The sequence below is a fragment of the Medicago truncatula genome, chromosome 2 (assembly GCF_003473485.1).
Source record: "Medicago truncatula cultivar Jemalong A17 chromosome 2, MtrunA17r5.0-ANR, whole genome shotgun sequence".
Taxonomy (NCBI): Eukaryota; Viridiplantae; Streptophyta; class Magnoliopsida; order Fabales; family Fabaceae; genus Medicago; species Medicago truncatula.
In genome coordinates, this window is record NC_053043.1 from 7,849,072 (window position 1) to 7,975,590 (window position 126,519).

Sequence of the window (126,519 nt, forward strand, 5' to 3'; positions counted from 1 at the left end):
ATGTTCACGTTATTTTGAGTATACGAACACAAAATTTAACATGATGAGGAATAAGAGGGAAGGAGAAGAAGAAAAATGAACAAAAAATTAGGTGCAGATGGTTCACTGTTACTAACGGGGATGATCAATTGATGGAAGCATAAATAAAGAACCAAATTAAAACTTTTAATATGAAATAAAGAATTAAGTTAAGGGACTAGATGATGAATTAAGTCATAAATATATAACATGTGCCATTGTATAACGTCATGTGCCCTTATTCTATTACAATTTGGAGGTCAATGAAACACGCTTCATATTATGACCGATTGCTAGAGCTGGTAAAAGAAAACTTTAGAGATAATACGACTGCTAGTATGTCCTCATCAAGATAATTCCGATTGAATCGTTGTAACAGTAAAGGATCTGTCAACAAATACTACCCGCCTAGAGGAGATTTTTGGCATGCATGGGGTCAAAAAAATGTTATCCACCCCAAGTACGTTGAAAACCTCCTTTAGATTGATGATATTTGTCCACCTTTCCTTAACTGTTACCGTGAAAAATCAGAATCTTTTTTAAAAACGAGAATACTGATGATCAACCTATCGATAAAGTTTTCTTCTACTACCTCTGATAACAAGTTATAATACAAAATTTGTCATTCCTCAGAATGGTAGTAAACATTGAGCCATAAGACACTATATTGAAATTTGATTCACAGTTGGTGGTATCAAAAATTATTGGGGAGTGAAAGACGTCATGATTAAATTTATACACATAGAAAAGGAACATGTCCCCCATGAGCAAAACACAAGGGAATTCTATGGTACACTCAAATTCACAGCGAGAGAATCTATATTAGCTTTGAGGACATACAATGCAATATTTGGAATGAAAAGTGATTAGAGATTTCCCAATTTGGGGTATGTTACGAGACACAATTGATTGTGTTGCACAAAAGAGACATAAACACATGATCAATATAATGTACTATTAGAGAATGGATTTCCTTCATATGGGTATTGTTTCTTTTGTAGAGATTTCCCAATTTGGGGTATTGTTTCTCCTGTATTTCTTGTCAGAATCCTAATTTCCAAAGTAGCAACAGAAATTGATACACATCTATGATGCTCAAACCTCAAGATCCTAAATACTTGAGAATCTAATAGTCAGAAGTAGAATGCATGACAAATAACAGCTAAAAGCAAATGAAATAAGTAACATACTGCAAATGGAAAAAGACATCATTACCCAGTTTATGGAACTTTTTCAGCGAAATCTTTTTTCACTTCAAGAAAGATCAGTCGAATAGTTTGAAGAATAATACCAAGTAGACTAAATCAAGTTCCATTTGCTGGATACTAAAAGCAAAGGTGCTTTGAATTAAACAAACTCACTTCAATTAAACTTGAAACTCAAATTCGATATATATCTTATTACCTTATAGTTTTTCCAAACGCAGAAAGTTACAGCTGAGTGGATAGTAACCTCCAAACTCATGAAGTCAATCACCATTCTTCTTATGACTTCATCAGTCTAGTAGATCCCACCTGCGTAGAAGATCCTCTCCGACAAAGTATGAAGAAGCTAACTGTTCTGTCATGAAGACAACACAGAGATTGCTCTTCATCTAATGTGGGAGCTCTCTCTGAGTTCTCCTTTTGACATAACAATAAACTCCCCTCATAACGCAACCAACACTTACATTGTATAAATTGGGGACTTGGAAAATTTTGGGAATGGAACTCCTTGGTGGGGGAATGAAATGCAGCTTTATGGGTGTGGGAAGTAAGATTGGTCTATTTATATGATTGAAAGTAAGGGTGGGGTGGGAGAGGAAAAATTGAATTTTATAAAGAAATTCAACATTAGTTTGTAGTACTGTAGTAGTACATACACGTGCTCATTGAGTAGCTAACCTGTGATAAATTTGCAGATTGCCAATTTTTACAATAAGCAAACTGAGCCATTAAAAGTAGTTTGGTGCCAAACCTAACTTGAAAAAATATATCAACTGTAATTGCAGCTTGTACCTCTAGCATGTGGACTGCACTTTGTCCTTTCCCATTCCTCCAATTTTAATTTTTTGTATTTTTAAGTTTGAAATTATGTGTTGTTTTATTTTCTGGAAATTGTTATATTGAAGAAATTAGCAAGAGGATATGAAGATACATATTGAATTTTGATATTTGATTTTCATAAGCTATATTAAAGATGTTATAAAAAAAAAGTTGCAAATCGTCAACAAAAAAGAAGCTGAACACAACTTATGAAAATGTTATAAGTTGTTTTTATAAATTCTCTTAAACAGTATCACAAATATTTATATCGATAGATAAACTTAAATAAGTCAATGTAAACAAACTCAATGTATTGAAAGAGATTTGAAAGCAATAAACCGTTGTAAAATATTTAGAAACAGAGAGAGAATAAACTTCTCCCATTAATCTTTATAATTTTTCTATCGCATTTTTATCTTATCATGTTTTCATTTTACTTTATACCACATAGTCAACCTAGATATGGGGAATAATTTGATCTTTTACCGGTCATTTTTATCATTGGTCAAATTCCACCTGATAAACCACGTGAAATTTTGGGATCTTGTAAAAAATGTTTGAGTTAAAATCATCAATGTCCATGTATCCAAGAGTATGTAAATATTCCAACTGAAACTTTGAAATTGTTGAATCTGCTTGACGAAACAAACAAATCAGTTACAATGGTAGAATCGGATTAAATCATAATGGTAGTGAACTTTTGGGTCATTGTTCAACAAAGTCATCGATGCAATTCCAATAAAGCATGAGAATCCAAGCAACTAGACTCCATTGTTGTGACGCATACCTATAAAAACCCACCCCGCTCACCAACTTGTTTGTTTTTTTCGATAAATTGGTAACAGACGTGCGTTTGTCTTAAAGTCCGTATTCCTAGCTTCTATTTTATCACGGTGGAAAAGTTCTCAAACGCAAATAAAAGTGGTTGGACGTCAAACCAAACACTGGCTACATCTTGCAAGGGTATATGCAAAAAAGAATCAACAAAACAGTGGATTTGTCTAAGACATTTCCAATTGATCTACTTGTTATCATTAAATACTAAATCATTCATAGACTTCCAAATATACCAACATGTTATCATAAACATAACCCCTTAGAAGAGGTTGCATTGCATGAATAGCGAACCACTTTGCAAATTCAATTACCGAATATAAGGTTTCAGCAGAAAAACGAAGAGTATCCCAAATAAAAGTGAAATAAGGACATTTATGCATAGGTTTTAAAAAATAAACATTTATTTATGCACCCCTACTTTTAGGTCAGCCTGCATTTTAGAAAATGAAAGGATTTCCTATGAATTAAATTTGGACCTTACACTTGATGGTTGGGCTTGAATTACAACTCGTTTCTACTATTCAAACCCCAGTTTTCAGAAGAACAAAATTAGTAATGTTTTGTAATGTTACGCTTGATTATTCTCAAATACTAATATCTAGATCTTTATTTCCACCAAAAGAATATGGGATGCATGAGTACGTGTAGGGAATAAATTTTTAATATTTTTTAGATATCTTTATATTTGAGTTCTATAAACAAACAAAAATTGGAAGAACATTTGATATGCTATGACTCGAGTTATTCATTCTTACATTTAATGTGTGTAAGTTTTATCGTCAGATTTGTTTAAAGAATAATTGGAGCACTAAAATAATAAAAACCATTTTAATTTTCGACAATATACAGTATGTTTTTGTTGTGTAAGTAGTGTGAGTTAGAAGTAATACCATATCAGCGAGAAAAGTAGAAGTTGAGTTATAAGTGAGAGGACTCGTAAACTCGTTGACTTGTTTTGGGTAAAAGTATATTGTCTCTCTCACTTCATGCATAATATGGTGGTCTCTCAAGCTCCTCTCATGACCTAATAGTGGTATCAGAGTCGAGGTTGACTAAGGATGTTCAGGCGGAGGGTTATGTTGATTGTGGCAACAACGATACAAGTACCAGCGTATGAGGATGAAAGAGATTCCGCTTGAGGGGGTGAGTATGATAAATTGATATACTCACACTTGAAGTGAAGAATGTTGTGTAAGTATGAGTTAGAAGTGTCACATCAGTTAGATAAATGGAGGTTGAACATTTTATAACTGAGATAACTTATAAATACATTGCCTTAAAATTTTGAATAAAAATATTGTGTTTTTCTCACATGTGTGATTGTTCTTATCTAACATAGATGAGACTCTTGAACTCCCATCATGACCCAACAGTTTTGAACCCCTACAAATTAGTAGAAATGTAAAGCTACATTAACTAATCAAGTGTAAGTGTAACAAAAATTTCACACTCTACTTTACGATGGTTATAAACCACCACAAAATAGTTTAAAATCCTACAAAATAGATCTATGATTTTTTAAATTCATATGATCTCACTCCAACCCATGATAAGCTCCGCTTCCGCTAAGAAAATACATATATGAATTACTCTGACAAAGATGATACTGAGTAACTCTTTCTCTTTGAGATAATGAAGATTAAAATTTGGGTTAATGGTGCTTTATCCCCCTGAAATATAGGTCATTTTTTGTTTTCCTCTTTGTAAAATATTTTTTTTGATTTACCCCCTGTAAAATATTTTTTTTTTGGAATACCCCCCTAATAGGTCATAAAAAAACGACTTTATTTTTATTTTTTTTTGCAGAATTTTTTTCGTTTTTTTATGACCTATTATGGGGTATTCCAAAAAAAAATTATTTTACAGGGGAGTAAATCAAAAAAAATATTTTAAAGGAGGAAAAATAAAAAATGACCTTTATTACAGGGGGTAAAACACCATTAACCCTTAAAATTTTAAATATATGTATGAAAGAGACGTACAGTGATAAGGATAAAAAGAGAAGATTGAAACTTTAATAAAAATTAATATAAAATATGAATATTAAAAGTCATAGTATAGTAAACTAGAGATTCCCATTCCAAGTTGTTGAATATTCTTTCATTCTGCTCAATAATATATCCTAAGGTGTGGGACTATGTGTGTCATTTACACAATATCAGTATCGATAAATATAGTTGTAAACAAGGTTGTTGCACATGTAAGCAAAAGAATACCATGGATGCCTAACTCTCTATGAACATGAATCGTTTTTGTCTACCCTTTAAAAATTGAACTAAAATATCTTATTATTAGTATCAAACTTTAAGTTGTCTAATGTGTTCCTTCAAAAAAAAAAGTTGTCTAATGTGTGAACAATCATGGAAATCAAATTCTTTTTTTTTTCTTTCGTAGGATGGAAATCAAAATTGTAAGGATTGAGTGATTTGGTATTTTAATTTTTTTCACTAAAGTATTTTAAATTTCTGAGACAAAAATTTAGTCATTTAAATTGAAGAACGTTAATATATTTAGTCTGAAATATCTACTTGTAAAACATCTACATACTGCTTCTATCTCTTGCATGTAAATAAATAAAATATTAAAGTTTTAAAATTATGGTGCTTGATTTGAAAAATAACTAACTTATTTGATTTTTTTTATTCATGAGAATAAATTGCTGTATATTTTACAAATTGAACGAACTAATTAAATCATCCAAATTTTGTTGCCAAAAAAGTTATCCAACAATTATAATTTCAATGACTAATAACTCTTTTCAAAAGAAAAATATATTCTCAACATTGTGATTTACGTTATTATTATTTTGACGTTTGCCCATAGAAAAACAAAAGTCCATCCACGGTTTTGGATTTTGAAAAGGAAAAGACTAGAGCGACACCTTCAATTTATTTGGTTATGTTTTGTTTGGGAGTTTAAGGGAAATAGAAGGGATGATTTTGGGGATGACAAATATATAGAAGAAAAAAAAAATTTATAATTTTTATAGAATGATAAATTAATATTTATGATTAAAATATTTGTGATTTTAAAAATACTATAACAACATAGATTGAATTTGAAAAATTCATATAAACTCTGCAAAAATCTCCCCCAATATAATGACTGAGTTCCCCAAATTAGGGAGTTTTGTATTATGAATAAAATATTAATTCTCAAAGTTTCTCCTAATAATGTCTTCTATTTCTTTCACTTACTTATTTTTTTTTTCCAAAACCTTACCCTCCCCTCTAAACTCTCAAACATAGTCTTAGGATTTATTTTGTGGATGACTAATGTAACAACATAGTTTTTAACATATATTTTTCGACACTCTTTTCGATTTGTTAAAATTCACATAAAACTCATTAAATCATATGGATCCAACATAAATTTAATGAGACGCGTTGTTAACATTACTTCGATTAGAACCCATTTGGGTTGAGCTGGTGGTGTTGGTTTGAGACCTTAGAGTGTGTTCCTCATAAATGTCTTAGGTTTGATTTTCTCATATGTCAATTTAAGTGAGTTAGTTTACCTTCTTAGAATAAAACATTACTCTGATCATTGAATTCCTTCTCACAAACAATCAAAAGTTGGTTGGGCTCCAGTGGCAAGGAACTCCTTTCTAGGACGTACCCGGGGAATACCGGGTTCGATTTCCAGGGGGAACAATACTTGGCCAGTACGCATGCCTCTACGCACGAGCCGGATTAGTCGCCCATCTTTGGTGGATCGAAAACCGGTGCAAAAACAAAAAAAAAAAAAAAAAAACAATCAAGATTAATAAATTCTCTCAAAAAAAATCAAGATTACAACTATTGCTACAGTTTGTGAATGAACACATTGCCTTTGATTCTTCCAAATACTTGCTCTCTTCTAGAAAGCTAAATTTAGAGAGAAAAGACTATTTACATGCTTGATTATACCATAAAAAAATAAAAACCACTACTACCTAAAATGGTCATTATTCAAGACCATTATGCCTTGGGCATTTCTTCCCTTGATTAATAGAATCTAAATATTGTCCTAAATGAGTCATCCAGGAAACATTCTTTGAGATTCAAGCATTCGTTTAAAGAAAGTTGAGGATTATCATTGATAGTTTTCTTTTTTCTGAGTCTATTAGAGAAATTTTTCATCGTACAAATTTGTACAACTCGAATTGGTCTCAAGGGGTGCATAATGGGTTTGGCTAGCGACAAATAAATAAATTATATATAACAAAATAAATTATATATAAAAAATTCAATAATTAAATATATTTCATACCATTCTGCGTTTAATTTTTCACGACATCAATAATAACACAATGTAATTCTTTTCGGATGATTTCTCCACTATAATGTTTTTAAGCCAAAAAGAAGATCTCTTCAAAAAAAAAATTCAAAAAGAAGATTAAATTAAATAAAAAAAAAGAGATACATACCCTGGAGAACATTAGACCTGACCCAAGTAAAACTCAAACGGAGATATATCATTATAAATCAAATCTTAGTGATCAGTCCTAATATATCATAACAAAAAATTTAGGGTTTAAAATTCAACGAATGGATCGACCTCCAATAGGGTATCAAAATCCAAGAGCATAAAGCTCTTTTAAGCATGAAGTATCAGCGTGTACGCAGACAAGACGACTTGAAACCTGCGAATCTCAACAGGTCTAGAAACATTAGAGAGTCGAAGAAGTCCGACTATCAAACACAACCTGTTTCAAACAGACATGTAAAAACTTAGATTGAGGAATGAGTCCTCCGTTAGAAACCATACCTTTTCGAGTTTTTGAGAAGCAAGTACGCAGCCACTGCAAAATGAGTACAAGCATAATAACCCAATCTCGCATCGAACAACAAACACAAAACATAAAGAACAACACACGAAGAAAAAAACAACGCCTCGGTGGCGGAGCTTCGGTCAACAAACACTCAACAGCGCAAGAACACCAAAAAACGTTGAGCTGATTCTAAAATACCCAAATAGCTCCGGATCTAAGCAAAAACCCAAATCAAACCAACGAGCAAGAGCCACATGAAAGTGAAAAGGCAACCCCCCCCCCCCCCCCCCCCCCCTCCCACACACACACTTGTATCATATTCGCTTGAAATCCTTTTGATCGAAACTGGATCTAAATTGAACAACCATGAACAACCCACCACGTCCTTTGCAAAGTCGGCGGCTCAAAAACGGAGACTACAGAGGGTCAAACACAGACGAACAACGACCACCAGTAGGAGAGCAAACAGAATCTGACGGATGTGCGGAGGAAGAGAACCTTTTCACACCACCCAAAACTGAGACCAACATCGCAAAAGGAAAGTTTGGATATGGAGGGTTAGAAAAAATTGAGGTTAGGGCGGTGGTTCAGTGAAGAGAGATGACAAAGGACAATTCGAAGAGAGATAAAGTCCAGTGATATTCTTCCCACAAGAAATGGATTTTCCCACTATAAATAGATTGAAATAGCTTCAATAAAAGGTACACAATTTATGTTCCATTACCTCTCACTACTACTCATTCTCAAACTATTGTCATAGGCATTAGAGGCCTTGCAGGTACCGTTTCACCTCCTCGTGACGAATTGCTTTCAAGCCAGTTCAATCAACTCGGACAACCTTGTTCCCGATCATTTCTAAATTCATGTTTTCTATAAATAAAATCATGTTTTTTCATGATTTATATATGCTTATATTTCTCTGTTATTTTGTATTATGAACCCATGATATTTAAAATGCGTAACTTATGGTATCATATGATCTCAAACCTTCACATCTAAAGTATAAATACTTCATCTTTTACTGAAATTACATTTCATATACTTTGTCTTGCTTTTACTCAGGTCAAAGTCATACGCTTATAAGGCTTGCCTCCAACCTCTCATTCAATTTCTCCCTTGACTCTCCAAATAGGCTATATCATCTGTAAAAAAAAAAAAAAAAAAAAAAAAAATCATACATCTCGATGCCAGCTCTTGGTTGTATTTTCTAGGTACATTCAAAACTAAAGTAATATTGTTATAAGAAAATCGTTGGTGGCCCCATCATGCATCCTCACACTAGATGAAATCCCCTCATACATGTTGTGGATAGCTTGAAAATAAGCAATCCTATAACTCCTTTCTTCTCTAGGGCTTTCCACAATATTTTTAAGTTGTATGTTTTTTTTATTCATCTGATATTGCTCCATCATGCTTCATAGTAAGTAGATCATTTTCATGGTTGACCTTCCAAACATAAAACCAAATTGATTATGAGTAACTCGAGTCTCTTTTGTTAATCTTTGTTCAATCACTCTTTTCCATAATTTAATGGTATGACTCATAAGTTTAATTGCCTTAAAATTTCCACAATGTTGTATACCACCTTGTTCTTATAGATCAAAATTAAAGTGTTTTTTTTTCCACTCATTCGACATTTGTTTTGATATCATAATTTCGTTAAAAGATGTAGGTTGTCAAGCCCAACCAACTTAGCATCACTCATCCTTTTCAACGCTTACTTTACCTCTTAGTTTCAATTTAACGATAGTATTTCTAATTTCGATCATCCTTTCTCATGTCTAGTATTTTTTAACCCGATAACATCTCATATCCATCATTAAATAATTTATAAAAATACTTCTTTCATTTATCTTTTATGTCTTTTTCATAAACCAAGACTTTAGTACCCACTTCATCTTTTAATTGTTTTTCATCTTTATAAATAAAATGAAGACAAAGAGTTATAAAAAATAAACAAAATAAAATGATGACCATAGAGAAAGACTCCACCAAGAAAAAACTTCACCAAAAGAAAAAAAAAAACAAAAATAAAGATGGATTCCAATATTTGAAGAAAGAAAGAATACATAGCCTCTGTCCTGCAAAACCAACGGTGATGATATCATGCCTTATAGTCTGATAATGGATAAAAATCCAAAAAAGGTATCTGATCCTGATTCTTCTCGTGCTATAAGCCATCCTCTTTTCTTTGGTCCCATGCCACTATTTTAATTAACCTGTCAATTAATCACAAACAGTGACGGAATTATAGATGGACCAATATTTTAATATAAAATATGAAATGGCCAAAGTACCCTCTTGTTTTCACTCTATATAACCAAACACATCCTCCATGCTCATTTCCCATCCCATTCCATCCTGTGTTAAACACCAGGGACAAATTTTTTTATTTTTTATTTTTATCTTTTTGAGAGAGAAAAAATATGTTGGGGATATTCAGTAGCTCAGTGGTGTCTCCTCCGGAGGAGCTGGTGGCTGCCGGTAGCCGAACACCGTCGCCGAAGACGACGGCGAATTTGCTTTTGAAAAGGTTTGTGGAGAGGAAGGCTTCAGCTGTGTCACTGCAGGTTGGGGAGGATGTGCAGTTGGCTTATACACACCATGAAGAGTCACCATGGCAACCAAGGTAAATTTTAAACACTACATGATCACATGAACAACTTCTTTGATATATCTAATCTAAATTTTTAATCAAATATATTAAATTTTTATTGATCAAATATGATAGAGTAGAAGCAAAAAAGAAATTTCCTCATGATAGAAAAAGTTTATGATTAGCTAGCTTTGAACTTTGTTGGTGTCTTAGTGTCTCGGATTCATGATCGTTGATCCATTGGATCACTGACTAGTGGCTACTAACCACTCTTATGTTTATTTATCTCTAAGACAATCAATTTTTAAATTTTTTTTTTCCAGATAATTTAGTGGTTATGAGGTGTCTAAGTTAAAACATTATGATCTATATATATTATGCGTTATCTTTTTTTATTTATTTATTATAATCATAGGAGTTAATCTTACACATCATCCTAATAATTAGCGTATGACCGTCCGGATACATTCCATAAAGCAAACATAGGAAACAAAACAAAAAATAATTAAAATATGGAACTAGCTCAATTGGTCCTTGCTCAGTTGAGCTGAACTCACAGTGATCATAAAAAATAATAATTTGTATTTATCCGAGTGATCATAGTTTAATCAACAAATATATTACATATAACATGAAGTCTGATATGGACTTTAAACATCTCATTTATTATTCATCTTATGATATGAATATCTAACCATCACACTATTTGATAAAAAAAATAGTGTTGTATTTGTTAAAAATATTTTAAACCAAGTTTTATTCAAGTTTTCGTCATAAAAGCTTTATTAAATTATTTTGTTCTTGTCTGTTGAAGGCCCCAGAAGAAAAGGCTGAGTGGAGTGAAAAAAACGTCATGATTTATATTTATTTGAAAAAAAGGATTGTGATGGGTTGCAATAGTAACCATTTGGGTGGTGGGGTAGGTAGGTGATCCAATGGCGATGATTTGATAATCAGTCGGTGAAAGAGGAGATTGGGAGCATCTTGAGCCGATAAGATGGGGGTAGCAATTGATGTCATTGTCATGTTTTGGTTCATTAAGGAAAAATAAAGTCTTTGTTTTGTTGAGAGGAGAGAAAATAAAATTAAAATAAATATAAACAAAGCTCAAAATGATTTCAAAAGATACTTGATTGAGCACAAAAATTTCGGACACACAAAAACATAATATTTAGTGTGAGAAAAATTTATATAAATAGAGTGTTGTTATAAATATAAATTAGTTATATGAGTCATAAAAAAAGATAGTTATTTGAGTTTCATCACCATAAACTCTAGTTTTTGGATGTATGGAATCTTGGATAGTTGTCGTCTATGTTTGAGTTTATGGGAAAGATCAAGGTTCAATCAACACATAGCACATTTTTAAAGAGGAACGAAGAGCTTTAAGCAGGACCTAAATATCCGAGTGAATATTAGCTCCATTGTTGTTCCAAAGGATTAAAGTTTATGAAAATACTATGCGGAGACACTTGAGTGTCAAATATTTTAATTAAAATCATCGTGTGAATTTAGCTCAATTGATAAAGACAATGCATAATATATGTAAAATCTGAGGTTTGAACCCGCACACTTCAAAATAAATACCTTAATTAGGGTGATTTTCTCTAACAACAACAAAAATCTAATATATTGAAGAGTATTTAATATAAAAAAAAAAATAGTTTTTTTGAGCAAACTTGTTACACAATTATTTTTAGTAATTATTATTACTGATGTGGGGTTTCACTTATCCTGTATGTTATGATTAGATATCTAATTTTACCTGTTTACGAAAGTCTTTAATTTTATTTCACTTATAAATTTTGTTTTAAATAGATTTACTTTTTGTCAAAACTATTCAATTTAATTAACCAAACAAGGTTGGTAAAGATAGGTGTTAGGTAAAGAAATTTTGAGTAAAGAGTTGGTAAAGAAATTTTGAGTAAAAAGTTAAACTATGTTTTAACCTTATCTTAAGTTGATCTCATATATCTAACGAGCAAAAAACTTGTCTCAAACTTACTTGTTTCAGTTATAAAGAAGGTAAAAATAGGTAAAACCGACTTAAATTTTGATAATGGTGAAGATTCTATTCCCACCCAATTTTCTTATATTTCAATCATATTAATGATTTAAATTCGTTTATATTAGTATTATTGACAGAATTATTCATTTTGATTTTGAAGTTCATTAATTAGAAGAGTGAAAACTACAGTAATTGATAAAAATATCCTGTATGGTGTCTTTGTCATACCATAGTCTCTTTTTACGTCACGACAATTTGTGAATCTTAGATTGAATTATTGATATATGGCCCCCATGATCAACCAATACAAGCCTATCTTTTCTTGTTTAGTTTAAAAATTAGAGTTAAAAAGTTATGGTGTGCATTCACCTCGACCCCTTTAGTCCTTTATTATAGAGAAATGTTTAAACACTTCAAATCTACAAATGAGTTTAAGTGGAAATTTCTTTTATAATAATTTATGTGGACATTATAATACTAACCACCCTTAAGATGTATTGATAGGAAAAGACGAAATATTAAATTTCATAATTTAAACGTTGAAATTAAAAATGAAAGAGATAAAACATCAATATTCAATCTATATTTTTCCGTTTTTTTTAAATAATTGTGAAAGGAGAAATTATTATTAATAACAATTAGATTAATAGTCATTTTTCAACTGTTTCAATATTTAAATTCCGTCGTTGAGATTATCAAGTCAAATTCTTACCATGATGCTAACGACTTATTATTATTGAAGGTATATAGTTTTTTCATTCTATCATATGATTCCTTAAACAATAAATCATCACTTTTATTTTTAATTATTTTGATAAGTATATTTAAAATTTATTGCATTTCATCCAATTTTAGGACAAAATTTCCTTATCAAATGTTTGGACAAAATTATCCTAGCTCAACTTTCTTTGACCAATAGTAGATGTGAAATTTGGTGGTCACTTCAAATGGGGTGTTCGATTGCAATTATTAGCCACTTTGGGTGTGCACTGTCCACTTCAAAATGTTGACTTTCTCACTTTCACTTACCCACAAACCTCTGTTTTCTTTGGAATATTTTTTCTTATGGCCCAAGAAGGATGGAATAAGGATAAGGTTAATGTGGAGTAGGTTGTTGGGACCAGACAATGAAATAGAAAACAACATAAACAATAAGACAAAGATTGTGTCACAGTGCATTTAGGATGTGAGAGGTGAAGAGAGGCATAAATAGAGAAGACAGAGTTGAAAAATATTGAAGATGATGTGATCTAAAATAAAGATAATAGAAAGGGAGACAATTTTACTCTTGAAATCTTCAGATTTTTAGAGTAGGTTTAGATTCACGGCGAACTGCAAAACTATACTTTGAAGCTTCTATAGAACCACCACATCACTATGATTTGATCAAACTTACAAAGATTTCAAACATATACTAAATACATGTTTAGACTGTTCGAATCGCGACGATCCACCGTTATTTTGGTAAAAATTACACTTTGCAATAAGAACCTTCTTCACTAACCCAAGTAGGGTTGGTCAAACTATGTTCAATATTAACACACTTAAATTTGATGGTTACCTAATCTACCTAAGTATGAAAGTTAGATGTCTAGTTCACAATCACATCGTTAGTTGCTATTTCACTATCAACTTTTAATTAGCACACTAATTTGGTTAAATAATTAACAATAGGAATATAAACAAACTAAGTCAAGTAATTAAAAACTCATTTTCTATCTACTCAGTTACCTATTTCATATTCATGGGTGTGCAATTATTATAAATGAAACAGTAGTTGTTCTTGGTCATTAATCATAGTATAGTAACCATGTTTAGTATAAGACATGTAACATGTTTTTTCGAAGACAAAATTTTAGTGGTAAATTTTTTAAAGGGAGAGAGAGACTTTGTTAACAACAAAAAATTAAACTCTGGATCTCATTCTTAATACTCATTCAACGTCCCAACTCATACCACGACTACGTCTTTAGGGACAACATGTGACATGTTAGCTAGATTTGAATGATATGCTAAGTTTGTTATTGATTTTATTATCATGTATATACCTTGTTGTCTAAATGTTTGAGTGTAAAATGTTAGGTCATTTGCTGTGAAGGATGAGATATTCTGCTTGTTTGAAGGATCTCTAGACAATTTAGGGAGCTTGAGACAGCAATATGGACTTTCAAAATCTGCAAATGAAGTAGTTCTTATGATTGAGGCTTACAAAGCTTTACGCGATCGTGCACCTTACCCTGCTAATCATGTTGTTGGCCATCTTAGTGGTAGTTTTGCTTTCATAGTTTTCGACAAGTCCACTTCCACACTCTTTGTCGCTTCCGTAAGTTATTTATAACTCCGTCTCTTATTATAAGTCGCTTTTAATTAATTTATTTTTTACTAAGAGCGTTTTGGTTGTATTATTTTTATAGGACCAATCTGGAAAGGTTCCTCTATATTGGGGAATAACTGCTGATGGCTATGTAGCCTTTGCTGATGATGCTGATTTGCTTAAAGGTGCTTGTGGAAAGTCACTTGCTTCTTTCCCTCAAGGTGAGTTTAGTAATTTTTAATTTAATTTTCACTGAAGAGTGTAAAATTAACTTTATATCCTAGCAAATTTAATTTTAGTAAAAATATACATTTTTGGTTACTTTGAATATAAATAGACTTTGCTTTCAAAGTTTGGTTTAACTGAAAGTGACAGAACTCATAAAATATTTGCGTAAAGTTAAAAATTACTAACACTCAAGTTTTATGTTGATTATGCCTTTTTAGAGTCTTTTAAAAATTAATTACTTCACTTCAAACTCAATTTCAACCAAATTAAATCCATTTAAAGTCAAGTTAGGCTTATCAATGGTTAGGCAACTATATGTAGACAGTGACCACATGCATTAGATTCTGATTCCATGCCAAGACTTATGACTAGTTTACAACCGAGGAAATTTGAACTTCGTCCTTTGAAATTACAAGGCTAAGCTCTTACCACGGAACTAACATTTTATAAATAGTAAACATGACATATTTATAAGTAGGGGGTGAAACAAAAAAGAGTATTCACAATGACATTGTCTCTGTGCTGTACCCTTTTCTTCCCTCAACTCCTAATTTATTTTCTCATTATTGACATTGTTGCTATGTAAATTGTACAGGATGTTTCTACTCCACAGCAGTTGGAGGATTAAGATGTTATGAGAATCCAAAGAATAAGATTACTGCAGTACCTGCTAATGAGGAGGAAATTTGGGGTGCAACCTTCAAGGTAGTTAACTTAAAAAAAAAAAAATTATTTTTGAATTTACTTCCGAAAGTTATTTTATAGTATTGAGCTATTTATCTTGTATGTTGCATTAAAATCTTATGTTCTATTTTGTGGTGATGAATTAACAGGTGGAAGGGCCAGCAGTTCTTGCAGCCACAGAGTAGATATCTTTCCAAATGGAGTATCATATGATGGATGCATTTATGGAGTAATGGGTTTGTGTGGATGTGACTATAAGACATGTATGAAGGGATCATAATGTAAATAGCTTTACTCATAATTGTGGAGAATGGGACTAGTCATTGTAGAGTTTAATAATTCTGTTGCAAGTTTTGTGTATTACTACTACATAGGATTTTCTGTGTTTCAAAAAATGTCCAGTTGCATTTCGAATGTAATAATAAAAATATATGCGTCTGGCTTTGAGATTCTGCAGTACTCTCTCATTCTATATAAAAGTTAAGTTGTGTAGGTACAACCTTCCATCTTCCAACTAATAATTTAGTAATGATCCATTTATTCTTCAAGCAACAGTTCAGCGGTAAAAATTCCTGAAGCAAAAAGGGATAAGTTTTTTAAATTATTAGTGTACGTACAGCATTTATCTAAGAGTAAAGAAGTTGTAAAAATGGAAGTATGTTCATCATTTGTTAGTGATTATCCTATGTAGTAATAAATTTGGGATCAGTGATGTTGTGCTTGAGAGCTGACATGGAGTCTTATATGTGGCATTATGTGGGATCATGTGGCTCTTGGTTCGGTACAACACATTTGATATGTGGATGCTGACGCAGAGTCATGCACTAAACCTCGTGTAAGTCTGAGATGTTCGAGATATACATTGGTTGAAAATGGCACAGGGTCCATAAAGGGGTCCCACCATTTAAACATGAGGAAACTTGAGCGGAAAAAATTGAGAGAATCCATTCTCGAGCAATACATAGAGCTAGTTTTGAGTGCTTGTACCATACACACTTGAAGTCTATGTACCCTATGTTTAGAAATTATCTAAGTTAACATGCAATGACCACACACATTGCGTATGTTATGGTTTATAGAAGGATGAAGCATGAATGCAATCCTGTTAATAAAAAAATAAAAAAGCATTTATTCTTTTGAGAGCATTTGTCACAATTTTATGGTCTTCCTAAATTGGCCATCATTCAAAAATTAAAGACATTCACATGTAATGACCATACAAACGTTACCTCAAACAAACAAAGACTTGAGTTGATGGATGTCACAAACAGCGTGACTGCCTTTATTAAATATAACAAACTATTTTTTAGGCAAATCATAGCAGTAACTCGACATGTTTTACACAAGTGTTTGGAGGTCACAAACTGCATGAACCGGCAGGACAAATATCTTCCAAACTGCAAGAAAGAATAGACGAGCTTATTCCTAACGCAGCTTGCTCATAATCAAACAAAATGTTTTTCAAATTTTCAATAATAAGCTACCTTTTCCCCAAGCATTCAATGATGTCACCGGTGACAGTTGATCTTTTCTTATTTGAGAAAGCAAGGGAAGCTGCCTTCCTCATCATAGCAGAACCAGCAATGGATCCCAATACTGCTGGATTTTTAGAACTGGAACAAAAATATAACTATTAAGGATATAACTGATATTCAAAGATGATATAACATAACTAAGAAAACTAGAAAACGTTAACCTGAGATATGAATCTGGACCAGCAGCTTCAATATGTTGGCGTGCCCACGACAAAAAGACAGCAACACTGTATCATTTAAAATAAACATATGACACTAATACTTAACTGACATTTATTTTTTATTTTCTACTAATCACTATTCTTTTGTCTTAACTCTCAGAGACTCTCAAGAGAAACGAGCTTTGGTAATCAAGAGTTTGACCGGGAGATACATAAAGTTTGGTAAACTATTGTTTCATTTAAGGATCGAGCTCAAGTACTAAATGAACGGTTTGACCTTAAATGAAACACATTAGTTACTTGCACTCAACCACTAGATTTAATGAATACTAATTGCTTTGCTTTAACAGTATTATAGGTCCTCTTTCGAATAGCCAAGGATGGAATAAGTGAAAACTGCAGGATGAAATACTCCACATTTCGCAGACAAAAAATGTCCACAAGGTCAGTAGACTCAGTGAGTTAGCGGAACTGTAGAAGCTTAACAACTTTAATTACTTTAAAGCAACTATTGGTCAAACTCATGAAAAGACCACAAAGACAGTGATTGTATGATTTGCTTCTCGCTTTCAATGAATCAAAAGATACAAACACAACAAACAAGAAATGAATGAGTAATTTCTCTCTTTTCTATTTTCTTTTCAGGGATGAAGCCTTTAAAATTTCTTCTGATTTTTCTAGACATCTTCAGACTGTTTCTTGAATGCACTTATAGATAAAGTGACAAACTAACAAGGGAAGGGTAAGATAAATCAATGATAAAAATAAAGAGAACTCTGTGTGACATAAAGAAGAGCAAGATTAATGAGAACTCCATATGACATAAAGAAGAGGAATTTAAGCATACTGCATCATAAAGTTTCCTGGAAGGAATTTCACAAATACAATGCAAAAAAAAATATGACTTGCCTTCCAGAAAGGATATCGCCTTGGCCACCACAGCGTCTAGGAGAACCATAGATGCTAACTGATTTGACTGCACAAATAACAGAACCAAATCAAATGGTTTCCAAACATCTATGGATCACTTTAATATACATTCCCTATAAGCCCCTTGCCAAGTATTTAAAAGTCTCTAATCTATATCATAAAATATATGTCATGCTTCATCGACCATTGTTGTCTGTTTCAATTTCCATAATGTAAAGCCCCTATTCCATAGACTAATCTCAGAAAAGACAATTATAGGCCCATTTGTTTAAACATCAACCAAAAAGTAATTTTAAGGTTGTCTAAAATATAAACAAGATTTTGTGTAAAAGAGGCCATTGTTCATTTATTTATTTATTTTGAAGAAGCTAAATTAGCCACTTAAATTGGCACTGGAGAGAATCGAATCTGAGATCTCGAGGAGGAGCACACTCCCAAGTCCCAAGCCAATACCACCAGGACAACCCAAGTGGGTTTTATTTTTTTAATTTTTATTTTTATTTTAGCAGAATTGTTCATTTGGTTATAATTTAAAATTTTCCCCGCATAACATTCTCTCATTTTATGCAATTGTTTTTTTTTTCTTCAAAAGCTATTCAAAGTAGCTTCATAGCACAACCACAAATACGACATTTTTAGATTTATTTTTCTTTTCAAAATCTTATCCAGACCATATAAGTTTTCAAGAGTTTTTTTTCTTCAATAAAAATGGTCAATGAAATGCAATCATTTGTAAGTTTCAGATAGATTGATTATCTTGTATATTACAACATGTCATACGGCCACTGACAACTTTAATATGGCATGTGGCATGAACATTACATTCTTGATTGGAATTGAAAATGTGCCGATCAAGTGAAAGATGGAAGAACAAGGAAATGACATTCATTATCCCACCCACCCAAACTAAGAAACTCGACAAGAAGGAAAACCGGGATCTTATATTTATCGAAGATCTACCTGTGTCACCATCGCTTATAAGATCGGATTTTCCTTTTCTTAGGATAGTAACACCACCAATTCTGCAAAAAGCAATCCACAACTGTCATTAATATTCTGTACTTAGCATCAGGGAGCAATGAGAAATCACTCAAACGTATCTGTAATCCAATCAAACAACTTATCATACTGTAGTTCTTTCTGTTGTGAAAGCTGTTAATTTTCTTTTAGCAAGAAATCGAAGGATCATAATCTGCCACTTATCACTAAAGTACTCCCTACGTTTCAAAATACATGTCGCATTTTTGCAATGTGCACTATTCACATGACTTACTTTGACCCTACTTTTTAACTAATATATAAATACAAATGTTAGCATGTAAGATGTTGTTTGATTTGTCTCGGCAAATATTTTCAAAATATTAAATTTTTATAATTTTTTACTTTAGATAATTAAAGATATTAACGGTCAAAGTTGTGCATAGGCATGTGTGAAGTGGTTGACAACGACATGTATTTTGAAAGGGAGGGAGTATTTTTTTAAGACTTTCATGGTCCAAACGTGAACATAAAATTGAACATTTATAATATGACTCATTTTCCAGCTTAGTCCTTGAAAATTGTCAATTGACTGGAGTGAGCACTACACTATAATGCTGATTAGATGAAACTACCATTAGCCAATTATATTTCATAATATTGAATGCAGCGGAAGAGGAACTGGTTTAAATCACAATCCATATAGATAGCATGCTTTTTATGATTTACGCAAGTTAGGATGCTGAGAAAGCATGTGGTTACAGTGAAGAACCGACTATCCTAAACAGAAACAGATCTCAGAAATAGCAAACAACAAATAGAACAGCCAAAATGAGGAACTTACTGTTTGGAAAGAGTAAGCACTTGCTCAACAGGATCTTCGTTATTTACTTCAGAACTCAGTACTTTCTGTACAAGTCGCTTATATTCATTGACATTTGGGGTTAGAACAGCTAATGCATAGCCACTAACAAGTTCAAGATGATTTGTAACAAGAAAAAGTCCATCCTGAAATATGCCGAAACAGTAAGCAATAAACTCATGTTAATTAGACTACAACAAGATGTCCAAACCTCAACATACATACCCCATCTATCACAATTGGGATGTTTGACTTTCTTGCATGTCTTATGATTTCACTCACACAGTCCTGATAACATTGTGAAAAATGTAAGATAAGTAAGCAATTTCCAAGTGTATAAAACTGGGATCTAATGATTCAAGCGAAGCTTATGAAGAGATAGCATACTAGAAGAAATGGGTCTCTTCCAAGGCCTGGACCAATGACTAGACAGTCAAACCTTTCTAACCATTTGCCAACTTCAGCAAGAACCTTGCTTGATATGTTTTTCTTGTCCTCCTCCCTGAAATTAGTCTCTCGCTAAAAACGACATTCACTAGGTATATCTTTTAAATGTGCACTCAGAAAGATGAAGAGTGCATGGAAGTCGTACCTGACACTATACGATTCTTCCAAAACAGGGTGCACAATCAACTCAGAACTGTAGCTTTTGATGACAGGAGCAGCATCTTTTGTACAGAATACATGGGACAAATCTGCACCCTGCATGGATGGAAAAATAGTTAGTAATAATGATTTCATTCAAGAGGAATAGGTACTGTAACTTTGAAAAAGTAAAAAGAAAGAGTACAAGTACTAACAATTTTTAAGGCTGAAATAGCAGCAAAGTATGGAGCACCTGTATATTCACGACACCCTCCGATAACAGCTATGTTCCCTGATTTGAAACATAATTGTAAGAAGAAAAAAAAAAGTTAGATATTTCTAATTCTCTATCAAGACACTGAGACAGACACAAAATACATATAAGTTATACAAAGTTAATCCTTAAGAGTTAAGACATAATTGACAACATATTACTTTCTTAATTTTCTATGATAAATAACTCGCCACAGCCTTGGTAGGGCTCCAATTGTCAAATGAAATGAATTACGGAAAAAAAATCCAATACAGAAACTTGCTACGGTTGGCATATTTGCAATAATCAACGAACTTTTTAGATAGAAAATTCCAATACAGAAACTTGCTATGGTTGCACATCGCAATCGTTGATATTACGGAAAATCACAGTCAATTGCGCCCTTAATCATGGTTGCATTGAGGTTTCACCAACATAAAAAAAAAAAAAAAAAAAAACTGCAGCCCAGATTGAGGTTGCATTGTGATTATAATTAACACCATAGCTACTATGAAAAGGCTAGCACACATGGAATGACAGAAAGAAGGCACATCATCATCACCACTTATTGAAAAAAATTGAAGATATGGATTTGCAAGAATTGTGTACCTGCCTGTCCTTTATGTCTGCTTCGATCTAGGACAGGAGTAATTTCTCTAATAACCCTCTCAGCATCAACCTCAACAGACTGCATTTTTCCAGAACTACAATTGGTATGATAATCAATGCTACCTCCAAGAGATCTTATCAAAAACCGCTGTCTTCTGAAAACAGGCGAAGAAGCCAGTCGCATACAATTCTTTGCACAATACAACAAGGGTAACTGAGAATTCATGACCACATGTTTCATTAACATGACCAAACAGCAACCCCCTATTCACAAACCCAAACATGAATACCTTAAAAACAAAAACCCCCGATTCTAATGTCAATTATTTTTTTAGAGGACATAACACACCAACACAACCATGAATTCACACAAACAAAAAAATAAACCTATTCATAAACCCAAACATGAATATTGAATACCTTAAAAAACACAAATCCCCCATTTCTTTATAACCAAATTTTCATAAAAAAATACATATAAAAACACAAACTTTTCAGAAAACAAAGCACACCAACACAACATTTGAATAAAGGGCACAAATAAATTAACAAAAAAATTGATTATAGTACCTGACAAAACAAAATTACTTTAGCCCAGAAAGGTACTAAGCTCAGAAAAAATTTATTATGGTGAGAAAGCTTCACTCTTTTCATGTTTTTTTTTTTATGACACGTGACATGCACGTGTTACCAATTTTGATTATTTTGAAAACGACGTCGTTTTAAGTTTTCACAGTTTCTAGTATTATATATACACTAGTATCAAAATTCAACTCAATTCACATTCAAATTCATTCAAAGAAACGAAAGTTGAAGTCTTTTGTGATTGTTGATTGTTGAATTGAAGAGGGTATGGCTCAGATTCCGAAATCAGATATGAAGATGAATGCAATTAGGTCAGGGATAGTGGTTTTGGGAGCATTAGCGTTTGGTTATTTGAGTTTTCGAATTGGTTTCAAGCCTTATTTGGAGAAAGCTCAAGTTCAACAGCAGCAGCAGCAAAATGAGGTTCAGGAATGTCGTGATTCTGATTCTGACCCATCTTCTGATTTCAAGGAATCTATCTCTTTCCCTGAACGTGGTTAATAAAAAAAAACACTTTTTTTTCTTTCTTTCTCTGTTTTGAGAATTTAACCAGTTAGTTTCACTCTTTTGATTTAGCTGTTTTATTTCATTTGAGCTTCTTATAGTTTAGCATTGAAGTGATCGTGTTTGTATTTTGTTAAAAAAAAAAAATGTATTTTCAATCATGTATTTTCAAATTTCAATGATGTTAAGTTCTGTGCACACCAATTATTTGGTGATATGCTTGCTTATATGTTGATACCAGTTTCAATGGTTTGATTTTAGCTTTGATCTGTCATAATGGATGGGTAAACATTGATATTTTTTTTTTGTTAGTTTCTGTCTTATGCTGGTTAAGCATTGATTGGTGTACTTGCTTCTATCGGATTAAGCGTGTCCTGATGTCGGATACGTGTTGTGTCCAACACGACACCAACGTATATGATTATATTGAATTATGTCATCTTTTCAAACTATTATCGGTGTTGGTATGTCTTTATCATGTTTGGTGTCTGAGTACATGCTTCGTAGCTTCTATCAAGTGGTTAAGCATTATGATTTATGACTTTGATATGTTGGCTTATACTACCTTCATGGCATTTTTAGCTGATGTATTTCTATCACATTTCTCTTTGTTTTGATATGTTTAGCTGGAAGTGTTAGGAACACTTTCTGGCTAGTTGGTTAATTACTAGTAACAGTTAGCTTATATAAAGGCTTGATATTACTCTTTGTAATCACTTCACTCATTTTAATAATATTTTTTAATTTAGTTTCATTCATTTCTCACTACCATGAGCTCTATCAAGATTCTTAATATGAGATGAGATTTTAGATAATCTTTATCTACTTTCTACATGAAAATACTACTTTTGAATATTATTGAGGGTTTTGTGGAGACAAAATTTGATTTTAATTAAAAGTAGGTTGAATGAAAAATGATTTATGTTTGAATACAATTTTAAACTATATAACCTAAATATGTCAAAATCAACTGTGTCTGAAATCGCCACCAGTAGAAATGGATCCTCATGTCACATTTTCATGTAACATGATGGTATGAAAACTTTTTTTATCTTTCTCGTATGAAACATTAAATAGTTTGTGAAAGCCTACGAAAGAGAAACATAAACAAACATGACAAGAAAGTGGCAGGTGACCTGTTGGATGATGCAATATAGCAACATCAGCTCATTTCTTAGTTGATTTTTATGCAACTGAACTCACTTGACATTATAAATCAGCTCTGCTTCATTCTTCCACACCATTATTTCTCTGTTTCCAAATACTCCAAATCAAGACTGAAAATAAAGAGGCTTGCTCTTGATTTAGCCCCTGTAGAATAGAAAAGAACGAATCTGCCCCACCCTATGACAAACCTGAGAAGCATTGTTGCAGAAACCGAACAGATGAAGGTTGTCTTCTAAATCATTGGCACAAAGAACATGATGGCTTAGACAATTAACACCCGTTTACAGTTCCATAATAAGATGTCGTGGCTTGATCCTACGCATCACTTGTAACCTTCACGAACGGCAAACCTTGCACTCCAGCCACTCCCAATGCTTCTCCGACAAGTATTTATTTTTGAAAAGACTAGGGATTAAATTACCCGGATTCGTCAAAAACTACCATGCTTGCGTTTACTACGCATTGCATGATTAAAAGCCTAAATTCTTTTAAAACGCATTTCGGCAACATTTTTGTGCATAGCCAATTGATCCCATGAAAACCAATGAATAACTTTAAATTGCGCCTTGTGATAACCTCACACTGTTTTCTCAATTTCGTCGCTAAGAGACTGCATAGTATCATAATATAAAAGGGAATAATTTGCAATGCGGAATTAATCATTACCTCTCTACCTACCTAAGAGATGAGACACACTACTAACTTTCTTCGAAACTTTATCCTTGATGAATTTGAAGTTGATTTTATACTCCTCCCAACCATTGAGGGTAACCCAAGATATTTACTAGTACCTAACACTTGTTGCATATCCCAAATTATTTGCAACTAAATTCTTAACATTGGTGGACACATTTCTATTATAGTAGATTTCAGACTTTTGCAAATTAATCATTTGACCCAAAGCGTCTTCGTAAATGGATATAATATGTTTCATCGCAAGAGCTACACTATCAGATGCTTGGAAATAGTAAGAGTCAATCATCAACAAAATGAAGATGTGAAATAATCGAAGCATTCTTGTATATTTTGGCTCCATGAATATCACCTATACTTTATGCTTTTCTAATAAGTGTTGATGATTCCGGTCAATTTGATCGTAGACTATGCTAATATCAAGCTTTAAAGCCACATCTCTTGTTTTACACGGTCATGGATTTCATACAAAGAAAAATTTATATGGTTTCCATAACACCATCAAGAATAGATCTTCCTAAAACAAAAGTCGATTAGTTGTTAGAGATACATTTATCAAATACTTATTTCAACCTAATAGCAAGAACTTTAGGAACAATGGTAGACAAGTTGTTACAAAGAGCAATAGTTTTCCAGTCCTTGATAGTTATTTCGATCTCGCCTTTAGGTATCCAGGCAAAATTTGTTGTATAATTGTATTCAAGATGGAAAGAAAAGTACTAGACTCTAACCAAAGGCAACCTATTACAAATATTTCATGACCACACATAGAGTGTTGATAAAAACCCGGATTTGGACACATCAACCTGTATAGAATTCATCAAAACGAATACGAGCAGTCAAAACTTCATTGTCATAATTTGTTATAGAAGGTGGCATTGCATTTACGACCAAATCATGCGAGCTATGCTTCGCTTCTTTTGGAATAAAATCTGCAAAGTAGTATTGAGCAATGTTAATAGCATCAGCAGATCTACACATCACTCCATTCTCATCATCTAGAAAATGAATTTGGTTGACTTTCCTCATTAGAAGTTGCAGCCACATGAAAGAATATTGTATTCGAATCACCTTTGTCTTCAGAACATATCATCTTTTACTAGTAGAGTAGCAATATGTTTCTTCAATGCATTAAAATAATTCACATTTGATGCATCTACCTGAGAACGAGTGTGCGCAATTTGTTTTTGAAGCTTCTTAAAATTCTCTTTACTTCATTGCTGCATGTTTCATGCACAATTATGAAGCTTGGATATAATTTGTCTTCACAAGAAGATTTCCAGCAATTACAGATAAAGTGATCAAAATTAGGCTCGACTAATTAACCAAACATTTTCTTTTGACTGGAGCTGATATCTAGCTTCTTTTTTTTTTTTGACATTTTTTCTATTGCAATTTGAATTCGTCTTTCTTATCTTTTTTTTTTTTTTTTTTTTTTTTTACAAAAATTAATCTTAATTCAATAATTTTCTTCTTCAATTTATATTCGTTTATAATTTTAGTTTAGTTGTATGTAATACTTAGTTCAATTGATAAATATTGATTTTGTTAGATTAAAAACTTTTACCTGAGTTTGAACCGGTATTTTGCCCTTATTCGACTGAGGCTGATATCCAACTAGTTGGAAAATTTGTCATTTTGTTAATTGCAATTGGAATCCAAGTTATCTTATCTTATCTTAATACAATCATTTTCTTCTTCAACTTATCTTTTTTTTTGTTTTTTTTTCTTATACTCTATTTTAGAATTTTTTTTAATTATTAGTAAGACTTAGTTCAATTGTCGAATGTAACTATTGTTAGGTTGAAACATTCACCTGATTTTAATTATATCAGGCTTTAAATAATCAACTAAACGTTCTCGTGAGTCTAGTTTAATTTGTAGAGATATATACTAAGATCAGGATTTAAATCTTGAATACTTCATTTATTCACTTTAAAAAGGTGAGTTTCTAATCACTAGATCCTGTGAAGCCCGGATACGAGATACGATACGAATACGATACTGCACCGATACGGGAAAATTTCAAAAATCAAGATACGATACGACTGAGATACGTTAATAAAAAAAATCATATAATTAAATGTACTATATAATTATAACCATTTTTTTATTATGCAAGTATATTAACAAACACAAGAAACCAGGCTCGTAGCACATTAATATAAATATAATATTGACGATTAAGAGAGTGGTCATTAGGTAATTACATACGCAATATATACCAAAAAGAGCACCAGCAATGTTATACATCAATGCTACACTATATTCAAAAGGAATTTGTTAGTGTTATACTATATCGATCCAAAAAAGAATCACTATATCCAAAAAAAGAACACATCAGTACTAAGAGTTAACACTAACAAGTAACTAACGTTTATAATGTTTTTATTCTTATTTTTTACACAAAAAAAAAACAGAAATCAAAATAATATAAAAAACACAAGTATCCGTGCGTATCGGGATGTATCGGAAAGTATCGGATAGTTATTTTTTAAAAAAATAAAATTTAATATTTGGATACTTTCCGGATACGTATCGGGAAGTATCGAACAGGTATCGGTACAAGATACGCAGGGGATACGATACGTCATCCATTTTGAAGTATCGGGGCTTCACAGACTAGATCACTTGAAAAAATAATAATCAACAAAGCTAAAAAAAAAACTCAATTTCATTGGAATTAATTTGTTTTAAAAACTTTTGAAAATAATTTTTTTTTTGAAAAAAAACTTTTGAAAATAATTAAAGCATTTCTTTAGGGGAGAAACTTATCAGGAAAATAAATAACTAATGTTTGAGTTTCTGATTAGAAAAAGTTTAATATTTTTTAAACAAACATAAATGTAAATTTCTTCTTAAAAGAATATAAGATAATGTAACAAAAAATATATAAGATAAACTCTCTTTTTTTTAGGGGAAGATAAACTCTTAATAGTGAAGATGAAAAATTTTCGAAAAATTAAAAGTTGAATAAATTTTATATGACTAAAACAAAAAGTTAACATATTTACGGAGAAAAATATATTTAATCCTATATTTTTTTTTTTACAATGTATAGATTAATAGGACAAAAATATCCAACCACATATACGTGGTGGCGGTGTGGAGTTTGCCGTTAAAATGAAGCCACTGACCCACCTTCCATATATATATTTCAGCGCGTGCCATACCACGTTCCAATCACAAACCAAGTTCCCCCACTCTCTTCATAACAACGTGGGCCACGTCTCTTCCCACCCTTCCATTCTTTTCCTTCCAATTTCAAAAAAAAACACCCTTATGTTTTCCATATCATCATCATATATTAATTTAAATGATATGATATCACAAGCATATAAAGTAACGTGACATTAATCATTATATAACATGAAGTCCTATTGAATGCTCCCTTGCTTGTTCAACACCCATATATCTCTCTTTTCCCTTTTGGCTTATCATTCACGATATTTACTAAATTCATCTATCAACCAAAATATTATAATAGTGCTTCAATTTCATTGGGGCACATGAAAAAGTGCCATATATTGCTTACATGCCACCCTTCTTCACAAAACTTTGTCATTCATATTCCTATTCCACTCGTCGCAACCGTCACCGTTAAATTAATTGATACTTACAAATTATTGTATAGCTCTATAAATTGAATGTCTTCTACTAAGAATAAAAATTCTTCAAACCAACACGTGGTGGAACAAGACATGGTATTGTTTGAAACATTAAGGAAGGTGAAGCGTTTAAGGTTGTTTGAACCGTCTTTGGTTGTTGTTGGATTTTTCCTAGTACTTGTTTTTACTACATGCTGTTTCTTCTACTTGGATTTTAGAGAAGTTGATGGTAAATTTGGTATTATTTCTGGTCAATTCAAGAGGTTTACTTGGTCAAAGGAACAAGAACATAGTAGAGTTGAGTTTCTTGATGAAAAAGGTGATGCGTGTGATTTATTTGAAGGAAATTGGGTTTGGGATGAAAGGTATCCATTGTATCAATCAAAAGATTGCAAGTTTCTTGATTTAGGATTTAGGTGTTCTGAGAATGGAAGACCTGATTTGTTCTACACAAAGTGGAGATGGCAACCAAATGATTGTAACTTGCCCAGGTACAATGCTAACCTGATTCTATGTTTTCACCTTATGTACGTTTGTATTAAAAAATTGATTAAGAAAAACTATTGAGATATGACAAAACTAAAACCATTAGTCATTGTTTTTATCACAAGTTTTGTATGTATCTGGGATTCATTGGTGTCAAAATTGAGGCATGTAAGTCACTATTGTCATGAGATGAAAATGGAATGATTCTTAGTTTAAGCGTGTTAATAACAATTGTGGTTGGGACTAGTGGGTTATACTCAAATAATGTGAGGAATCAATATTCGAATTTTGGCTGAAGATGTATTTATATTTAGTGTCTGACACGCTTCGAATATAATTATTTAAAGATTTGATGCAAATGTTAAGTTGAACTTGAGAGCGACCTTAAAATGGTCATAGTGTATAACAAACTTTGAAATGGATTTACACTTTGTCTTGGCATATTGAGAGTGACCTTTGGATTGGGTGGCAATTGCCAATTGCCATATTATTGATACGGACGAGGGATTGAAAATTCATGATAAGTTTGTGCAATTCTATTTGTCCATGTAAAACAATTTGACCATTTATTAGCCATTTTACATCATTTTCAAGTCTATTAAATTAATTTATCTCTACCTTATATTGGACTTGTAAACGATACGATCCTTTATTGGACAATATAATTTATCAGTAAATGAGGTTATCTTTTTTCGTAAAAAAACTTGAATTGTTACCTAGTTTTGACCATTTCGTATCTCAAAAGTTTTACAACACTCTCCCACATACAAACAATTTAAGAGAGAGAAAAGCAAGTTTAATGTGATATATTGATAGTAATACGGTGAGAAAAAAGAGAAAAGGAGAAAACATGTTGAATGAGTGTTATAAAACAATTGGAATACAAACATCTTACGGTACTTCGTCCTGTGAACATTTCACGGGAGAGGAACCTAACCCATTATGGGAGGAGATCCTCTCCTGTGCATTTTTTGTCCAGTGAAATCCAAACCACACATTATTTATTACCACGTGCAGTTTTAATACAATAAAAATAAATATATGGTTTAAATATACACGGTACTTCGTCCTCTGAACATTTCACGGGAGAGGAACCTAACCCCTAAACTTTGGGTAGTAGCTTGTTTATCAACTTTGTATAGCTGATCAAATTACTTTTGTCGTATAATTTATTCACTAATCTCAATTTCATAACCATCATGTACAAAGTTTAATTTCTATATATAATGTAAGTGTAAAAATATATAGACAGTCATGTAAAGAATATGTTTTAATTTCATTTAATGAGTTTAGATGATGTAAATTTCTAACTTTAGGCTTTTTCACCAATGAAAAACAGATTCAATGCAACAATGATGTTGGAAAAACTAAGAAACAAACGCATAGTGTTTGCTGGGGACTCAATTGGAAGAAACCAATGGGAATCACTACTATGCATGCTCTCTTCTGAAGTTCCTAACAAGGAATCAATCTATGAAGTAAATGGTAGTCCAATTACAAAGCACAAAGGGTTCTTGGTGTTCAAATTCAAGGATTTTAACTGTACCATAGAATACTATAGAGCTCCATTTCTTGTGTTACAAAGCAGACCTCCTAAAGGAAGTGCTAAAAAGATTAGGACAACCATAAAACTGGATCAAATGGATTGGAACTCTTGGAAATGGAGAGATGCTGATGTTTTGGTTCTTAACACAGGACATTGGTGGAATAATGAGAAAACCATCAAATGGTATTCCAATCCTTCTTTAATTTTTAGGTTTGTTCATGCATTTGATTCCTGCAAATATAATGAACTTTAGTTTTAGTTCCTCAAAACTTTTTTTATCATGTGGCTGATGAAGATCCATCTAATGGATGACAAGACAAATTTAAATGATGTGGTTGTCAACACACTACGAGTTATTATTATTAGAAAAACAAAAACGTGCTAGGTCACATTGCCACTTGGCTTAATGTTCGCCCCATTGGTTTTTTTAAGTGTAAAAAAAATTGATTCATGTTGATGAAGTAAACACAAAAAATTATCCCGACTAAAATTAAAGTTTGCTTATTTGCAAGGACTAAATGAATAATCAAACCTTATTTTTATTACTCTAATTTATAATATGCGACCTATATGACATTTATCCATTTTTGTGTATGTAGAAAAGTTTGAAATTTTTTCATGATTGTCCAGGGGTTGTTATTTCCAAGAAGGTAAGGAAGTTAAGTTGGAAATGAAGGTAGAAGATGCATATAAGAGGTCTATTCACACAACATTGAATTGGATACAAGATACAATAAATCCTAACAAGACTCAAGTTTTCTTTCGTACTTATGCTCCTGTGCATTTCAGGTTTGTAATTTGTTTGACTAATGACTTCAATTTTCCTTAACTCTATTAGTATCACTTGTATTATTCTCCTAGATGTGAAATGTTCGACTATTCGGATGTCGTGCCATAAGAGATTCCAAGCATTTTCACGGTCATCAGTTTGAAAGTGTTGGATCAAAATCGAACGTCTCTAGTCACAAGCTAGCAAATCGACTTCAAAAGCAAACTCAAGATCAAAGTCGTTTGATCCAACAACTACAAACTTCTGAGTGCGTAAATGCATAAAATTTCTTATTGTAAGGATTAAAAAAAATGAACAAGTTGTAAGGATTAAAAATTGGACCAAACATGAGCTAAAGTTTGATACTTGATGATGACCCTCGGTTCATTATGGACTAGGGGGTCTAGAGGATGAATTAACATTTTTGAATAATTTTGAAAAACATTGGAGAAATGGAATTTTTTTATTAAAGTGACATTAATAATTATTTTATAATAAAGTCTAAAGGGATTTAAACTTCGTCGCTCGAAATTATAAAATCAAACTTTTACTATTGAGCTAACGTCTCATGGACAATTTTACTTATGTGACATGTATCATACAGAGGTGGAGATTGGAAAAAAGATGGAAACTGTCATTTGGAAACACTACCAGAGCTTGGGTCCTCAATGGTACCTAAAGATAACTGGTCACAGTTCAAAATTGCCAATTCTGCAATATTAAAACACACAAACACTTCTCAAGTTTTGAAGTTGAAGGTGTTAAATGTAACAAGGATGACAGGTCAGAGAAAAGATGGACATTCATCTAAATATTATTTGGGCCCTAATGAAAATCCACATCGTCAAGATTGTAGCCATTGGTGTCTTCCCGGTGTACCTGATACATGGAATGAGCTACTTTATGCATTGTTTCTCAAATATGAAACTTCTCATAATTGGAACATGCAACATACTACACACTGAGAATGTGATAGAAACCCAAAGTTTTTCCCATTGTGATTTAGATATGAAAAACAAGAACATAGTGTAGTTATCAAATTTTGTTATTAGTTGAATTGTGAATACACTCATGAATCATTATACAGATTAAAATTAGTGTTTTACTTTTTAGTAGTTTTAAAATATATATATATATATATATATATTTGTTAATCTACAGTTTCCAAAACACTCTATACTCTCATTTCATTTTATTTTCCTATGACCTGCATTTTGTTTTCAATTTTATCTATCCTTTTAAATGTTTATGTCTCTCTCTGTGTCTGTAAGGACATGTCCATATTGGTGGCTCCAAGGGTAGATCCAATGTGGCTTCAGGGGCTCAAACCCCTCTCCCTTTATTTTTAAGTGGCGTAAAGATGAGCACGTAATTCTCTTCTATCAGTATTTTTCTGTTGTATTTTTTTTTTTTTATATCAAAATGAAATGACAAAACAAAATTAAAACTGCAATATCAAGGGAGCAACTTCGAGAGCATCATCCAAAAGAGAATGATGCAGTCGAGGAAGGCAAAAAATTCAAGACTTTAGAGCATCTGAAGAAGAAGTAACATGCTTAGCAAATCATTCTGCACACTCATTACCTTGATGGAGAAGGGTATGATGAAAATTAACAATCCAATCTCAATTAGATTAAGAGTTACCCTTGAAAATATAATATATTAACTTTTGAGAATTTGAATGCACGACTTTTTATATGTTTATTTTTTTTAATAAGTTCGTTAACATGTGTTCTTGAGTGTACAAGTTAACGTTTATCAAAAAGTAATTAACACGTCTCCTCAGATAATTTTTAGAACCATGCTATATCCAGCGACAATTTGCTTGCCAAAACTTTGAAGAGAGACGTGGACAGGGACGGATGCACATACAAAGCCATGTTGGCTTGTGCCTACACTAACTTTGTAGAATTAATTTTTTTAGGTGGTAGTAATATAGTAATAGTTGAAATGTTGATCAAATGGCTCACACAAACCGCACAACACTTTTCTCTTGGCTCACACATATACACACACCTTGACACAACAACACAACCTTGTCAAGAATCAGATGTGAAATCGTTTGGGAAATGAATGGTTAAACAATTGTTTAGTTACTTATATAGAGAGATATATTTGTTGGTATTTAAAATGAGAAAATCATTCAATATTTCTAGAATATGGTGAATCGTAGAAGACAGTTATGATGTATATTTATACTTTCAAAAATGAAATATATATATATATATATATATATATATATATATATATATGTATGTATATATTTTTATTTAATGTTTCAAATTTATATATATGTGGTGCACCCACTTTTCAAAAATTTTGGATCCGTCATTGGATGTGGATGACAGATTGACCAATTAAAATACTTGATTTTGCACAATACATAGAAGAGAGATAAATGTCAACAGAAAAGAGAAAACATACACTCTTCGCGACACTCTCAGGATAAAACTTGTCGCGATACCATTTTTGTAATTTTAACATTGAGTTTCTTAACACATCTCACAATTTCAACTGATGCAAAAATTGCATCTCTTAGTTGTATGTGGCTCTGCCACTAGTTCCCGTATTTATTGTTAATTCTTTTTTTTTTTTATAAGAACCTCGTACGAGAGAAAACAACTATATTTGAGATTATTATTAGATTTATATTTAATTTATGTTATAACCTTTTCAAAACAACAACCCTGGCCATATATTTCTTCATGTGTCTTTGGACACTAGTTAAAAAAATTTAAACGTGAGAAATTTTTATTAAAAACAAGGCTAAAATATTGTTTTAGTCCCTGTAAATATGCCTCGTTTTGGTTTTAGTCCCTGGTAAAAAAAAATTGTTTTTGGTCCTGCAAAAATTTTTGTTTTTGAAAATAGTCCCTCCAGGGACTATTTTCAAAAACAAAAAATTTTGCAGGGACCTTTTTTAAAAACAAAATATTTTGCAGGGATCAAAAACTACAAAATTGGTTCAGTTATAATGTGACACGTATGCAAATCATCACAAAAGTGGGGTCAGAGACTATTTTCAAAAACAAAAAATTTTGCGGGGACCAAAAACAATTTTTTTTGACAGGGACTAAAACCAAAATGAGGCATATTTGCAGGGACTAAAATCATATTTTAGCCTAAAAACAAAAAGTTGTAGACTTTCAACAAGTTTTTTTTAGAGAAACTTTCAAAAAAGTTAATTATACAACTTTTTTACATTTATCAATACAATATTTTTATATTGGTTTTGTAAATAGTGCCCTTAATTCTCACGTACAGTAACAAATTAACATTTCTCATTCTTTTATAATAAATGTTAACTAGTGTCTTGTAACATTACTTAAGAAAGTCAATATAGTAAGAATATCTTACGATTTGGGTAGTTAAATCCTTAAAAGTGAAAAAATACATGTTTTAAAGTAAAATTTTCTTTTTTGTTTGATGGAACATATCGTCTTAGTATATGGAGGTTGGGTCTGTTGTAATTGTTGTGGATTTGAACTCAAATCTCACACCAATAAACTTATATGTGTAGAGCAAAGGAAAGTAGTAACCAATTTTCAAAGTAACTTCAAACAACAATAACAAGTCTAGATCTAATCTAGGAATCAAGTGAAAAAACACAAAATCGCAAGCAAAAGATAAAGAAAGAAGAGAAACAAACACACCAAGAAATATTTACCCAGTTCAGTCCAATTTGATATACTATGTGGAGAGATTAATCTCTCCAATCCACTATAAATGAGTTCTTACAAAGAGATACAAAAGAGTTACAAGAAATTAGCTTCAACAAGCTTCTAAAGAACAAACCCTAATTTCAACCTTTTTCTCAATCTCACCAATGAACAAGACACGCAATGATTTTCACCCACCTAAGGTGTTTACAAATGTTTCTCAACCCAATAGAACCTCTCAAGATTATCCTAATCAAAGACCCTCAACCCTAAAGTTACCTCCTTGATTTCTCAAGTTTTCTCTCTTGAAGGTCTTCTCAAAAAAGGAAGTGTGAAAGCGTAAATAGTACACTGTGTCAGACAAAATCGTTTCATGATTAAAAAATCTGCGCCACGATTATTGCGTACGACCCAAGGTACAACTGCCTTATCTAAAAATCGTGTCACGCCTACCTAAAATCGTGTCACGATTTTAGTCAGGAGAAACCAACCATTTTGCCAAAGAAATCGCAACACGCCAGCAAAATTGCTTTATGATTTTGAGCTTTTACAGATTCACACAAATTTGAAGTTAGTATTTGCACCAATATAGGGTTGTCTCTTCTTAAAAATATGAAGGTATTTCCATTCCGAAAAGAAGAAGAAAAAAACACGAGTAGCACGCCTCTTCCCACCATTCCTCTGCTCTCCTTCCAATTTCAATAACGTAATCTTCAGTTTTGTATGATTTAAATCACTCTTATTATAAAAGATTATGTATATCATATATAGACTATTAATCTAATATGAATGATATATCACATGTATATAAAGTATATATATATGACATTAATCATTATGAGTATAAAAAATATAACATGAAGCAAGTTGTTTGTTCAACTAGCATATAAATCTTTCTTTTTCCATTTTGGCTTAACATTCGTTAAATTGATCTATCAAGCAAAGATTAATTATAAAATGCTTCAATTTTATTGCGAAGCATGAAATGAAAAAGAGTCATATCTTGCCAAAAGTTCTTCAAAGCAACACGTTGCGGAAGACATGGTAATGTTTGAAACATTAAGGTTTGGCAACATGTTGTTTCTTCTACTTGGAGTTTAGAGAAGTTGTTGGCTTTTTCCTAGTTCTTGCCTTTACAACATGTTGTTTCTTCTACTTGGAGTTTAGAGAAGTTGATGGAAGGTTTGGCATTCCGGGTCAATTCGAGAGGTTGACTTTGTCAACGGAACATGGACATAGTAGAGTTGAGTTTCTTGGAGAAAAGGGTGGTGATTGTGATTTGTTTGAAGGAAATTGGGTTTGGGATGAAAGTTATCCATTGTATGCATCAAAAGATTGCAACTTTCCTGAGAATGGAAGACCTGATTTGTTCTACACAAAGTGGAGATGGCAACCAAATGATTGTAACTTGCCCAGGTACTAAGAAACTGTTTGTCAAGACTCAAGACTAATTTTTAAGTTTATAGTTTATAAGTTTGCATGATCAAAATAGACATGTTTGACCACAATTTCTTGTTACAAGTTTTATAACACTTTTTTACTAGCTTATGTTATTTTGTATGTGATCCCTTAAGTTAGTCTATTAAGTTCTTTTTTTTTTTTAATAAATTGGTTTTTTAAGTTAGAAAACATCTACACCGTGATCTTATTTTCATCAAACTCAGTTGAAAAATGTTTATGTGAGCACTTAATGTTAAGTTAGTATGTCTAAATTCATTGTTGTTAAAATAGAGTTCATATATGTATTATTCAGTCTTGATTTAAAATAAAATTGATCGACTACTTAATTTATAATAATCCAAAATAGTGATCAATTACTTCTTGTTGATGAAATACTGTAAAATCAAACTTGAATTCAAAAACAAGAAGATGAGAACAATTGGATACAATTGGATGTTATCACAAACAGAAAATGAGAACTATAACGACACAACTTGGGCTTGGATTTGGAGATTAAAAGTTCCGGAAAAATTCAAGTTTTTTGTCTGGCTTGCTTGTCACAACGCTGTCCCTACTTTGTCTTTACTCAACCGCAGGAACATGACCAATTCAGTCATCTGCAATAGGTGCGGTGACCACGAAGAGTCCTTTCTCCATTGCGTTCGGGACTGCAGATTTTCCACTATTATTTGGCATAAAATTGGCTTCACTAGTCCGTCATTCTTCTCGTCCTCTTCTGCTCTTGATTGGTTAAAAGAGGGAGTTGGCTGCCACCGTTCCACTATCTTCCTTGCGGGGTTATGGTGGACTTGGAGGCACCGCAATCTTATGTGTCTTAATAATGAAACTTGGTCAGTTTATCGCCTGAGTTCCACCATTAACAGCACAATAGAAATCATCTGTCGCTGCCTGCATAATGACGCTAGCACTTCTCCTCCAACAAGGCTGGTCCGTTGGAACAACGACAACCATGTCTGCACCATTCTCAATGTTGATGGTAGCTGTATTGGAGACCCAATTCGCACAGGTTTTGGAGGTGTTATCTGAAGCTATTCAGGAAGCTATGTCACTGGATTTTCGGGATTCATAAATAATCCCAACGACATCCTTTTTGCAGAACTGACGGCGATATATCAGAGGTTACAATTGGCAGTTAAATTAGATTTTGAGGAATTGGTTTGTTATTCTGACTCTCTGCTTGCGGTTAATCTCATCAAGGGAGACACTTCCTTCTATCATGTCTATGCTGTGCTCATTCAAAATATTAAGGACTTGCTGAATTCAAGAAATTACTCTATTCATCACTCGCTCAGAGAGGGTAATCATTGTGCGGACTTTATGGCGAAGCTAGGAGCTACAACAGATGTTGATTTAACTGTCTACTCATCTCCTCCTGAAGACATGCTGTCGCTGCTTTTGATAGATGAGATGGGAACTTTGTTCCTTAGGAACTAGCTGTTTCTGTTTCTGTTTTTTTTTTTTTTAGCCATGTAACCAAAAAAAACAAGAAGAAAATGTGAGTAAGTAATCATATTTGATGTCATAAGCTTTTGAACCTATCACCTCAATGTTAAAATGGATAAAAAAATATAATTATTATATGGCTTAAATGGTCAATTGGAAAGAAAAATAAAATTAAAAGACCAATTTATAAAAAATAAAATAAAAAAACTTAAAAGAACTAACCTGTTATAAATGTATAATTTAAAAGACCACTTTTGAATAATTACTACAAGTAGTATTTGGGATTATAACTTACCTTTTTCTCTCTAAATTTTACCCTTATTATGTTAAGAAAAAAATATATTAACAAAAAACATGTCATGTCATTTCATATTTACCAACTAGTTCAATTGATAATATATTAAACACTACAAATTCAATATGTTATATATCAACTATAAAAAAAAAAAAAAAAAAATCTAAACCAACTCAACAGTTTGCAAATAAGTTGGGTCTCCTTTTTCGTAAATTTTGTATATATTCTAACAGTTTGTAAATAAATTGGGTCTCAACGTCAAATAGGAAACATATTTTCATAGAAATTATTTTAATTCATAATATTTGACTTAATCTAGTCTCTCTATTTATTTGGTCCAATTCCACTAAGCATATTCCCTCTCATATTGGGATGTTTACTTATTTCTTTGTGCCCTTGTTTTATTTAGGCTAAATACTCCATGTGTCCCTTAAGCTAGATGTTACTAATAAACTAGTCCTTTAATATTTATTTTATATTTTAACAACTTAATCCTTTAATTTATTAATTTTTGGTAAAAAAAAATTGTCCGTTAAATCATAAAATATTTACATTGTTATCTGTTTTTTTATCCAATTTCATTAAAAAGTGTTTAATTATCATTTAACACTGAGGTAGTAAGTGTAAAAAATGATTAAGATACCAAACATGATTACTTTTACACACACTTTCTCCTTCTTCTTTCTAAATTAAGATATAATTTTACTGATAAATATTTCATAAACATTATAAATCAAGTAATCAATTGATTTCGTTTTAAACTAAGAATGAATAATACAAATTAAAATCCTAGTTTTGGGAACAATAAATTTGGACTCACCAACTTAGTATTAAACGTAGGGATGGCAATGGATACCCATTGGGCAGGGTACCATAGTGCTCATCCCCATACCCGCGTTTTAAAAAAATTCTCATACCCGAGCTCATACCCTCGTGGGCAATAAGTTTGGTGCCCATCCCCATACTCTTTGGGTATCTAAGTGCCCGTACCCGCACTTTCACAACAAAAAGATAATAAATAACAAAAAATATCACAACATAATTAAAATATGATATGAAATATTCTAAATCAACATATAAAATATTACGCATCATATTATTTAGCCAAATAAAAAACATCTAAAATATAAAAAATAAGTGCATATTACAATAAATATCAAAGACTTTGGATTAATTAACTAAATTTAATATAAATAAAATTATTGGTATAGTATATATAATGTGCGGGCATGGGGCGGGGTGGGTACTAGAGAGCCCATACCCGCACCCATACCCATTCAAATTTGCAGGTAATTACCTGTGCCCAGACCCATATCCAACAATGTGGGTATTTCCCCGCCCATCATGGGTATTTTTTGCGGGTGCCCATTGGACTTGGGTCCAATTGTCATCCCTAATTAAACGTCTACGTACACACTTTTTAATTAAATTTGATGAAAAGATGGTATTGATAAAAATATTTTAGGCTTAAATGACTAACTTGTTGCAACAAAAAGTAAAGTTGAATGACTAACTTGCTAAAAAAATTAACCAGTGCCCCGGGGCATTGGTTAAGGAATTATATATAAAAGGAAATATTGTCTTCGAAATTGTATATTCTACTTTTTGAAAGTTAAAAAAATATTATGTTCAATGCAAAAATTAATTTTTCTTTCTACTTTTAGTTCCTTAACTAGTACCCGGAGACACCGGTTAAAGGACCGCATAATATATTCGACCCTTGTTTGTGTCAACTTAATATATTTCAACTTAAAAGTAGATGGAATAAATTTAAGACTTTGATTGGACTTTTTCATTGATGAAAAAACAGATTCAATGCAACAATGATGTTGGAGAAACTAAGAAACAAGCGCCTAGTGTTTGTTGGAGACTCAATTGGAAGAAACCAATGGGAGTCACTACTGTGCATGCTCTCTTCTGAAGTTCCTAACAAGGAATCAATTTATGAAGTAAATGGTAGCCCAATTACAAAGCATGAAGGGTTCTTGGTGTTCAAATTCAAGGATTTTAACTGTACAATAGAGTACTATAGAGCTCCATTTCTTGTGTTGCAAAGCAGACCTCCTAAAGGAAGTGCTAAAAAGATTAGGACAACCATAAAACTGGATCAAATGGATTGGAACTCTTGGAAATGGAAAGATGCTGATGTTTTGGTTCTTAACACAGGACATTTGTGGAATAATGAGAAAATCATCAAAGGGTAATTCAATCCGTCTTTATTTTTAGGTTTGTTTTTGCATTTGATTCTTGTAAATATAATCAACTTTGGTTTTAGTTACTCTAAACTTTTTTATCATGTGGTTAATGAAGAACCATCTAATGGATGACACATCTTTGAGTTATTACTATTAGAAAAACAAAAACGTGCAGAATGCATTCATTGGAATGCTAGGTCGTGTTGTCATTTGGCTTTGTGTTCGCCACATCAGTTTGTCAAAAATCAACAAAGATCGATTTATGTTGATGAAGTATAAAATAAAAAATTATCCTGATTAAAATCAAAGTTTGCTATATTTAGAAGGACTGAATGAATAATCAAGCCTTATTTTTATTACTCTAATTTATAATAAGCGACCTATATAACATTTATCCTTTTTTTTTTTATGTAAAATTGACAGAAATTTTTCATGATTGTCCGGGGGTTGTTATTTCCAAGAAGGTAAGGAAGTTAAGTTGGAAATGAAGGTAGAAGATGCATATAAGAGGTCTATTCACACAACATTGAATTGGATACAAGATACGATAAATCCTAGCAAGACTCAAGTTTTCTTTTGTACTTATCCCCTATGCATTTCAGGTTTGTAATTTGTTTGACAATGCCATGAACACTCTCTTACTTTCGTTCATTCACTTTCTTCATTTAGTGTTCATTTATGAGAGAGATAGACACATATGATAACTTTGTGAGATCCACTTAATTACTAATCTACATGTGTCTATCTCTCTTATTTTGTCCATCAAAGATGCTCTAAAAAGACCATACTACTAAGTTATAAATATAATGTCCGATTTACACCTATCTCCAAGTAGAATGAAACTCCATCTCACAAGGTTACAAAATCAAAGTATTACCACTAAACAGTCTAAACTGACACATGAAAAATTGTTCAAGAACAAACTTTAGAATAAATGTGTACAATTGTTCAAAACCAAAATTTATGTGACATGTATTACAGAGGTGGAGATTGGAACAAAGGTGGAAAATGTCATTTGGAAACAATGCCAGAACAGGGGTCCGCATTTACAGTTCAAAATTGCCAATTCTGCAATATTAGCACACAAAAACACTTCCAAGGTATTGAATGTAACAAAGATGACAAGTCAGAGAAAAGATGGACATCTATGTAAATATTATTTGGGTCCTAATGCAACTTCAAATCGCCAAGATTGAAGCCACTGGTGTCTTCCTGGTGTACCTGATACATGGAATGAGCTACTTTATGCATTGTTTCTCAAATATGAAACTTCTTATTATAATATAATGCATGGTGCTGCTGATGGAAACCCAAAGCTTTTCCCGCTGTGAATGTAATTAAACCTAATATTTTTATATGCCTTACAAAATTGTTAATGTGCGGCTTCAAAAACAATCTATTCGAAAATTAAAATGTTAAAGAAAATAACGCTGGTTACTATTTATGTGTTTATTCAGGTGTCATTGCAGGTTCTTCTGATATTATGCTTGTTGAGTTGTTTACAATTACAAGTTACCACGGTGTATGATATTATTCAAGAATATGGGTATCAATGAGTTTGTTTGCTATTCTGATTTACTTCTTTGCATCAATCTATCAACTGTCCCGTTGTGAAGTACCAATGTCACGTCAAAAAAAAGTTATCAACATGAAGTGCTTAGTCAAGCCATAAAAGAGATGTTTCTGCTTCTCACATTCTTAGAGAAGAGAATAGAATCGGTGTGTAGACTTTTTGGTTAAACTTGAAGTTTCTTTAAACAACGATCTATTAATTCGTATTTCTCCTTTAGAAGCATTGCTTAATCATTTTAGAAATGATTTTTTAGGAGCTTTTTTCTTTAGGGAGTATTTTTTTCTTTTCTTTTTGGTCTCCGTTTTTGTTTTGTTTGTTGAATAGCTTTCTAACCCAAAAAAAATATAATACTAAAATTCACGTGAGCAAAATTATTAACACTTAAAATTATTAGTCAACTCAAATTTGTATGAATGTATTTAAACAAAAATTATTATATCTTCAATTTATTTTAAGCCAAAATCAATTGTACATAATTAATTAATTCATAATCAAGTTACAAAATCAAACATACACTAAGGATCACTTTAGTAAGGCTTATTTTTGAGCTTATAACTTCTACCAGGGCAGTGTTAGCCTTGGTAGCTAGCCAAAATATGCATTTAGAGCATATGCATGTGAAGAGAACATTTCACAACAATTTATGGCTCTGTTTGGTAAAAACAGCGAATAGCTTATAAGCTAGCTGATGATCGATAACTTATAGCGGATAGCTGATAGTTAATGACTTATAGTTGAAAAGTTAATTAAAATGTTTGGTAAAATTAGCGCTTCAACTAGCTGATAAATATAAAAGGACATTCCTGATTCATAATAAAATTTATATTAACTAATAATATTTTAGATATTTGATAAATTCTTGTTTTTTACAAAAATTGGCAATTTAAGTATTTATATATCATTAAATTAGTTTCTTTTTTTTGCTAAAATTTTATTTTGAATTATTTTTCATTTCAGCTTTTATACTTTATAAAAAATTAAAGTGTAAAATTTTATTTTAAATCAAAATAAAAAATAATATACCCATAAGATAAAAAAAGAAAAAAAAGGTGCTAAAGGAAAAAAAACAAAAATGCATATATATTGAAGGGACAAGTTGTATACAACGATAACATTTTTTTTAGAAAAAGAAATTGCTATAAAAAAATCGTATATTAATTTGAAATGCCCACTCGGTGTTGTACCTTAAGGTAATAGCCTCATTTTGTTTTAAATTATATAAGTAATATTATTATTATTAAGGGTAAAAGTGGATTTTAATTAAAATAATAAGGGTAAAACTAGAATTAAAAGTGAGATGCTATAAGCTATAAGCTCAAACGCTACTTGAAGTAGCTTATAAAAAATAGCTTATAAGCTCGTGAAATAAGCTACAAGCTCGTTGTAAAAAGCCATTATCAAGCAGAATTTTTTTTGTCAGACGAGTTTATAAGCTATCCGCTATAAGCTCTAAGCTCTTTTTTAGGTGTTACCAAACAGACTAATTTACATGGACCTAACAAAGAGTTTCAAGAATATTGGGTAGGAAAGACTAGCTTGTAAATCGAAGAGATCTTTAAAATGGTTTAAAACATTCTCCGATACAAGCGTTTTGATTTATACATACATACTTGAGATTGATTGCAGAAGGTGTGAGTATGATTAATTGATTATTGATTGTGTTTATATTAGGAGCTTATGATTGTTGTGTTTATGTTAGGTGTGAGTATGACGTCAATTGACAAAATTCCTTTTGAAAACTAAAAAGTTAACACAAGAAAATAAAAGGAAAAAAGGGTGAAGACCAATTTGGTCCTTCACATTTTTTTCACCGACCAATTTAGTTGCTTACAACAATAAAATCTGAAGTAATCCCTTACATTTACAAATTAGTCTCTCTATTAATGGTTGTTTGTTTTCACGTTGAAATCAAAGTAAAATTACGTTTAGGCCACTCCTACATTTCGTAGCTTCTCTAGTTTTACGGTGTACATGCTTTGGGACGCATAAGTTATTCTTAAAATGAGTTGGAGACTAATTTATCTAAAATATAAAAATGTCAAAGACTTTTTTTTTATTTTTTTAATAATAGAGCATTTCCTTTGATAAAAGGTACAACAAGCATTTGTTTCAAAATTACAATCAATGAAATTTCATTCCTCAAAAAAAAAAAAACTTTCAGTCACCAATTTATGAAGTATAAGTCCAATTTTGTCAATGCAGCCATAATAGCATGAGAGCACTTACACAAAAAACAATAACAGTTTTGTTACAGTGACATAGAAATCGAAGAATTCTTCAGATTCAAACTTTTTCTTTATCGTTATAATCGATTTTGATTTCGAAGCTTCAACAATGGCCGACGCATTCTTCTCCTTCTTCATCCTCCTACCTCTTCTTCTCCTCCCCCTCCTCTACTTCCTCGTCCGCCCCCGCCCCATCAAGATCCCAATCACCAACCGCCACGTCTTCATTACCGGCGGCTCAAGCGGCATCGGTCTTGCCCTCGCCCACCGCGCCGCCGCCGATGGTGCACGTGTCTCCATCATGGCACGATCCCTTCAAAAACTCGAAGAAGCTAAAAACTCTGTCAAAAACTCCACCGGTGTAGAAGTAGCGATATTCGCAGCGGATGTGAGAGATTATGATGCTGTGAAGAAAGCGGTTGATGAAGCTGGACCCATTGATGTGTTGTTGTTGAATCATGGTGTGTTTTATGCGTTGGAATTGGAGAAAATGGAATTGAGTGATGTGAAGTTTACGATTGATGTTAACTTGATGGGTTGTTTGAATATGATTAAAGCTGCTTTGCCGCAAATGAAGAATAGGAAAGATACTTTACCTGCTTCTATTGCTTTTGTTTCATCACAAGCTGGTCAGGTATGGAGTTGGAAATTTTACAGATAAATTATGTTTATTATGGCCATGTTTGGATAAACAGCTTAATTTGAAGTTTATACCATAAGTGTTTCTGTATAAGCTATTTTTATAACAAAAGATAAAGTAAAGTTAAATTTTTTTCTTTTTTGTGGAACATGAGAATAAAGTAAGCGTAGCAGAGATTAGGATGTTGCGTTGGATGTGTGGTAAGACTAGACTGGATATGATTAGAAATGACACTATTAGAGAGAGAGTGTTGGAGTAGCACCTATAGTTGTAAATATGGTGAAAAATAAGCTTAGTTGGTTTGAGCATGTAGAGAGAAGACATGTAGATTCTATAGTCAGGAGAGTAGATGAGATGGAGGATAGTCATACAAAAGAGGTAGAGGAGAAGCTATTAGGAAAGATTTATATATTTATGAGTTGGAACAATTTGACAAAACTTATGTCTGTAGGTAAGCTCAAATAAGTTGATCGAAACTGGCCTTATGTTTTGTTTTACTACTTACTAGTTTATGTTGTTATTGGTGTTTTGTGTTGTGATTTTTAGTGTGGGATTGATTGATTATGAAGTTAACTTGTGTATTACCGGTTATGCCGTGACATTGTTTTATGGGCTTTTTGAAATTGTGTAAATTTAATTATGCCACTCTAGATTGAGCTAAATTTATTCTTAAGATATTCATCTCCATTTTCTATACCTTCCCTATACATCTGTTGGCTGCTAAATAATGAGTTAATTGGATAATTTTGAGAGCACTTATAGTTGAATTGTGTCTGAAGAAGCTAAAGAAACTATCTCTATTTGATTAGACTTAAGAGTTTGGATTCTCACTCATCTACTGTGTTTGGAAGAAGTTGACAGATTGGTTGTTAGGCTACAGAAGTTGATTTGACGCCCCTTTTGTTGTTACTTGTTACACAATGTGTGTGTAATATTACTAACTAGATCCCCCACCCGTGCTGTCGCACGGGTCATTTATAGTGTGTAATAAAATAAAGTAGAATATAACATATAATATTTGTAGATATTGGATAAAGTCAGGTACAAAAAAAGTTCCAAGACTATGATATATGGTGTCTAATAAAATTAAGCATAATACACGTAATATCTTTGACAAAGCAATATAAACTAAATATTGTTAAAAGCACGCTAAATGAACCTCAATGTGAAATATTAAGCATACAAAGTTAACACTTCAGCCAGTTAGAATACATTCTCAACACAATAAAAAAGAAAGTTTTTTTCTTTGACAAAAGAATAAAAAAGAAAGTTAGTACATATACTATGTAAATCTGTCATGTAACAACAAATACCTCCAAATGCTCTTAATCAGTTTCCAAATGACCTGCAATTCAAGTAAAATATAAATAGCATTAGATATTATAGTACATATAGCATAATATGTAACTAATATTTAGCATCTTTCAATATGGAATATGCCTATTAAACTTTAACATACCAGTAACCTCAAATTCCCTTAATTTTACCAACAGTATGAGCAGCATGATCCTTAGACCAATGATATTGAAATACCCCTAACAGGTAACAGCTTCTGGTACAAATTCAAAACACCTGGACACACAATTGCCAACTAAATTAACCAATCACAGTTAGATAGACACGAATAAAATGATGGTATATAATGTAGTAGTTTAACATTTACCTGTCTTCATGCAAAAATAGTGTATCAGCCAAACAGGATAATTGACTTCACATCAACTGTCTTAAAATAGTGTAGCTAGCATGATTCTTACATCAGTGATTTTAAAAGATGCATAAATGGCTAACAGCTTCTGGTACAAATTGGAATCGCCTGGACACACAATTGCTAACTAAATTAACCATTCACAGTTGCATTCAAACTAATTAAAGCAACACATATAACTCATCAGTTCAGCTGAATAAAAAAACAAAGATGAAGAAACTAAGAGGAAATAACATGGAGATGAATATTTGCAGATATGAAACACACAGAAGAAAAAGAAGGCAAAGTTTAGAGAGGATTCAAAGGAAGACAAATAAAACTAATAGTAGAATTAATAGTATAATCTTAATTGATCCTCAAGTTGTTGTCAACAATCAACGATCATGGAATAGACATAAGTTTAAATGTGTCAAAGTTTCCAACAGTGGTCAAAACTTACCAATATTGATCTTCATATTTTTGACAGCAATCAAAGAACATGATATTATTGAAATTATATAATTGGAGGGGTTGGATCTCAAAAGAAAGAGGTTACACATGAATTAAAAAAAAACTCCTTTTTGACAGAGTATAAACAAATTTAATTCCACATAGTAGATAAAATTTTGACACGTATCAAAAGAAGAGTAATAATCTTTAAGTTTCTTTGATTGTACACACTTCAAGTAGTTCATTTGATTCACAATATTTTTTCTAGTTCCAATTCATACCTGAAAATCCTTATTTCATCTCGACCTTCAAGATCTCTGCAAATGCCCATTCCAAAATTGTTGAAATGGTCCTCCAACTGTCATATCCCAACATATAAACTTAAGTCTTCTTAATTCAAATACAATCTAAAAACATATCAACTACCAACACTATATAGCAATTTGAAAATGAGATACATAACAACATCTGCCAAGACACATTCTCAGCATAAAAGATAATGCTAAATAACTTTTTGAGTTACTTGTTGCATTAAGATTCAAATGTGTAATACATTTTTGGTTAAGGCCTAAAGTTGATATAAAGAATCCTTTCAGAAAATAATATAACTGAGTTAGGTCTGTTCGAATATCATTATAAACTTCAAACTAAAAAATCCACCAAAAATTTGTTTATTTTCAACATTGGAACATAAATCAAACAGAAGAAGAAAAACACATTATAGTACAAAGACATTGTCATACCACTATGAGCTCTGTCCCACCATTGCGAGCAAGTTGTTAACAATCCGAAAAGGGATTCAAAATCTAGAATACCTTGTTGCTTTAGAAGGGCTGAAACAATGAAAAGAAAAGATCAACAATCGCAGAAAAAACATGAGAATAAAAAGAAGTAACGTTAAAAGGAGGAGGGAGAGAAAGATGAGCAAAAATAAGACAGTGAGAAGAATATGAGAATACATGGTGGAATCAGAGTCATCTAGCTATCCCTCAGTTCTTGATGGCTAGTGGTTTTAATTTTTTTTAACATAGAACACAAACCTCTAAGAAAATTCAAAAAGCAAGTGAATTGTTTTGGTCTCATAGCCTCTTTCTATAGATTGTCAAGCTCACTTCGAAACATTGAACTCAAATTATTTGCCATGATTAGAACAAAAACCAAAACAACCACCATAACAAAAAAAAAAGTGAAATACAGAGTTAAACATCATGAACAAACACACCCAAAAAATACATCTTCCCATGCTAGAAATTATATAAAACAGAAACTCACAGCCCCGTTTAGTTCTTCAACTATTTTTAACCAAAGCTAAAGACTTTTCAAAACAAAAATTAACAATGCCCAATCGAGCAAATTGATTGGTTCAAAACTGCAGTACTTGAAAACCCAATTGCTCTATTTTGATTCTACACCAAATAGTTGCCAAATTAAAGCTCATATTTAGAATCCAATTAGCGACGCCAATCCCAAATACGTTACCAATAATGAATTAAATGAAGAAACAACAGTATGACATAGTATTAGTCACATCCAATAGTATGAAAACAATAGCAAAGAAGTAAGTTTCAACCACGCTAAACTTTTGTTATTCTTTTCCAATGAAGGTGGAGCAGAACAACCAACAAAGCTGTAACATAAAACAATAAATTGCTGTAATTATTAATGTAATGGTAAAATAAAGTATTTGTAAGCTTCTCTCAATTTGTTAACATTGTTATTCATATTAGAAATAAGTATGATGAATTGATAGACTTAACCAGTAGAGTTGGTTTGTTAGAGTGGATGGATGAAGAATGCCCCTGTACTGCATTATCAATATGTTTGTTCTGTCTTTCATCATGTTAGCAAAAACTGAATCTCATTTACCATAAAAAAATCTCAATGATTTCATATTGCCATTGTGGTGACAATTGCAATAAATGGCAAAGGATTTCACTATTCCAACACACAGTTTGTGAATGGGTAGATTTCATATAGATGCTATCATTTTGAAATAAATCTCATATAGGAATAAGATCCACATGGTTTGGCGAGAGATCCACATGAATTGTATTCGATAATAGAGAATGTGTTGCAACGACGGTGTTGCTAACATTGTTTTTCAAATACTTCCTTGGGTGAAGCGTTGCTTCAAACACTGTTGTGTGCCTGCTAAACCAAACCCCCAACCATTATAGGTTATTACTTTTCAATATGTACTTTAAATAGGGCCCTGGTTAATTAATTATGTCTTAAACCCTTGGGGATGTTTTGGAACAAGAGATTGAGCCCCAATGGGTCGTCTTTGTATGGAGGATAAGGGAAGCTTTTTAGGCAAACCTTCTTCTTGTTTCAGAGTTTTGTGAAGGGAATCATAATTCAAGTGAATGAAAATTACCATTTTCCCAACTGTTCTCTTCCCTTCTCTCTCTTTTGATTTCTTCCCTTCACTTCCTTTGCATTCCAACATCTATTCATATCATCTTAAATCTTAATGGCTATCCCATATGCAGTGTTACTTGAAGTGTTGTAAGAGCAGCCTGCTGTTTTTTTTTTCCCTATTATTACTTCTAGCATATCAGTACAACACTTGGCACAAATAAAACATTATTTGCATTAATATTTCTCTTACTGTGGTGAAGTATTCATAGTATCACTCTTCAAAGTTTATAACTCAATGGTTGATCAAGAGATGATCCAATGGTGTGGTTTTTTAGCACAAATAAAACATTATTTGTATTAATATTTCTCTTACTGTGGTGAAGTATTCATAGTATCACTCTTCAAAGTTTATAACTAAATATGGTTGATCAAGAGATGATCTAATGATTTGGTTTTTTATTTCCTTTTTAATTTGGAGTTTATGTCTATATCTAGGTGGGAATTTATGGCTATGTAGCTTATTCGGCTAGTAAATTTGGCCTCCGTGGGTTAGCAGAGGCATTGCAACAAGAGGTTATTGGAGATAATATTCATGTCTCTCTGATATTTCCTCCAGACACGGATACTCCTGGACTTGTAGAAGGTAATATATTGGATACATGAGCTTATTTCATCACACATATTACTTTTCGTAATTGATCTAGGTTCATTTTACATTGACTATGAAGTAAATAACCTTGGCTAAACAACTCATTAGCTTAGTTCAACCTCAATATGGATGTGGAAACAACCTGCAAATGAAGTGCTTGAATATACAACTCCTCTGAAATTATTTAATATGTGAAACAAATTCTGCATCAAATGCCAGATGATTTTGTTAATGATTCAATATATATTGTCTTAAGTCTAGCTTTCATATCACGAGAGTTTCTTTGGGTATAAATATTGTCATCTAGGATATTGTTAGGTCAGTCTTAAATTTTCTGATTTTGTTATGCCAATTGCCAAGTACCATTTTGTGCCATCTCTTGGAAAATTTATGTATCCAGTAATGTAATCCAAGTGTAAGTACAAACTGAAAGGTTATTTTTGCAGAAAATAAGAGAAAACCAGAGCTCACCAAAATCATCGCAGCCTCTTCTGGTTTTATGAAAGCCGATGAAGTTGCTCAGAAAGCTTTTGATGGCATAAGACGTGGCAGTTTTATCATTTCTTGCAATTTGGAGGGTATTGCGTTATCCCTAGCAACTTCAGGTTTATCCCCTCAGAGGTCATTCTTAATGGCATTTGTTGAGGTTATTGCTGCTGGAATAATGCGTATTGCAGCACTATGTTTCCAGTGGAACTGGTATGGAAGTATAGAGAAGTGGCACAAGCAAAGGAAGTGTAAGTGTCTGTTTACTTTTTAAAAACATATTTTGTTTTCATTTTCTAAAATTTGTTGTCAGTTTAAGTTGATAAAAATAAGATGGAAGACTCCAGTAATGAATAATCATGAGTCATGACATAGAGAAGATGGAAGGCTAGTTATAGATAGGGTACTAAATATCCAATTTGCTGCCTCATTTTTATAGGGTGTATCAATTTGGTCCCCTACTTTTATAAAATGTCACGTCAGTCCCTCACTTAGTTGTCACTGGAGTTACATGCGTATCAAGTTGTCCCTGAAATTTCATATTCAGTGTTTACTTGGTCCATGAAATTACATACTTAGTGTCTATGAAATCCAAGCGATGAACAAATACAGGACAAATGGACTAATTTGACAAACTTTCTGCAAAGTGAGAGACCAGCTTAACATTTTATAATAGTGGGAAACGGAATTGACACAATATAGAAAAGTGAGGAAATAAGTTGGGAATTTACTCCTAAATAATGGAATCAGTGTTTTTGGCTAAATTAAAAGCGTTTTCTAATTATAAGGATCCACATGGAAACTGTCGAACAAAAGTGGCAAATTTTAAACTTGGTTACAGAATAAACTTTGAACATGACTACTTAAGTGTAAGTGTACATTGGATATTAGTCCTTGACAATTTGGTTCGCACGGTCCCTTTGATTTAGGAAACAATAGTTTTATATGAAGGCATTTTTTCTAACTCTCTTAAGAATGAATTTATAAATTTTGGCTTTGGTTACAGTTTAAGAATGGTTCAATCACATTTAAATGAAGAATTAATTATTTATGTTCTTATTTACTTCTGCTTTAATGTTCTTATTTACTTTTGTCTCCACAAATTTCATGTATTCAGTATTCTGGAGATTGGTCAGAACTTCTGTTATCACTCCAATTTATGAATGTGAAGTAGACTGTCTAGAATGATTAATGGTATTAGTATCTGTAGCTTTCTTTCATAAAATGATGATTGTGGACCGTCTATGCTGTAAATAAATAAACATGTACATAATAGAAAGAGACATTTTATTGCAAAATGAATTGGTGCACTGTAGAAGGTTAATTGAGTGTTACTTTCGTCATGCTGGGTATCGTTTGTGAATTTGATAATTTGTTTCTTCATACAGGTACACCTCAAAGCACTTGATGCACTCTGAGCTCTATGCTCTGTTAAATGCATAACAAATGTGGTCTTCGTCCACTCGATGAAATTAATTTAGCGAAGCTTAAATCATTGTTGACAAATGAGAACTCCATACACATTTAGTTCTTAAACTTTGTGGTTTCTGATTTTCATCTCCAGGTACGGGATAGAGAGTATGTGGTTATATTTCGCTGACTAGTTTTCATTTCTCATTTCTCAGTCTTGTAAGTAAATTATTATTATTTGCAATTTAGCATCCTAAATTTTGAATTAGTCATTTTACACTGTACTTTTAACTTACTGTATCAAGTTGGCCTCATGTGTTTTCTGTTAGTAAAAGGTGTATGCTCTCTAATTCTATAATGTGTAATGCTGTTTTGCTTGCGTCGATGGATTCGTTAGTAGTTATTATATGCTTAAATCATGTACTATTTATTTTAAGCATGAATGAAGACTTTCTATTGTGTGTTATTTTGTTCATTTATATGTTTGAAGACACAGATTACGTGTTCCTTACATCAAAGATATCATATTCCTCTCCTCGGAGTGTTTGTAATAAACAGAATCTAGGTTTAGCCGAAGATCTTCGACGGGGACTGTGCATATTGGCTATTTGGCTGGGAACTGTGACTTTTTTAAGCTAGCAATCAGTGTAATTTTTCGGCACCAGAGATATGAATACGATTTAGTTGATGATTTTAGTCACTCTTTTAGATGAAAGTTCACTGTAATGTATCAAATTAAAATTATTGATGAGAAAAATATTGGTTAAAATCATATTTGCATAACAAATTTTGTTTATATATTCCTATTGAAAAAGTAATATTCATTCATATAACTACTTCATGTTTCCTTGCTCCAATGCATAAGTATCTTTGACTTGGTTATATTCACACTGGTGTATAAACATTTCGTGTGAAATCTACTCATTACCTTTTTATATATGCTCGAATCATTTACGTTGTAAAGGTTGCTTTGTTATTGGACAAATGTTGTAAAGGTTCCTTAACAGCAGAATTTCCTATTACTTTGACAACCTTTGACTACTTGTGTTTTCATTTTCCCTTTCTTAGTACGTACATCATTGAATATGCTGATTTTCAATTATTTAATTTTTCCGACATAAAATTTTAAAAATTTATCACTTGCTTTCTTAAGCATTGCTCTTAGAAAACTAATTAATACGTAATAAAAAATAAATTAATTTAGAGGATCCTTTCTTGCTCAATTATTGTTAAAGTCAACAGTAGGATTAAGCAAGTACTTCCTTCGGTCTTATATATAAGAAACAATCAATTTTTTAGATTCATTGAATAATTGATGTATCTGATTTAAAATATAGATCAGATACATTAACTATTTAATAAATCTAAAAAATTAAGTGTTTCTTATATATAAGATCGAAGGAGTATATTATATTAGGTTATAAGATTGATAATGTGTAAATCACACGTTAAATTCCTGTTTGAGAATCAGTTTTTGCCATGCACTACTTGGACAATAAAGGGAAATGATCAAAAAAGAAAAAAAGTTCACAAATGTTTTAGAGACACTTGCCAAAAAATTTAAGAGGCATAATTTTCTTAAAAAAGTATATAAATAAATATAGTAAATATATTTTTACCTTTTGTTCTTAAATCAATTCCGATGCGAGTTTAAAAAGAAAGAAAAAACATCTGTATTTATCGTGACTTGGATTTTGGACAACAATTCTGAAATTTATGAAGCTCACGTGATCACCGACACACACTAGGACAAAGCAAGTTGAGAATTGAGACACTCACTTGCCACTCACATTCACATATAATCAATCCAAAAGTGTATACCAAGAGCACAGCTACTTTAATCTAAACTTTATTTATATATATAATCATTTTAGTTAGAGATTTCGATCCTTAATCACTTTATTTATAAATATAATAATTTTAGTTAGATTTGGATCCTTAATCAAATTTCTTATTTGAAAAAGGAAAATAGTATCGAGCACTTCTATGACATTGCGATAGATTAAGAGTTTTGATTCACTTGTATTTTTAATAATAAATATATTTTCTTTTTATTAAATTTAAGACTTAAATATGTAAATGATCACCCTAAATATCACAGTACAATTTAATTTTAATCTCTATAAAAATGTTATTTTGGTTTTAATTCTTGCAAATATAAAATCTTTTGTTGTAGTCTTTTACTGTAAAATCATCTCATATTAAATTTGGATGCTATAATATTTATTTTAGTTCTTATTGTGGGGACTAAAATCAAATATTTTACAAATTATAAGGACCAAATTCAATATAGATTAATTTTGCAAGTCTAAAACAAAACAACAATGACCGTTAGCATATTTAAGCCTAAATTTAATAGGTATTTGTAAATTTTTGTTCTTTCAATTATTTTACTAAAGTTATTCATTCGTTGAAATTGACAGAATACATCATAAAAACAATACAAATTCATTATCACCAGAGCTAAAAAATAACGAATAATCAAAATAAAAATACCCAAGACAGCCGACAAACAACCCTAATTGTCTTGCATTTTCAAAAACTAAATTACAAGAATTGAATTAAGTACCTCTAACTAAAAGTATCTCTACACATTTTTCTACTTACCGACCTATAACATGCTTCTAGTCTATTAGACCGACTCAAACTAAGAGGTGACCCTCATTGCAAGTTACATCTAGATGATAATAGATCCACTGAACTAAACAAATAATATTTGTCTCATTGTTTTTATCTTAACCATGAACAAAAAAACATGAGAAGATGCAAATCAGATAAGAATCTTTTGGTACAAAATTTCCTTTGTCGCATATATATAATACATTTTGAATATTTTGAGCCATAACTTACTGTTTAAGATAGAATTAAGTCTATTCACATCACAAACAGTTAATATCTTGAGATTGAATTTTTGGATCAGATATCATCTGGACATGGGCTGTTTGCCTGCTGTTTTTTCATATCAATCAATTTAGGATAATATTTCCATGATACTTGTGGGGTCCATAGCTAGCTAAGCAACTGTGACCATGGGTCCCACTAACACACATGACCACCCAATATGTCTTAACTCACCCATCCTTACCTTTTTCTCTATATAAAAACTAAACTTCCACAAATTATGGACACAAGAAGAAAAGAGATACATAGAAGATTAGAAAGTTTCATAGAGAATCTTTTATATTGAATTAACATGGAGGTTGCTTTGGAAATGGAAGATGATTTATTTTTTGCAAATTTGAGCAAGGAAATTGCTCTCCTAATAATGGATGAAGATGAAGATCCACTTGCTTCTCAACCTCCAAACTCTCTTCAGGTTCTTTACTATTTACACCTCCTTAAGTAAATACATGCACCTCATAGTTCTTTCTCTTCTCTTTTATCATTCTTCCAAGTTCCAATCATTACAATTTTTTAAAGAATTTATTTCTGCATGGCAGTTCAGTGGTAAGAATTTGACAAGAAATAAAGTTAAAATTCTCTCTGACACAATTGTTAATTGATCATTAGTATAACTTTAGTAAAAAATAATTCCCTTCTTCTCTTATGGAAAATAATGTTCAGTGGTAAGAATTTGACGTTATAACTTCAAGAAACATAGTTAAAACAGTTGTTAAATGATCATTAGTATAACTTTAGTAAAAAATAATTCCCTTCTTCTCTATATACAAAATAATAAAACTTAAACTAATTTCATTTTGCAGGATTTCTCTAGGGCAATTCATCCTCCTCCACAGTTTGATTTCTTCTATGAGCAAGCTTTGATTAGAAGAGAAAGCAAAGGAACAGGAGTGTTTATCCCACAAGCAACACAACCAAGAAGGAGGTACAAGAAAGGAAGATCTAATTCATTCTCAAAATATCAAAAGCAGTCTCAAGACACAAGAATGATTTCTCAAGTTCCTAACAAGAATTCTATCAAACAGTGAAAATATGAAGATCCTTCTAGTTAAGCTGTGTGATTTTATAATTAATGATTAATTTGTTTAGCATATTGTTTAATTATTTATTGTCTAATTAATTCTTTAGCCTTTAGGCAATAATTGTATGGCTAATTATTAAGTTCTATTATTTGTATAAAGGTGGATATGTACATGGGAAAACCATATATTATATACACCTAAATATTAGTCATCATGTAGGAGGGTTCAACCAAAGGTTTTGCAACCTCCACTGTGTGGACAAGCATTTTGTGGTTATCTAGTATCATATGATAAGTCTGTCCTTTTTCTGTTAATGATATTAATGATACTATTTTTCAATATTTTTGAATGTTATCCTTTTTATTTTGCGCATTTATATGTGTGTGCACGTCAACTTAATATATCTAGTTCATATATTCTAGATGGTTGGTAAAATTTAGGGAAAATTAGAGAGGGGAAAAAGAAAATATAAACCGACTTCATGTCAAATCAAAATGATTTATTAAAGGTTTTGATAGCTATTCTAATTAGTGTATGTTTGGTTGAGCGGAGACAATCGTTAATATGAGACTTTTAGAAGCTTCAATATGCATTTTCTAGTTTATGGTAATTTTAGTCTTTTTCAAACACACAATTAGTCCTCCCATTTTTGCTTTTACTTCCATGAATTGATGCACTTTAAACATATATAATCCATTTTCTAATTTCATTTGAGCAATTAATGTTGTTGTTAGGGGTGGTAAAAAAACCAAAAAAATTGAACTGAACAGTTGCACTGAATCGAATCAACAAAAAATGTTTGCAATCCGAACTGAAACAATTCAGTTCATTTCAAAACAGTTCAATTCGATTCGAAACAGGTCGATTAAATTCGGTAACTAAATTTCGATTTCGTTTAGTTTTTTTTTTAATATTTTTTCAATGTTTTCAATGATAACAGTTCGGTGCAGTTCAGTTTGAAACAATTCGGTTTAGTTCGAAATACAAATAATTCGGTTTTATTCAATTATTTTAAATTTTACAAACATTTCAGTTTTGTTGTGGCCATTGCTTTCACATCTTTCAACAAGAAGTACAACACTTCACCTCCAAATAAATTTCCATAGCATTTTTCTCTAAGGAAAATAACTTATACACCTTACGTTCACTAATATAAACAAAAATCTCATTTTTAGATACATTCAATTAATGATAAATGTGACATATAATAAAGACCACGTACATCTTTAATTGTTGAATATATCTAAAAATATGATTTTTTGTTTATATTAATGACCAAAGGATGTAGATTTCGGAATAAATTAGATGTGGCCTCATTTGAAACATGACATGTTCCAATCACGACTTTTGATAGTGAATACCAAATGGGAAGGTTGGAACTATTGCTTTGTTGCAAGACAACTAGAAAGAGAAGATTAATATGTCACAAAAATGTATATATTGTTCACTTTATCAATTACTAGATCCTATAGCACCGTTTTCATAAGGAGAAAGAAGATTCTATTAGCACCGTTGGAAAAGTGGCGTATATGATGATGATACAATTAGCTTTAAGATTTTCCTTTAATAATGAAATGAAATTTTCCACAAATATTCTTGACCTACTTAGCAAGATTTGCTATCATAATTCATAATAAAGTTTCACTTTCTTTTTCTTGCAAGAAATCTTTTTCAATCAAAATGTTTCTATGATGAGTTCACGCGTTTCTTTCTATTTGAAGCAATCATATTTGAAGAGTAATTATTAGACATTAAAATTAAGTTGAAACAATAGTTATACACATTATTAGACACAATCATGCATGTTTGTATATAGACTATAGGTGAAGACAAATACATAAATTCATTAGTTATATTGTCTATTTATTGGTGAAAGCATCTTAACTGTTGAAAAATATGGCTAAAAATATTACTATAACAAGCACTATGCTGCATCATCACATCAATCATACATTTATTTTAGAGATATACACTGCTGTACTTTAGTACCATAATCCTCGTATAACTTAAGGTTCATTCATTCGGTTAGTGTATACAACAACTAACAACGCATTAGTCACATGAATATCATTTTCTTAACTTAATATGGGACACATTGACAAGACAAGTCATAACACCAAGCAATAGTCCAAGCCAGCCACGGAACCAAAGTGGCAGAAATGTCTCCTACATTTTCAGAAATTTTATTTCAGTTGAGATACCTAAATTGATTAATATAATACTAACATGGGGTTAATGAAATGAGAAACTTAGTTAATAGATATATCAAATGTCCCAATTTATTAATCATGTATAATATTTTTTTTTTTTATTACAACGAGGGTCTAAACTCAAAGAAAAAAAAACTACACGATTATATGAGGGGTAGAAATCTCCAACACATTAGCTAAAAACAAATTACTCAATTAAGACGAACTGGTCTCATAATACATTAAACTAAATTGCAAGGATCACACTAAATTTGTCAAAGCATCGACACATTGGTAAACTTTGGGATAAGAATGGTGAATCGTCACCTCCCAATCCAACTCGAGAAGCCATCGAATCTTCAAGACAATTTACCTCCCACAAGGACTACCACAATCTCCTTTAACAAAAACCGCCACCAATATGGCCGAATCCACATGAAGTTCAATCCGTGAGAGACCCAAACTCCTTGTATATTGAAGCCCTTCAAGCACAACCTACAACACTTTGTAAGCACTGCACTCCCATGAACTAAACTCATCCATAGAGGAATTGCTAAAGCGCACAATCCCTCATACACATGAACCAATGTTTCAGTAAAAGGACTATAGTAAGAGCATAAAAATGTCTCAAACTCCATTTTACTCTTATTGTAACTTGTAACAAACTGTTATACCCTGTTTTTGGACCTAAAAATACTGGGCCCAATTTCATTTCAAACTTTGTCAATTATCAAATTTCAACTGCGCAGTTCAAATTATCTCTGCCTCGCAGTATTTTCAATCACAATTTTACCTATGTTTTTCTTGCATAAAACCTTTCGAAACGTCTTTACTTGTCTTGTAAGTCATTCAAAAGTGTCTCTGAATCATTACATTGCTTTTTCTACAGTTTATTTCAAAATTTGCAAAGAAGTCATACAGAAGGGTATTTTGGTCATTTCCTGCAGTGGGACCCATTTTCATCCTTGTGACTGTCTCGGAGTCTTTTCAGATTGTTTTTTTTACATTTTATCAGTAAACCTTGTTAAGTTCATTTCAAACTTGCATCTGAGTCAGTGTCGAGTTAATTTGATTCTGTTTAGGTCATTTTTAGCCCTAGGGGCATTTTGGTCATTTCACATAAAATTTTGGCATGGGGAGGTTACTTTGAAGTACCTCATTTAAGCCATTGGTTCGTTTTAGTCCTTTTGTCAATTTTATTTTAGTTTCACTTTACGTTTTGTCAGGTTGTCAATTTTATTCCAATTTTATTTTTATTTTACATTTTGGTCCCCAAAGAGGTCCAAAATTGCGTGTCAGTCCAGAATTTTCTTTTTTTTTACATTCCAGTCCTTTTTGGATTATTTGCAGTTTAGTCCTTGAAGTTTTATTTTTTGCAGAAAGGTCCAAAGTCCATTTTAAGTCCAAAGCCGTGCCATTTCTTTTCCAGGATCCAGGTGTCCTGTTCTCATTGGTTCAGATGCACACATGTCAGCTATAAAAGCATTGAGTCAGAATCAGAAGCAATGATTACACGCCAACTCACCAAAACAGAATTCAACTTTCTCTCTCTTTTCTGTTAGATCAAAACAGAATCAACAAAAAGCTTCAAAGATTCATCAATGGCAGAAACCCTAACCACCTCAATCCACCATTGATTTCCACCAAATCAACACAAAAACACCAAATTCAACAAAGTTTCTTGGATTACTCGTTGGTTCTCAGAGATTCAACACGGAATCATCATCACAGAATCAATTTCCTCGCAATTCAAAGTGCGAGTTCATCACTGAAACGCGACGAACTCAAGCACTGATCACGAGGAAACAGTGAAGAGAAAGAAGAGGGAAGAAACTAGGTTTAAACCGGTGATGAAGATGAAGATTCACGTACACAAATACTGATTTATTTTCAGTAGCTCAATAACAAAATCATCAAAAACGCAGCAAGCAGATCACGGTTTTCTGAAGAAAATCAACCAGAATCTCCATTAAAACCTCAGGTATAACTTCAAACACCTCGTTTTTCTCATAAAGAAGTTCAATCACTGGAAAACGATGTAGAACTTAGTGATAAAAAACGTTTTGGTTTAAGAAAATTCGAAAACCAAAAAACACCTTTGAAACCGAAACTGAAATCAATAAGATCTACATCGTAAACAAAAAACGTTTCCTCTCAGTTTTTCTTCATCAAGAACAGTGGCGAGACCAACGTGATGTGGATCTGTACGAATCAAAGTGTTTCAATTCAAAAAAAGATAAAAAAACCTCAAAACAGTTTCACGTCGCGTCAAAGTTCTAGATCCACATCGCTTAAAGTCTTTGTTCACTTCATCTCTTTCGAAAAACATCAATCCAAGTGAATCAACGAAGATCTGTGCCAAATCCATAGAATCTTATCAAAAAAAACGAAAACTCAACTTTCTGAAACCGTAAAAGGAAATATCAGATCTGCGTTGATTCACGTTTCAAATATGAAAACAGATTACGGATTCGTGTTTAGAAGAAGGAGGCGAAGGATTTGGTGCAAGTTTGGTTGGTTTCTGGGCGCTGGTTCACCGGAGAAGATGAAGCTTCCGGCGAACCACCTAGGTTTCCGCCGTGGCTTCATCAACTCCGGTGAGGAAGTCTGATGAGAGGTGAGAGATGAGAGAGAAGCTCTGAGTGTAGAGAGAGAAAGGGGAGTGAAAATGAATTAAACCGGTGCTAGTTCCCTTTTATAGACAACTAAACCGGACCGGTTCAAGACCGGTCCAATCCCTTCGATCCTGAGCGTTGGATCTGGGGTTTCCTTCCCTGGATCAATCCAACGCTCCCTGTGCATCCGGATCTCTTAGTGATTGGGCTTTGGTTTGGGCTTTTGTTTCTTTACGTTTCTGTGTGTTATCTGCTACTTGCACCACTTCACTGTGCTTCCTGCACCCCTGCTTGCTCCAAATTTTTACCATGAAATCCGAGGAAATTACCACGTAATTTTTACTACTTTCTTGATAATTTTTAGTGGTATTTTGCTTGGAAAAGACTGGTAAAAACATATGTGTTGTTTTGTTAGGGTTTTTACCACTTTAAGTCATTTTTCTCGCATTTCTACCCGTTACTTCATGTGCATAATGTTCGTGTTCGTCATGTTTGATTTGCATACCATTCCATGTGAACTTTGCTACTGTTTGCTATGCGTATGTCACTGTTTTGATGTGTTGGGTCTTATTTTAGCTTCATGCGCATTGTTCATCACATGTTTCCGGCTTATTTTTATCGTCACTTTACCGTCTTATGCCATACTTTCTTCTATCGCTTCATGCCATATTCTTTTTACTATTTTGCTACTAACGTTTCCTTTCATGTTGATCACTTCATAGCACTTCATTATCTTCACTATTGTATCCGTTAGTTTAGTTTTCCCTTTTTTACAAATTGTAATTCATTCGGTGATGTAATATCTTACCATTTGGTTTGTAGCTTGGCAAAGGGGCCATAGAATGTATTTAGGCAATGTTGTAATATGGACTATGGACACTATGGCGCACCGACACGCACACACTCACTTTAGATGTATGCATAGGATTGTATTGTTAAATAAGCGTTTAGGTTTTAAACACTTAGAGAAAATCCATCTTTTTTCAAAAAAAAACAATTGAACTTCACTTCAAAAATTTTCATAATAAATATGAAGTCAACACTTCATTTTTCCTTTCTTTTTTTCTTAAGAAAAATTCAATTCATCTTAATTATTTAGACTTTCCTTTTAATCACTAATCAAACCTCACTTTTTTGCTAAATCTAATGCTCATGAAGCCTCTCGATCTCCTTCTTCAAAACCATTTTCAAAATTTAAAATCAAACAATTAAAACAAAAAAACAACAAGTCTTTTAGCAAGAACTACGAACTGTTTTGATCCCTTAAAAGGGTACGTAGGCAATGAGTCAAAACTCATCCAAGCCGAAATAAAATTAAATTCTACTTCTTCTCACCCCCATTCTTCACTCAAATAAAACTTCTTTTCTTTCAATAAGTAGGCAATAAAAATAAAGCGTAGAAATCAACTTAGGAGAGCGGCTCTTATGGAGTACCATAATCGCTCCGGGTGCCTAACACCTTCCCGTAGCGAAAACGACCCCCGAACTTAGAATCTAAGGGTTTTTCTCAATTTTGCCCTTCCCAAGAAAAAATAGAGAATATCAACGGTCAAAAGGTTCAAGTCCAATTAATGGCTTGACACCCAAAAACCATGATAACAGAAATGGCGACTCCACTGGGGATACTTTTTAGCGGGTTGCGCCTAGTTTTCCTTAGTTTATATTTACGCTTTGTTTTATTGCTTACATATGTGAATATTTGTTTATTTTCATTCGACGTGTGGGGTGAGAATATCAAAAGTCCTATACCCGGGCTGAGTGAACTTATGTTTAGGTAGAGATATAATCGACAATTCGATCCGGGGGTTGCCTCGTGTATTGGATTATGCGATCAATCTCACATAGCTGAGGCATTTTGAAGGTGATATTGTCGGCGTGTGTTGTCATGCTTAGGCACTTCACTTTCAATTGTTCGACGAAGCTATGAACCGTAGTTACCAAACCCATCCTAGCCTTTTTAGGACGTAGTGCGGTGGCTAAATTGAGTGTTGTCTCAAACTTTAGTCGTCACGCGATACTACACTCAAGCTAGACCTTCTCACAAATAAACATGGAACAGGTGTCGTCCTGTACTACCATGATATATGTGAGAGAGGTTGCAGTTTGGGAACTGTGTTAGAACCGTGGTTACTATTATCTAAAGCCTTAGTTCACCGGACGCCGTGTCCATCCGTGGCCTTGTTACTTTGAATCTCAACCCACATTGTAACTAAACAACACAATCATGCATACATGCATTCATGCATAAACATTTTTCATGCATTCATCGAAGGGTTTAAACAAATGGAAATTTTTGTAAATAATCACAGGTATGAAGAAGACTAAGTGCTACAAGTTCAAGGAAGTGGATTTGGTTAGTTTGAGAGAGTTGGCACTCAAGGTCAAGAGTCAAACAGGGTTCCGACTCCGGTATGGGGGATTGCTTACTTTGCTCCGAACCGATGTGGAAGAGAAGCTAGTGCACACTCTAGTGCAGTTTTATGATCCGAGCTTCCGTTGCTTCACTTTCCCGGACTTCCAGTTGGTTCCTACTCTCGAGTCTTACTCCAATCTAGTGGGTTTACCTATAGCCGAGAAGACGCCTTTCACCGGTCCCGGGACTCCTCTTACTCCTCTGGTTATTGCTAAGGATCTCTACCTCAAGACTTCCGACGTCTCCAACCATCTTATTACCAAGTCTCACATCCGGGGGTTCACTTCGAAGTATCTTCTTGATCAAGCTAATCTCAGTACTACTTGTCAGGATACGCTCGAGGCTATTCTTGCTTTGCTTATCTACGGGCTCATTCTCTTTCCGAACCTCGACAACTTCGTGGACATGAATGCTATCGAGATCTTCCATTCCAAGAACCCGGTTCCTACTTTGCTAGCGGATACCTACCACGCCATTCATGACAGGACTCTCAAGGGTCGTGGGTATATTCTTTGCTGCACATCTCTTTTGTATAGGTGGTTTATTTCGCACCTTCCGAGTTCCTTCCATGATAACTCGGAGAACTGGTCCTACTCGCAGCGGATTATGGCTCTCACTCCTAATGAGGTGGTCTGGATCACTCCCGCCGCTCAAGCCAAGGAAATTATCATGGGTTGTGGAGACTTTCTCAATGTACCTCTTCTTGGTACTCGTGGAGGAATTAACTACAACCCCGAGCTTGCTATGAGACAGTTTGGCTTTCCTATGAAGTCGAAGCCCATCAATCTTGCTACATCTCCAGAGTTCTTCTTCTACACGAATGCTCCTACCGGACAAAGGAAAGCTTTCATGGATGCTTGGTCCAAGGTTCGAAGGAAGAGTGTGAAGCATCTAGGTGTGAGATCCGGTGTCGCTCATGAGGCTTATACTCAGTGGGTGATAGATCGAGCCGAGGAGATTGGTATGCCTTATCCAGCTATGAGATACGTGTCTTCGTCTACTCCATCTATGCCTCTACCTCTACTTCCTGCGACTCAGGATATGTATCAGGAGCACCTAGCTATGGAGAGTCGTGAGAAGCAAGTGTGGAAAGCTCGGTACAATCAAGCCGAGAATCTAATCATGACTTTGGATGGTAGAGATGAGCAGAAGACTCATGAGAATCTAATGTTGAAGAAAGAGCTAGCTAAGGCCCGGAGGGAATTGGAAGAGAAAGATGAGCTGCTTATGAGGGACTCCAAGAGAGCTCGAGGACGACGAGACTTCTTTGATAGATACTGTGATTCAGATTCCGAGTCCGATGATCTTCCGACTACTTCCTATGCTTGAGGGCTTCATCTGTTTATCTTGTTGAAATTTCAAAGTCTTCCTGTTGAAAATACTATGTAGTTTTGATTATGTGCAAGATTTCTAATTTGTTTAAAAATCCTTCGATAAAAAAAGAAAACTTTTGCATTTGCATTTGTACATATCATGCATCATATGCATCATGCATTGGTCACAAAGGCTTCCAAATGCTCACTACCTCCTGGTTCCTCTGCCACAGTGTGAAAAGTGGCTCGTGCTCAGAAGATTTACGAACCGGATAGAACCGATCGAACCAGAGAATACAGAAGAAAGAAAAGGGCTATGGAAGAAGAGAACACACAGCTTCGTACCGAATTGGCATCTTTAAGGGAGGAATTGGCCAAAGCTCATGATGCTATGACTGCTCTGTTGGCTGCTCAGGAACAACCAGTTCCTGTGGTTTCTACAGCTGCAAATGTGACTCCTACCGTGACAACTGATCCCCGCTCTATCATGCCATCCGGGTATCCTTACGGACTTCCGCTGTACTATACTGCTAACACAGGGGCAGGGACCTCTGGTACTACCAACAATGGCCCGATCCCAGGGGCAAACCTAACTCCAGTTAGTACCGCCTTGACTCAAGCCGCAACAACTGTTACCGAGCCCATTGTGAATGCGGTGCCTCTATTTGTCCATGCTAATGCGCACCACGGGAGTATTGCCACAACCGGAACTATGGAAGAGAGAATGGAAGAACTGGCCAAAGAGCTCCGACGGGAAATTAAGGCCAACAGGGGAAATGGAGACTCCATTAAAACCCAGGATCTCTGCTTGGTATCGAAGGTAGATGTTCCAAAAAAGTTCAAAGTCCCGGAGTTCGACAAGTATAACGGGCTGACTTGTCCTCAAAATCATATTGTCAAATACGTCCGGAAGATGGGCAACTACAAGGACAATGATTCCCTTATGATCCATTACTTCCAAGACAGTCTGATGGAGGATGCTGCAGAGTGGTATACTAGTCTGAGCAAAGACGATGTCCATACTTTTGATGAGCTAGCCACCGCTTTCAGGAGCCACTACGGGTTTAACACTCGTTTGAAGCCGAATAGGGAGTTTCTCAGGTCCCTATCTCAGAAAAAGGAGGAAAGTTTCCGTGAATATGCGCAAAGGTGGAGAGGGGCAGCTGCCCGTATCACTCCTGCTTTAGATGAAGAAGAAATGACCCAGACGTTCTTAAAGACCTTGAAGAAAGATTATGTTGAGAGGATGATCATCGCTGCCCCGAACAACTTTTCGGAGATGGTCACTATGGGAACCCGTCTTGAGGAAGCAGTCAGAGATGGGATCATTGTGTTTGAGAAAGCTGAATCTTCTACGAGTACATCGAAGAGGTATGGTAATGGACACCACAAGAAGAAAGAAACGGAAGTGGGGATGGTGTCAGCTGGAGCCGGTCAATCTATGGCTACCGTTGCTCCTATCAATGCAGCTCAAATGCCTCCGTCATACCCATATATGCCGTATTCTCAGCATCCGTTCTTCCCACCGTTTTATCATCAGTACCCTTTGCCACCGGGCCAGCCTCAAGTGCCCGTCAATGCAATTGCCCAACAGATGAAACAACAGTTGCCGGTTCAACAACAACAACAACAGCAGCAGCAGCAATATGCTAGACCAACCTTCCCTCCTATACCAATGTTGTATGCGGAACTTCTTCCAACTCTACTCCAGAGAGGTCATTGTACAACTAGACAGGGCAAGCCACCACCTGATCCGTTGCCTCCAAGGTTCAGGTCTGATCTCAAATGTGACTTTCACCAAGGTGCCTTAGGTCATGATGTCGAGGGGTGTTATGCTTTGAAGTATATCGTGAAGAAACTCATTGATCAAGGGAAGCTGACTTTTGAGAATAATGTTCCACATGTCCTTGACAATCCTCTTCCAAATCATGTCGCTGTGAATATGATCGAAGTGTGTGAGGAAGTTCCTAGACTTGATGTCCGCAACGTCGCAACTCCTCTGGTGCCTCTGCACATCAAGCTGTGCAAAGCTTCTCTGTTCAGCCATGATCATGCCAAGTGTCTAGGATGCCTCCGTGATCCTTTGAGTTGCCATGCTGTTCAAGACGACATCCAAAGCTTGATGAATGATAATCTTCTGACTGTCAGTGATGTTTGCGTGATTGTGCCAGTTTTTCACGATCCACCTGTCAAGAGTGTACCTTTGAAGAAGTGTGCTGAGCCTTTGGTGATAAAGTTACCAGGACCAATTCCTTATGTTTCGGACAAGGCAGTGCCATACAAGTACAATGCTACTATGATAGAAAATGGAGTAGAGGTGCCTCTAGCCTCCTTTGCCACAGTAAGCAATATTGCCGAAGGGACTTCTGCAGCGCTAAGAAGCGGGAAAGTCCGTCCGCCGTTATTTCAGAAGAAGGTAGCTACGCCAATCACTCTACCAGTTGAAGAAGCAACTCCAACCGTTGTTTCACCCATTGCTACAGATGTGAATCAGCCAGGCAAATCTATAGAGGATTCGAATTTAGATGAGATTCTGAGGATAATAAAGAGGAGCGACTACAAGATCGTTGATCAGTTGCTGCAGACTCCTTCAAAGATATCCGTCTTGTCATTACTCTTGAGCTCTGAGGCTCACAGGAATACCTTGTTGAAAGTGCTGGAGCAGGCATATGTTGACCACGAAGTTACGATAGATCGGTTTGGTGGCATAGTGGGAAATATTACTGCTTGTAACAACCTCTGGTTCAGTGAAGAAGAGTTGCCAGAAGTGGGAAAGGGTCACAATCTGGCTTTGCACATCTCGGTGAATTGTAAATCAGACATGATATCAAATGTGTTGGTGGATACCGGTTCCTCTCTCAATGTAATGCCCAAGACAACTCTAGATCAGTTGAGCTACCGTGGGACCCCTTTGAGAAGAAGTACTTTCTTGGTCAAAGCTTTTGACGGATCTCGAAAGAATGTGCTGGGAGAGATAGACTTGCCGATAACCATTGGCCCTGAGAATTTCTTGGTTACCTTCCAAGTGATGGACATTAATGCATCCTACAGTTGCCTGCTGGGAAGACCGTGGATACACGATGCAGGTGCGGTTACTTCCACCTTACATCAGAAGTTGAAATTTGTGAAGAATGGAAAACTCGTTACAATCCATGGTGAAGAAGCATACTTAGTCAGCCAGTTGTCTTCTTTTTCTTGTGTTGAAGCAGGGTCTGCTGAAGGGACTGCTTTCCAAGGTTTGACCATTGAAAGTGCAGAGTCTAAGGAAGCTGGGGCTGCTATGGCTTCATTGAAGGATGCTCAGAGAGCCATCCAAGAAGGTCAGACTGCCGGCTGGGGCAAGGTGATACAGCTCTGTGAGAACAAGCGTAAAGAAGGTCTCGGGTTCTCCCCGTCATCAAGGGTTTCCTCGGGAGTCTTCCACAGTGCAGGGTTTGTTAATGCTATCTCTGAAGAAGCCACTGGATCTGGTCTCAGGCCTGTATTTGTTACACCAGGAGGCATTGCGACGAATTGGGATGCCATTGACATTCCTTCAATCATGCATGTTTCTGAGTAATGTGTCTTGTTGCTTTAGTGCTTTGTTTTCAAAATAACAATCCTCTCGCTCTGCCCAAAGCGAGAGTGATATTTTCTGTAAGGGCATGTTTGTTTCGGCATTGCCGTTGATTAATAAAATTTTGTCGTTTCTTCCACGACTACTTTTTTTAGTGCTTTTTCCCTTGGAAACAATGGTAATGCCAGAAAAAACCAAAACGTCTGTATTTTCTTATTAATTTCAAAAATCTGCATGAAAAAAAAAACTCTTTCTAAAATCATCCAATCATTATATGCAGGTTGAACCATAATAAACCCGTTGAACACAGTAATCCTACGGTTCCTCCAAATTTTGAATCCCCTGTGTATGAAGCCGAAGATGAGGAAGGTGATGACATACCGTATGGGATCACTCGGTTACTTGAGCAAGAAAAGAAAGCCATTCAGTCTCACCAAGAAGAGATTGAGCTTATCAACATAGGTACCGAGGAAAACAAGCGAGAAATCAAGATTGGTGCTACTCTAGAGGAAGGGGTTAAACAGAAGATCATCCAACTCCTCCGGGAATATCCGGATATTTTTGCATGGTCCTATGAAGATATGCCAGGTCTAGACCCTATGATCGTAGAGCATCGGATCCCTACCAAGCCTGAATGTCCTCCCGTCAGGCAGAAATTGAGAAGGACTCATCCAGATATGGCTCTCAAGATTAAGAGCGAGGTTCAAAAACAGATTGATGCGGGTTTCCTCATGACAGTTGAGTACCCTGAATGGGTTGCTAATATTGTGCCTGTGCCAAAGAAGGATGGTAAAGTCCGGATGTGTGTTGACTTCAGGGACTTGAACAAAGCCAGTCCAAAAGACAACTTTCCATTACCTCATATTGATGTGCTTGTTGATAATACTGCTCAATCTAAGGTGTTCTCCTTCATGGACGGTTTTTCCGGTTATAATCAGATCAAAATGTCTCCTGAAGATAGAGAAAAGACATCTTTTATCACTCCATGGGGTACTTTCTGCTACAAGGTGATGCCGTTCGGCCTAATCAATGCTGGTGCTACCTACCAAAGGGGAATGACCACTCTGTTTCATGACATGATTCACAAGGAAGTTGAGGTATATGTGGATGACATGATTGTGAAGTCAGCAGATGAGGAGCAGCATGTTGAATATTTAACAAAGATGTTTGAAAGGTTGAGAAAATACAAGCTGCGATTGAATCCCAACAAATGTACATTCGGTGTCAGGTCTGGAAAGTTATTAGGCTTCATTGTCAGCCAAAAGGGCATTGAAGTCGATCCTGATAAAGTCCGGGCCATCCGAGAAATGCCAGCTCCACAGACAGAGAAGCAAGTCAGAGGTTTCTTGGGACGTTTGAATTACATCTCCCGATTCATATCTCATATGACTGCAACCTGCGGGCCAATCTTCAAGCTACTCAGGAAGAATCAGCCTATTGAATGGAATGATGAATGCCAAGAAGCTTTTGATAGCATCAAGAATTACCTGCTGGAACCACCTATCCTTGTCCCACCCGTGGAAGGAAGGCCTTTGATTATGTATTTGGCAGTATTTGACGAATCCATGGGATGCGTGCTTGGTCAACAAGATGAAACTGGAAAGAAAGAGCATGCTATCTACTATCTAAGCAAGAAGTTCACCGATTGTGAAACTCGGTATACAATGCTTGAAAAGACTTGTTGTGCTTTGGCCTGGGCCGCTAAACGCCTGCGTCATTATTTGGTGAATCATACGACTTGGCTGATATCCAGAATGGATCCGATAAAGTATATCTTTGAGAAAGCGGCTGTTACTGGGAAGATTGCACGCTGGCAGATGCTTTTGTCTGAATATGATATTGTGTTCAAAACTCAAAAGGCAATCAAAGGTAGCATTCTTGCCGATCACCTTGCTTACCAACCTCTTGATGATTACCAACCAATTGAATTCGATTTCCCCGATGAAGAGATCATGTATTTGAAATCCAAAGACTGCGAAGAACCGTTGATTGATGAAGGTCCAGATCCCAATAGCAAGTGGGGTTTAGTCTTTGATGGTGCTGTCAATGCTTATGGCAAAGGAATCGGGGCAGTCATTGTATCCCCGCAAGGGCATCACATTCCCTTTACCGCTCGAATTCTGTTCGAATGTACAAACAACATGGCTGAGTATGAAGCATGTATCTTTGGGATCGAGGAAGCAATTGACATGAGAATCAAACACCTCGACATCTATGGAGATTCTGCGCTCGTCATCAATCAGATAAAGGGTGAATGGGAGACCCACCATGCTAAGTTGATTCCTTATCGTGATTATGCGAGACGTCTTCTGACATATTTTACAAAGGTTGAGCTGCACCATATTCCTCGTGATGAGAACCAAATGGCTGATGCTCTTGCTACTCTATCTTCCATGTTTCGAGTAAACCATTGGAATGATGTGCCATTAATCAAAGTGCAACGCCTTGAAAGGCCTTCGCATGTGTTTGCTATTGGGGATGTGATCGATCAGGCTGGTGAAAATGTGGTTGACTATAGACCTTGGTACTACGACATCAAACAGTTCTTGCTGAGCCGTGAGTATCCGCCGGGTGCTTCCAAACAAGACAAGAAGACCTTGAGAAGATTGGCCGGTAGATTCCTGTTAGATGGAGATATTTTGTACAAGAGGAACTATGACATGGTATTGTTAAGGTGTGTTGATGAACATGAAGCAGAGCAGTTAATGCATGATGTACATGACGGTACCTTCGGGACCCATGCTACAGGGCATACTATGTCAAGAAAGTTGCTACGGGCAGGTTACTACTGGATGACTATGGAGCATGATTGCTACCAGTACGCCAGAAAATGTCACAAATGTCAAATCTATGCTGATAAGATTCATGTGCCTCCGCACGCTCTCAATGTTATGTCATCCCCATGGCCGTTCTCAATGTGGGGCATCGACATGATTGGAAGGATTGAACCGAAGGCTTCAAATGGTCATCGTTTCATCTTAGTGGCAATTGACTACTTCACCAAGTGGGTTGAAGCAGCATCTTATACCAATGTGACCAAGCAAGTGGTAGCTAAGTTCATCAAGAACAATATCATCTGTCGATATGGTGTTCCCAGCAAGATCATTACCGACAATGGTACCAACCTGAACAACAATGTGGTGCAAGCTCTTTGTGAAGAATTCAAAATTGAGCATCATAACTCTTCTCCTTATAGACCTCAGATGAATGGTGCAGTTGAGGCCGCCAACAAGAATATCAAGAGAATTGTCCAGAAGATGGTAACCACTTACAAGGACTGGCATGAGATGTTACCCTATGCTCTGCATGGCTACCGTACTACTGTGCGCAGTTCAACCGGGGCAACCCCTTTCTCTCTTGTATATGGTATGGAAGCAGTTCTTCCTTTGGAAGTGGAGATCCCATCTCTCCGTGTGATCATGGAAGCAAAGTTATCCGAGGCTGAATGGTGCCAAAGCCGGTATGATCAGTTGAATTTGATTGAGGAAAAACGTATGGATGCCATGGCTCGTGGACAGTCATATCAAGCAAGAATGAAGACTGCCTTTGACAAGAAAGTCCATCCTCGAGAATTCAAGGTAGGGGAACTTGTATTGAAAAGGAGGATAAGCCAGCAACCCGACCCAAGGGGCAAGTGGACGCCTAACTATGAAGGTCCTTATGTTGTCAAGAAGGCCTTCTCCGGTGGTGCTTTAATCCTTACACACATGGATGGTGTAGAACTTCCAAATCCAGTGAATGCCGATATAGTCAAGAAATACTTTGCCTAGAAATATGAAAAGAACAGCGTGGTAGGTCGAAAACCCGAAAGGGCGGCCTAGGCAAAAATGCGCTTCCCGGTGGATCGAAAACCCGAAAGGGCGGTCCAGGCAAAAATAAGGGACAAAAAAACGAATATGAAAAGCTCGCTGAGATTGTACGCAACTCAGGCAAGAATGAGCGTCTCGATGAATCGAAAACCCGGAAGGGCGGTTCATGCAAAAATGAGATTGAAACAAAAGGCAAGTAACTATATCTGGCCAACCACCGTCCCCTTGGGGCATCTGCAGCTGTTAATGACTATCTTCATCGAAAGCTCCTACGCTTGCGAATTCAAAGTTTCTAGGAGATGTCATGATTACTGTGTTCAATGTACCACCAACCAATAAAATTACCATTTTCCAAGCTTTGTAAATCCGTGGAGTCACGCCTTCGGCTGACCACCACTCTTATACATCAATTTGAGCTTGTGCTTTTGTTTGAAACTCTGCTTTCTTTTTACTTTCAAAGCTATATACAAAACATTTTCTTTCTATTTTGATAATGACAATGCTTGAAACAAACATTTTTGAAAATTGAAAACTTTTTGTCTATTTTGAAAAGCAAACCTGAGCAACAGGGTACATTCAAATGAAACATGCATGAGCGAGAGTATGTTGATGACTATTTCAATATATGTTACAAGCAGGTTCTCCTTCAGGATAGTCTGTGGTCAATGGCAAGAATGAAAAAACAGAATAAAAATGCATGAAAATAAATGAGCTCGCTAAGTTGAAAACCCGAAAGGGCGGCTTAGGCAAAAATGAGCACCCTGCTGGATTGACAACCCGAAAGGGCAGTTCAGGCAAAAATGGGGTATTGAAAAGAATTTATTTCCCCGGTGGATCGAAAACCCGAAAGGACGATCTAGGCAAAAATGGGATGCAAAAAATGAATGATTGAAATTGAGAAAATAACATGCAAAAAGCGTTGACCACAGATGCGATGTCCACGATACATCCGGCATTATCCCCAGTAAAGTCCCTCAAGATTCTATCCCCAGCAAGTTGCATACCTACCTGCCCTCAGCCATGGTTCCGATACGTCTCCCAACGACGTCATCTCCAAAAAGGATTTCCAAGAATGTGTAATATAGCACGAGCCACTACGTGCCCAATACGCTGATGTCTTGTCTTCCCCGTGAAGTCGTGCCTACAAAATGCCAACAGTCATGCATTACAAGCATTCATACATGCATAATCATGCATATTACGTGCTCATGCATTTAATGAAACCGTTATATCATCCGTGCATATTGCATTTCCAATGTCAACATCAGTCTCAATTCGATACTCATGTCAGGTTCTCTGTCAAAACCTTGTGAGCCAATAATACCGGTCAATTTCTACCTTTCAAATCGAATCAACGTTAAGTCAATCTCAATCTATATTTTGTCAAAACAAACCAATCCCCAGTGAATATGTTTCTGTTTGGTCAAGTGGCTAGTTTGAATCCAAGAACAGCTTGTACCTATCAATTTGCTTATGTTATCGGTCGAGTGCCCAGCTCAATCCAAGAGCAGCTTGTACCTGTCAATATGTTTCCGTTTGGTCAAGTGGCTAGCTCAATCCAAGAGCAGCTTGTACCTGTCTATCTGTTTCTGTCCGGTGGAGTAACCAGTTCGCATCCAAGAACAAGCTCGCACCTGTCTATTTGCCTTGCTTTCAGTCGAGTAACCAGTTCGAATCCTTAAGAACAACTCGTACCTGCCAATTTTACATGTTTTCAGTCGAGTCACCAGTTCGAATCCATAAGAACAACTCGTACTTGTCAATTTTCTCTTTTTCCAGTCGAGTCACCAGTTCGAATCCGTAAGAACAACTCGTACTTGCCAATTTTCTCTTTTTCCAAGTCGGGTCACCAGTTCGAATCCATAAGAACAACTCGCACTTTCCAATATCCCCAAGTGAGTTACCAGTTCGAATCCATAAGAACAGCTCATGTTTGTCCAGTAAACCTCTATCCCCTGCGAAGTGACCAGTTCGAATCCATAAGAACAACTCGCAGTTGTCTGTTTGTTTCATTCCCGGTCAAGTGGCTAGTTTGAATCCAAAAACAGCTTGTACCTGTCCAACTTGTTTCTAGTTTCCCGTTACTCTGCTATTCACTATCTTTGTCAATGTCTACCAATCCCGCAATGGATACGACATATTTTGTTAATTCCAATCCCCATGAGGTCTTGCATTCATAATCCAAATGATGCATGGCATGCATATTATTTGAAAATGGGTAGGCGTATTTTTACGTCCAAACACAGTGCAAATGCTAATATTTAAGTATCTTCGTCCTGTCAAGCCAAAGACTCCGTCTCTTGACTCTTCAGACAAAGAAACTTAAATAGGGGCAGCTGTTATACCCTGTTTTTGGACCTAAAAATACTGGGCCCAATTTCATTTCAAACTTTGTCAATTATCAAATTTCAACTGCGCAGTTCAAATTATCTCTGCCTCGCAGTATTTTCAATCACAATTTTACCTATGTTTTTCTTGCATAAAACCTTTCGAAACGTCTTTACTTGTCTTGTAAGTCATTCAAAAGTGTCTCTGAATCATTACATTGCTTTTTCTACAGTTTATTTCAAAATTTGCAAAGAAGTCATACAGAAGGGTATTTTGGTCATTTCCTGCAGTGGGACCCATTTTCATCCTTGTGACTGTCTCGGAGTCTTTTCAGATTGTTTTTTTTACATTTTATCAGTAAACCTTGTTAAGTTCATTTCAAACTTGCATCTGAGTCAGTGTCGAGTTAATTTGATTCTGTTTAGGTCATTTTTAGCCCTAGGGGCATTTTGGTCATTTCACATAAAATTTTGGCATGGGGAGGTTACTTTGAAGTACCTCATTTAAGCCATTGGTTCGTTTTAGTCCTTTTGTCAATTTTATTTTAGTTTCACTTTACGTTTTGTCAGGTTGTCAATTTTATTCCAATTTTATTTTTATTTTACATTTTGGTCCCCAAAGAGGTCCAAAATTGCGTGTCAGTCCAGAATTTTCTTTTTTTTTACATTCCAGTCCTTTTTGGATTATTTGCAGTTTAGTCCTTGAAGTTTTATTTTTTGCAGAAAGGTCCAAAGTCCATTTTAAGTCCAAAGCCGTGCCATTTCTTTTCCAGGATCCAGGTGTCCTGTTCTCATTGGTTCAGATGCACACATGTCAGCTATAAAAGCATTGAGTCAGAATCAGAAGCAATGATTACACGCCAACTCACCAAAACAGAATTCAACTTTCTCTCTCTTTTCTGTTAGATCAAAACAGAATCAACAAAAAGCTTCAAAGATTCATCAATGGCAGAAACCCTAACCACCTCAATCCACCATTGATTTCCACCAAATCAACACAAAAACACCAAATTCAACAAAGTTTCTTGGATTACTCGTTGGTTCTCAGAGATTCAACACGGAATCATCATCACAGAATCAATTTCCTCGCAATTCAAAGTGCGAGTTCATCACTGAAACGCGACGAACTCAAGCACTGATCACGAGGAAACAGTGAAGAGAAAGAAGAGGGAAGAAGCTAGGTTTAAACCGGTGATGAAGATGAAGATTCACGTACACAAATACTGATTTATTTTCAGTAGCTCAATAACAAAATCATCAAAAACGCAGCAAGCAGATCACGGTTTTCTGAAGAAAATCAACCAGAATCTCCATTAAAACCTCAGGTATAACTTCAAACACCTCGTTTTTCTCATAAAGAAGTTCAATCACTGGAAAACGATGTAGAACTTAGTGATAAAAAACGTTTTGGTTTAAGAAAATTCGAAAACCAAAAAACACCTTTGAAACCGAAACTGAAATCAATAAGATCTACATCGTAAACAAAAAACGTTTCCTCTCAGTTTTTCTTCATCAAGAACAGTGGCGAGACCAACGTGATGTGGATCTGTACGAATCAAAGTGTTTCAATTCAAAAAAAGATAAAAAAACCTCAAAACAGTTTCACGTCGCGTCAAAGTTCTAGATCCACATCGCTTAAAGTCTTTGTTCACTTCATCTCTTTCGAAAAACATCAATCCAAGTGAATCAACGAAGATCTGTGCCAAATCCATAGAATCTTATCAAAAAAAACGAAAACTCAACTTTCTGAAACCGTAAAAGGAAATATCAGATCTGCGTTGATTCACGTTTCAAATATGAAAACAGATTACGGATTCGTGTTTAGAAGAAGGAGGCGAAGGATTTGGTGCAAGTTTGGTTGGTTTCTGGGCGCTGGTTCACCGGAGAAGATGAAGCTTCCGGCGAACCACCTAGGTTTCCGCCGTGGCTTCATCAACTCCGGTGAGGAAGTCTGATGAGAGGTGAGAGATGAGAGAGAAGCTCTGAGTGTAGAGAGAGAAAGGGGAGTGAAAATGAATTAAACCGGTGCTAGTTCCCTTTTATAGACAACTAAACCGGACCGGTTCAAGACCGGTCCAATCCCTTCGATCCTGAGCGTTGGATCTGGGGTTTCCTTCCCTGGATCAATCCAACGCTCCCTGTGCATCCGGATCTCTTAGTGATTGGGCTTTGGTTTGGGCTTTTGTTTCTTTACGTTTCTGTGTGTTATCTGCTACTTGCACCACTTCACTGTGCTTCCTGCACCCCTGCTTGCTCCAAATTTTTACCATGAAATCCGAGGAAATTACCACGTAATTTTTACTACTTTCTTGATAATTTTTAGTGGTATTTTGCTTGGAAAAGACTGGTAAAAACATATGTGTTGTTTTGTTAGGGTTTTTACCACTTTAAGTCATTTTTCTCGCATTTCTACCCGTTACTTCATGTGCATAATGTTCGTGTTCGTCATGTTTGATTTGCATACCATTCCATGTGAACTTTGCTACTGTTTGCTATGCGTATGTCACTGTTTTGATGTGTTGGGTCTTATTTTAGCTTCATGCGCATTGTTCATCACATGTTTCCGGCTTATTTTTATCGTCACTTTACCGTCTTATGCCATACTTTCTTCTATCGCTTCATGCCATATTCTTTTTACTATTTTGCTACTAACGTTTCCTTTCATGTTGATCACTTCATAGCACTTCATTATCTTCACTATTGTATCCGTTAGTTTAGTTTTCCCTTTTTTACAAATTGTAATTCATTCGGTGATGTAATATCTTACCATTTGGTTTGTAGCTTGGCAAAGGGGCCATAGAATGTATTTAGGCAATGTTGTAATATGGACTATGGACACTATGGCGCACCGACACGCACACACTCACTTTAGATGTATGCATAGGATTGTATTGTTAAATAAGCGTTTAGGTTTTAAACACTTAGAGAAAATCCATCTTTTTTCAAAAAAAAACAATTGAACTTCACTTCAAAAATTTTCATAATAAATATGAAGTCAACACTTCATTTTTCCTTTCTTTTTTCTTAAGAAAAATTCAATTCATCTTAATTATTTAGACTTTCCTTTTAATCACTAATCAAACCTCACTTTTTTGCTAAATCTAATGCTCATGAAGCCTCTCGATCTCCTTCTTCAAAACCATTTTCAAAATTTAAAATCAAACAATTAAAACAAAAAAACAACAAGTCTTTTAGCAAGAACTACGAACGGTTTTGATCCCTTAAAAGGGTACGTAGGCAATGAGTCAAAACTCATCCAAGCCGAAATAAAATTAAATTCTACTTCTTCTCACCCCCATTCTTCACTCAAATAAAACTTCTTTTCTTTCAATAAGTAGGCAATAAAAATAAAGCGTAGAAATCAACTTAGGAGAGCGGCTCTTATGGAGTACCATAATCGCTCCGGGTGCCTAACACCTTCCCGTAGCGAAAACGACCCCCGAACTTAGAATCTAAGGGTTTTTCTCAATTTTGCCCTTCCCAAGAAAAAATAGAGAATATCAACGGTCAAAAGGTTCAAGTCCAATTAATGGCTTGGCACCCAAAAACCATGATAACACAAACCTTTCATGTTTCATCTTCCAATTAAAATATTGAACACTCTTTGACACCACAAGAAAACAGAAAACTCACGGTTGTGCATCGCGTAGCCTTCCTGTGCATCGCATATCAGACAGTGGGTGAAACACTCCAGAATCAAGATTTTAAGGCATGTACAACAATTTTCCATCTTGCCTTCAAATTGATGGTGATGTCAATTTAACGATCAAGAACCTTGTTGCTTTCCATTGCATCCAACAACAATATGTAGTCTCACAAGCTTTCACTTTTACCTATTCAAGCCTTTAAATGTCTTCTTCTCTCTTGAAGATCCTTGGGCCCAACTACACTAGTCATTTTAGTTAGTTCCACAAGTTTTCATCATAACATCTTCAGCCTCCGGAGTGATCAATTATGTCATCCTAAAAAATTTCTTGTTATTAACTAGGGAATAACACACAAGGATACAATTCTGGTGCCACCATTTGTCCCCACCTAGTTCCGGTTAGTGGAAGACTACACCTCAAGCTAAGTTTTCTCCATCTCAACTTCCAAATGCGTACATTCACTACGTCTTTCACCTTGTCATCTACACCTTCCAGGCTAATCATGAGTATTTTTACCTCGTTTTTCCAAATTGCCCTAGAGTATTCCTAGCACCGCCTCTTCAGGACGATGTTAATTAAGTGTTTAATGTCTCTCCAGACGACATCACCTTCTATATTAAGGTAACCTAGCATGCGTCGTCATTTTTAAGGTGAGATGCTCTGCCTTCTTTATTCTCCCAATAAGATACCATCATAGCACCTGCATCCTCATGTTCCTATGAGCCAACTAGAAATTGCATGGAATCACCATTGTCTCCTTACTCGGGATAATCCCTCTCGTAATGGTTGGTTTTGTGGTAGTTAAAATAGTTATACTTCGACTTGTCGTTACCCTTTAAGTTTCCATGGTTTCTTCTACTCCCACCTCTCCCTCTTGCAACACTCAAGCCTTCACTATTATCATCAAACTTCAAGTCCTTGGACTAGTTTAACTCATTGGTTTTCAACGTCATTTGGACTTCCTCCAAGGTGACAATGCATTTTTTACCATAAACATGATATCCTTGAAATGCTCATAAATTCTACGTAATGCACAGAATAAGGGTATATTTTTGTCTTCATCCTCTTTTTTCATTTCAATGTTCATCAAATCATCAAAGATTTTGTTGAATTCCGTCAATTGTTTTGTGATGGTTTTTGACTCCACCATCCTAAAGGAATAGATTTTTTTTGTTTTAGGAATTGTCTTTGAGCCAAAGACTTGATCGTATACAACGACTCCAACCTTAACGACATCGTCGTCACAGTTGTGTCCTTCGTGACTTCTCCCAAAAAAATTATCCAAAATATAAGACAATGACACTTCTAACTTTATCTTCGAGATACAAGACAACGCTGCGTCATCCTTTAATACTTCTGCACACTTTTGTTAAATAAAATTCCAAATTCCGTGTAACAAAATCCAATTCCAACTGCCGTCGTGTGTAACAAAATCAGCCACTTTTGCATGTATAATCAATCACATTTGGGACGGTCACATCCTGAAGCCCCGAATCCCGATTCAATCCAAGAATCATAGATTCATACCACACATCTATACCTCACCCATCTCCCACGGACCAGAAACTAAAGGCTTTTAAATTCTGCCACAAATTCACATTGTCTTCCATAGACTTGCGTCATAAGGTTTTGCTATTATAGCACCTCTAACCTCATTAAGCTTGTACTTACTCCGCAACAAAAAAAAGTAGTAAAATGCTACCAAAAAATATAGCAAAATGCTACAAAAAAAATACAGTAAAATGCTTAGCATTATAATAAAAATTACATTTTTGTCAAAAAAAAAAATTACATTGATCAACTAATATCATATAAAATGTATAAATAAATCAATGTAAATTTTTTTGACAGAAAATAAATCACAGTAATTAAAGAAAAGTACATTATAGTCTTAAGAAAAATTACAAACTACTAGTTTAGTTCGTTGAGAAAAAAAATCCATAACTCATTAATCATTATCATTATTACAAATGTTTAAATATTTCTTAGAGTTTTTTTTTTGTTACAAAAATTTTAGGGAGAGGGGATGATGCCTCAGTCCAAGGCAGAGAAAATCTTCGGGCTCAAAGAACACTTACAAATGTATGTACATTTACCTCCCTCCAAAGGCACTAGCGGGGCTCAAACCCAGGTTCTCTCGGATTCAAGACCTGTCATTTTACCACTAGACCAAGCCTTTGGAGTTAAATATTTCTTAGAGATTAATATGTCTTAAGTTGTTAATTCTCATAGTGCGAAAGTGGTTGTCAGGCAAGGTGCTCGTTGGAAAATTGGTTTTGGGTTTAATATACCTATTATTGGCGAGCCTTGGATAGGGATGGGGTCGACCATCCCCCTTGTTGGCCCTGGTGCCATAGATATCCAAAATTACTCGGTGGGGCATTTGATTGATCAAAGTAATAAGGTATGGAATGAACAGTTAATACGACAGCTATTTTTACCAGAAATGGTTCAAAGTATTTTGAATACTCCTCTATATCCTCAAGTACAAACTGATAGTTTGCTTTGGAAGGCCGAGAAGAATGGCTGTTACTCGGTCAAAAGTGCATATCGCGTTTGTGTTGAAGATGTTGTAAATAATGCTCATCTGCGGAAACCAGGGTATTGGAGTGGTATATGGAGATTGAAGGTACCCCCAAGAGTGAAGAATTTAGTATGGAGAGTGTGTAGAGAATGCTTCCCTACAAGGGTAAGGTTGATAAGCAGAGGAGTCAATTGTCCATCAACTTGTGTTAAGTGTGAGGATCCACATGAAGATTGCTACCACATATTTTTTCATCGCAAGACCGCCATAGATGCTTGGAACGCTGCAAATGTCTGGCATTTGATTGCACCATCCCTGAGTCAGTTTGATAATGCACCAGACATTATATTCAATATATTGCAAAAATTGTCAGCAAGTCAAGTGGAGAGTATTGTTACAATAATGTGGAGTATTTGAAAATCTTGCAATCTAAAGTTGTGGCAACATGTGTCAGAGTCGACAGTCACAATTCTGGAAAGAGCAAAACATCTCCTAGAAGGATGGAGGAAAGCGAACCAAAAGCAGGGCCTTTTAGGTCAGACTCACTTGCAAACTCAAGTCCTCAAACTCATGATGGTCAGAACACGGACAACAGGCATGGTAACATCCGATGGAGGAAGCCAAGGAGTGGAAGACTCAAATGCAATGTTGATGCCTCTTTCTCTACATCCAGCAATAAAGTAGGTATTGGTATGTGCATTTGCGATTTGGAAGGAAACTGCGTCCGTTCAAAAACCATGTGGTTTTCACCACTGTGTCCAGTTAACATTGGAGAAGCTTTAGGACTTTATCATGCAACTCGGTGGATCAATGAACTTCAGCTCACAAATGTTGATTTTGAGGTAGATTTGAAAACAATAGCTGATTATTTTAACAAAGCCAGAGGAGATAATACCAAATTTGGATCCATTATGGAGAATACTATCCAGTTTTGCAATATCTTTTTAACAAACTCTCATGTTTTATTAGGAGGCAAGCAAATGAGATTGCTCATGAGTTAGCTAAGGCAACCATATTATATCCTAACTTTCACATCTTTGATGAAATTTCAGCATATAGTTCTGATTTAATTTTTAATGAAATGATATAAGTTATTTTCCCTAAAAAAAAAAATCTCATAACTAATATGGAATAATTTTATAGAATCTAAATTGAGACCATAACTTCCTTTCATATATTTGTGTCCCTCCTCACTCTTGACACATTCGACAACACAACCTCGTACAATCTAAGCAATGACAACCTTTGTAATGAACCGTGCTCGTTCTTCAACAACCTTAAAATCAGTTTCTTCAGTTCTTCATGGGATCAGGTCTTACGCAAAGGTTGCAACTGGGTCTGACATAATCTCTGCCGCATCCAATGTTTCTCTCCAGAAAGCTCGTAATTGGGATGAAGGTGTTTCTTCCAAATTCTCTACCACTCCTATCAATGACATCTTTAAGGTTACCCCACTTGATTTTTTCTCATTTCATTCCAATTTTCAATACCCTTTTTTCATTTTTGTTTAATTACTAATGGGTTCTATTTTTTTTCTTCAATTTGATGTTGCAGGACAAGAAAGTTGTCATCTTTGGTCTCCCAGTAAGTTAACTTGACAATTTTCTTATAATTATTATGATTTGATATGTATTTTTATTGTTACTTTGTTTTTTGTTGCGTTTGTTTTGTAAAAGTCTCTACTTTTTTGTTTTTATTTTGTATTGTTGCCCTTGTGTCCTGTTTGGATTAACAACTTAATTTGTAGCTTATAGCATCAACACTTATTATAAGCTATTTCGATTTTTTGTTTTTATTTTTGTATTGTTGCACTTGCGTCCTGTTTGGATTAACAACTTAAGTGTAGCTTATAGGATAAACACTTATTATAAGCTATTTCGATAACAAAAGATGAAATAAGGTCATACTGTTTTCGTGTAAACTACAAGTTGGTTTCATAAGTTATGTTGGAGAATTTATGGAAATAAGTTGGTCACAAGTGCTTATGGCATTCGACAAGCTCAAATAAGTCAACCCCTTATCATATAAGCACTTATGTATAGGCTGTGTGTATAACATAAAATAAAATAAAGTCACCATTTTCATATAAGCTATAAGTTGGTTTCATAAGCTATCATACAGAGTTTTTGCAAATATGTTGAAAACAGATTGAGGACAATAGACATGTTATAAGTTGTTTTCGTAAGCTCTCTCGAACAGTCTCAAAGTGTTTACGTCAGTAGATAATTCAAATAAGTCAATCCAAACAGGGCCTTGTTATAAAGAAATGTGTTTTTTATTTTCTTTTCAGTATAGCATTGTTCTAAAGTAGTATTTTTTGTTGTATGTTTTGATTATCTCTTAGGGTGCATACACAGGAGTTTGTTCAAGCAAACATGTTCCTCCTTACAAGGATAATATTGAGAAGTTTAAGGCTAAAGGAGTTGATTCTGTTATTTGCGTGTCGGTTAATGATCCATATACTGTGAATGCATGGGCTGAGAAGCTTCAAGCCAAAGATGCTGTAAGCGTTTTCTCTTTTTTCTTTTCTGACTATTGTTAAATGCTTTATTTGCTGTTTGGTGATTTTTCTATGTTTCCTTTGTGTTTTGTTAGGATATAGAATAATAGCTAACTTGAGTAGTTGAAGTAGTTAAGAATTGTTAGATTAGTTAGTTAGTTAGTTAGTTGACATTGTTATAGGGCTATTTAAATATTTTATATAATTAAGAGAATACAAGGATATAGATCATTATTGAATATTTGTAAAGTTTAGTGAATAGAGTAGCGACTCTATTGTGAAGGGAAAACATTGGAGGAGAGATTCTCTCCTATTCTCATTTATCCTTTCTCAATCTTTCAATGGAATTATTTCTCATTTTACTCAATTCTGCCCAGTTTTTGGAATACTTTCTTGTACCAAAAGAAAGATTCCTTACATGTTTGCATTAGTGATTACCTTTTTACATTTTAGCCTTGTACTAGAAATATGATTGCTGAAGCTACTTGTCCTCATTGTAATACTTATGATGAAACCAGTGTACATGTCCTTTGTGATTTTTGGAACCCCCTTGTTGTGGAGGATCAGTGGTTCAAATTCTTCCGCCTTGATCTCTATGATTGACTTCATTGCAATCTAATTTCTGTAAACATTGGAACAGTGGGTCCTAATTGTCCTACCTTCTTTGGGATTGCCATTTGGTGTCTTTGAAAAGATCATAGGAACACATTTTTGAAAGTAAGGCTATGTTAGTCACCAAATCCTCAGCCAGTTTAACGCCATTATTCACGATACTTCCAAGCCTATTCCTATTTATTTTGGTCCTAGCATGAGGGAACTTCAAATTTCCTTGAACCCTCCCGATCCTTTCTTGAAGCTTAATGTGGATGGACCTCATAACTCGGCAGGCCTCTCTTCTTCCAGTGGAGGTCTTAATTAGAGATTCCCCTCTCTCCGAGCATAATGCGCATTTGTGTTTCGTTCAGCAGTTTTTTGTAATTTCCTTCTTTTATCAAAAAAGAACTGTTGCAGTTGTTTAAATGCATTTCTGTTCTGTTTCTGCTCCTTATTTCTAGCATCACAACTAAAGGATCATTCCAAACTGTAAACTATTTTTAATTGAGTTGGGGATCTTCTTTTGCTGCATTGTCATTTTGTTAGTGCTATTAGTTTGTAGATTATAATGCAGATACAACAGATTGTTTCTTCTAGTACTATGTATAAAGATAATTAGAAGGCAAGAGATTTGGCTAGAAGAAATATGTGGAAGTTGTACTATTTTTTGGTGTGCAAAAAAGAATAAAGAAGTTCTAAAAACACACTCTTAATAAATGTATTCGTTTCAAACTCTCTTTTCCACCACTTTAAGATAGTGCTGGAAAGAGAGTGTCAAATAGTCATTGCTAGCATTCCTCGAAAGAATAGAGGCGTTTATGAGATCATCACTCTCTAATCCATGAGAAAATTGAGCTTGTCAATGTACATATTATTGAGATCTTAATGTTGATTATCATGCAGTAATCAATAGCGTGTTGAATTAGGATTTGAAAAAAATAACTATTTGCTGCCTTATGGTATTCGCATTTCCTTTTTTCTTTTTCCAGATTGAGTTTTATGGAGACTTTGATGGGAGCTTTCACAAAAGCTTGGAATTAACTACTGATCTCTCTGGTGCTCTGCTTGGAACCCGGTCTGAAAGGTATATTATATACTCCTTGAACCAAGACTGAGCTCATTGACACGAACATTTGTTTTGATGATTGAATGAATTTGCTTTCTTCAAATGTTTTAAAACTAGTTCAAATGCCAAAGCGGCGAAGTCACAATTTCACGGTTTAAAATCAATTTAAAAAGAAATAATGTAGTGAAGGAATCACTAAACAAGGGTTTATGATAGCATAGCAAAATTGGTGTATATTTAAAAAGGCGCTTAGAAGTTAGAACACAACAATTGTATTATATCTTCAATATAATTAATATAGATTTCAATTCTGAAAAGAGTAGTTGTTGTTTTAATGTAGATGGTCAGCATATGTGGTAGATGGAAAGGTTAAGGCTCTTAACGTCGAAGAAGCTCCATCTGATGTCAAGGTTTCTGGTGCAGAAACCATTTTGGGACAAATTTGAAGTTTCTGTTAGTTTTACTAATGTAACAAGTCTTCAATAATTTTCTTTTGATCAATGACAAGAGTTTAATAAAATGTACCTGATGCTTCCAGCTGAGCTGATTGAATATTGTTATGATTTTTTCTGTTGGTTCACTTGTTTTTCGGTATTGTATTTCATTCATTTTTTGGATCCTACATTTCAATCTTGGCAGACCCTGCAAGATGTATGTTTGGTGTTTCACTACTTCTCAATTTATTTTGTCTCACTTTAAAGCATGTTATTAGTTTTCTATCCTTCCTTCAAAAAAAATGTTTTAGTGTGTACTTACGAGAAAGAAAAAATATCCGTACTGCGGACTGGATTATGCTGTAGTAAAAATTGGATGTCCCGTGATCATAGCTTTGTTGGTATGAACGTTGCAAGTATGGATGGGCCGAGGTTTAAACTGAATTCTCAACTTATTCATCTTAAAGATGAATTTCTAGCCACTAAACTACATGATAAAATAAAAAATTAGAATCATTGATTTTGGTTGATTTTGAATTGAATAAAAGTGAGTGAACAATAAATTTGGGACTAAATATCAAGGCTTAATTAGAATTTTGGTCTAACTTTCATTCATTCGTGGAATTTACCCCCTCGATTTAAAATCACTAGTTTTGATGTCTAAGATTTCTTGTACTTAAAAATGGTAAAACTGAAGTTGAAATTGAAGTTTTTATCGGATATTTTGTAATTTAATAAATATTGATCACTTCATGTCATCAATGTCGTATTTAAAAATGTCAAGTCAACAATTTTAAGTAAAAAAAATATATGATGAGGAAATCAAAATTGAGTGATTTTAAAATAGGACGTGAGTGAATGAAAATAGAGCGACCAAAACCGTATAAAATCAAATATTAATTTGCAAAAAGTTTCAAATTTTAGGTTGTTAGAATCAATTATCATATAAAATCAATTCCGTTTCAAATTTTAGGTTGTTAGAATCAATTATGTTCAAACATAATGAAATCAATTTTATACTATTTTTTTTAAGCCAAGGATGAATTAAAAATTCATTGGAGCAGAATTTGTGCTTAAAATGAAAGAATTACAAGAGTTCAAAATACAAAAGGAGGAATCTCTCAAAGCACCACTAAACAAACAAAAGGAAAATAATTAATTAATAGAATAACCAAGACAAGAAGACGGATTAGTCCACCAAAGACTAGCAAAGACATCTTAGAAGATTCTGTGACCAAAAATTACTGTAGAAACAATTGTTTGGTTCCACTTCTGGAAAAGATAAAGTTGATTTTAGATGTGTTTAATTGACTCCAACATGTATGATTGTTTTTAAGTCGAGTTGATTTTATTTGAATTTAAGATTTGTAATTTTTAACTTTGAAATTGATTTTTAGACACATTTATAGTTCATATGAATGATCGGATCCAAGCACAAATCATTTTACCATAAACTCATTTGTAGTCAAAATCAATTTTAATCACTGGATAACAAAAGACAACACGAAGTATGTTTTAATTCTTGCAGTAAGATCAGCTTAATGTGCGGTTGGATTGAAGCTCCAAAATATAGCTACTTATCATGGTGCAAGTGAGGAACATTGGATTGGGAGATTAACAAAATCGATGCAGAACCAAACTAAGCTCAAATTGACCATATTAAACTAAGGTCGGCTTATCAATAAACAAAGTCGGTTAGCAGACTTTTCCTTTCTCTTTGCATTTAAAAATAGGGTTCCTTCGTAGGTTTTGTAGTCTAATTTTGACTCAAATGATAAAGCTTGGATTCGGTCCAATTATCTTTCGCATATTAGTGCGACTAATGATGACATCGATCACTCTCTTGCGACCTTTTCTTTGTCAAGATTTCCGTAATTCTTGACAAATTAGTCATATGTATGTCATTATATTTACGGTGGAATTTAGCATGGAAAAGGGGAGTTATTTTCTACCATGGGAAAGATTTTTTAAATGGTCAGATTAAACAGGTGTATTGATTTTAGCTTGGTCTGTCCACACTATATTTTTTCTTTCTCTTTAATATTGATCTTCAACCTCCATTGTTTTGAACATATATCATTCCTGCAATTCCCCTCTCCTCTGTTGTAGCATCTAAAAATTGATGACAAAAGAGAAGAAGAAAAAAAAAACAGTCATCAATTACCCCTTTCCTGGCTCATGTTTTCTCTCTCCATGGTCTTGGATTTCTCCTTTTTCAGCTTCCTCCTCCTTTCCGGCCACCTTAAACATGTTCAAGAAAACAAACATTAGATTTATGTTCTTCATCGTTACATAATCTACTATTCTACTTATTCTTGCATTATAGGCACCTTGCCGGAGAGCCACCACACACCACCGCCGGCTACTTTTCCGGTCACCACTTCCGGCCACCATGAGCTTGCTTATAAGAAAAACAAACATTAGATCTGTGCTCTTCATCGTTAGATCTTTCTATTGTTTTACTTCTTTTTGCATTTTGGGCACCTTCGTCGAAGAGCCATCACACACCACCGCCGGCTAGTTTCCGATCACCATTTCCGGTCCGAATTAAAAAGCAAAATTGAAAGACATAAGGGTTGATTTGATTGCTGGTGGTGGTGGGTTAGGTATCAAATGTGTCGAGAGAAACAATTAAATGCCTTAAAGAACAATAAAAATGTTTTAAAACATTAAAATTAGGTGATGCGGTATACAATGGGATTAAAATTGAGACATTACTATCCTTTTAAATTCTTCTGAAAAACAATGGGACAATAGGTTTGATGTTGGTGGTGATGTGGCTTGAAGGAGAAAGAATAGTATTGGAAGATGGTGTGGAAGAATAATATAGTGCTAAGGGACTATGATAAATATGTGCTCTTTATTTGATCTAGTGGTTAAAATTTACTTTCCCATGGTGGGAAACAACTCCCCTTTCTCATGCTAAATCCCACCTATATTTACACTTATTAGAGCATCAGAATTGAAACACTCATTTTTTAGCACTTAAATGAATTTCACATGTACAGATCACTCATTTATAATTTTTTAACAATAGTAATCAATAGGTACTCAATGCCTCCAATTCAGCATCTCACGCAAATTTTAAATAGAACCCACCAATCAATTATCAATAACTTTTATATCATTACATTTCAATTTTTTAACATTAAATGAGTGTGGATAACACTTAAGATCGGGGTCCTAAGTGAGATTCCAAGTCTTGTAAGACCTCAAAAAAGTTTCTCCCCAATGAGGTACTTACTAGGTATCCGGATTTAAATATTTAAGACCCTTCTATTGGAGATGGTCTTAGCATTCCCCTATTTAATACTACTAAACATTGCAAAGTAGGTGAGGTCCACGTAAATAACATGAATCTCTAAGTAATTGTTTAGTATTGCAAAAAAAAAAAAAAAAAAGAACTCAAACAGTAGCCTGAAATTGGCCTAAATTAATTTCCTAAATAGAAAATACTGAGACTGCAATGCAGATAAGAGAATGTCCAAAATCTAGTAAATTATTTCATTAAGCGAATCAAGTATTGGCATGTAGAGAGGAACAATAACAATGGATGAAAAAATCCACTGAGCTCTATAAATTGATCATACATAGTTTAAATTCCTACTACAAATCATGGAGCATTGATAACAATGCAGGACGCATACCAACACGTACATTGGTTACCAAAGTCGTCTCTTGCACCTTCTTGAACAAGTCAGCATAGTAGAATAGAGTTGATGACCCAAGCTAAGTCTTCACAGCATCATGTCCTCTCTTGAATGAAAATAGTAAACAAATTTAAAGCATCAGTCATCTTTCAATCAATATCATTGAAAATTATACTAAATACATTCATCGCTTCGAAAGGACAATTTTATTGTCAACTATTTTTTTTGGGTGCAACAGTACACACTATACTATACCAATCAAAGTGTTTCTTTTCTTTTCTTTTCTTTTCTTTTCTTTTTCACATTAACATAACTAATAAATAATTTATTTGTTAACGCTACCCAAATTCCGCAAACAAACTTATTCTATTAATTTCATACCAGATTTTTTAGTTGACAACATGATTTAAATTCCATCACGGTGGAACTCGACAGCTGAACAACGATGAGACAGTTCATGGAGGATCCCAGGAGGGTATACTTTGATACCATATTGAAATTATAGGGTTTTAGATAGAGAGGAAAGGAATAATTAAGACTAATATATTCTCAACATTAGATACTCATAAGAGAAAATGTTATCATATATTCTAACAGTGTAAATCAAGATTGCCTAGAAATTAAAGTATCAGTTAACTTGTTATAATAAACAACTTAAATTTTAAAGTAAATATAGAGTTTGATAGATGGAGATGGACTAACCTGAACATATGGAGGAATTTCCATTCGACTAGCAACAGTGCTAGAAATGTGTGAGGGGGCATCTGAACTTCCACTTGCTTCAGTTTTAGAATTTCCAGTGTCTTTCTCTTCAACAGACTTCCCTTCGGAAAAGCCTGAAGTTCCCCCATTACGGACAGGAATTAGAGGAGAACCTGACCTTTTTGAGGCAAGATCAAGGCGTTCAATCATACGTGAAACTCCAGCTATGCCAGCATTCATCTCACGTTGAACACCTTTACTCAGCTCTTTTACTGTGACATTACGAGCCAGTAACTTCTCTTTAAGGCCACGAGTACTTTTAGAAATTGATTCCTTATATCTGTTACAAGAATTAAGATTACGATTAGTTAGCATTGAAGGGTAGTTTAGAGTTTACAAGAATTGAATAGTTAATATGTTTACCTAGCTGAAGCAGCAGAAAATTTAGATTTGAAGGACTCGGGAAAGGAGAACATCTCAGAAGTATTTAGTTTCCTCTCATCCTGAGGTGGTGATGGACTGTAAAGAACTCTGAACACAAACCAGGAAGAAGTTAACATATGAAACATTAGTAAGTAAATGAGTGAACAGTCATTTTGGTCCTAGAATGTATTAGCCTATCAGGCGCTGTCGTTAGAGTCCCAAAATTAACCAAAATTACAAAACATCCTTGAATGTCTCTCGTTATTCAGTTTTATCCTTGAATGTGTTCTTCGTTAGTTAGTTTGGTTCTTGAATGTGTCTTCCATTAGTCAGTTTAATTCATCAAATTACTAACAAAAGATACAGTCAATAAATTTTTTGTAACTTATATATTTAGGGACTATAGTATATAGTGATACCGCCTCGTATATTTAGGGACCAAAATAACTTTTTACTCGTAAGTAAACAATCAGGGAAAAAGCTTCTGTCTAAATAATTAATGAAAGTGCCACTGCTTATTATACTTAAAAGTTGTACACAATCAGTACCTTGGTCTGTAAGGGACATCAACCTCAGGACTAGTGTTTCTTGCAACCTCAGGTCGAGCGTTGGCAGTTGATGGTAGATCAGTGGTCGGTGAGCTACCGCCAGCTGGTGAAGTTGTAAGTGTTGATTGCATCCCAGATACAGGCCCAGAAGAGTTGAAAACAAGAATCTCTGATGGACCTGCTCCAGACGATCCCTGTCTTCTCTGTCTCTGAACAAAACGAGCTCTACTTGCAGCAGCATATAGGTGCTGCATAATTTCCTCATCAAAATCAATTTCATCTGAGGAATCATCCTGAAAGAGAGTAATTTTCCTCTAATCATTGAATGATAGTATGATAAACGTATCATGGAAACTAACAAGACCAACAAATTTTGACACAAGAAAACAGTTCAATAACGCTATCAATTCACTCACATGATCACCATTAGAATATCCAAAGGGGACACGAGAATTAGCAAGTGAAGGTGAATGATTGTTTCTTGATCTTAAGCTTTTTTCAGCCTCCACTGCATCAAGAAGCTCTTGGCTGCAACAGAAGATAAGTCGTCGATAAACACTACCAATCATACCATAAAAAGCATTTTTTGAGAATGGGAAGGGGGATTATTTGCAAGTAAACATATACCAGGCAGGGTCTTTCAAAGAAAGTGATTGCCAACATATCGGGCACTCTTTGCTTCTCTGTGACCTAAGGAAAAAACAAGTTATGTTAGAAGCAACTAACCACGACAATCCATGACCAATTTAACACGCAATATAAGGCTTACCATTCAAGAATACAATGCAGGTGATATTCATGTTTGCAACAGGTAACCTGACATTGAAAAAGAAACATATTAACTCGCTATTCAACATTTAGGTTCAGACATTAATATATACAGAACATTCCCTTTGATATTCTAATGAATGGCTATGAGATCATTTCTAGCTGCTTCAATGTGTATAAGGCCCTGTTTAGATAAACAGTTAATTTTGCTGCTTATAGCATAAGCACTTATGAATGGCTATTTTTATAACAAGACAAAACAAAATTAAACTGTTTTTGTAAAATTTGTATAATGAATAAGCTGTTTTCATAAGCTCTTTTGAAGAGCTTATGGAAATAAGCTGAAAACACCTTATGATCATATCATAAGGTGTATTATAAGTTTTCCCAAACAGTGTCATAAAAGTTTATACCAGCAGATAAACTAAAATAAGCCATCCAAACAGGCCCTGATTCCTTATGATGATTAAATAAACACTGTTGCTTATGCAAAAACAGAAGCAAAATTTTATTTTCCCAATATTTGTATCAATACAGAAACTGTTGCTGACAGAACAGAAGCAGATCAAATACACATAATTATCTCAAAATAACATAAAAATAACCTTGAAATTTTAAGCAAATTCAATCTAATCAATAAAACTCAAACCACAAAAATCAAGGTAAAAACAAAAACTAAAAATACAAAAATCACACCAAACCCACATTTCTCAACAAAAAAATTGAGAAGCCATCATAAACACACATCAAATTTCTATACAACAATGTAAAAACAAAAGCTTTAACAATTTACAAGTGAAGCAATAAGATCACAAATATTCAATCAACTGATTAAAGCTCACAGCTTTATTCAAAACCCAAATGCAAAAACTAAAAAAAAAAAAAAAAAAGTGAAAGATGAAACATACAGTAGATGGGTCATGAACACTGAAGGATTCTAAGCAAATACTGCAAGAATCTTCAAAAGAGTCATCATCAAAAGCTGAAGAAGAGGATGGAGCTGAGAAAGGAGGAGGAGTGGAAGATGATGATGATGGAGAAGAGAAGGAGGTGAAAGTAGCCATGGTTAGGGTTAGGTGAGAACTGAGGAAGTGGTGTGTGAATAAGAAGAAAGAGAAAGGAGAAAGGAGAAAGAAAAGGGAAAATCCGATTCAGACGTGTGATGAGATCAATGTGTGACTTTTTTATTTATTGTCCTAACAAAGAAAGAAAGAATAACATGATTTTGTCTTAATTGTTCGAGATAATTTCTCTCAACAATTTATTTTCGGTAGAGTTTATCGACCACTTAAACTCAATTATTTTATTCATTTTATCTTAATTTTTTTGTTCGTATAGATCATAGGAGTGTCGTTTTAAAATGAATGTTGTTTATGGTTTTTACACACATATTAAAAAATTCATTAATTAAAAGAAAGAGATATTATTTTACCAAATTATTCTGATCGACTATTGATTTGTTTTTCATTAAAGAAAAAATAATACTTTGAAAGTAGTATTTATAGTATTAATTGAAGGAAACAATTTTCTCTCTCTAACATTTTGACCCTCTAACCTCTCTCTACACTTCCCCCCTTCTTTCTCATTTTTTCTCCCACAATCCAAACAAGCCGCTCAAGATGTAGATCCTAGCAGCGGTGGTGCGACGAGACTTCGTCTCCGCACCACCTTCTTCAACCCCATTGTTGTTCATTGTTCACTCTGACCTATCTCCGTTCGTGTCCGTTTTGTTGCTGGTTTTTTCTGTCCAGTTTGTTTATGGCCTGATCTGTTGGTGGTCCGGTGGTGAGGGGTTGGTGGTCCGGTGATGTGAGGTGGTGGTGGATATTGCGGATCTGTGGCGGTCTGGTGGTGGCTGTGCGGATCTGTGGTGGTCCGGTTGTGGTTTCGTTTCTCCTGCTTCCTGGCTGCTTTCGTCTATCATCTAGTTGCTGCTGCTGGTTTGTCTTGGTGTGGCCTTACGGTGGTTGTTGCTGTGTGGGCAGCAGTCCGCACTCTGCTGCTGCGTGTGCGACCTCGCTTTTGGCAACTGGAGCGGTTGGGTTTTGACTAGGTGGTTTGTGCTTTTTGTGAGGCGGAGGTGGTGTTATGTGTTGGAGGGTTTCTCCGTGCTGGTTGTGCAGTGAAGGTGGTGCCGTGTGTGGTCTGGTTTCCGGCAGCGGAAGGTGTAGGTTGTTGTTGGGTGATTCGGGGAGGTCAGTGATGGTAACGGACGTGTGATGTGTGGCACCGATATGTGTGATCTACTTCCAACGGTTGTAGGTGTGGCAACCTCTCTTTCATTTACGATTAATCCTTCTTCAACGAACTTTCGGATGGTTTGTCGTCATAAGGATCGTGGTGGTTGTGGTTGTTCACGCGGTGGCCGTGGTGCTTTAGATTTTGCTTGTTTTGGTGGCAGACCCCCCGAGATCACTGCGTTTCGTTATTTTTCGTTGATGCTTTCTGTTTGTGTGGTGTTTGGATGTGTGGTGGTAGGGGTTTCCAGTTAAGGTGGTGGTGGTGGCTTTGCGTGTTTGGATGGATGGTCGTGGTTGTTTTGGACTAGGATTTGGTGTTGGAACGATTTACGGACAGGAGCTGTATAAGGGGTTGGTAGGTGTTGTTTACGTGAGGAGGAGGGTTTTGTTGGGGGTGAGTTACTTTTGGAGGCAACATCTGTTTCACGGGTCCTTGTCCATCGTCACTTGCTCTTGTTGGTGCTTTTGGGTTGTTTAGGGTGTTTGGATGGTGTGTGTCCCGTTGTGTTTGAGTCTTTTCCTTGTGACTGGTTTGTTGTTTGCACCAATCGCATATCATGTCTATCGTCTTAAATATTGTGTGCTGGTGTCCGGTGGGCCGGTTTTTTTTGCTTCGAGATCGGGAGTTGGTGTCTAGCTGCAATCCTGCTTGACTTGATATGGTGTTCTCTAGTGTACCGAGGGCGATGGGTGCCCTGCTGATTTGGTTCTAAAGTCTGGTGGGTCGATCACTTTTGATTCGAGATCGGGAGTCAGCTCTTTGACTCAAGTTGGTTTTTGGGCTTTTGTTTTGTGCTCATTCGGTGGATCGGAGGTCGAGAGGTTGTGGAAACTACTTGTTCATTTGGTTAGGAGCTTTTCGAATGTGGCTCAGCTTGGGTGTTGAAGTCTTGGAGTTTTATTTTGAGGGATGTTCTTTGGGGTGAGTAGTGACGATGGGTGGTTGTGGATACTGTGTTTACAGTGTTTGTTTCTGTCAAGGTGTCCGTCTTAGGTGAGTTTATATTCAGGGGCTTTGTTTGGTGGTTATGGTGTACCGTCTATATGCGGCGCCATTTGTATCTTGTTTTGTCTATACCTTGTGTCTTGCGAGGATGGCGTTTTAATAATATTTGCTGATTAAAAAAAAACAGTATTAATTGAAGGGTACGATTGAAAAGAAAAAGTTATTATTGCATTGGAAACAAAAGTGACATTAATTTTAAAATAATTTTTTTAGGTAAAACGACACTCATTTTAAAACGAAAGGATTATTATTATTGTTATTAAAATTGTATTTATTATTAACTAATAATTTAATTAGTCTGCTTTTGGATTTCCTTTTCTCCTTTTGTGTTTTGATGTTTTATGTTTAACGTTAACTCTTATGATTTTACTTTTCTTGACTATTTTACTATTTTTTTATGTGCCGTATCTCTAAATTATATTGTCCTCTATTTTGTACTCAGTCCTACCTATACTCCCAACACTACCGGTATATTCGTAATCACTTGTTATGGGTACCTCAAACAATAATCCATTCACCCCTTCCGCTAAAAACAAAAGTCTCAAACTTATTACCGTATATTTAATGTATTTAATTTAATTTAAAATTTGGTCTAAATGCATCAATTTTCTTTAACTCATTTTTGCTTATATTTTGTAAACATAATGAAAACTCCTTTTTCATTACTCATGTTTTATCCCACTAAATTTTTCAAAGAAAGTTTAGGGAAACAAATGTTTGAAGGGAGTACCCTTGATTGTTTTACTTGAGTTTTGGTCTAGTCCTACCACATAATAGAAGATTGAAGGTTGAATACATACCACCAAGAATCAAATCTCCAAAAATGTGTAGATGACAAAATGTGTAAGGAAATATAAGAGGCCGAGTCAAAAACAAAGAAATAAGTAGCACTCCATGTAGTTAAGACAAGTGTCATGGTGAAGTACCCGTGGCAATGCAATGGGACCAAAAATGAAGGCATGTGGCTAGTAAGTAGCAACATCCTCAACCTTTGAGTTTGTTGTACTTTGTATAACAGCCTTGTATCATAAACTAAACTCTTTAGTCAATAGTACTATTAGATCTTGTCATGTCGGTGGTGGTGGCCGTGGTGGTGAACTTTAATTGCTTAGGAGGGAGGGAACATCAACCAAAATTCTACTATTTTTTTGGTTCTGCTACTAATTTGCACGGCACATTTATGCTATTTAAGTATGATTATTAATACTTTTCAAAATGTTCTTCAAAATAAAATACCATTAAAAAATGGGCTGTCTACATATACAATAGTGTATATGTTAAAGAAGCTAAAAATATCAAAAAAATTTATTAAAAAACAATAACTATTTATGAAAAAAGTATATATTTAATATAACATATACACGTTCCAATACAAATTTATTATTTTAAACTTGTGTGTATTTGTAAAATGCTAAAAAAGATTGACACATATAATGACTTCGAAAATATAGCGTACTTTTTTTAGGGAAATATAGCACGTTTGTGTTAGAATTATTATTTTGTTTTTCATTATTCGAGAAAAGAAAGTCGTATAATAATGGTATAAGATTATTATTATTTTTTAGGGTTAAATAAGTTTTTATTCCCTATAAATATAATGAATTTTGATTTAAATCCCTAAAAAATTAAACTGAATGTTTTCATCCTCACAAAAAAAATTATTTTGTTTTTCGTCCTAAATGACCACTTTATGTTAATATAAATGTCAATATTATAACTCTTTTATGTTCAAATTATATTCATGTTATGTCCGTTTATTATGTTCAACTTTTATATATTCATATTATATTCAAAAAATGCCAAAAACTTGTCAAAATTATATACATTAGAGACCAATAAAAATAAAAATTGTGAGGATGAACACATCTCATTTATTTTTAGGGATTAAAATCAAAATTCATTATATTTATAAGGACGAAAAATTTATTTAACCCTATTTTTTATGTGAAGATGTTATATTACTGTTAAATTGATCAATAAATGATATCCATGATACCACTGTTAAGCATTTTCTTTTATTATCTTAAATGGAATTGGTATACCAAACCTCTATGTGGAAGTTTGAGTTTATGCTTTATCAAGGAATTACTGACCAAGCACTCATACCATACCATTACTGTGAAGCCCCGATACTTCAAAATGGATGACGTACCGTATCCCCTGCGTATCCTGCACCGATACCTGCCCGATACTTCCCGATACGTATCCGGAGAGTATCCAAATATTAAATTTTATTTTTTAAAAAAATAATTATCCGATACTTTCCGATACATCCCGATACGCACGGATACTTGTGTTTTTTATATTATTTTGATTTCTTTTTTTTTTTGTGTGTAAAAAATAAGAATAAATTACTATAATATATATACATTTTCTTTATCTTTCTTTGGTGCCCGTACGACCCACACCACACCACACAACCAATTGCATCTTTCCCTTTCTCTTAATTGTCAATATTATATTTATATTAATGTGCTACGAGCATGGTTTCTTGTGTTTGTTAATATACTTGCATATTAAAAAAATGGTTATAATTATATAGTACATTTAATTATATAATTTTTTTTATTAACGTATCCCAGCCGTATCGTATCTTGATTTTTGAAATTTTTCCGTATCGGCGTATCGGTGCAGTGTCGTATCCGTATCGTATCTCGTATCCGGGCTTCACAATTACCATACCTTCGAGTCAAACAATCTATAGAAGGGCATGTTATAATAAAAAGACTTAAATATGAAAATAGTCCCTGCAAATATCATACATTTTGATTGTAGTTCCTGTAAAAATATTTTTTTTGGTTTTAGTCCCTGCAAATATAAAAAATTTGGTTTTGGTCCTTGGTATTTTGTTTTAGTCCTTGTAAAATTGATTCATATTGGATTTGGTCCTTGTAATATGTTGAATATTTGATTTTAGTCCCTCAAAATGAGGACTAAAATAAATATTATAGGGTTCAATTTCAATATGAAATGATTTTACAAGGATTAAAACAAAATACCAAGGACCAAAACCAAATATTCTATATTTGCAGGGACTAAAACCAAAAAAAATATTTTTATAGGGACTAGAACCAAAACGCCAGATATTTGCAGGGACCATTTTCATATTTAAACCTAATAAAAATGGAAGGCACGTAATTGTTGGAAATTCCGCTTTAATTGCGGTCCGTCCCTAGTCGCCTAAATTGCGACCTTCGGTTAGCCTTCATTGCAGTCTCCAACATCTTCATTGTGTTGGCTTTGAGGGGGTGGATTTAGTCCTACATCGGATAGATAGCACTCTCGAGAAGAGTTTATAAAGAGGAGACACTCCTCACCTTACAAGCCGGTTTTGTAAGGATGAATTAGGTCCCAAATTTTAGCAGTAATGGTGTTTTAGTGTGTGTGGGGAGGGGTATTATAAGGATGAAAAATGAAGATGATAGGCATAAGGCATCCAAAATCATATGAAGTGCTCAATGTCAATCAATAACAATAAGCTACATATATGAGACTTGAGCCATAATATTTTAATAGGTTCATGGTTCTTAAGACACTCCTAAAACATTAATTCTATTTTTTACTTTTTTGTGAGTGTGACTAGGATTTATGACCATACAAGAATAACTCGCAGGTGATATGGCTTTGGTATAATTTAGTGTGATGATCTTTTCATCAAATGTCTTAGAGGATGAGAGCTTGATGTATGTGTGATGCATCATAAATACTAAACATGTGTGACTGAAAATTACACAAGCGCTTTTCTGGGAGGTTTTTAGATCTCAATCATGGAAAATGGAATGCAATACTTAGTAACCAAAATGAAAATGATTGCATGCCATCTTTTTGTAGCAATCTTAAGTTTAATCAATTTCATAGGTTTGCCTGTCAGTTTACAAGTTTCACCAAATTAACGTGGTATGAATATAATTATGATGGTGAAGAAAATTATTCCTATTTAACCATGTGTTTCACCTTACAGCAACAGCGGTACCCTGAAAACCACTTTTACCTGCCTCTCTTGGCAAACCTAATTGGTATAATAAGAGTTGTTCAAAATTTAGGCTGAAATTGAATCTAGCAAAAAGAAGCTTGACTCTCACATCAAGGTGAAACAAAGTTTGAACCCCAACTTAGGAAAAATATTCACATTTAATAATATCCAACATGCTTTGAAAAGAAATGCTTATAGGGTAAATGCTCAAATTAGTCATTAAAATTGTAAGATTATATAAATTTTGTCCCTTATATTATGAATATATTAAAATAATCCTTGAAATTGTAAAATTTTAACTAAATTTGCCCCTTCATCTTCCACTTTAACGCTAATAGCATTTCTCATAGAGACTAAGTAAATTCATTTTTGTTGACTCAATTTTCGCATGCATTTGAGATCGAGGAGTACCACCCACCATATTAGATTAATACGATAATTAAGATGTTAGTAATAATTTAACAAATCTATTGGTCCAAAGTTAAGAAGGAAAGCCTTTTGATGGTGAGATGCCATTCAAGTACCATGCGGCATGCCCATGGGGGACAGTTATATAAACTTGTTTGTACCGATGTGAATCTTTTCCCAAAGGACCCAAGCCATGCATGAACTAGAAGAAGGTCCACTCGTTGTTCTGAACGGTCTTAATGAGTTCACAAACCAAACTCAAATGACCCTTGTCCTTGTGCATTTCCAATTTTCCAACTTGCTTCCAAATTGCAAAAGTTGTGATTAGACGAGTTAATTGAACTTTATCACGAAAATATCTTAACACAATGATTTGATTATTTGTACATGCTTACTTTTTATTATATTTAATTATGAATTTTGATTAGACTATACTATTTATATTTTTGTTCAACTTGTTTACATAAAACAAAATTTCTTATATATAGTAATTAAATAAAACGTCATATAAATAAAAAAAAATCCATTCCATGTTAAAAATAAAGCAAATTTTATGGTGAACTACTTTGATATGTGGAACCATACTTGAAAAATAGTTTGAAACTTCAAGGACAATAATGTCATCTTTCAACCCTCTTCGACCTTCATTCATACGATTGAGATGATCATTTGATTGGTACATGCTTATAAAAGGAATATAGATTCTATGGTTTAAAACTAACTGTACATTTAATTTTTGAACCGACATAAATGAAATCATTTTTTTTTCTTCTTCCAGACACATATACTAGTAGTAGTACCTCAGAGAATTATAGCACTAGCGTTTAAGGGGCCTTAGGCATAGTTTGAAAAAATGGGCCCTTACATAATAAATCATAAATTTTTTTAGTTTCTTGTTATGATTTTACTAACGCTACATTTTTCTTTTCTTCGCTTTTCACTATAAGATAAAAGCTTTTTTAGGCAACATCTTCAAATAAATCAAATACTTCATAGAAACCAAAACTAAACAAAATACTATAGGATTAGAGAACAATAGCTTCTCCGAAGTAGACTGAAATTTTAGCACCTAAATAGTAGACACTGAATTTTTGACATCTAATGATAGTAAAATCAAAAAAATAAAAGTATATCAACACGTAATTAGTTAAATTTTAGACATTTGGATACAAAATTCTCCAATGCTAAACACACAACAACAATAATACTTGATAAACAAAATTAGTGTTAAATGTTTTAGAGTAATCTAAGATACAATAACTCATTTGTTATACTACAGATAAATCATTCATCTTTTTATAGGCTATAAGTACCAAGTTTATATTACTATATTGATATAATTAATTTATTTTGAATACTTTTAAGGAAAGATTAAGATTAATTTCTCTAGTAGGCCCATTTTCAACTAAAATATAATTTGTTTTGTTATGAAAATTCTCCCAATTTTCTGGATAATAAATATCACATATATTTTTAATATTAGTAAGACACATTATTAGGAACAAAGGGCCCCAAAAAATATAAAAAAATTCTTGGCACATTATTAGAAACAAAGGGCCAATTTTTTTGGGAGGGTGTATATAGAAAGCTTTGTTTCTTATGGGGTATATATAGCAAATTGCATCAAAAAGGCCAAAACAATAACAGACTGCAGCCCAGCTTTTCATGTCAATTTTCGGGCCTGCCAATATTTTACTATATAAACCCCCATAAAACCAATTCTTACTATATACACCCCCACCAATAAAAAAAAAATTAGGGCCCCCTAACGGCATGGGCCCTAGGCCGTCGCACTCGTGGCCTATGCCTAGGGCCGGCCCTGAGCACGAGAAAAATTTGGAGTGAATTTATTTAACATTGGGATGTCATGTTCTCAACATGTATAAGGTGTCATGTGAAAACACCAACAGGTGGTGTCTATGTCTTTCTCGATCGTTGAGATTTTGCTTCCATTCCTCAGTCATTGTACTATTGAGGTTTGTCGTCGTCTTCATGCAAGAAGATCAATTAGCGGTGTAAAATGAACGGTAGCTGCATGTTGTGCAGAATTATTGGTGTACGTATTCCAATCATGCAGGAAGAGACATTTTTTGTGGGGTCCAAGATATATTAAAAAAGCAAAAGAAGAAAACACAAATTGAGCCATTTATTTTCTACCGTTAAAATTCGACGTATACAAAACTAATAACAAAATTCTTTAGACAAACCAATGATAATTTTTTTTTTTTTTGAGAGGTAACCAATGATAATTATTAAACTTCTATAATATGTATAGGCTAATATTTTTTTGGTTACATGTATAGCCTAAAATAACAACAATGGAAAAAATTTGAATTAAATGTCTCACAAGTTTCTGACGGGGATTAATCATCGCTTTTCGTTGTTTATTTTTACAACATTGTTAATGAAGCCCTAATTTTTCTCCAACATCCCTAAATTGGTTTGTAAGCAATATTATGTGGCGCATTTGACATGTAAAAAATTGTTAATTGTCTTATTTTTCTCCAAAATACCTAATATGAGATGGAGTTCATCCATTCCTAATTTTTTTCACTATCTTTTATTTATTAATTTTTACTTTCTATCCTAAACCAAACAAAAATATAAACTTTCTCTCAAAAAAGAATAAAAAATATAAACTTGGGCACAATAAACTTGGGCCAAATATCTCTCTAGATCATTTAAGTTTCACGTTTGTTTCAAATAGGCCTTTTAAATTTCTAAGGTTTCAGATAGATCCTTTAAGTTTCGAGTTTGTTTTGAATATGTCATTTCTGTCAACCTCTATTAAGCCAAAGTTGTTATGTCCGTTAAGCCAAAGCTGATATGTCCGTTAAATTGGGTGAGGTGGTTCTCTCTAACATTTGGCATCAATTTTTTTCCCAATCAGATCAACTTTGGCTTAACGGACATATCAACTTTGGCTTAACAACGGAGGTTGATAGAAAAAACTTATATGAAACAAACTTGAAAATTAAAGACCTATCCGAAACAAACTCGAAACTTAAAGGACCTATCTGAAACCTTAGAAACTTAAATGATCTATCTGAAAAAAACACGAAACTTAAAGGACTCGGGGAGGTATTTGGCCTAAAATCAACTTATACATAATTAAATTTTGCTAACAAGCTATCAAGAGCAAGAATTGATGGGTGATTATTGCCATGTTGAAAATTCAATTTGGCATAATGTAGTTGAGGAGAAAAACTGTCTTGTAGTAATAAGATTTTTAGTTCTCAATTACTCCTATGCGGTTTGTGAGTTGTGACAAAACATGCGAATCCACGTTCCACCTATATATATTGTCCCAAGGTTGCAACCATTCCATCAACAACTTAGTACAATACAGAAAGACACAAACACATCAATTTTACCAACATAGTGTTCATTCATTTATTTTGTCACACTACACAACATTCAAACAAACCAAGAATCATGATATCTTCAATCAAGTGCACAAGTACATCATCGTTCACCAGCTCTAATTTCACAAGCACAAAGCTTCCACTTCCAAGGTCTCAATTTTCAATTCTACCAACCATTCAAAATGTTGAACAAAACATGAGTCTCCCTTTACTCTCTTCCAAGAAACCTCTCTACCTTTCATCCACTCAAAATTTTGCATTGCTAACAAAACCCAAAAGAAAGAATGTGACAGAATGTCAAGCCTATGAGGCTGATAGATCAAGACCACTAGAGATTAACATTGAACTTCCTAGTGAAGAAGCAGCTCAAAAGCTTAAGATTGGATTGTATTTTGCTACTTGGTGGGCTTTGAATGTTGTTTTCAACATATACAACAAGAAAGTTTTGAATGCTTTTCCTTACCCTTGGCTTACTTCCACTTTGTCCTTAGCTGCTGGTTCTCTCATGATGTTAATTTCATGGGCTACTAGGGTTGCTGAGGCCCCAAAAGTTAACTTGGATTTCTGGAAAGCTCTTTTTCCTGTAAGAAAAATCACCACATTTCCTTTTCATTCTAATTATTTTCACTTTTTACTAGCACGAGATTGAAGACGTATCCGGTGTCAGACACATGTCAACTACTGAAACGCTAACACATACATCAAACGCTGACACATGTCTGACACACGTTTGAGAAAAATGAAAATTTTGAATGTAACTTCTGGCATCGATGTAGTGTCGGACGCAACTTTGACGTGAAATGTCAGTGTCCGACATGACATACATAGTTACATTCAGTTAGTTTCATATCTTAAGTTATAACTAAGAAATTTCAAATTTGGTTATGTAGGTAGCTGTGGCACACACAATTGGGCATGTTGCTGCAACTGTGAGTATGTCCAAAGTAGCAGTTTCATTCACTCACATCATCAAGAGTGGAGAACCAGCTTTCAGTGTGCTAGTATCAAGATTCTTGCTTGGAGAAGCATTCCCTATGCCAGTTTACCTCTCATTGTTGCCAATAATTGGTGGTTGTGCACTAGCTGCTGTAACAGAACTCAATTTCAATATGATTGGTAGGAATAAGATCACAAACAATTATTCACATAAATATAAAGTTCAATATCAATACTCTAAATGAATCAATTCTTGTTTCAGGATTTATGGGAGCTATGATATCAAATTTGGCATTTGTATTTAGGAATATATTCTCAAAGAAAGGAATGAATGGAATGAGTGTTAGTGGAATGAACTATTATGCTTGTCTTTCAATGTTGTCACTATTAATTCTCACACCTTTTGCAATTGCTGTGGAGGGTCCTAAAGTTTGGGTTGCAGGCTGGCAAACAGCTGTGTCTCAAATTGGTCCGAATTTTGTCTGGTAAGCACAATCTACGAATTTACGTGTCAGCTCAGTGATAAAAGTTTGATTTTGTTAAGTGATATACTACTAGTTCAAATTTATTCCGAAACGCTTTAATTTGATAATGATTTGAATTTTTTTTTATGTTTATAGGTGGGTGGTTGCTCAAAGTGTGTTCTACCATTTATATAATCAAGTGTCATACATGTCTCTTGATCAGATTTCTCCCTTAACATTTAGCATAGGAAATACAATGAAGAGAATTTCTGTAATAGTCTCTTCCATCATTATCTTTCACACACCACTTCAACCCATCAATGCTCTTGGAGCTGCCATTGCAATTCTTGGCACCTTCATCTATTCACAGGTGAATTCTCATTTCCTTCGAAATTATGTACTTGATCTTTATACTTTGGGAATGTTCTATTTTATGTGTGTGTGTGTGTCTAATATCTTGTTTGATATTGAAACATTATGTGAGGGATGCAATTAATTAACACAATTTCTGTTGATTCTTTGAAAGAGCAGGCAAAACAGAATTAAGGTTGCGGTTTTGAAGCTGTTATCGAACACATGGGAACGATGATTCACAGTTGGAGCTCTAAGGGTATACTATGATTAGGAGGACTATGATCTTAAATAGAGAGTGTATTATGATGTGAATTAGAGTGTATTATGTTGTCAATAGGAATTTTCTTTGAGGCCATCGTAATGGTTTGTAATATCGTTTTTATGTATAAAAGAATATGAGTTTTCAATAGGTTTCATATAACAAAAAACAATAATTTTAGCAACACATTCTCTTTCGTCGGATTAAAATTTATATGGGTCTGTAATATGTATATGGATCCATATAATTTGGTTGAATCAATATGATTTTTAACTATTAAAAAGAATGTGATAAAAGTAGATGTTAGAGAGTAATGAAGAATGAACTGCTCTCAGTAAGAATGATATGTTACAGCTGGGTACATCTTGGTGAAAGTATAAGGAAAGATCTCTTGAAATTAAAATCTGTTGTAAAATAAGGTAAAATCGTTTCCATTGAACATTATCATTTATCAAGCACCAACACAGCTTTGAATTGATATAATGATATTGTTTGATGAGAGGGAAAACAATACTACAAAGCAAGAAAACAAAAAACAACAAATATTAAGGAGCTTCTCACTCCAAAAATTTGTTACATGTATTGCCAGATGATGATGTACATACTTTCTCTGTTTGTCAAAATCCAGTCATCAATATATGTAATTCCTTTTCAAATTCTTTTGTTGTTTCTTGAAGTGATGCCACTTTATGGCACATTATATTTGGTTAGTATTTGACAAAATTCTCAAACTTTTAAGCAATAAAATTTTCTTTACTTTGTAGAAAGATTTTACTTCTTCTCCATGTCAAATTTGTCCTCTTGAAAAATTGTAATTTTTCTTTTCCATCTCATAATCACATATTAGATTCTTCCTGCTGGTGTTTCCACTTCCATCCCTGCACCTATTCCTCAACCTTTCTCTGAACCTGTTTCACATACTCTTGTCTCTAAACCTATTTTGCACACCTTGTCCTCACATAACTTCTAACTATCCCTACCCTTGATTTTGTACCTGCAGCACTTCTTGCATTCCCTACCTCTGACCCTATTTCTGCACAACCTTCACTTTCACCTCCTAGGAGAGTTAGTGGTGGTAATTTTTGCAAGTGTACATGATCGTGTAAGTAGTAAAATTAAAACGGTAAGATTGAGTGTTGAACTCAAGGATCATGTTTAACATCTAAAGTTTGATTGTAAATTATTTAGAATAAAAATGTCAGGGATGAATATGACTTGAAAACTGTGTACTATTTATCGGACTCTACACACTGAATTAATTCTTATGTCGTTACCAATTAAACGATGTATAGTCCTAATTTCTTTGTGATTAAACCTTTAGCCTTAAGATAACCCTTAATCTATTACTGGATGTAAAATTAAGATTAAGTATGGTTTTATTAGACTATGAAGAGAATAATATTTAATCACAAGCATTCAAAAATTCCACTCACGTTTCAAATTTTGAATCGTAAATCAATTTAAGAGAGGCCAAATGATAAAAAGCATTAAGAATAGAGATTACATAAACAACATACAAGAATTCATTCTGATATAAATCATTAGATCATAATACAAAGGTTTCTCCAAATGTATTGGTTGTAGAAAGATGTACGAGGTTAACCATAAACTTGATTAGTCAATGGGTCATTTCAAGGCACGTTTGGTTGCAAAAGCTTATACACAACAAGCTGGGATAGATTTATATGATACTTTCTCTTTGGTGTTCAAGCTCAATACTTTCAGAGTGTTGTTGGATATTGTTGCAGCAATAGTTTTGCGGCAAAACAATGTCAAGTGGCACAGCCAAAAATTCACATATGATATAATATATACTAGCGAAAAGACAGACACTTTTTTCCGCTCTTTTTATTGCGCTAACGTTTAAAAATTATAAATGGTATTTTTTTATGAAATATATACATATACACATTAGCGTTTAGAGTAATACTTTATGTCCGTCTGTCTGTTTTTTTGTTACGCTAATGCGTATAATTTTATTTTAGTGTTGCATAATACGTATAATTATTTTTATAAAATTTTGATTTTAAATAAAAGTACAAGTATAGATGCCTAAAATATTATACTTATATATATATATATTTTGCACCTTTATATTGTAACAAACTATGCATATCTTTGTCCTCGTGAGTTTGACTCGATTGGTAAGGACAATGCATATTATACCCAAGTTCTGGGGTTCAAACCTCGGCCACCAACAAAAAAAATAACTATTTTGATATTATTTATGTTATTATTTGAATTGTCATAGTATAGATAAATAATCATAAATAAAAATAAAAGAGGTCTGTCATTAAATCAACAAAAGTACAATTTGAAATAAGAGAGGTGAAATATAACATATCAATAGTGTGCTAAATAAAATTAGGAGGTAAGTGACCTTTCTGAAACTTCTTTGCGGTGAATGTTTGAATAATCAACATCATCGGATGACTTTTGTTGTGCGCTTGTGAAAAATATTTGAGTTTGTCCATTTTTTTTTAAGTAGGTTAATAGGTTATTGGGTTGAATTTAATATAAAGAAAGTATCGATTGAGTTCGGGCTAATGCCTCCGCCTATGACAATGTCATTTGTTACAACTTGATGATACTCTTTCGATATTGTGCTCAATACACTTTGAGGAAATTTAATGGGATCGACCTTTGGGTTTTAAAATCTAATTATTTTTATGCGTTGAAGAAATGACCCCCTCAAAGGAAGAAAAAGTCTTATTGAAGGAAGATTTGAAGTTGCTGGTTATGGTATGATGATTTTTTTTGATTGTTTCTTCTTTGATGGACCATTTCTTTGTTCTTGGTCCCTCTCTTTGATTGTACTTGCCTCTATCGATTCCTCTGAAATACAACATACATATAAGTATTAAAACTTAATTTTACGAAATTCGATCCGAATATTTTTTACAAAACAACATTCAAACATATAATAAAAAAATATTTGATTTTTTTTTGTGGTTTTCGTTTTTTATCGCTTTATGATTTTATTTTAGATCGTTCAAGTTATTTAGTTGAACACTCCTAATCATAAGTTAAAAAAAAGTTAACCGTCAATTACATGTAACTCACTTCTGTAATTAGTTTCCCCTTTTATCCATTTAATTACTTGGGTTCAAATATAAGTTTAAGGTTGTAACTTTTCAATTCAATGAATTCATCATATTCATTTTCAATTCAATGAATCATATTCAATCTACCCCCCATAAAAAAATGTGTATAAAGCAATACATCCTCATGTAACCAGAAAAAATCAATGTATCCTCCAAATAGGGATATACCAATGATTGTGGTCAGTGTCAGGTCACTGTCAACGGTCCAAGCAACTTGCAAAATTTGATCACTCAATCATATTATATAATGTCTTGATCACTCACACAAACACACACAACATATGGAGCTTCCATTCCAACTTCTTCTTCATGTCCTCTTTGTACTAAGCTTTATCTTCTCCATTTTCATGGGATCATGTGGTTTTGTGTCCTTAGAAAATAATTTAAGTTCATCCCTATTTCCACGTAACTTCCTCTTTGGAACTGCATCTTCTTCCTATCAGGTTATTTTAGCTAGCAAACTTATCTTATCGAGTGAATATTGATACTCAAAATTGTAGAGTTTGAATAATTCGATCTTTTAATTTTATGGAACGATAAATCAATCTTTAATTTAAATTTAAAGTTTTCAATCAATTTAAAGTTGGAATAGGTGAGAGTTCGCACGTTGATTAGGACTTTCATTGGTATCTATTTTATAATTGAAAATTGATTGATTTTATTGGTGGGTGAATTAAATTGATTGACAATCTTTATTTTTAGAGATTATGTCGTAAAGGTTGTAGACGAAAGAGATAATTCACTTATTCCTCACTAGAATATATGACCATTATGTCCAATTAAGACATTTTCTTTTATATAAATGTGTAATTTGTACATTGCCTAATTGTTTATTTTGCAGTTTGAAGGAGCATTCTTGAGTGATGGTAAGGGACTAAATAACTGGGATGTATTCACTCATAAAACAGGTTTGGATTATATAATTTATATTCATCAACTAGGATGTCTGATTGAAAACGTTCCTTATACTTTCTCTTACATGGAGTTAAATAAGTTTTTGGTTCCTATAAATATAGTTAATTTTGTTTTTAATCCTTATAAAAATAAAAATAAAAGTAAAATATTTTTGTCCCTAAAGAATTTTTTAGCATGTACGTAGTTTTAGTCATTTTTAATTTAAAGGGAAATGCTAAAGAGAACATAAATAGAAATAATTTCTTGAAAAATGGTGAAAAGTGTTGAATTTAATTTTATAAAAGTAAAAAAGTTGTAATTTTCAATGCAAAACTACTACTTTTAATTTCCTTAATCATTGCTTTGAGGACACCAGTTAGCAAGACCATAATTTAAAATTTGTTTAATTATGGTAAAACTTTTAAATTTTTGAACAATTTTTTATAAACTTCTTTAGAACATTATATAAGGTCCCTCCACAAAATATAGTTCAAAATTTAATTTTTAGATCCAATTATTTATTACTTTTATCTTAAAATTTTGACATTTAATTTTTTTTTATATTTAATTTATTGCAAGTTAAAAAAGTATAATTAAATAAATTTTAATTTAACAAAAATTAAAATTATGTGTTGAAATTTTTTATAGGAATCAAAACATGTCAACTTTTTTTTTTAAGAATTAAAAACGAAATTCACTATTGGAAGAAAAACTTATTTAACTTTAAAATATATATATATATATATATCACTCGACTCTCACATGCAGTTGCTTTCAGGAACAATATTGGATGGAACTAATGGGGATGTTGCTGTTGATCATTACCATCGTTATCAGGTTGTCTAATTTGTGTCTAAGTTGGTTCCCTTGTGATAAGAAAAGATTCAGATGGAAAATAAAGAATAAGTTCCACCATTTTTTCTTTTTCTTTTTGACACTAATAAGTGACACCATATATATTATTTTATGTATAGTTCGGTGTTCGAACCCCGAACGTCCCATTTATTCACCTTAAAATATTTATCTGTAAAATTAGGTTTAAAATCGTAATCAATAAGAAGATAACATGTTAGGTAATCATGTTTGGTGTCATAAACACTTTTTGACCTGTCATTTCAATGTTAAATGATTACGTAAACACTTTTAACAAAGTTGGATAAAAAAATGACTTAAGGTTTCAATTTATCACGTAAAAAACTTAAATGATTAACTAGTTATAATCATCTAAGTTAATGGTCATGAGAGGTATTTATTTAAGTATTTCCTAAATGCATATGTCAAGGGTTCCACAAATAGTTAATACCTTTAAAAAAATATAATTTTAAACACTTGTTAACTTTTTTTTAATTTAATAGTATTATTTTTTAAATTTTTTTTTTAAAAGATGAAAATGGACGGTGTTATGGCTCAATATATACCTGTCATGTAATTATCACGCATATGAATATGTTACTTTCACACTAAAAATACCCTACATCTATCATTGCAAATGATTTTTCTACCTTGTTTGTTTCCCTATTAGAGAAGTACAATTATTTTCTGAAAAAACTTTTATTTGTTGCACACTTTTTATTTTTCAGACAAATGCATACTACTTTTTTTTAGGAATCAAATGCATACTACTGTGTTTATACAACTCATCAGCATCAAAATGTATGATTAATCTTTCTTTTTCAACCATGAAAGCTAATTATTATTTTTGTTATTTAAATTGAAAACAGGAAGATGTGGACCTAATGGAACATACTGGAGTCAACAGTTATCGTTTTTCATTATCATGGGCCAGAATTCTACCAAGCACGTATTTCAATAATAACAAAAAATATAATAAACAAATCAAATTAAATTTCATTGTCTAACTTTGTCTTTGAAATTATTGCAGAAGGTAGATTTGGAAAGGTGAATAGAGCTGGTATCAATTACTATAACAGGCTAATTGACGCACTTGTCGATAAAGGTCGTTTAATTTGCAAGACGTTAGATCTGATTCATATTTAATACGATCGGATCCAACGACTATGCAAAGTCTTATAGAAATTTTGTATAATGCAATTCTTTCTATTGTTAATAATTTCCATTCTTTCAACTTGTATTGATTTCAGGAATAGAACCTTTTGTCACAATAACACATTATGACATTCCTCAAGAACTTGAGGAGAGATATAAAAGTTGGCTAAGTCCTGAAATTCAGTAAGTACATGTACCCTATTATTAACATATGGAAACACAAGTTGAATGAATGTAACATTTATATTTTCAGGGAAGATTTTAGGTATTATGCAGATATATGCTTCAAATACTTTGGAGACAGAGTGAAATATTGGGTGACATTTAATGAACCCAATGTTGCAGTTATTTGTGGATATAGAACAGGTTTGTATCCACCATCTCGTTGCTCAGATTCATTTGGTAATTGTAGCTATGGGAATTCTGAGAGAGAGCCTTTTATTGCTGCCTCTAATATCATCTTATCACATCTGGCTGCTGTTGATGTGTACAGAGCCAAGTACCAGGTGATACTTTGTTGTAAAAACTTAAATGAAATCCCACTCTCGACTATACTAAAATGGCACATGCGCGTAATGAGGGTCGGCCCAAGGGCTAAGCTAGAGTAGAGTGGCCCTCGATGTTGTAAATAGGTCTTTTAACTATATTAAATTTGATCATTCATCTTCTAATTGAACACCCTTAAACCTTAATGAAATACTTATGAGAAAGCACTAGGGGTGCTACCTATATATTAATTAATTAATGTATTGCTCAAATATCAGAAAAATCAGGGAGGAAAAATTGGAATTGCTATGAATGCTATATGGTATGAACCATTTAGCAACTCTACGGAAGACAAGTTAGCTGCTGAGAGAGCTCAATCATTTTACATGAATTGGTAAATGCTTGATTTATTTTTTGTTAATTTGATGAGTTATATATATAGCTAAGCTTGTGACTGAGTCCACTATGGAGAAATGCAGGTTTTTGGACCCAATAATACTAGGAAAGTATCCAGCAGAAATGCATGAAATATTAGGACCTGACCTCCTAGTATTTTCCAAATATGATAAAGAAAAATTCAAGAATGGATTAGATTTCATTGGAATAAATCACTATACAAGTTATTATGTAAAAGATTGCATCTTCTCTGCATGTGAACAAGGAAAAGGGTCTTCAAAGACAGAGGGTTTTGCTCTCACATCTGCACAAATGAATGACAAGAGTATTGGAGAACCGGTATTATATTTCATAGCTTTTAACATTTTTTTTTTTATAAAAAAAAAAAAAAAACGGACAGGATATCGAATCAATGAGACTTTCAAATCAGAGTTAACTTGTTTCAATCGATTCAACTATGTTTAAATAAAGTAAATAAAAAAAACAATTGAACCAACTACGTTCGACCAGTTCAACTAGACTACGATACAAACGAGATCAAACTGGTCAATTTTCAGTTCAAATGGTTGAACCAACCGATTCGATACTATTTTCTAAACATTGTTTTTAATTTTGTATTGTGAGTTACATATAATTAATTATTAAGTGTCAAATAATGTTTGTAGACTGCGCTTGCATGGTTTTATGTTCACCCACAAGGAATGGAAAATATAGTGACTTACATAAAGGACAGGTACAACAACATTCCAATGTTCATTACGGAAAATGGTAAGTAACAATGAACCTTAGATCTGTTGTTTTATTTCTCTTGCATAAAATATGTTGTTTTATTTGTCTTGCGTAGGATTTGGGACGAGTGAGAGTTCTTACCCCACCACTGAATATGAATTGAACGATGTTAAAAGAGTGGAGTACTTGAGTAGTTACTTGGATTCTCTAGCAACGGCAATAAGGTATTGGCATACCTATCCATTACTAGAAAAAAGAGGTTGTTGTCCTGCTTTAGCATACTTCAGTTGGTAGGAACATTGCAATAAACGAATAAGTTACTTTTGTGTACAGAAAAGGAGCAGATGTGAAAGGGTACTTTGTGTGGTCTATTCTAGACAATTTTGAGTGGAATCATGGATACAGTATAAGGTTTGGACTTCATCATGTGGACTTTGCCACTCTCAATAGAACCCCAAGAGGGTCAGCATTTTGGTACAAAAATTTCATTTCAGAGCACAAGAATCTGGCAGGCATTAGCTATGCTCAAGTGTGATGAACAATGAAAGATGGTTTTACTTTCAAAGAAGAAAAAAATGTTTGGATCCAATACAATATATGTGTTTGATAAAAGAAAAGATGAAAATAATCTTTCAGATTTGTATTTTATAGAATATTGTGATAATTAAGTAAATATCTGTGTTTATTTCAAAAAAGAACAGGTAAATATCCGTGTTTTAGTATGTCTATGTCTATAATAAGGTGACAACTAGGGTATCTATGGAAGAATGGTGGGTAATTTACCCAAACCAATACACATTAGCCACATAAACACATTTTTAAGTGGTATCCATGAACTATATTGACCCCGCCAACAAATTGCTCATTTTCATTAGTTGGTGGGTAAATTACCCACCATTCTTCAAAGGTAATCTAGAAAAAACATATAAATAATTTTGAAAATATTAAATATCTTTTAAGTTTAGATATATATTTTTATATTTACTTTTTTAATCTCTACAATTTCTAATATTTCAGTCCCTATAAAACTATCATGCAAATAGTTTTAATCTATACTATTAAGGCAACACATATTTTTTTTTGGTGTGTGTGTTTATAGATAGATATACACACACATGTAGACTTTCAATTTACACCCATAAAAAATTTAAACTTGTTATATTTGTAGCATGCATAATTAACTAATTTGATAATTTTTTGAGCTTTATTAGAGCTCTATAGCCAAATAATGGTGGGTAGCGCCCGACCGTAAAAGTGGGATAGCGTATAATGGTATATGATAAATAACGGTATCGATATTTGATTATTTTTTGAACAAATTAGTATATTAATAATACTATAAAGTATAAACAAACTTATATTTAATATAAATTAAATATAACACCTAAATCTAATGAAACATTCATAAATCAAAACACCAAAAAATCGAATTATTATGAATTCACACATGGAAGTTGAGGAGTCTAGAATCGAATCCCTATTCCATGCCAACAATTTTAATATTTTTGTTAATTGAATTATTGAATAAGTAAATAGTTTTTTAAGTCCAAATATACGGTGTCGGAAAAAAATATTGATGGTCAAGTAACATTTTTTTTAACATATTAAAGAGTGTCTTCAGAATATTGGTTGAAGAATCAAATATAAAAATATTCTATTGAAAATGTTGAATTCAACAAATTAGAAATTAAAAAATCATTGTTTTTAATGCAAAACAACTACTTTTTAAAACGGTCCTTTCAAAAAAAAAAAAAAACTACTTTTCAAAACGGATCCACTTGGCTTCTCTCTATATTGTTTTCTCAACTTTTATATCTCAACTCTTAAATGACTTTTCTCCCCTTTTTTCCAAATTTCAATATCACCCTCCTTTTGAAATTTCAATGGTCTAGATTTCCAAGTTGTTTCCTCAAGTTTTTTTCCAACTTGAAAGAATCCTAATCCATATTGTTGGCTTCCTTAACTAATTTCTTTAGGACTATCAAAATTGCATGTCAATTTTTGTCATTGTTGTTGTTATTAGGGTTAACAGGTCTTTACTCCCTATAATATAGGTCATTTTCGGTTTTCCCTCCTGTAAAATATTTTTTTTGATTTATCCCCCTGTAATTATTTTTTGTTTTGATTTACCCCCTAATAGGCCAAACAAAAACCATTTTTTTTTTTAAGAATTTTTCGTTTTTGTTTGGCCTATTAGGAGGGTAAATCAAAACAAAAAATAACTACAGGGGGGTAAATAAAAAAAAAAATTTTACAGGAGGGAAAACCGGAAATGACCTATATTACAGAGGGGTAAAGATCTATTAACCCTTGTTATTATGATCATCATCATTTATTATTATTATTTTTACGAATTCTAAACATATTGGAAGAATTTTCTTAAACTGCTAAACTATGCATTATGAACAATCGATGTGTCCTCTCATATATGTGTGTGATCAATAAGTCATTACTTTTTTTTGGTACAAATAAGTTATGGCCTATAAGTTTATAAACACCAAATAAACAAACAATTTTTTAAAAAAAAAATTATATGCAAAATACACGAGCCAAAAAATCCCACAACCATTGTAAGACTACAAAAGTCAGCAACCGTTGCAAATATCCTTTCACTCATGTATTTAAAGTATAGAGACGAATCATATTTGTACCTTTTAGCTCATAGAACATATTAAAAAAAAACTACTTTTCTTGTAATTAGAGTTCATTTTTATCAAGAACCTTTCATTATATATTTTTATGAGTGAAATTATACTCATATATTGATAACAACCAATCTTATATTGTTCTTAGTAGCGTTTAAGAGTCACTTTAGAGTTATTTTATCAAATTTTGATTTGTTTTACTTTAGTTTTTATAAATAAATCAATGATTGGGCATGTAAGAGTTATTAGACGTACAAGACCTTGAAACATGTTCAAACCATACAACTTGGTGGGCGCACTATACTTTCTTACAAGATATAGTGATCCCTATTTCTATCCATTAGCCAAGACTCCTTGTTCATCTTCAATATCTAATGTTAAATAATAATTAGTCAACATACATAAAAAAAAATGTTATACTTTAGAGTAAAACTACGAAAAGAATACCTCCAATTGCAAACCATGATGGAAATCCAAAACAAGGCTTTATGTGCTGAAAGAGTGATAGTTGAAAGAATGAATTTCGCTGTTGTTGCGGTTGTTGTTGAGCAGAGAACGGTGCTGAGAAGAGGGAAGAACCACTTTCAGTGGGTGTAGATGAAGCACCAAAATATTTTCGTCCCTGTATTTATAGCGAATTTTGATTTTAACATTGTATGTTTTCATCCTCACAAAAAAAATTGTTTTGCTTTTGGTCCCTAATGGATACAATTTTGACATGTTCTTGACATTGTTGAGCATAAGATGGACCTATTAGGGTTGAAGACAATAAATCGATATAATATGAACACATCTTGAACATAAAAGAGTCAAAATTTTGACATTAATATAAACATAAATTGGTTATTAGGGACTAAAAACAAAACAAACAAAAAATTCCGAGGATGAAAATATCCCATTTTTTCATTAGGGACTACAATCAAAATTCTCTATATTTTTCGGGACCAAAACTTAGATAACCCTAGTAATAATAACAACTTAAAATATCTATTTAAATTTTCCGGTCTAACTTTGCCTTTTAAATTTATTCCAGAAGGTAGATTTGGGAGGTGAACTGGGCCGGTATCGATTACTATAATTGACTAATTGACACACTTGTCAACAGAGGTCATTTTATTTAAACTCCAAATCTATATAGTTGTTGTAAAGTTGTTAGATCCGTCCCCGTGAGCTTAGCTCAGTTAGTTAGTAAGGACAATGCATATATATGGAAGGTTCGGGGTTCGAACCACGGACGCCACAAAATAAAAGTCGTTGGATCCAATTCATATTCAAATGCAACGGCAAAGAATTGGTGCAGCCTTTTGTATAACAATTATTTTTGTTCCATGTGTCATCCACATATTGGCACTATTTTACAAGTGAATTTTTTTTTTTGAAAGAAAATATGCTTATAACATTTCATTAGTAATAACAGAGTCAATACAATCGGGTACATTGAAATGAATTATGGGACTAGCTGAGAATATGGCCTCGTCCGCAAGAATATGAGCTGTCACATTCGCTTCTCGCCGACTAAACTCTACCCTTGAGTTTGCAAAATGTGAGAACAACAGGTTCCGACATGCCGTAATTATGTACCAAACTCCGTTACGTCGTTTCGTGGTGAATTGAAAGCTTCTGCTGTTACTTTGGAATCGGTCACAAAGTCCACATTATCAAATTTCATGTCTGTTAACCATTGAATGGCATGAAACAGCCCCATGGCTTCTCCAACATCAACAGCAAGTTGTGTGGGAAATCTCCTTGTTTGCGCAAGTACATACGTGCCGTTGTCATCACACAAACAAACACCAATACCCGTACGGTTCCACACGAGGAAAAAGTGGCGTCAATGTTGCATTTGAAACGACCCTGCTGCGGTTTCTGCCATACACATGCATTTTCCTGTACAGACTGTCCGTGCTGATCTGCTCGTGAAACGTGTGAAACCGAGGAATGAGTCGAAGTTGTATTCACCGATACCCAACCCTCCATAAGGTTTTAAGCTCTAAAAATCACTTGGGCAGCCGTCTCGTTTTCATTTTGCCATAGCTTGTTATTGCGGTGCTTCCATAAACTCCATAAAACGGCCGCAAACCTTTGTTGTAACTCATTGTGTAAAGTCTGAAGAAGGGAGAAAATAGCAGCTTCAGCTGAGATGCTTTGCTGGATTTCTGTCATGACAGTATGCCACAAACCTGCTACTTGCCAAGTTTGAACTGCAAAAGGACAGTGGAAAAAAACATGAGCCAAGTCCTCCACCATTGCATTACAACTCACACAATTGACTGGACATTCAACCCCTTTAGACTGTAATTGAGCTCTGGTTGGTAAGCAGCCCCTACATACGTGCCAAAGAAAGTTTTGAATTTTTGGTGGAGCCTTTAAATTCCATATGACATTCCAATTGCCCGGACGCCGCAAGTGCGAAACATCAATCAGCTCCTGTACACACAACCTATACGCACTTTTCACAGAATAAATTCCATTTTTCTCTCCTTTCCAAATTAAATTGTCAGCAGGTATATGAAGAACTAACGGGGTATTCAAAATATCAGCAGCCTGTGCATTACTAAAGAGTTGGTGGATTAAATTGGAATTCCATTGTTTGACATCAGTATCAATCAAACTAGCAACAGTGAAATTGTGAAGAGGATTTGTCTCAAGAATTACCTGTTATGCATCTGCCATTTTTAAGCCAAGGTTCATTAATAATAGGAATGGAATTACCTGGCCCAATACACCAACACGCCCCTCCGCGGACAATGAACGAATGCTCCGCCAAACGTAGCTCGGGTAATTTTCATTCTCTAAACTTTTCATTCCTATTTATTTCAGGAATAGAACCGTTTGAGGAAAGATATAAAAGTTGGCTAAGTCCTGAAATTCATTAAGTACATATGTACCCTATCAGCACAAATTAAAGAGTCATGACATAACTTATTTGATAAATGTTACGTACATTTATATTTTCAAGGAAGATTTTAGGTATTATGCAGATATATGCTTCAAATACTTTGGAGACAGAGTGAAATATTGGGTGACATTTAATGAACCCAATGTTGCAGTTATTTGTGGATATAGAACAGGTTTGTATCCACCATCTCGTTGCTCAGATTCATTTGGTAATTGTAGCTATGGGAATTCTGAGAGAGAGCCTTTTATTGCTGCCTCTAATATTTGATGTGTACAGAACTAAGTACCAGGTGAGCTTATATTCGTTACTTAGTTGTAAAATCATTTTTTTTTACATCAAACTTAAATGATACTATTGCACTACACGACTATACCTAAATGGCACATGCACCTTCGTTCGTACACCGGAGATGCACATAATCTGGGTCGGTCCAAGGCTTCCTTAGTTGTAAAATCATTTTTTTACATCATACTTAAATGATATTGCACTCGGCTATACCTAAATGGCAAGTTCAACTTTGGTAAACCATGTATTGTTATGTTAATTCATTATAAGGTGTGAAAATATGCTTGTAGACTGCACTTGCATGGTTGTATGTTCACCCACAAGGAATGGAAAATATAGTGACTTATATAAAGGAAAGGTACAACAACGTACCAATATTCATTACAAAAAATGGTAATTAAGTAATAATAAACCCTAGTTTACTGATTCAATCCCATTACTGAATATGCCCTTAAATATGAGGTTTTATTTGTCCTGCATAGGATTTCGGACGAGTGAGAATTCCCACCCCACCACTGAAGATGAATTGAATGATGTCAAAAGAGTAGAGTACATGTACATGAGTAGTTACTTGGATTCTCTAGCAACAGCAATAAGGTATGGTTTACCTACCCATATTTTAAAAATACACCCAACTTCCATTTTTTTCTTCCACTACTAAAAAAAAGAGGTTAGGTTAATTTCGTGAACTTAACTCAATTGGTATGGATATATTGTAATGTATAAGGGTCGGGGTTCGAACCCTAAACACTCCATTTATTCATCTATAAGAGGTGAAATTTTAATTACTAAACTACTTGTAAAAAAAATGAGGTTAGTAACCCAATTTTTTTTTTATATATATAAAAAAGTCATCCTTCAATCTAATCATAAGATTTAGTGACCGGTTAATGTTATTTTATATTAGAAAATAGGTTAAAGTGCACTTTTCTCCCCTTAACTTTCAAAAACTTGCAATTTTTGCCTCCTAAGTATAGAAACTACAATTTTGGCCCCCTAAGATTTAGCCCCATTGCAATTTTAATCCTTTTGATCAATTTTGACCAGTCAATGCTTACGTGGCATGCCACGTGTGTAATTATTAAATTTAAAAAAAAATAAAAAATTCACATAATCATTTTTTGAATTAAAAAAATTAAAAAATAAAATAAAAAATAGAAAATGATTATGGATTTTCTACCATATTGATGTATTGGAGTGGCACGTGATTTTTTCCTTCTAATTATCATCATCCTCTTCCTCAAAACTATCTTCTTCTTTATCATTACTATCAAAGAACCCTAATTTTTTGGATTACAATATGCTTGATTATTCATGAAATTGATATGGGGCTTCTCTTAATAGATCAATTCTAAATCAAAACCAAGCACAATTGCTGTGATCGATGCCTATGATGAGAGAAGCAAACCCGAGCACAATTCTAAAAGGGCAAAGGAGCAATTACAATGCAAAGCAAATGGCAACAAAGCTAGGCAAGCAGCCGCAAAAAAACAACAGAGAAAACAAGTACAGCAGAACAAAAATCGATCCTGCACAAAACCAGCGACTTCGTATTTTGCGAAGAGAGATTTGAAATCGATTTGGGGTTTTGGGGTTCTTCCCTCCTTGTTGTTGATGGAGGAGAGAGAGAATGCCTTCGGTTCCTTCAATGGAGCTCACCGTCGCCTCCGTGCACAATGTTGGAACGACTTTTCTTCCAATTTTCTTCTAGTTTGACGTAACATTGGAAATTGATTCCATCTTCCACTCTCTTGCGATTCGACGTCGATTGCAGTTATATTGTATGATGAATGATTGCAGTCAGAAATTATGAAGAAGATGATGAATGATTTGAATGGAATTATAGAGAAGTTATATTGTGTGATTTGATTAATGGAACTTGGAAGTGCTGCAATTCTTGTTCCATGAACTCACGTTTTTTTTCTTTTCCTGTTTTTTTTCTTTCAATTTTTGTGGTTATTTTAATTTTTCGATTTCTTTTTTATTTTATTAATTCAGAAAATAATTATGTGAATTTTTTATTTTTTTAAAATTTTAATAATTACACACGTGGCGTGCCACGTATGCATTGACCGGTCAAAATTGACCAAAAAGATTAAAGTTACAATGGGGCTAAATCTTAGGGGGCTAAAATTGTAGTTTCTGTACTTAGGGGACCAAAATTGCAAGTTTTTGAAAGTTAAGGGGGGAAAAGTGCACTTTAGCCTAAAAAATAATGGTTTTTACAAAGTAAATTCATGAATCAATACCAAATCGCCTTCCACTTTTAACTTTATGTTGTTAGGTCAATTTTTCAATTTTTTTTTTAAAATGTTCCCAACTTAGATTTCTTAGCAAAGAAGTCGGACAATCATCTACTGTTTTGGTTTGTGTAGTACAAAAATAAACAAGTTATTTTGTGCACAGAAAAGGTGCAGATGTGAGAGGGTACTTTGTGTGGTCTCTTCTAGACAATTTTGAGTGGAATCATGAATACATTATAGGCTTAAATATATCTTTAGTCCCTGCACTTTCATCAGATTTTAGCATTGGTCCCTACACTTTTTTTTGTTTGGAATTGGTCCTGCACTTTGTAAAAATATTGGTATTGGTCCCTCTGTTAATTTTCTGTTAAAAAAAAAAAACACAAAACTATTGGTATTAGTCCATGCACTTTGTAAAAATATTGGTATTGGTCCCTGCACTTTGTAAAAATATTGATATTGGTGCCACATGGTGTGAAATGATTGGACCACGTGGCACTTCGTTAGTTTTGTGTTTTTTTTAACAGAAAATTAACAGAGGGACCAATAGCAATATTTTTACAAAGTACAGGGACCAATGCCAAACAAAAAAAAAGTGCAGGGACCAATGTCAAACAAAAAAAAAGTGCAGGAACCAATGACACATTTAAACCTACAATATAAGATTTGGACTTCATTATGTGGACTTTGCCACTCTCAATAGAACCCCAAAAGGGACCACATTTGATCAAATTGAAGTGATTAAATATATAGTTGATATGAAACTAAAATAAACAAGCACAAAATAATTACTTCAAAATGTTCGTCAATCAAAAGGGCTGCAAAAAAATTGTACACTATCAAGCAATTAAACAAAACTTCAGAGTAACAAAAACATTTCACTAAAAATTACATGTTAAATATATATACACACAATTATTACACAATTTTTTTAAGAAGCTAAAATGAAATATATTACTGAAAGCCTGAAGATTTCAGCATAAGGTGTGCCGAAAACCCAGCTGAAAGAGTATCAATTACAATAAAAAAAATAAAAACAAACGGGGAACAAAAACAGGAAAAAACCAACAAAGAAAGCTACCCTGTTACATAATAATTTCCAAGCAAGGTAAAGAATTTAACCACCATAAATGATAGGAGAAAACAAAACTAGGACGATTTGCTTTCAGCCACCAGTAAGATTGAAGCTTGCTTAACTTTATCTAACAATTGATTAATTGAAGCTTCTGTTTGGTGAAAAACCCGAGCATTCCTTTCATCCACACACAAGATAACCATATAAGATGAAACACTATGAGGCAACTAAGCCAATGAAAAATACCGTATCAAAGTTTACAAAAAAAAAAAATCACAAGCGGGGAATAAATTACACACTATCAAACAATTACACAAAAACCACATAGTAACAAAAACATAGCAGACACATAACATAGATCGGGCTGATGGATGGATAGACCATATTATGATGCCAATAATGGTACCCTCTAAGTTTTAAAATAATTATTATAGAATCCCTCAAAAAATTATTATAGAAATTATATGAAAAAATAGGTAATTATTTTAATACGAGTAGAATAAGCTCTATTAAATATAATTATATAAATGGTAATAAAAAAAAGTCTGGAATGAATAATTTTTCATGCAGTATAAAATATCACACCTTGACCACAAATAACAACTAAATATCATAATTTCAAATAAAATATATTGGCTTATTAGAGCCTTACAATTACCCTCGTAATAAAATGACATACGTAATCCCTAAAAACAAATATTACATATGTGATATTTTCTCAAGAACCAACAAAATAAATCGAGACCATATTATTAAACTCGGGCATGATGTCATAATCTTAGAGCCTTACAACTCAGTTTAAACATAAATAATAACCCAACAAACTTTCAAGAACACTATGATATATGTGATAGAATAATTCTCCTCTTTATTATCATGAACACACTTAAATAGCACTCCTCCTCGGTCATATCATAAGGATAACTTACACATAATTCACACAACATAATTAATATGTAAAAAGATATGAGGTGGATGAGCTTTAAGTCACTTAAAGTGGTATGAAAATATGTATAGAAAGAACTAAACATACAATAATACATTCATTTAGAGCCTTAGAAGTATAAACGTTAAGTTAACCATAATTATTGGTTTTTGGTGATTGTTCAATTGTCCTTGCGGGTTATTAGACTTGTAGTTGAAGAAGAATGAACGTGTATTCTATCAGTTATTCAGATTCATTATGACTTCCAGTCCTCTATGCTCTCTTATATAGTGCTAAAGCTTCAATCTGGGCATGGGGTGAGAGAGAAGAGTTCGAGTACATGAGTGTAAAATGATTGTGACGAACGGGAAAGTCATATTTCCAAAATTGATTCGGGGCTCACTGCGATGGTTGCAGCCCCTTGAGAGAATAATTAATTAATGTGCAAATTTAGAAATGGGAGATTAAAACAGTAATTAGAAACATTATTAAGGTCTTGATTGATTTAAATTATGCTGAGTATGTGGTAATTGATGCCATGAATAAATTTTATGTTGGGCTTATGTTTGATTTGCTGTAATGACTCTGATTGATGAATTATTTGATAATTGATGTAAATGTGATGTTGACTCTTGTTGAAATGAATTTTTGGTATGCAACATATATATGATGACTATGGATATTGAGATATTGGTTGGACTATGAATATGTGTTGTTGAAAATATTATATGTGAATATAGTTTGTTGAATGAGATGTTAATTTGAGATGAATGAATATTTTTATTACCCTTATTTGATTCAGATGGATGTGAATAATATGAAATGAATGAATATTCTTGATTACCCTTATCGATTGTCTTTAAATTGTGTTTGCTTCTAAGGGGTATCCTATGCCAACGAGGGGAGAGATTAGATGTAATGGGTGACACTATGTTTGATTCATGAACATGTGTATTGTGGAATGATTGAGAATGTCGTAGTTTCGATGATTCATTAGGGGCTTGCTGCGATGGTTGTAGCCCTTGAGAGATAAATAAGTTAATGTGCAAACATGAAGGTGTGAGGTAAAAAAGAGAAATTAGAAACTTTATTAAGGTGTTGTTTGATTTAAATTATGCCGAATGTGTGGTAGTTGATATTATGGATAAATTTGATGATGTATTCATGTTGAATTATTCGATGGGCAATAAAGTTGTGATGTGAGTTTTATTTTTGTGGTGATATATTGTTACTAGTTGTCTAATGTGAGATTATTTAGTGATGTAGTAATTAATGATTGTGATGCTTGAAATTTGTGATGAGCATATGTTTATTATCCCTTAGACGATGAACATATTATTTATTATTTGATCCTTGCTAAGTTATGTTTTAATAGTTATTGTTGTATAGATGTATGTTGGCAACCCTATTAATTAGTATGAAGCTATTATGTATATTGCTTTCATATCATACTTGCTGGATTACTTATTATGTGATTGAAAATTTTGGCTAGTTATCATGAGTATATATGACTGAACTGATGTGACTTTACTGAGACTGATTGAGACTCATGAATTTGATCGAATAGTGTGAAGTGCACATTGTGAATTGCGATTATTAGATGAATATGGACTAAACAATAAGGTATAGGGCATAGCAGAGTGTTTTGTCATCATCTAGGTAGGGTCTGACGCACCCAATGTTTGAGGAAGTACTAATGAACAAGACATATTGTCTCTGGTTGAGGTGGGGGTCTATGAGGGCAGGGCCAACTTTGAATAGTCCGTAAGGACTTGGCCAATCTTGAATTGTTTGTAGTGACTCGGCCAATCTTGAATAGTCTGTAATGACTCGACCATTTTAGAATTGTCCATCCATCATGTGGTGGCATAGCACTATCGACCTCCTAACCAAGTACTTCGGAGTAGAAATGGTACCAAATAAAGACATGTCTAGAGTCTAACAGCATGCATATCATTGTTTGAATTGTGACTGTGTTATTATGAATGATGTAGATTATTTCGTGAGAGTATGATATTGAGTGTCTAAAATGTCATTTGTGACTGTTCCATTATGAATGTTTTTTATTACCTTGTTAGAATATGTTCTTGACTGTCTTGATTATTATTTGTGACTATCATGTTATGACTATCTTGGATTGAATTGGGACATTATGTTTGTGAAGGCTTTGATTCGTATGTGTAATGATTTTCTTGACTAATGTGAATTTGGCGGATATAGTATATTTTTAAGGTTATGAATTTTGTAATATGATATGGTTTAGACTTGATTTCTCGCGTGTTCTTCTTATTTATTTTATACTATTACATGTTCTCGAAACTCACTCCTTCGTTGTTTGTGTTTGCTGGCTTGACCATGAGGTTGCGAAATTGCAGTTCTATAGGTTATGATTTCTGGAGTCAAGTACATGCCTTCTATGAAGACTTGTCTTGTGTCGCCTGTTATTTTAGAAAAAAGGTCCACTATGATAGGTGACATCGGGTTGAGATTAGTTTATTCTATTTAAGCTCAGTACTTGTATTCAAATTTGTAATTTTTAAATGTTAGTCGAAAAATCAAATTTTCTTATTATTAATTTTTCAATTAATTGAGTATGAATTGTAGGTATAAGTTGTGATGTCCTTGTCTCAAAAAGTTTTTGAAAATCTATAATTTTAATAGTCTGATGTGAGTTAAAAGTTTATAAATGCCAAACAAATTATTGTGGAATTTAGGGTGTCACATTATTGGTATTATTGCATTATCCTGTGTACTCATTTTTTTTATTATATGTGTGTGTGTGCGTGTGCGTGTGTGAGTAAATTAAATCTAACATGCTTCTAAATCGTTCAAATAAATTGCAACATTGAAAAAATTATAAAAATAACAGTATTGTAATGATCAAACAAAATGAAATGCTTACACATATTGGAGAAATATTTTTTACCTTAACATGGTTTAAATAGGCCTACACGAACCTTTATAACACTCCATATGCCCAAAAGGAGTCTTCGGATATTGTATATAGCAATCGTGGTCACTAAGACATGGATGACTGTTAACTACACCAAAATATAAGGAAACAAAACTGATTAGAATGTAAAAAAACTTCAGAGACTTAGCCATTTTTTCACCTTTATATATAACAAGTATAAACTTGTTGGATCACTTTATATAGTATAAAGTCTCTTGCTATTTTTCATCAATTAAATAGATTTTTTTTGTTACATCAATTAAATAGATATTAATAATTGTTGCAAGAAATCTTTTAAGATAATAAAAAATGTTAAATGTCTCTAAAAAATACAGATGAATCATATTTGTCCCTTTAACTCATAGAACATATCTCAAACAAAAAAAAAATTCTTGTAATTAGAGTTTATTTTTATCGACAACCTTTCAATATATATTTTTATTTCTTGGCTAATCTTTCATAATATAGAGAAGAAACCCAACATTATAATATGTTGGTATGAGTAAGATTGAACTCACATATTGATGACAACCAATCTTACATTATTTTTAGTAGCATTTAGAGTCATTTCAGAGTTATTTAGCAAGTTTTGATTTGTTTTACTTTAGTTTTTATAAATAAATCAATGGATGAGCATGTAAGAGCTATTAGGTGTACACGACCTTGAAACATGTTAAATCACTTAAGATATAACAAGTGATTTTTTGTGGTATACTCATCGTGAACGTTCAATGAGGAGAAATGAGACAAGGAATTAAGAAAAGTTGAAGGTTCAACTACTAGTTGTTGTGTGTTGTATGCTATGAGATATGCGTCGCACAACTGTGAAGAAATTGAAAGTGTTTTACCACTACCTCAATTGCTCACACGCTAGGAGTTGCGCATTACATAAGTCAAATACTAGAAGTATGGATTCTGAATATAAATGATTACAATTGTTTGGTCATTGGACTTTATTGACCGGCCCAAAGGAAACAACAAATTGCCTAAGAAATAAGCAGAACCAACCCTAGGCATAGGCCTAGGGCTAAACCCTAAAGTGTTGGGTTGGGGGTGTGAAATGAAATGTTGTTGGGTTGTAGAAAAGGGTGAAACGATCATTGAATTTATTAAGCTTTGTCGGGTTTGGTTCGTCCTGTCTAATTTTTTTTTTGTTATTCTTTTTTATAATAATATATGACAAGATGCATTTGTCACAGTGTTTTGGAGTTTCAACATAGTTAAGATTTCAAAACATCGCATTATGGTGACCTCCATGATTAATGCATATCTCATTCAGCGTTTATATAAAAAAAAAATTATTATCTATTATATAAGGGGTCCTTTTTTCAAACTTAGTCTAAGACCCATAAAATGTTAGGAACAAGCATGAAAATAAGTCATTCACATCTACAAAAAGAAACAAAAACATAGAAAAGAAAATACTCATGTATTCCTTTGTTGTATCCTAGCTCTCTTTTCTCTCTTCGTATGACTTCAGCCTTGTCCTCCACTTTGTTTCACTATTCTCATGCTTGTTAGGGGGTGTATAGAAGACGAGTTAGGTCGGGTTATATGTGACCCAAACCCGGTCCTCATATTAGATTAGACCAATTTTTAGACCTAAACTCGTCCATGAACCCGATCAAATCTAGTGAGTTTTAGTCCAACAAGGACCGTACAATACAAAGACAAGACTGAGTTTCTCCTAATACAATTCCCAAATACATGCATTTAAAAAAAAAAAAGAATTAATCATTAATTTTTTTCTTCAAAACACACAGTTCAAAAACACCTCTTGGGTCAAGTTCAAAAAAAAAAAAAAATTTAAACTCAAAATAGTTTGAAACGGTTTGGAATATATAATCCAAAATGTCTTTTAGAGTTCAGATTTTATAATTCGAACCGTCTCAGACCGTAGACGGTGATGTTACACCAAAGATTGTGACGATTTGTGGTTTGTTAATTAATTTTTTTTTGTAGATAAACGAAATGGCAAAGCCAATAAACTCACACACACAAGTGGAGGTGCTGGGGTTCGATCCCCAGTCACGACGTCCGACCTAACAATTTTGAAATTTTGCCAGTTGAACTAAGACTTGTAGACAAATTAAATTTTAAATGTTAATTACGTTTCTTTAGACTCAATTTATAGTGTTCGGACATTTTTTAATAATATAATGTCTACCTTAAAACAGTAATCAATTCGTGCATTTACACAAGTATTTTATTATTTATATTAGTTTAAATGTGTGTTTGGTCCATGCACTTTCACCAAATTTTGGTATTGGTCCCTACGCTTTTTTTTGTTTGACATTGATCCTTGTAGTTTGTAAAACTTTTGGTTTTAGTCCTTCTGTTAAGTTTCAGTTAAAAAAAAAAATCAAAACTAATGGTGTGCCACGTGGACCAATCATTACACGCCGCGTGGCACACAAAAATAAAAAAAAATTATAATTAGTTTTTTTATTATTATTATTTGGGTTAATAGTGTTTTATCCCCCTGTAATATAGGTCCTTTCCTTTTTTATTTTTGGTTCAAGTAGCCTAGTGGTTAGAACTCACACAATTAAATTGTAGAGAAGTGGGGTGTTTGTGGTTCGAACTCCAGCCCCACCATATAATATGC

At 33.7% G+C, this 126,519-nt stretch overlaps 12 protein-coding genes and 2 long non-coding RNA genes across 18 annotated transcripts; 10 read left to right on the forward strand and 4 right to left on the reverse strand.

Moving 5' to 3' along the window:
• Window positions 1-9,819: 9,819 nt before the first annotated feature.
• Window positions 9,820-15,976, forward strand: LOC25486106 (stem-specific protein TSJT1). Its single transcript, XM_013607300.3, has 5 exons — window positions 9,820-10,261; window positions 14,319-14,559; window positions 14,651-14,771; window positions 15,374-15,483; window positions 15,612-15,976. The coding sequence occupies exons 1-5, from the start codon at window positions 10,059-10,061 to the stop codon at window positions 15,645-15,647; spliced, it is 711 nt and encodes a 236-aa protein (XP_013462754.1). The 5' UTR covers window positions 9,820-10,058; the 3' UTR covers window positions 15,648-15,976.
• A 595-nt stretch (window positions 15,977-16,571) lies between these two features.
• Window positions 16,572-22,206, reverse strand: LOC25486107 (ATP-dependent (S)-NAD(P)H-hydrate dehydratase). Of its 3 annotated transcripts, none has more exons than XM_013607302.3 (12): window positions 21,946-22,206; window positions 21,376-21,565; window positions 20,729-20,805; window positions 20,521-20,630; window positions 20,316-20,430; window positions 20,154-20,216; window positions 19,911-20,074; window positions 19,049-19,110; window positions 18,068-18,134; window positions 17,159-17,224; window positions 16,947-17,075; window positions 16,572-16,859 (listed from the first exon to the last, which is right to left on the reverse strand). In XM_013607302.3, exons 1-12 carry the CDS (start codon window positions 22,027-22,029, stop codon window positions 16,820-16,822), a joined length of 1,167 nt encoding a protein of 388 aa, XP_013462756.1. In that variant the 5' UTR covers window positions 22,030-22,206; the 3' UTR covers window positions 16,572-16,819. The 3 variants fall into 3 exon arrangements, with proteins under 3 accessions (XP_013462756.1, XP_024633223.1, XP_039686258.1); XM_024777455.2 differs by having other exon boundaries at window positions 21,376-21,530; window positions 21,946-22,098; XM_039830324.1 differs by having other exon boundaries at window positions 21,376-21,638; window positions 21,946-22,069.
• Window positions 22,207-27,646: 5,440 nt separating this feature from the next.
• On the forward strand, window positions 27,647-31,845 carry LOC25486110 (protein trichome birefringence-like 10). The gene is made up of 4 exons (XM_039830325.1): window positions 27,647-28,423; window positions 29,758-30,147; window positions 30,595-30,753; window positions 31,338-31,845. Exons 1-4 carry the CDS (start codon window positions 27,972-27,974, stop codon window positions 31,696-31,698), a joined length of 1,362 nt encoding a protein of 453 aa, XP_039686259.1. The 5' UTR covers window positions 27,647-27,971; the 3' UTR covers window positions 31,699-31,845.
• Window positions 31,846-39,414: 7,569 nt separating this feature from the next.
• On the forward strand, window positions 39,415-39,795 carry LOC25486111 (protein trichome birefringence-like 11). The gene has a single exon (XM_013607307.1). The coding sequence runs from the start codon at window positions 39,415-39,417 to the stop codon at window positions 39,793-39,795; it is 381 nt and encodes a 126-aa protein (XP_013462761.1).
• Window positions 39,796-43,494: 3,699 nt separating this feature from the next.
• LOC25486113 (3-dehydrosphinganine reductase TSC10A) lies at window positions 43,495-51,739 on the forward strand. The gene is made up of 4 exons (XM_024777419.2): window positions 43,495-44,218; window positions 49,215-49,362; window positions 49,815-50,105; window positions 51,243-51,739. Exons 1-4 carry the CDS (start codon window positions 43,694-43,696, stop codon window positions 51,260-51,262), a joined length of 984 nt encoding a protein of 327 aa, XP_024633187.1. The 5' UTR covers window positions 43,495-43,693; the 3' UTR covers window positions 51,263-51,739.
• On the reverse strand, window positions 45,782-47,259 carry LOC120578132 (uncharacterized). Its single transcript, XR_005644072.1, has 3 exons — window positions 47,102-47,259; window positions 46,640-46,716; window positions 45,782-46,037 (listed from the first exon to the last, which is right to left on the reverse strand). It is a non-coding gene; the product is annotated as an uncharacterized lncRNA (long non-coding RNA).
• Window positions 51,740-54,454: 2,715 nt separating the features above from the next.
• On the forward strand, window positions 54,455-55,536 carry LOC25486114 (uncharacterized). The gene is made up of 2 exons (XM_013607310.3): window positions 54,455-54,580; window positions 54,969-55,536. The coding sequence occupies exons 1-2, from the start codon at window positions 54,458-54,460 to the stop codon at window positions 55,191-55,193; spliced, it is 348 nt and encodes a 115-aa protein (XP_013462764.1). The 5' UTR covers window positions 54,455-54,457; the 3' UTR covers window positions 55,194-55,536.
• Window positions 55,537-79,373: 23,837 nt separating this feature from the next.
• Window positions 79,374-80,581, forward strand: LOC112419315 (uncharacterized). The gene is made up of 2 exons (XM_024776884.1): window positions 79,374-79,948; window positions 80,035-80,581. Exons 1-2 carry the CDS (start codon window positions 79,374-79,376, stop codon window positions 80,579-80,581), a joined length of 1,122 nt encoding a protein of 373 aa, XP_024632652.1.
• Window positions 80,582-80,733: 152 nt separating this feature from the next.
• LOC25486116 (peroxiredoxin-2F, mitochondrial) lies at window positions 80,734-84,419 on the forward strand. The gene is made up of 5 exons (XM_013607312.2): window positions 80,734-81,025; window positions 81,135-81,164; window positions 81,925-82,083; window positions 83,664-83,758; window positions 84,081-84,419. The coding sequence occupies exons 1-5, from the start codon at window positions 80,816-80,818 to the stop codon at window positions 84,184-84,186; spliced, it is 600 nt and encodes a 199-aa protein (XP_013462766.1). The 5' UTR covers window positions 80,734-80,815; the 3' UTR covers window positions 84,187-84,419.
• Window positions 84,420-87,647: 3,228 nt separating this feature from the next.
• LOC25486117 (E3 ubiquitin-protein ligase RHF1A) lies at window positions 87,648-91,515 on the reverse strand. 2 transcript variants are annotated; one of them, XM_013607315.3, is made up of 8 exons: window positions 91,174-91,499; window positions 90,267-90,313; window positions 90,125-90,187; window positions 89,914-90,025; window positions 89,498-89,790; window positions 88,950-89,057; window positions 88,527-88,866; window positions 87,648-87,930 (listed from the first exon to the last, which is right to left on the reverse strand). In XM_013607315.3, exons 1-8 carry the CDS (start codon window positions 91,327-91,329, stop codon window positions 87,904-87,906), a joined length of 1,146 nt encoding a protein of 381 aa, XP_013462769.1. In that variant the 5' UTR covers window positions 91,330-91,499; the 3' UTR covers window positions 87,648-87,903. The 2 variants fall into 2 exon arrangements, with proteins under 2 accessions (XP_013462769.1, XP_039686260.1); XM_039830326.1 differs by lacking the exon at window positions 87,648-87,930 and adding an exon at window positions 87,943-88,304 and having other exon boundaries at window positions 91,174-91,515.
• A 9,676-nt stretch (window positions 91,516-101,191) lies between these two features.
• LOC25486118 (glucose-6-phosphate/phosphate translocator 2, chloroplastic) lies at window positions 101,192-103,427 on the forward strand. Its single transcript, XM_013607316.3, has 5 exons — window positions 101,192-101,840; window positions 102,148-102,373; window positions 102,456-102,678; window positions 102,814-103,027; window positions 103,189-103,427. The coding sequence occupies exons 1-5, from the start codon at window positions 101,328-101,330 to the stop codon at window positions 103,201-103,203; spliced, it is 1,191 nt and encodes a 396-aa protein (XP_013462770.1). The 5' UTR covers window positions 101,192-101,327; the 3' UTR covers window positions 103,204-103,427.
• Window positions 103,428-106,635: 3,208 nt separating this feature from the next.
• Window positions 106,636-111,592, forward strand: LOC25486119 (beta-glucosidase 47). 2 transcript variants are annotated; one of them, XR_003009418.2, is made up of 12 exons: window positions 106,636-106,817; window positions 107,216-107,282; window positions 108,047-108,105; window positions 108,990-109,065; window positions 109,151-109,225; window positions 109,371-109,458; window positions 109,529-109,781; window positions 110,040-110,155; window positions 110,241-110,496; window positions 110,823-110,890; window positions 111,002-111,110; window positions 111,220-111,592. XR_003009418.2 is itself a non-coding variant. In XM_013607320.3 (12 exons), the coding sequence occupies exons 1-12, from the start codon at window positions 106,656-106,658 to the stop codon at window positions 111,419-111,421; spliced, it is 1,566 nt and encodes a 521-aa protein (XP_013462774.2). In that variant the 5' UTR covers window positions 106,636-106,655; the 3' UTR covers window positions 111,422-111,592. The 2 variants fall into 2 exon arrangements, 1 of the variants encoding a protein (XP_013462774.2); XM_013607320.3 differs by having other exon boundaries at window positions 110,823-110,925.
• Window positions 111,593-116,572: 4,980 nt separating this feature from the next.
• Window positions 116,573-119,731, forward strand: LOC25486120 (probable inactive beta-glucosidase 14). Its single transcript, XM_024776885.2, has 5 exons — window positions 116,573-116,719; window positions 117,006-117,108; window positions 117,198-117,312; window positions 119,122-119,187; window positions 119,611-119,731. The coding sequence occupies exons 1-5, from the start codon at window positions 116,573-116,575 to the stop codon at window positions 119,729-119,731; spliced, it is 552 nt and encodes a 183-aa protein (XP_024632653.1).
• Window positions 119,732-119,816: 85 nt separating this feature from the next.
• Window positions 119,817-124,093, reverse strand: LOC120578133 (uncharacterized). Its single transcript, XR_005644073.1, has 2 exons — window positions 123,885-124,093; window positions 119,817-120,210 (listed from the first exon to the last, which is right to left on the reverse strand). It is a non-coding gene; the product is annotated as an uncharacterized lncRNA (long non-coding RNA).
• Window positions 124,094-126,519: the final 2,426 nt, after the last annotated feature.

Excerpts from the sequence above, each read along its gene's own strand:
- LOC25486106 (XM_013607300.3), top strand. The coding sequence starts at position 10,059 with ATGTTGGGGATATTCAGTAGCTCAGTGGTGTCTCCTCCGGAGGAGCTG. Across the intron at positions 10,262-14,318 it reads GAGTCACCATGGCAACCAAG|GTCATTTGCTGTGAAGGATG; the intron begins GTAAATTTTAAA and ends GTAAAATGTTAG. Across the intron at positions 15,484-15,611 it reads TTTGGGGTGCAACCTTCAAG|GTGGAAGGGCCAGCAGTTCT; the intron begins GTAGTTAACTTA and ends ATGAATTAACAG.
- LOC25486107 (XM_013607302.3), bottom strand. The coding sequence starts at position 22,029 with ATGAAAAGAGTGAAGCTTTCTCACCATAATAAATTTTTTCTGAGCTTA. Across the intron at positions 20,075-20,153 it reads TCCCAATTGTGATAGATGGG|GATGGACTTTTTCTTGTTAC; the intron begins GTATGTATGTTG and ends GGCATATTTCAG. Across the intron at positions 18,135-19,048 it reads TATAAGCGATGGTGACACAG|TCAAATCAGTTAGCATCTAT; the intron begins GTAGATCTTCGA and ends TTATTTGTGCAG.
- LOC25486110 (XM_039830325.1), top strand. The coding sequence starts at position 27,972 with ATGTCTTCTACTAAGAATAAAAATTCTTCAAACCAACACGTGGTGGAA. Across the intron at positions 30,148-30,594 it reads AATGAGAAAACCATCAAATG|GGGTTGTTATTTCCAAGAAG; the intron begins GTATTCCAATCC and ends ATGATTGTCCAG. Across the intron at positions 30,754-31,337 it reads TATGCTCCTGTGCATTTCAG|AGGTGGAGATTGGAAAAAAG; the intron begins GTTTGTAATTTG and ends TGTATCATACAG.
- LOC25486111 (XM_013607307.1), top strand. The coding sequence starts at position 39,415 with ATGATGTTGGAGAAACTAAGAAACAAGCGCCTAGTGTTTGTTGGAGAC.
- LOC25486113 (XM_024777419.2), top strand. The coding sequence starts at position 43,694 with ATGGCCGACGCATTCTTCTCCTTCTTCATCCTCCTACCTCTTCTTCTC. Across the intron at positions 49,363-49,814 it reads TACTCCTGGACTTGTAGAAG|AAAATAAGAGAAAACCAGAG; the intron begins GTAATATATTGG and ends TTATTTTTGCAG. Across the intron at positions 50,106-51,242 it reads GTGGCACAAGCAAAGGAAGT|GTACACCTCAAAGCACTTGA; the intron begins GTAAGTGTCTGT and ends TTCTTCATACAG.
- LOC25486114 (XM_013607310.3), top strand. The coding sequence starts at position 54,458 with ATGGAGGTTGCTTTGGAAATGGAAGATGATTTATTTTTTGCAAATTTG. Across the intron at positions 54,581-54,968 it reads AACCTCCAAACTCTCTTCAG|GATTTCTCTAGGGCAATTCA; the intron begins GTTCTTTACTAT and ends TTCATTTTGCAG.
- LOC112419315 (XM_024776884.1), top strand. The coding sequence starts at position 79,374 with ATGGGGTCGACCATCCCCCTTGTTGGCCCTGGTGCCATAGATATCCAA. Across the intron at positions 79,949-80,034 it reads TTCAATATATTGCAAAAATT|AGTCGACAGTCACAATTCTG; the intron begins GTCAGCAAGTCA and ends AACATGTGTCAG.
- LOC25486116 (XM_013607312.2), top strand. The coding sequence starts at position 80,816 with ATGACAACCTTTGTAATGAACCGTGCTCGTTCTTCAACAACCTTAAAA. Across the intron at positions 81,165-81,924 it reads TTGTCATCTTTGGTCTCCCA|GGTGCATACACAGGAGTTTG; the intron begins GTAAGTTAACTT and ends ATTATCTCTTAG. Across the intron at positions 82,084-83,663 it reads AGCTTCAAGCCAAAGATGCT|ATTGAGTTTTATGGAGACTT; the intron begins GTAAGCGTTTTC and ends TTCTTTTTCCAG.
- LOC25486117 (XM_039830326.1), bottom strand. The coding sequence starts at position 91,329 with ATGGCTACTTTCACCTCCTTCTCTTCTCCATCATCATCATCTTCCACT. Across the intron at positions 90,314-91,173 it reads GTGTTCATGACCCATCTACT|GTTACCTGTTGCAAACATGA; the intron begins GTATGTTTCATC and ends TTTCAATGTCAG. Across the intron at positions 89,791-89,913 it reads GATATTCTAATGGTGATCAT|GATGATTCCTCAGATGAAAT; the intron begins GTGAGTGAATTG and ends ACTCTCTTTCAG.
- LOC25486118 (XM_013607316.3), top strand. The coding sequence starts at position 101,328 with ATGATATCTTCAATCAAGTGCACAAGTACATCATCGTTCACCAGCTCT. Across the intron at positions 101,841-102,147 it reads TCTGGAAAGCTCTTTTTCCT|GTAGCTGTGGCACACACAAT; the intron begins GTAAGAAAAATC and ends TTGGTTATGTAG. Across the intron at positions 102,679-102,813 it reads ATTGGTCCGAATTTTGTCTG|GTGGGTGGTTGCTCAAAGTG; the intron begins GTAAGCACAATC and ends TTATGTTTATAG.
- LOC25486119 (XM_013607320.3), top strand. The coding sequence starts at position 106,656 with ATGGAGCTTCCATTCCAACTTCTTCTTCATGTCCTCTTTGTACTAAGC. Across the intron at positions 108,106-108,989 it reads ATCATTACCATCGTTATCAG|GAAGATGTGGACCTAATGGA; the intron begins GTTGTCTAATTT and ends AATTGAAAACAG. Across the intron at positions 111,111-111,219 it reads TCTCTAGCAACGGCAATAAG|AAAAGGAGCAGATGTGAAAG; the intron begins GTATTGGCATAC and ends TTTTGTGTACAG.
- LOC25486120 (XM_024776885.2), top strand. The coding sequence starts at position 116,573 with ATGTTGCAGTTATTTGTGGATATAGAACAGGTTTGTATCCACCATCTC. Across the intron at positions 117,313-119,121 it reads TCTCTAGCAACAGCAATAAG|AAAAGGTGCAGATGTGAGAG; the intron begins GTATGGTTTACC and ends TTTTGTGCACAG. Across the intron at positions 119,188-119,610 it reads AATTTTGAGTGGAATCATGA|CTACAATATAAGATTTGGAC; the intron begins ATACATTATAGG and ends ACACATTTAAAC.